This window comes from Oncorhynchus gorbuscha, linkage group LG01, assembly GCF_021184085.1.
Source record: "Oncorhynchus gorbuscha isolate QuinsamMale2020 ecotype Even-year linkage group LG01, OgorEven_v1.0, whole genome shotgun sequence".
Taxonomy (NCBI): domain Eukaryota; kingdom Metazoa; phylum Chordata; class Actinopteri; order Salmoniformes; family Salmonidae; genus Oncorhynchus; species Oncorhynchus gorbuscha.
The window spans coordinates 75,768,448-75,887,922 of NC_060173.1; the positions used below are offsets into that span (position 1 = coordinate 75,768,448).

Here is a 119,475-nt window from a genome sequence, read left to right on the forward strand (position 1 = left end):
GTTTCTTTAGTGGAAAGTCAAGTATAGCAGGGGCACTATTCAATCAAAACCGGCACCCGGTAATTGCCGTTTTCCCATTAATTATATTTTTTTCATGACTCATGATGTACAATTTGAATGTGGCTCCTCACCAATTAGTTATTCAGTGGGAGCTTTACACACACACACACACACACACACACACACACACACACACACACACACACACACACACACACACACACACACACACACACACACACACACACACACACACACACACACACACACACACACACACACACACACACACACACACACACACACACACACACACACACACACACACACACACACACACACTTTAAAAGGCAGTTATAAATAGGTGTGGCATACTACAGCTGCCTTTTCTTTAATCAACCCTGTCTGTTGAGCCAGTACCTTACCTATTCTCAGCCCTACAAGTTACAGATGCATACGCCCCAATTTATAAAGGAAATTACCAAGTATTGCAATCATTCAAATAAATGAAATAAATGTTTAATAATGCAATAAATGATTAGAATACAATACAATTAAATACAGGAAGAGAGAAGATGCTTTGATGAAAGTAACAAAAATGATACAATCTTAAATCAGCTTTAATAACTGGATGATGCTAAACATAGTTTAGGTTAGGTCAGTTTTCACAACTCATAGTCTACCACAAATGTATTCAGGGTAATCTAATCATCCATCTCTATATGACTACTGGCTGACCATTTCAACTAATGGGTAACACTTCATTGGGTTAACTCAACTTCATTGAGTTACTCAGAGTATAGTGTTGAATGTATACTCACATTCAACCAAATTGACACTTATGTATGAGATACTATTAACATTTTTGTGCTTAGAAGATTTTATCTAGGGAAAATGGCAATATCATGAATTTCTCTGTAATGACTGCCCATAAAATGCTTAATGACATATTATTAGTTTTAAAGACCATTTAACAAACAAAATGTCCTATTTGTAATTAATATGTGAGATAGTGGCTGGGGACTTTGGCCGGAGACGCATCCCGTAGGCTATGCTGCCGTCCATCAATCATAACACATCATAATGGGCCATGTCAAATGCAATTCAGTTAACTCTGATGGGTTGCCAGATTGATTTGTCCTCAACCACCAGGCAGGCAGGAAGCATGATTTTGGAGGAAGTAAAACGACTGTAGTCGCTTTTTAGTTTGAACTCTGTCCATAGAGCACAGGGACACAGGTGGCCTATCAGAATGCAGCAGATTGTGCTGTGGCTTCGTCCTCCTTGGTCTGGGTTGACAAGACAAATCATTTTGTGGAGGTGCTGTTTGGTTCCCCCTGGGGAGCTGGGGGTGGTGCTGATGCCCAGATGAGGTGAGCCAGGAGCAGAACAACAGATGCTTTCACTGAGGGGAGAGAAGCCGCACAATGGTCTATACAGGAACAACTTTATAATGCAGACAGAAAATGAGAAAATGTCAGTCACTGCAGTGCAATAAATAATAGTGTGCGTAAAATTACATGTATTTTAAAACATCTACACATGTATGTTTATATAATGAATGTAAATAATGTGCATATATGCCTATGTCTAAGACAGTAAGACTGTAATAAAAAAATATCAGTCCATCACTTAAGAGAGAATAAATTGACCAAAGCATGATAAGTCCTAGCGGATTAACGGCATACATTTGTCAACTGATCATGTTTAAGGTCCCCAGACAAATGGTGGTCTAAATTCTAATTTTGGTCATAATGCATATCCTACACCCTACGAAGAGTTGGGTTGCTTTTAACCCAGCATTTAGAGTGTATATATTTCCTGAGCATATGATATGGAACAAACACAGTCAGGCAGGTTTCCATTAAAACCCAGAATGATCAATGGGACCAGGACGTCACACATCAATTGTGGAAAAACCAACCCTTATGATCACATTGGTTTCAGTGGTCTACCATTAGGCTGCAAGACAACAAGGTGCAAATGTCACACATTCTCTTTCAATGTGCCCTGTCAAATGAATGCCATTTGCACACTTTGAATATGATATATAAAAATGTTTAGTTTGCGATATGAGAATAATAAATAATATATATATATTTTTTTATATATGTTGGTGTTGAAGAATTGTTATATTTTGAAAGGCTTTGTAATAAGAATGACCTCAATTCAATAGATGATTTTATCCAATTTAGCCATACATGCATACATTTTACGAATAGGTGTTCCCGGGAAACGAACCCTCTACCTTAGCATTACAAGCGCCACGCTCTAACAACTAGCCCTACTGTAGCCATGATTTTCATAAATTAACACTGAGAATAGATTGATGGAAATACTGAATCAATCAAAAGGAAAAAATATTGAACATAATTAGGGGATTCATTTATTCTAATAAACAAAGCTAGTGTTGTTGTATTGTTATATCTCCAACGTTCATACATTTAACCACTCATTATCTACAATTGTTCAATAGGAAACGCGTTAGGCACACTGATCAAATCATTATACTGTCTTGCATGTATGCAAAAAAAACATACAATAAGCATTTTTCAAACATTCATTCATCCCCATTGCTTTTAGCAATATGAGACAGTATTTGAAGTTTTAAAAAATGATTGTCACTTTGACAAAAGGGCTATAACAATTAGAGAGCGTCTAGATATTAAATTACGTGAGTGTTTGTCAAAAAAGTGAGAGCTAATTTCTTCTAATTATTGGAGATGTGCGTGTCTACAGTGTCTAAGTATAGGCCTGTTCTGTCCTACATTTTCGCAAACTGTCGAGAACAGAACAATATAAACTGGTTCTTATGTGGATACTTGACCATTCATGTATCTCTGTCTCTGTCTCTGCTGTTGGTGAAAAGTGGATTCATCATCTGGGCATCAGTGGTAGGACATGTCATTTTGACAAAGTCTCCCAAAGCGCCCTTTAGGCTACTAATATGCCCCAATAATGCCTGCTTCTACCTCTTTGGATGGTCTTCTGTCCGTCACCAAAAAGTTGATCATTCCCTCCGACTTGATGAGAAGATTGCAGCCCAAAAAGAAAATACCGAAAACCACCGTGAGCGATAACACGCACATAACTGCTATCTGGACAACTCTCATGAGAAAGAGACTTCTCTCATCCGGAGTCGCCGCCACGAAGCCATTATCAGTCACCACTGATGAAAAGTTACAGCAAAATATATCTTCAGTCTTATTGAAAAGTCCTGCACTGTCCGTTTGATTGAAAGCGGTAGAATTCATCTCCACTTTTCAATTTTCAGTTGGCACAACCAAAAAGAGCCAAAAGAGCACTTGATTAAAAAAAATCCAGAGAAATTCCCCACAACTGCAGAAAAAGATGGTTAGTGAGTAAACACCTTTAAATCAGGTAGGACTATATTTGTTCTGGTGTCTATCAGTCTGCTTTGGCGTCGCATTACTAGACGTTTCCAAGTTCCCTCTTCACAGCCTCAGTGCATTTATGATGTTACTTACAGCAACCCGTGGTTATTATACCTGGTTGGGTGAAACCATTTCAGAAAGCACAGGAGACTGCTGTTTTCCAAGAGCATACAGCAATAGCGCCGCCATGAGCATGAACCATGCGTAATTGTATGGCTGAAAACCATTTATTTAAAAAAAAATGTAACGAGGCAAGTCAGTTAAGAACAAATTCTTATTTACAATGAGGGCCTATCCCGGACGACGGCTGAATGTTATACAGCCTGGATTCGAACCAGGGACTGTAGTGACACCACTGAGATGCAGTGCCTTAGACCGCTGTGGCACTTGGGAGCCCATGCGACTACCCATCCCATCCATCCCATTAATGGGAAAAAGATATGCAATTTGGTGAAAACTTGAAACTTTGGATTACATTTCCAATAGCACGATGATTTTTTACAATGTAGTTGAGCAAATATTTATTGTTGCCTACCATCACAGTCTTTACCACTGTCGAACCCGCATTCTTAAACTCTAATTTCAGATGTGGGTACAATGTGCTTGAACGAGCTCGCACGACGCGTCGGGTAGTCAGGGTTGTTGCTTTTATTTCGGAATCATTCCATCGGTCCCAATGGACGTGAAGGCCAAACTCTGTCGTCCCCGCACTTTTGGCACGCAAAATCAAGTGCACGTTATATTCAATACTTTTATTGACATCTAGTGGATGTCATGTAGAATATCTAACATTAATGAATTAATTAAATGTATAAATGTAAATGATTTATAAATCATTTAAGGATTATATGCATGCATTTTCGTTTTCCAATTGCATCCAAACGCATCAATTCAAATCAAATCAAATAAATCAAATGTTATTTGTCACATTCCACGAATACAACAGGTGTAGAGGGGTATAGACCTTACAGTGAAATTCTTACTTACAAGCCCTTAACCAACAATGCAGTTTTTAAGAAAAATGAGTGTTAAGAAAGTATTTACTAAAATAAACTGAGGTAAAATAATAAATAAAAAAAGAATAATAATAAAAAGAAGCAAATAGAAAAATAACAAATAATTAAAGAGCAACAATAAAATAACAGTAAAGAGGTCATATACAGGGGGAACTGGCATAGAGCCACATGTACATGTAGGTAAAGTTACTATGCATAGAAAATAAAAAGAGAGTAGAAGCAGTGTAAAAAGGGGGGGGGGGCAGATAGTCCAGGCAGCCACCTGACCAGCTGTTCAGGAGTCTTACGGGGGGCAGAAGCTGTTAAGAAGCCTTTTGGACCTAGACTTGGTGCTCTGGTACCACTTGCCATGCGGTAGCAGAGAGAACTGTCTATGACTAGGGTGGCTGGAGTCTGGCAATTTTTAGGGCCTTCCTCTGACATCGCCTGGTATTAAGGTCCTGAATGGCAGGAAACTTGGCCCCAGTGATGTACTGGGCTGTACGCACTACCATCTGTAGTGCCTTGTGGCCTAGCAGTTGCCATATCAGGCGGTGATGCAACAGGTCAGGATGCTCACGATGGTCCAGCTGTCAAACTTTTGAGGATCTGGGGACCCATGCCAAATCTTTTCAGTCTCCTGGGGAATAGGCTTTGTTGTGCCCTCTTCACAACTGTCTTGGTGTGTTTGGACCATGATAGTTCGACTGGTGATGTGGACACCAAGGAACTTGAAGCTCTAAACCTGCTGCACTACAGCCCCATTGATGAGAATGGGGGCTCGCTCTGCCCTCCTTTTCCTGTAGTCCATGATCATCTCATTTGTCTTGATCACATTGAGGGAGAGGTTGTTATCCTGGCACCACACTGCCACGTCTCTGACCTCCTCCCTGTAGGCTGTCTCATTGTTGTTAGTGATCAGGGCAACCACAGTTGTGTCGTCAGCAAACTTAATGATGGTGTTGGAGTTGTGCGTGGCCATGCAGTCATTTGTGAACAGGGAGTACAGGAGGGGACTGAGCACGCACCCCTGAGGGGCCTCCATTTTGAGGATCAGCATGGCAGATGTGTTGTTACCTACCCTTACCACCTGGGGGGCGGTCCGTCAGGAAGTCAAGGATCCAGTTGCAGAGGGAGGTGTTTAATCCTAGGGTCCATAGTTTAGTGATGAGCTTTGTGGGCACTATGGTGTTGAACGCTGAGCTGTAGTCAATGAATAGAATTCTAAAGTAGGTGTTCCTTTTGTCCAGGTGGTAAAGTGCAGTGTGGAGTGCAATAGAGATTGCGTCATCTGTGAATCTGTTGGGGCGGTATGCAAATTGGAGTGGGTCTAGGGTTTCTGGGATAATGGTGTTGATCAGCCTTTCAAAGCACTTCATGGCTACAGACGTGAGTGCTACGGGTTGACAGCCATTTAGGCAGGTTACCTTAGTGTTCTTGGGAAAAGGGACCATTCTGGTCTGAGCTATGCATATCTTTTAAATTATTATTATGCCCAATGTTTGGACAGAACTATAGCTCTAAGACCTAGCCTACTGTACATTTGCTGTATTGATATGAATGCCTAACTTTTAAAATACTTATAAATGTAATGCGTTTGGAAGCTGAAAGATTACTAAATGTTCCATTATTGGGATAATAGACATGAACATGCTACACCTCTGGCCATCCCTGGCTCGCAACTACCGGTAAATCATCAGCAGATGGCAGTGTTTTATACTATTTGATGTAGAAAAGTGACACCACTGTTTGTGAACAGAGCTGTGCCAAGAAAGTCTAGGTTGCAAAGCTGGCATACTCAACACATTATCTGTGTATCAGTTCAGTTTTGTTGTGATCATAATCAATGCCAGAATGAGAAATTATTAATTATTCTGGGTAATATTGGTTTGTAATGTACAACATGTGTTATACTTATCTAGGTTGAATTGGCATATAATAATTAATATTATTATTCATATAGGCTATATCGACCCATTACTCAGGAAGCACCAAACTACAGTCACACAATTTCAACCAACGGGTTATAACTATTTATTCATGATTTACACAGCCTACATTTGTACAAATAATGAACTGTGTAAAAACTGCAGTACTTACATTATCATATAGCCAACATATCATTCATATTAAACTCAAAATTAGGAAGGTGTATGTACAGTATTTGAGTATTGTGCGTAGGCTATTTCCCATGTGATGGACACGGAGAAAAATACATTTACCATACGCCCTTGGTGCTATGAGCATGGCTTTGTGATCGACAAGACTTACAGCCAACCACGGATGAGAAAAATTACATTTGCCTGTACTGCTTTCACGTTAGATTGTACCAGAACGTATCGCTTGTCCGTCTGCGGTTACCCGGCTATATATGATTCTTTCGGAGAATAGGTGGATCCAAAGACATCATTTGCGCTGCATATCAAATAGAATGCAAGGGAACTCGTTTACAATGTATCGGTGCGGGTCGGGTCGTGACTACTGCAATGCATTCTGAAGAGGGACCAGGAGAAACGTTAATAGGTATCACGCAATAACGGTTGCCAACCAGCAACATCATAGGGACGTGAAATTATGCTCTTCGTTCATATATAGGTTTCCTGTCTGCGGGACCTTTGGATTGATTCTTTGATGTAAATAGAATAATATCGAAGTAGCCTAATAGGCCGATCATTTCAAGCAATCAAACATTATTTGTGAATTAGGCTATTAGTGTTGTTAACCCAATGCAACATGTTGTTGGCAGTAGAGACTTCCATCATTGCATTTATTGATTCACAGAATACGTATTTTCTGTAAGTATTGAAGTTTTGTTATTTTTACTGTAGCCTACAAAATTACATTTTATGAATGACGTGTTTTCATCTTTCAGCATTTGTTTGGGACAGTGTTCCATTTATATATTAAGTCTAGACTGTCTATTAGATATTACAAGACATGTGGGTATTCCTGTTTGATTGAATACTAATACATATTTGCAACATTTGTTGTAATATTGTTACTAGCATTCCAATTAGAATATTTTAGCATTGGTAGAGAAAGCAGGCCAAAGTTGTAGCCTGGATATAGGCTACACCTTGACTTCTGCAGCGTTTTGAAGTCAATAGCCTACTCATCCATCATAATGACTGGATTATCGTGGAGGTCAGATATCATGGATAAAATGTAGTCATACAATATGGTAGTATTTTACCTCTAGAGATATAGGTGTGACTTAGGGTTGGGGTCCATTCGAAGTCAGGCAATTCAAGAAGTGATTTGAATTTTAAAACCCGAAAATGGAAAAATCTTGAACATACAGCGCTTCTCTTTTTGAGCTTATTGAACAGTAATTGAAAGTAGATGGCCTTCAATTATTTAATTGGAATTTCAGTTTACTTCCTGAATAGACTGCCTTGACTACCCTTCAGTGAGGCATTGGTAACAGTAAAGGAGTTGCAGGGCCGGCGCCAGAACGAATCAGTTGGATGGACATTTGATTTCTATGGGCAGGCATGTATTCTTAAAGTGACCTCTTATATGGCACATTTTTGTTATGGGTGTTATGGTAAAGACTCAAAGCGGCTCTTGAGTTTCAAGTTTGGGGAAGCTTACAATTTATCCTACCATTTATACCTATCTGCATGCCAGTTATGATTATATTCATATGCGCATTTTGTGGAACAGTTTCATTTCATTAATAACATTTTCCGTTCTCAAAATCATTGTCACGTGGTGAATCATAAACATCTGAATTAAAATGATACAAATCTTAAGGTTAAAATTCAACTAATGTAAGAGCACCAGCCTCTACCATATTGATATACCCTGATCCATTGGCAACAAAAGAAATGAGCGCATGGAACTCAGAGATAGCCTATAGCCCAGGCCAATACAGCAGTAGGCCTATAACTTAGTCAACAAAGCAAAATACACAGGCCTAAAGCTGACAAATAAAAACAGAAGAAAATATCCTGATGAAAATGAAGGTTCTTTCAATCGCATTAATCTCTCATATTCCGCCTGTCTGCCTCCCTTTCTGTCGGTTTTCTTGAGCTAGCGCTATGTGAAGTGCTACATTGTATCAACCAGCCTATTTTTGTTCCTCAGAGTTTCCCGCGCCAGTGAGCTCGGGACAGACAGCTGTTTTTTTTAACGACATTCCACTGAATATAAAGAGACTTCATTGACTTACTGTGCGAGTTGAAGAAAACATCCATGAGAAGCGAAGCATATTAGTTATGGACGTGGTGAGTTAATTAAGACAATCAGGAAGCAAATCAAAACTCGTAAATTATGGTTATGAATAAACCCTTCAAACAGCATTTCCACTCCGAGAATGAGAATAGTAACATTAAATGACTGTCATTAATACATGTATCAACATAAATTAGTGGAACCAAATTATGGAGATTAATGGTACATTTAGTACGCCTACTGGTGACATGTAATGGGGAATTGATAAAAAATAAACAATCAAGGGGCAAACAATTCACACAATGAATGCTCAAGAATTGGTGGGAGACAGCTGAGACAATTCTGGAGAGCTGAGTGCATGCAATCTGGAGAGAGACAGGCCATATCCTCTTCTTCTTGTCTCAACATTTAAAATTAAATTCAAAGACACATTGTCTTCACACATTAGAGATGCTTTTCACTGACAGCAGCAACTCAATAATCAGCCAGACATATTGCCACACACACTGCCCAAATTGCATGCTTCCCAAATAGGCATAGACCTATGCACTTGTGATTTGAAACGATACTTAGCAAAAAAAACATTTGTATTTAAAAAAAAATGTCTCTCCAATTTTGATCTTGCCTCATCGTTGTAACTCTTGTAAATCCCCAAGAGGTGAAGGTCAAGTCATGCATTCTCTGAAACATAGCCCGGAAGCCAGCCGAACCAATCTGTCGGCGGAAACACCGTTCACCTGACGACTGAGGTCAGCCTGCAGGTGCCCAGCCCACCACAAGGAGTCACTAGAGCACAATAAGCCAAGTAAAGCCCACCCGGCCAAGCCCTCCCCTTACCCAGACGACGCTGGGCCAATTGTGCGCCTCCCTATGGGACTTCCGATCACGGTCGGTTGTGATACAGCCCGGGATTGAACCCTGGTCTGTAGTGACGCCTTTAGCACAGCTGTGGATGCCCCACAGCTTTATAAGAAGCTAATGATCCTCCATGGCTAAATCATGCTCTCTGGTGAAGTATTTTAATGATTTTATTTAGACATGAGTAATTATATAATTTTGCCTGAAACCAGAGATCTGTGGGCCTATATAATGCCATTCAATTTTCTGCGTTCCGTCCATTATTATGAGCCATTCTCCCCTCAGCAGCCTCCACTGGTGTACATATATCTTATGTCCATAGAAACGCATTGGACTCAGTCTGGACAGATTTTACGAAACAGCACCCCTCTGTTTTACTATAATATATTATGTAGCCCATGTATCCGATGCTGTCTGGCCAGAAAAAGTATGACATGCCATACTGTTTTTGTCCAGACAGCATCAGATACATGGTCTACAAATACTGAGACAGAGGGGCGCTGTTTATCTGAGATTGACGCGTCTTTCTGTCGGCGCCCGTCTCTGTCAAATAAATGATCAATATTTCCGTATTTTATTTGGGCAGGCAAGGAGGCACAGTAGGGTGGGCCAGGCCTCCTAATGCCCACCCATAACACCGGCCCTAAGGAGTGGGTTGGTTCTAAAATAGGTCAACAAGTTACGTCTCACTTAGCTTATTTGTTATGGACAAGGTGTCTTTAGATCAGTTCAGATGTATAAAATAACAGATGAGAGTCAATATGTTCCCTCTAGTCTCTATCTGTTAGTTGCTGAGTGAAACTTTTTATTTAACTAGGCAAGTCAGTTAAGAACAACATTTTTATTTTCAATGACGGCCTAGGAACAGTGGGTTAAATGCCTGTTCAGGGACAGAACGACAGATTTGTACCTTGTTAGCTCAGGGATTTGAACTTTCAACCTTCCGGTTGCTGCTCCAACACTCTAACGCTCTAACCACTAGGCTACCCTGCTGACCAAGGAGTGTGTTCTTGGCTTTCCACCATATCACATTCTGTGGGTTGTCTCTCACTTTATAATGGTCTTAATCAATAGTGATACTATATTTACGTTACACCAGGGTTGACCAACCCTCTTCCTAGAGATTTATGGTCCTGTAGGTTTTAAGTACAACTCAAATAAAGCATAGCCTTGTATGATCATGCTGATCTCACGAGATTACATACATGTCTTTGGCTACAATTTCAACTGTTTTACTGAGTTACAGTTCATATAAGGAAATCAGTAAATTGAAATAAATAAATTAGGCCCTAATCTATGGATTTCACATGACTGGGCAAGGGGTGCAGCCAAGGGTGGGCCTGGGAGAGCATAGGCCCACCCACTGGGGAGCCAGGCCCACCCACTCGGGAACGAGGCCCAGCAAATCAGAATTAGTTTTTCCCCACAAAATGGCTTTATTGAAGACATAAATAATCCTCAATTTCATCATTTGTCCAGGTGGCTGGTCTCAGATGATCCCGCAAGTGATGAAGCTGGATGTGAAGTCCTGGGCTGGCGTGGTTACACATGGGCTTAATGAAAAATTATCTGAAATGACGTTGGAGGCGGCTTCTGGTAGAGAAATGATCACTAAATTATCTGGCAACAGCTCTAGTGGACATCCCTGCAGTCAGCATGCCAATTGCATGCTCCCTCAAAACTTGAGACTTCTATGGTATTGTGTTATGTAACAAAACTGCAAATTTCATTAACCCCAGCACCAGCTTTTATTGTACCTTTGTAATGATCATGATATTTAATTAGCTTCTTGATATGCACACCTGTCAGGTGGATGGATTATCTTGGTAAAGGAGAAATGCTCACTTAACAGGGATGTAAACAAATTTGTGCACAAAATGTGAGAGAAATAAGCTTTTTGTGAGTATTTAAAATTACTGGGATATTTTATTTCAGCTCGTGAAACATGGGACCAACACTTCACATGTTGCATTTATATTTTTGTTCAGTGTATATATACGCTCACCAGATCAGGATCCAGGCGTGCGATAGAACAGCAAAATATATTGCAATTATTCTTCACCATGCTGCTCACCTCAGTTTAGCCAACAAAACAAAAACAATTACAAATGCACCTGGGGCGACCAGTGGCGCTGTTTCAACCTTTGCCGATCTCAGCTTTAACTAGCTGTTTCGGGTATGTTGGATTAGGGTTTGACTGAACCTACAGGACAGTAGAACTCCAGGATAGGGTTTTGGCAGCCCTGCATACACTAAAGAAGTGTTTCCAATAGATATGACACTAGTGTTCGCTCATGTACTTTAGTAGCACAGCACACCTCTTCCCTTTGTTATTTAAGCTGTCACAGCAACCCATTGGATTGGAGCGAAGGACAGATTTAAGAGTATCAGCCCTATAGTCCATCCTGATAATCATTTCATGTATCCTGAAGGCCCAACGCTGGATGATTTGTGCTGATTTCTCATATTCTGAAAAAAGAGAAAGATTGGGCTCAAAGTGCTCTCTGTCATAATTGCTGACTTCAGATCCCTCCCTGTACACAAGAGAAGTTCAGTCTGCTTCTGGATTGTACTCAAGTACTTCAGATAACTGTGTTTGTGATCTAAGAATAAACCAGTCAGAAATGGTAGAGAGTATTAGACCTTATTTGACCCTTTGCTAAGCCCCACCCCCCTTGGTTACTGTTGCAACCTCAGACAACAACAGGAAGCCCAATTCCCCTTTCTAACCACTGGCGAAATCCCCTCACAATGATCTCAAACTGTGTTTTTAATACACAATGAAATTAAACACAGACTACCCCTGGTATGTTGTGGTGGACTGTCATTACAGTTGCTACACAGGAACCTGGTAAAATGAAGGTTGTAGTGTGGCTAGCCACTGGATGGCTCTGAATGCACTGTCAGCATGCAGCCAAAGTTACTAACCACTTTTGGAGCTAAATAGTGCTCTTAAATCATATCCCGATGTCGACAGCAGATTAATGTTGTTTTCATAACATTCTAACATACATTTAGAAAAAACAAGTTATATTAACTGGCTCGCTAGCGTTAGCAAGGTTGGGTGGTCAAGAAGACTGAGAACTAGCTAGCTAACTAGCTGAGCTAGCAAACAATGAAACAAAAGTATACTTTTGGATTCTAAAAATACTAAATCAACAGTCTCTGCATTTCAGAAATCACAGTAGCAAGTACCCCTGTTGCACTGTTCAATTATTTAGTAATTTAAACAACTCATTTTTGGATGAAAACTCTTTGATTTTGTAATGCCTCAGTGGCTTTGATGTGATTCAAACGTAAACTTGCCAGAGGTTTTGGACTTGATGACAGTTGCTATCCATTCAAGATCTGTGATTGGTTGCCCAAACTTCTGGGGCAAAGCGAATTGTCAATTGCCATTGTTTGAGCAGCCTTGCTTGATGAGTAGAAGCCTATGGATACTGTAACTGTCACAGAGCCTGAGCTGTCAATCGATGTAACACTTTTGGCTCCGTGGGTAAAGTACCAAAGCTCTGGTGAAGTCAATAATGTTTGATGTTGTTTAGACAAGTGTTTCAGCTGAATTGTGTGCTGTAATGAAGGGCGAGTCTAGAGGCGAAAGAAACGCACGCCTATTTAGGCGAGGTGCTGGCTAGCGGAGTAGAACATTTAAAAAAATGAAAGGAGAGCGGCACACTCTAGTAATGAAGGAGAGACCTTGTTGCAGTGCACTGCTCAACAGACAGGAAATATTAATCTGTGCAGATGGTTGGACTAATGACCCAGCCGCTTCAGAGGGGACTGCTATCGTCACCTCCAGCGTAGTTGGTGGCACCAGACCCAAACATAGCACTCGACAGTACCAAGCAGATGGTCGAGCAGGGACGCAGCAGACATGATCAGATTTTTTGTTAGCAGAAATTACCATCAAATTAAATATGGTGAAGGTAGTGTAAGGTTCCATGCCCAATGTTACTAGGTGTTGGTGTCTTGGATATCAAGCAGAGTCATGGAGTTTTTGAAATACATGATAAGATTTAGATCTGAATACCTTATCACCAAAATCGATACATGGGTATACATTTGTATGGTTTGGGAAAGTCCTTTGCGACTGATGACAACATTGCACACAAGGGAGTCTTTCTTTTTTTGGACTGTCATTCTCGAAGCCTTTTGGGGGGTAGTGTCCAACCTTATATAGCCTACACATCTGGTTAAGCTTTGTAGGCCTACTTATGACAGTTCAACCAAAAGTACATTGACATTTTCGGTAACATACTGTACTTTTGTTTTAGTTTACGGTAACTTAAAGGTAACCTACTGCCAGTAAGTTCCTGTAAAAACAACATTTTTTAAATGTTATAATGTCGATATGGACACCCTGGCTTGTTTTTGGATGAGGCAACAGATAGCCCAGGGCAGGCTAGTCATCTACTGTGATGGACATAGACAGAGAGCAGAGATGATGCTGGTAGTACAAAGACAACACTACACTGCCCTATGCTGCAGGAGAATGATACGGACATGAGATCAGTCAGATGTCGTGGGGAGGAGGCTAGAAGGGTGTTACAAGAATCACCCATTGGCACGGGGGCCTTGAGCATATTGGAGAATGCGGGTAAACAAAAATGCAATGACACGCACGCACAAACACACATGCAAAAACACACAAACACGCGCATGCTCACACACACACACGGTCTTGTTTCTGTTGACATGTATTATTTTTGAGTGGTTAGATGATCGAGTTTCTAGAAACTTAATGCACCACAGAACAGTCCAATACTAGATTTTGTGTGTAAGACACAAAATATTTGATAGTCTATTACGTCATTATGGCCTCCTTGCCTCACCAAAATAAAAATGTAAGACTTTGGCATCATAGATATTTCTTTACAATAATGCAAATGTTTCAGTCACACAAGCCTTACTGTACATCATTAAATTGGATTGGAGATTGACATTTTTAGAAGGAAAATATTGCATGCTCTATTTGAGTTGTGATCTAACCAATCACTATCTTGCCGGAGTTGTTGTCAGGTAGCTATGTAATGGTTCATATTACGAGTAATCTCTCCATGTTGTTGTCTTCTGACTGACAGCTGCTTCTTATAGACCTGTCTTTTCCTTTGCCATTTGACATGCACACGGTTTCATACAGGCTGAATTGAATGCAGCTTGTTGCCTCTGACTGTAAGCCTATAATTCCAGTCAGAGAAAGTCATATTCCAGAGGAAATGATGGTGTTTTTCATGTTGAATACTAGTGAGGCATTCACTTAATTCCATTGAGATTTCTGTTCCCCACAAACATTCTCATTGGACTGAAATCTATCTGCCTGGTCCAGGCAAAGCAGCCAATAACACCAGAGAGGATAAGCAGACTCTGACGGAGGAATTTGCTTGCTGCTTTCCTCTGAACTGGAAAAATACCAAGTCATCGTCAACAGCTATGTTCCATACAAAATGTACAGGTAACTTCCCAAATAATGTAAACACTTGCGTAAATGAGGGATACAAAGTATATTGAAAGCAGTTGCTTCCCATCACGTCTGCTCCTTCTCCCTCCTCTAAGGCACCCAGGCTGCTCGTTATGGTGCAAACCTGTCACCATCGTTACGTGCACCTGCGCCTGATCAGACTCACCTGGACTCCATCACCTCCCTGATTACCTTCCTTATATATGTCACTCCCTTTGGTACCTTCCCCAGGCATTATTGTTTCTGTTTCCTGTCTGCATTTCTTGTTTTGGTCATTAAATGATGCACTCCCTGAACTTGCTACCCAGCGCACTCGTTACACTTCCACACAGGTGTGGCTCCTGAGATAATTAAGCAATTAACATCCCATCAGGCTTAGGTCATGTATAAAAATGCTGGTCAGGCCATTATTTTGGCTACCATGGCTATGCCCCCATAGGATAACAATGCCCCCATCCACAGGGCATGAGTGGTCACTGAATGGTTTGATGAGCAAACGATGTAAACCATACATATGCCCTGGCTGTCTCAGTCACCAGATCTCAGTCCAACTGAACATTTATGGGAGAATCTGGAGCGGTGCCTGAGACAGCGTTTTCCACCACCATCAACAAAACACCAAATGATGGAATTTCTCTGGAAGAATGGCGTTACATCCCTCCAATAGAGTTCCAGCCACTTGTAGAATCTATGCCAAGGTGCACTGAAGCTGTTCTGGCTCAACACCCTATTAAAACACGCTGTTGGTGTTTCCTTTATTTTGGCAGTTAACTGTACATCTTCAAAGGAAGTAAGCGGTGGAAGCTGTATGGTGGAATCACTAAATTGAACAAGTCTTGTTCACTTCAGTGTCATTCTCCCAATGATCGATATTAACATTCCATAAGTGAAGTTTACTTTTGTACGGTTGTTAAAGTTCTCTATCTAACCATGTTGTTTGGTTTTGCTCTCATCTCTATGTAGCGGGATGCTGTCCCTGTGTGCCCCACGCTCAATCTCCCCTCCGCTGGTTTGAGTTCCTGCTCTCTGTCAGGGGCCCGCCTGCTGATTCCTCCCCGACACCACGTCACGTAGAGGGCGATGCGGCGGTTTGTCTACTGTAAGGTGGTGCTGACCACTTCGCTGGTCTGGGTGCTGGTGGATGTCTTCCTGTTGCTCTACTTCAGTGAATGTAACAAATGTGACGACAGGAAGGATCGCTCAATGCTGCCTGCTCTGAGAGGTGAGCCCTGAATTGAATAAACTGTATTAATACCACAGGGGGAAATTGGATTTGTCACCAGCAAGACACAACAACAACAATGCTTACTTCAGACACACACAGACAGAGCACTGATGGTTGGTGAAACAAGCAAAACTCATAACTTCTATAGAAGCCAATGGATTCAATAGAATATACTTTCCTCTGTAGATATGGGTTGGTGGTCCTGCGAAGCAGTCACCATGACAGATTTGCCAACTCCACAAGGTAGTCCAATAAAAATGAACACTATTCTTATGTTATTACCTTGCTATTACATTTGCGGAAAGTTTAGAGAACAAATACCACACTAAACTTCAAAGAAAAGCAACGGAGTTACTTGTTGAATCTCAGACTGAGTGCAGAATTAAGATACCTTACGTTTTTTTCCTTGAGAGTGAAAACCATGGTTACGTCTCAAATCCCTGGTTCAGGGCCGTTTCTAGCATTTTTTAAAGCTAATTTCTTGCAGTTCTATACATTTTGCCATGGGATGGTTAGAAAATGTTGCTGTTTAATGCTGATTTCCTGCAGTTCTACACATTTTGACATGGGATGGAGTGGCATTTTTTTCAGTTCTAAAGTAAATGTTCTGCCATTCTACACATTTTGCCATGACTTATGCCATGTTCCTATGATATTTGAGTGAGAGTAACTAACAAAATCATTGGGGGCCCCCTGGCTGTCAGGGCCCTTGGGCAGGTGCCTTGCATGTAATTCGGGCCATAATTATTACAAGGTTTAGATAGTAGGGTAGACTAACTTGTAAAATGTTAGCTGACATGGACTAATTGAGTGACTGTCAATACCTGACATAACAAGAGGGAAACTGATGAAGCACTACCACATTTTGAAATTGCTCGTTGTGTATTCCACTATCCTCACTAACAGTAAGTTGAGGCCCTTACTTCCTGGTTGGGGGTCCGTAGTGGCAGCGGTGCCTTAAGTGTATATTTATGTCACTTGTGCCTAGAAAAAGCACTGCCCTAGTTAATCAACCTTATCCACAGGAGTGTCCTTTCCTTCTTTGGCCCAGCATTTCCTTACATGTCCTTTCCAATAAGCAAGTTTACAAATGGCCCGCTAAGCTGCTTTCAAGGTTAGAATGGGGAGAGAAACTCCAGAAAGAAGCTAAAAATCTATGTCGCCTTCTGGATTCCAGACTAATTTCCATCACAACAGTGCCTGACGTTACATACGATTTACTTATGCTCTTAGTTCAATTTAAATGGTGTTAGCCGATTTGATACATGTGCTCGGCATTGAGTTCTTTTCAGACTCTAAATATATCAGTGTAAGCTTTTGGGGGAATGGATGGCTTAGTCCTTTGGCAGTCTGTCACCCATTCTCTGATTTACTGTTGCTTTAAGAGTCTGCTTTAAGAGTCTCCAATGAACATAATCAAATTGATTTGGTTGGCTAATGGTTTTTGATTGAGGCCTTTTTTTGCCATTCTTAAAGGGATAGTTCACCAACATGTAATTTTATAATTTGATTGAGTCCCTTTAACTCAGTACACTTATGACTAGTAGATACTAGTAAATACTACAGTTTCTGTGTAGTATTGTATATTTGATATTCCCTCGTTATGTTGAGATCACAACTTATTTATCTCATGATCACGACATAACAAAAGTTGCTTTGTCGTTATCACAAGATAATTATTTCATGATCATGACACAACAAAAGTTGTTCCCTTTCAGTCAGTCAACTTTAGTACAACATACAATGGGGAGTCGCACTCTTGCGACTTTGGTTGAAAGATCTACCATCATGACCGACAAGGCCAATGATATCCGCACCTCGCTGGAAGCCCCGCCTTCCACAGTTGATAAGCTCTGATTTAATTCCTTCATATATTCCGCTCTTCCCCTCAGCGTGAACCGGAGTGATTCACGCTACTAAAACAAACAATTGGAAGACGAGACTGTCTTAGGTTGTGCCACCTAAACTGTCCCATAGTGGTAGAGCGGGCTCACCCTCTGGGCGTTGTGTGCAAAAGGTTGAACTTGTTCTCATACATTTTCTAATCACAAACAATTAGTTATTCTTCAATTTGCTGTTGCAATGAGTAAGATGTCTAAGAAAACGACCAAGACGAGATCATGCCCCCAGTCATCGGTTGTCGTGGCATTTACCACGGACTCCAAGTCAAAGTTAAATGAACAGATGCGGTGGCTGCCTGGGCGTGGGGTATGCGGTGGCTGCCTGGGCGTGGGGTATGCGGTGGCTGCCTGGGCGTGGGGTATGCGGTGGCTGCCTGGGCGTGGGGTATGCGGTGGCTGTCTGGGCGTGGGGTATGCAGTGGCTGCCTGGCTCCTGTGCACTCTGTCACCAGTTACGGGAGGCTACTCGAGGTGCACAGGGTTTGCGTGCACCTTCGATGAAAAAGCAGCCCCCCGAGCACTTGGCTGGAGTAACCCCCAGAGCGAGGGTCCTTGGCACGGGTCTGAATGACCAGTGCTCCCCTCCGCAAAAACAGTACTGTGACAACAGTGCCGCCACATTTGTTAAACGGGGTACTACATCAGCCATTGCCAGAGCCCCCTGTGCCCGTAAAGGAGGGGGGCTTCATGCAGGCTATACAGTTACCCTTGTTCCAGTGTTCACAGGGTTCAAGGAGTATATCAATCTCCCCAGGGTGAGCGTAACAAGTTGGGTCACTGTCCACAAGGGGGTGCACCTCCCGCATTAGTGGCTCATTACTGGGATTCATTGCTGATTCCTGCCTGTACCTCACTAGTCCCTATGTGATACAGGTTATGGACGATTAGTTGTTGGAAGCGGAGTCGAGGGAACGAGCAGGGTTAGACATCATCACGCTATTATCCTACATGTAGTCTCTCTGGTTCATATGAGCACCCAAATGAGCTGCCTGTCTCCAGCTCAACACTTTTCATTCCTAGGAATAAGATAAAATTTCAAAGAAATGGGGTCCATTTTTCAGAGCTGTCTGTCCCATTCCCAGCTAGGTTACAAGGTGCTTTATCGCCAGTACCTATGTACAGGTCGGCAGGGTAACCCCCATGTTAAAAATAAATTGCCTGGCTCGCAGTTGGCGTTCCAATTCATCCCAAAGGTGTTTGATGGGGTTGAGGTTAAGGCTCTGTGCAGGCCAGTCAAGTTCTTTCACACCAATCTTGACAAACCATTTCTGTATGGACCTCACTTTGTGCATGTGGGCATTGTCATGCTAAAACAGGAAAGGGCCTTCCCCAAACGGTTACCACAAAGTTGGAAGCACAGAATCATCTAGAATGTCATTGTACTTTACTGGAACTTAGGGGCCTTCCCTTAACCATGAAAAACAGCCCCAGACCATTATTCCTCCTCCTCCAAACTTTACAGTTGGCATTATGCATTCGGGCAGGTAGTGTTCCCCTGGCATCCGCCAAACCCAGATTCGTCAGTCGGACTGCCAGATGGTGAAGCATAATTCATCACTCCAGAGCACGCGTATCCACTGCTCCAGAGTCCAATGGCGACGAGCTTTACACCACTCCAGCCGACGCATGGCATTGCCCATGGTTATCTTTGGCTTGTGTGCGGCTGCTCGGCCATGGAAACCCATTTCATGAAGCTCCCGATGAACAGTTATTGTGCTGATCCAGAGGAAGTTTGGAACTCAGTAGTGAGTGTTGCAACTGAGGACACTTGGCGGTCCCGTTCTGTGAGCTTGTGTGGCCTACCACTTTGCGGATGAGCTGTTCTTGCTCCTAGATGCTTCCACTTCACAATAACAGCACTTACAGTTGACCAGGGCAGCTCTTGCATGGCAGATATTTTTCAAACTGACTTGTTGGAAAGTTGGCATCCTATGACGGTGCCACGTTGAAAGTGACAGCTTTTTAGTAAGGCCATTTTACTGCTAATGTTTGTCTATGGTGATTGCATGGCTGTGTGCTTGATTTTATTCACCTGTCAGCAACGGGTGTGGCTGAAATAGCCGAATCCAATCATTTGAAGGTGTGTCCGCATATGTATGTATAGTGTATCTGCCGTCTCAAGAAGCAGGCAATCTGAGTGGTCCCTATGTCAAAGTCTCGTCGTTGTTGGTCAAACCTACTACTGTTGTGTCATCTGCAAACTTGATGATTGAGTTGGATGTGTGCATGGCCACGAAGTCATGGGTGAACAGGGAGTACAGGAGAGGGCTGAACATGCACCCTTATGGGGCCCCAGTGTTGAGGATCAGCAAAGTTGAGAGGTTGTTTCCTACCTTCACCACCTGGGGGCGGCCCATCAGGAAGTCCAGGACCCAATCGCACAGTGCGGGGTTGAGACCCAGGGCCTCAAGCTTAATGATGAGTTTGGAGATTACATCGTCTGCATCGTCTGTGGACCTATTGGGGCGGTATGCAAATTGCAGTGGGTCTAGGGTGACACGTAAGGTGGTGATATGATCCTTGATTAGTCTCTCAAAGCACTTCATGATGACAGAAGTGAGTGCTACGGGGCGATAGTCATTAACTCCAGTTACCTTTCTTTGCCTTCTTGGGTACAGGAACAATGGTGACCATCTTGAAGCATGTGGGGACAACAGACTGGGATAGAGAGAGATTGAATATGTCCATAAACACACCAGCCAGCTGGTCTGCACATGTCTAAGGATGTGGCTAGGATGCTGTCTGGGCTGGCAGCCTTGCGAGGGTTAACACGTTTATATGTCTTACTCACGTTGGCGCCACTGAGAAGGGAGTCCTTGGTAGTGGGCCGCGTCGGTGGCACTGTATTATCCTCAAAGCAGTCAAAGAAGATGTTTAGTTTGTCTGGAAGCAAGATTTCTGTGTCCGTGATGTGGCTGTTTTTCTTTTTGTAGTCCGTGATTGCCTGTAGACCCTGCCACATACGTCTCGTGTCTGAGCCGTTGAATTGCGACTCCACTTTGTCCCTATACTGACACTTCACTTGTTTGATTGCCTTGCGGAGGGAATAACTACACTGTTTGTATTCGCCCGTATTCTCAGTCATCTTTCCATGGTTAAATGCGTTTGTTTGTACTTTCTGTTTTGCGCGAATGCCACCAGCTATCCATAGTTTCTGGTTATTTATTGAACCTTTATTTAACTAGGCAAGTCAGTTAAGAACAAATTCTTATTTACAATGATGGCCTACCCCGGTCAAACCCGGACAACGATGAGCCAATTGTGCGCCACCCTATGGGACTCCCAATCACAGCCGGATGTGATGCAGCCTTTATTCGAACCAGGGACTGCAGTGACGCCTCTTGCACTGAGATGCAGTGTCTTAGACTGCTGCTCCACTCGGGAACCCTAGGGTAGGTTTTAATAGTCACAGTGTGAACAGCATCTCCTATGCACTTCCTTATAAACTCACTCACTGAATCAGCGTATAAATCTATATTATTCTCTGAGGTTACCCGGAACATGTCCCAGTGCGCGTGATCAAAACAATCTTGAAGCATGGATTCCAATTGGTCAGACCAGCGTTGAATGGTCCTTGTCATTGGTACATCCTGTTTGAGTTTCTGCCTATAGGAGGGGAGAAGCAAAATGGAGTCCTGGTCAGATTTGCCGAACGTAGGGTGAGGGAGGGCCTTGTATGCATCTCGGAGGTTAGAGTAGCAATGATCCAGTGTTTTGTCAGCCCGAGTACTACAATCGATATGCTGATAGAATTTAGGTAGCCTTGTTCTCAAATTTGCTTTGTTAAATCCCCAGCTACAATAAATGCAGCCCCGGATATATGGTTTCCAGTTTGCATAGAGAAGTGGAGTTCCTTGAAGGCGGTCGTCGTGTCGGCTTGGGGAGGATATACACCACAGTGACAATACCGGACAAGAATTCTCATGGGAGGGAGCATTTGATTGTGAGGTATTCTAGGTCCAGTGAATAGGACTTGAGTTCCTGTATGTTGTTACAATTACACCATGAGTCATTAATCATGAAAAAATACACCCCCACCTTTCTTCCCTGAGAGATGTTTATTCCCGTTGGTGTGACGCACAAAGAATCTCAGTGGCTGTACCAACTGCGACAGCATGTCCCAGAGAGCCATGCTTCCGTGAAACAGAGTATGTTACAATCCCGGATGTCTGTCTGTAAAGCAACCCTCGCCCTAATTTCGTCTACCTTGTTATCTAGAGCCTGGACATTACGAGTAAAATACTCGGAAGTGGTGGGTGGTGTGCGCACCTCTGAAGTTTGACCAGAAGGCCACTCCGTCTACCTCTCCTGTGGCGACATTGTTTTGGTTCAGCCTCTGGAAACAGTTCAAATGCCTTGGGTGGTTCAAACAAAGGATCCACTTCGGGAAAGTCGTATTCCTGGTCATAGTGCTGGTAAGTTGATGTCTCTCTGATATCCAATAGTTCTTCCTAGTTGTATGTAATAATACTTAAGATTTTCTGGGCGAACAATGTAAAAATTAATATATAAAAAAACTAAATACTGCATAGTTTCCTAAGGACTAGAAGCAAGGCGATCCTCTCTGTCGGTGCCATCTTGCTCCAGACTTCATAAGAAACAAGAAAAAGAGCCGTCTGACTCCATCTCAGTGCATTCTGTTTCTGGGTCTCGAGCTAGACTCAACTCAACTCACTCGCATAGCACACTTTTCTATCCCCACGGAGCGTGTTTGGGTTCCGGCTCTGCTTAGACAAATTTTGTCTGGGTCACAAAGTGCGTTTTTGCCAGTGCCTATGCCTACTGGGGATGATGATGATTGTTCCTGTGGGGCTATTGTTGATATGGCCTTTCCAGCGCTGAGTGGTAGCCGCTTACCTGAACGCATCTCACAGCCTAAGCCGGTTGCTTCGGGTGTCCCTGTTAAGGCTACGGCCCATGGCCCAGTGTTGGGACCCTCTGCTATTGTTAGGGGGCACCCATGGAATGAGTTGTATCCCGCAAAGTGATCACGACAGCCACATCCCGACATGGGTGGGGTGCGCTGTACGAAGGCACCTTGATTCGAGGGTATGAACACTGGTGCGGCGCTCACTGAATGTCAATTACCAGGAGTATCTGACGCTCAGGCGCTTCCCCCTGTTTTTGTTGGGCCGGCTTGTGCTGTTAATGTTAGTGAAATGTAGGAATTAATAAATTGGGTACATTTCTTTAAATGGACAATTCTGTGAACTGTCTTGTGCATGTTTTAAATGAACACCTGTTAGCAAAGGTGTCAGTTAGGCCAGCAGCACACCACCCTGCATCCCACTGTTGGCTTGCTTCTGAAGCTAAACTGGTCCTGGTTGGTCCCGGGATGGGAGACCAGATGCTGCTGGAAGTAGTGTTGGAGGATCAGTAGGAGGCACTCTTTCCTCCAGGACATTTCCCTGTGTAGGGTGCTGTCTTTTGGATGGGATGTTAAATGGGTGTCCTGACTCTCTGTGGTCACTAAAGAGCCCATGGCACTTATTGTAAGAGTAGGGGTGTTAACCCTGGTGTCCTGGCTAAATTCCCAATCTGGCCTCATACCATTACGGTCACCTAATCATCCCCAGTTTACAATGGGCTCATTCATCTCCTCTCCCCTTTAATTATTCCCCAGGTCGTTGCTGTAAATGAGAATGTGTTCTCAGTCGACTTACCTGGTAAAATAAGGGTTAAATGAAATAAAACATGGCTTGCAGGGATTAGTACCCTTGCATTATGTCTACTTTGATGCTAATTAGCATTTTCGGATCAGAGTAAATAGAGCCGAATATATTGATAAGTCACCTTTTCCGAGAGAGATTTACATCGTCACGCTAGATTAAGCCTACACGAACCACAGACCTTATTTGAAGTGTTTCTAAAATCCGCTATGTGAAAAATAAATGGTGGGAAAAGGATTGGAACCATTTCCCTGTTTGAACGCTAGGTTTGCCTTGCCTGGTTCACCAACTACTTTGCAGACAGAGTTCAGTGTGTCAAATCGGAGGGCATGTTGTCCGGTCCTCTGGCAGGCTCTATGGGGGTGCCACAGGGTTCAATTCTCGGGCCGACTCTTTTCTCTTTATATATCAATGATGTTGCTCTTGCTGCTGGCGATTCCCTGATCCACCTCTACGCAGACGACACCATTCTGTATACTTCTGGCCCTTCCTTGAACACTGTGCTATCTAACCTCCAAACGAGCTTCAATGCCATACAACACTCCTTCCATGGCCTCCAACTTCTCTTAAACGCTAGTAAAACCAAATGCATGCTTTTCAACCGTTCGCTGCCTGCACCCGCACGCCCGACTAGCATCACCACCCTGGATGGTTCCGACCTAGAATATGTGGACATCTATAAGTACCTAGGTGTCTGGCTAGACTGTAAACTCTCCTTCCAGTCTCATATCAAACATCTACAAACTAAAATCAAATCTAGAGTTGGCTTTCTATTTCGCAAACAAAGCCACCTTCACTCACACCGCCAAACTTACCCTAGTAAAACTGATTATCCTACCGATCCTCGACTTCGGCGATGTCATCTACAAAATAGCTTCCAATACTCTACTCAGCAAACTGGATGCAGTTTATCACAGTGCTATCCGTTTTGTTACTAAAGCACCTTATACCACCCACCACTGCGACCTGTATGCTCGAGTAGGCTGGCCCTCGCTACATATTCGTCGACAGACCCACTGGCTCCAGGTCATCTACAAGTCCATGCTAGGTAAAGCTCCGCCTTATCTCAGTTCACTGGTCACAGTGGCAACACCCACCCATAGTACGCGCTCCAGCAGGTGTATCTCACTGATCATCCCTAAAGCCTACACCCATTTGGCCACCTTTCCTTCCAGTTCTCTGCTGCCTGTGACTGGAACAAATTGCAAAAATAGTTGAAGTTGGAGACTTTTATCTCCCTCACCAACTTTAAACCCTCTGCTATCTGAGCAGCTAACCGATCACTGCATACGGTTTTTATTTATTTACTTTTCTGCTCTTTTGCACACCAGTATCTCTACCTGCACATGACCATCTGATCATTTATCACTCCAGTGTTAATCTGCTAAATTGTAATTATTTGCCTACCTCCTCATGCCTTTTGCACACAATGTACTGTATATAGATTTTTTTTCCTACTGTGCTATTGACTTGTTTAATGTTTACTCCATGTGAAACTCTGTTGTTGTCTGTTCACACTGCTTTGCTTTATCTTGGCCAGGTCGCAGTGGTAAATGAGAACTTGTTCTCAACTAGCCTACCTGTTTAAATAAAGGTGAAATAAAAAATGAATAAAAAATAAAAAGGTTTTATGGGTATTATGACACCTCCACTGTGGGGCTCTATTGTTGGGGACCAGTGCGCACATGCTTTCACTTTGGGTAAGCATGTCCCTGGTTGCCTCAACTCCGGTGCATATATTTTATCCAGATGGGACCCTCTCTCTCTGGAGTGGAGTGGAGGATCTCCCAGGTATGGGCCATTTTCGTCAGTGCCGACGTAGATTTTTAGATATTTGATTGGTGGTCGAATGTTCGCGGGCAAGGAATAATTAACTACATCATCTCCACCCCTCAGCCAGTATTCTACAAGAGCTCTGACACAAGGGACAACAGACACACCGGTCTCTACGTTGCAGATGAGCTGAAGGCAGTCATCAATGACCTTGGACCACAGAAGTTATATACACTGGTGACAGACAATGCTGTGAACATGAAGGCTGCTTGGTCTAAAGTGGAGGAGTCCTACCCTCCCATCACACCTATTGGCTGTGCTGCTCATGCATTGAATCTGCTCCTCAAGGACATCATGGCACTGAAAACAATGGATACACTCTACAAGAGAGCCAAGGAAATGGTTAGCTATGTGAAGGGTTATAGCAGCAATCTACCTCACCAAGCAAAGTAAGAAGAATAAAAGCACCACATTGAAGCTGCCCAGCAACACCCGTTGGGGTGGTGTTGTCATCATGTTTGACAGTCTCCCAGAGGGGAAGGAGTCTATCCAAGAAATGGCCATATAACAGTCTGTCGAAATGGACAGCCCCATCAAGAGGATCCTCCTGGATAATGTATTTTGGGAGAGAGTGGTAAGCAGCCTGAATTCTATAGCAGTAGCCATTGCACGGGTTGAGGGAGACAATGCCATCCTGTCTAATGTTCAGACTCTGCTTGCAGATGTAAGAGAAGAAATCCGTACTGCCCTTCCCACTTCACCATTTCTCCAAGCAGAGGAAACTGCAGTTCTGAAATACATCAAAAAGCGTGAAGACTTCTACCTGAAGCCCATACACGCCCCAGCATACATGTTGGACCCCAAGTATGCTGGTAAGAGCATCCTGTCTGGTGCAGAGATCAACAAGGCCTCGCCACCTTGGCCTGGATGAGGGCAAGGGTCTTGGGCTGTCTGTTGAAGTACACTTCCAAGCAAGGGGTTTGGGATGGAGATACAATATGGCAGTCGTGCCAACATATCTCATCAGCCACCTGGTGGAAGGGACTTTATGGATATGAGGCTCTTTCCCCTGTTGCCTCTATCATACTGCAAATCCCACCAACATCAGCCACTTCAGAACGCAACTTGTCCATCTTTGGGAACACACACACCAGAGCACGCAACAAGCTGCCCAATACAAGGGTTGAAAAATCGGTGGCCATCCTGGCAAATTTTGAGTTTTTTTTTAGCCTGACGACGAGTCGTCCTCAATATTCTACAAAATGTGCAACCATAGTCAGGAGCCCATAAGACGGCCGCTTTCCAAAGCTGCACCATTCTTTCAAACACAACATATAAAAGTTTCCATTGCGCATGGGATTCAATGAATGTCTGGTTCATCCCTGGGAGCAATTTCCAAATGCCTTAAGGTACCACGTTCATCTGTGCCAACAATAGTACGCAAGTATAAACACCATGGGACCACGCCGCCGTGATACCACTCAGGAAGGAGATGTGTTCTGTCTCCTAGAGATGAACATACTTTGGTGCGAAAAGTGCAAATCAATCTCAGAACAACAGCAAAGGACCTTGTGAAGATGCTGGAGGAAATGGGTACAAATGTATCAATATCCACAGTAAAGAGTCCTATACCGACATAACCTGAAAGGCCGCTCAGCAAGCAAAAAGCCACTGCTCCAAAACTGCCATAAAAAAGCCAGACTATGGTTTGCAACTGCACATGGGAGCAAAGATCGTACTTTTTGGAGAAATGTCCTCTGGTTTGATGAAACAAAAATAGAACTGTTTGGCCATAATGACCATTGTTATGTTTGGAGGAAAAGGGGGGAGCCTTGCAAGCCGAAGAACACCATCCCAACCGTGAAGCACGGAGGTGACAGCATTATGCTGTGGGGGTGCTTTGCTGCAGGAGGGACTGGTGCACTTTACAAAATAGATGGCATCATGAGGGAAGAAAATTATGTGGATATATTGAAGCAACATCTGAAGACATCAGTCAGGAAGTTAAAGCTTGGTTGCAAATGGGTCTTCCAAATGGACAATGACCCCAAGCATACATCCAAAGTTGTGGCAAAATGGCTTAAGGACAACAAAGTCAAGGTATTGGAGTGGCCATCACAAAGCCCGGACCTCAATCTTATAGAACATGTGTTGGCTGAACTGAAAAAAGTGTGTGCGAGCAAGGAGGCCTACAAACCTGACTCAGTTACACCAGCTCTGTCAGAAGGAAAGGGCCAAAATTCACCCAACTTATTGTGGAAGGCTAACCAAAACATTTGACCCAAGTTAAACTATTTAAAGGCAAAGCTACCAAATACTAATTTAATGTATGTATGTAATGAACTTCGTCTGTTGTTTGTAGAGAGGCAGACCAAAATGCAGCGTGTAGGTTACTCATGACCTTTAATAAAGATAAAGCGGTACATGAAATAATTGAAAATACAAAAACAAACAAGTGAAACAAAATACAGCCTATCTGGTGACTAACACTAAGACAGGTACAATCACCCACGAAATACAACGCGCACTCAGGCTACCTAAATACGGTTCCCAATCCGAGACAACTAGAATCAGCTGACTCCAATTAGGAATCGCCTCAGGCAGCCAAGCCTAACTAGACACACCCCTAATAATACACACTCCCAATTAATACAAACCCTAATACGAAATACAACATATAAACCCATGTCACACCCTGGCCTACCCAAACATATAACAAAAACACAAGATACAATGACCTAAGGCGTGACAATGTAAGCTTCTGACCCACTGGGAATGTGATGAAAGAAATAAAAGCTGAAATAAATCATTCTCTCTACTATTATTCTGACATTTCACATTATTAAAATAAAGTGGTGATCCTAACTGACCTAAGACAGGGAATTTTTACTATGATTAAATGTCAGGAGTATTGAAAAACTGAGTTTAAATGTATTTGGCTAAGGTGTATGTAAACTACCGACTTCAACTGTAGGATGAGCGATGTTGAGAAAGTGTAAGCAGTTTAAGTACTAAGCCAGCGGTGTCAAACTAAATTCCTGGAGGGCCATGTGTGTACTGGCTTTTGTTTCTTTCATTTCGTGACCAATTAAAACCTAACAACCAAGTAAGGGGAGTTCCTAACTAATCAATGACCTTAATTCATCAATCAAGTACAAGGGAGGATTGCAAACCCACAGACACTTGGCCCTCCAGGAATTGAATTTGACACCAATTGAGAGTGAGTTCACTGTAAGTGCTATCCCTGAAACAAACAGTAGAAGTGCATTGTTGTACTGTTATGCAGTGGATTTGGGCTCTTGTGATCCCCTGCCCAGTAGGATCTGCATGAATACATGACCTGCCAACTGGGTCAAACAGGGAAGCAGGAGGCAAGGGAGAGAGAGGAAGGACAGGAGAAGGAGGGGAGCTGCCCCAAAAACACAGCGTCTACATTGAGTGTCAAAAACATTATGAACACCTGCTCTTTCTATGACGTAGACTGACCAGATGAATGTTATGATCCCTTATTGATGTCACTTGTTAAATCCTCTTCAATCAGTGTAGATGAAAGGGAGGAGACAGGTTAAAGAAGGATTTTTAAGCCTTGAGACATGGATTGTGTATGTCGGCCATTCAGAGGGTGAATGGGGAAGAGAAAAGATTTAAGTGCCTTTGCGTATGCTAGGTGCCAGGTGCACCGGTTTGTGTCAAAAACTGCAACGATGCTGGGTTTTTCACACTCAACAGTTTCCTTTGTGTATCAAAAATGGTCCACCACCCAAAGGACATCAAGCCAATGTGACACAACTGTGGGAAGCTTTGAAGTCAACATGGGCCTGCATCCCTGTGGAATGCTTTTAACACCTTGTAGAGTCCATGGCCTGAAGAAGTGAGGATGTTCTTTGGGGGGTTCGTGTTTTTATACTCAGTGTATGACCGAAATGGAAGCCTATTCCCTTTATATTGTGCACTACTTTTGGCCAGAGCCCTATGGTCTTTGTGGAAAAGTAGTGCACTATATAAGGACTAGGGTGCCATTTGAGCTGCTCCCAGTCTCTAACTCACCAAACCTGAACAGGCCAAACTCCCCTTCCACTCTCTTCTGCAAAGTAAATTAAGCATAGAAATGGCTTGAGGATGTGGGGAACTAAACTAAAATAATCCGATAATATAATCAGAGCCGGCTGCAGATCAATGTGATCTCCCACCTGGATTGAGCATTTCGCTCAACGAAGAGTAGCAAACCCTTGCTCGTAAGAATGGATACCTCTGTATCCCGGCAACATCGGTTCCATGAATAGCCTAACTAGGATATTCTATTCGCAACAGACACACTTGCGTCATTAGCGAAGAGAAAGAGCAGGCAGGCCAGCATGAGAGAGGAGAGGCAGGCAGAACCATGCCCATACTGTATGTCTTGGTAGTCTGCAATGCCTTGTCTTGCATGCCTCGCAAATTCACCAAATTAGCCTCTTTCTCTCTGGTTTTATTTAAAGTACACACCTTTCCCCAGGCCTTTATAGCCACATAGTCTACTTAGGCTATAAAATGTATAACATGGAAAATAATGTTTTGTGATAACTGTACTATGATTTTAATGTTTTTTTCATAATATTAAGGATTGTCATTTAAATGTTCACACCCTAATTCATACTTATTTTTCAATTTAAAATACATATTTAATTTCTCACAGAAGTTAGGCTAATTGATCTCCATTATTTATGCCACCCCCCCCCAAACTGTAAAGATATGCTTTACAGGAAACAGGATTGATAGAGCACTCTTGTTTTAGCTCAACACTATTGACCACCATGTCTCTACAGACCCATTATATATGAGGGTGAAGACCCTATAATATCATTTCAGACAAAGTCACTGGACAGGACCAGGGCATAACACCTATGGGCCTTAGAATAGAGTTACTGTTGTCATGGCCCATGTCAGGGGATCAGTGATGTGTTTGTTGGGCTGAAGAGCCAGAGAAAGGGAAGATACCAAAGTCTTGTTATTTCTAAGCTCGAGGATACTATTGAGGGTATGCTGCAAAGCAGAATCAGTAAGTTACAGTAGCCAGCTAATTTGCCTAAATATTCTGAAATAGCTTTACATTGCTTACAAAGAAAAGATGGAAATGGGCTTGGTCTAATTGACTCAACAACCAAAAACAGATTAGATTTCTTAATGAACCTGAAAATCTGTAGATATTTTTGGTTGTCTATCAATGTAAGCTGCCTAACTCATTCATTCTGCTTTGTAGTATACCCCTCTGTTCACTTGAACTTGTGAGGAAACAGTACATGTTTTCATTTAGAAATCACAAGACATACACCTGAATATTCTCTCTCTCTCTCTCTCTCTCTCTCTCTCTCTCTCTCTCTCTCTCTCTCTCTCTCTCTCTCTCTCTCTCTCGTCCCCCATGGAAATCACTCTGCTTGAGATTATTGGAGAGCGGAGCATAAATCCACAGAGGTTATTCACCTTTGGATCATTGTGAAGTGGTGTAGAGCGGTGTGCAACAGATGCAGCTTGGGATGGTGCCGCTGTTCTCAAAGCTTTAATGGATCCTTAGTGATGCCGAGTGATCCGATTATGAGCTGATATTTCTTAACAGCAGAGGGCAGCTGTTATAATGCTCTCTCACTCCGCCATCAATGACCGAGAGGAGGGCTAGCCCCAAGTCCCTGGACAAATATGGGATTTTCCAACAGACCTAGATGATACTTGACATTTTAGTCTTTGAGCAGACCTTATCCTCAGCGATTTACAATTAGTGCATTCATCATAAGTCAGCTAGGTGAGATAACCACATATCAGAGTCATAGTAAGTACATTTTCCCTACATAAAGGGGTTATCAGCAAAGTCTCTGCTAGTAGGAAATGTTATGTACAAAAATAATTCAGGGGGATGGAGGGCAGGGGGCATGACTGTATGGCAAGAGTAGTCAGGGTCGGACTACCGCATTTGGGGCCCCGGGGCACCGATGTTTTTGGGGTAAAACGGATAACACATTTTGTGTTGATAAAGTGCAGTTTTATAATGCTATTCTACACATTTTGTTATGAGGTTAAGACAACATTTTCAAAGCTAATTTCCTGCTATTCTACACATTTTGCCATGAGGCTCAGAGAGAATTGAGCAGTTTTCAAACAAATGTCCTCCAGGGGGCCCATAACCTTAAAAAATGTAATTGCTTGGGTGCCCACTGGAGGTTCGGGGGCCCAGGGGCACATGCCCTTTGTGCCTGTTCGGTAATCCGGCCCTGAGAATAGCATGGTTAATGGATACAGAATACTTGGGGAAGCTGCACCAGTGTCTGACTGATCAGGATTTCATTTGCTGTTTGGGACATTTTAATGACCTCAGCATTCAAAGCCTGATAATGTGGCCATAATCTCCCACTGATCTGAGGCCAGTCTTTCTCTCTTAGACACACTCTATACTATCGTTCATTTGCTCACTGTTCATGTTTAAGTTCATGGACTTTCCACAGTACTGTATCTTTATTAATAGATACAATAAAATAGATCTAGCTGCATTTAACAGATTTCTTTCATCTTATTCGGTAGCTGGAATTGTATGTGTGACCTTCCGCTCCCATTGAAATAACTGTGAAATCACATCGTGAGTATTAAATATGTAACATTTCTCCTCATTGTATTGCAGCGGTCATATCGCGGACCCACGAGGGCCCAGGGGAGATGGGGAAGGCGGTGGTTATCGCAAAGGACGAGCAGGAGAAGATGAAGGAGCTCTTTAAGATTAACCAGTTCAATCTGATGGCCAGTGACATGATTGCGCTCAACAGGAGTCTGCCGGATGTGAGACTGGACGGGTGAGTGAGCTTGACCTTTTCCCAGACACGCACTCTGAATCGCACTACTGACCTCTTTACTCGGCACGGCACGCACCACCCACTTTAACAACGCTGTAACCTTCCACCGCTCCCTCTCAGAAGCTTTGATACCGGTGAGACCAAGTCACTATTATTCTAGTCATAAGCAAGTCACAAGGTCTGAGTCTCAAGTCGAGTCCCAAGTAGAACGGGTCATGTCTCGAGTCGTGTATTCTGAGAGCAAGTCGAGACAAGTTGAGTCACAAGTTTTTTCCAAGTCAAGTCTCAAGATAAGTACAACAGAAAAATCTATGCGTGCAATGACTTGTTCAACTACAAATCTCTGTCTGATTTTTGAGGCAACCCGGCAGCCCTTTTCATTATTTTGTCTTCAACACATTTTGGTTATGTAATTGTGAAATGGGTACCTTGCAGTCGTAGTAAGGGAATGAAATCAGCAAAAGGCAGGTTGACATGCTCAGTGTAGATTTATTTACAGGTCTTGGCAGTGCAATGGTGAAAGCGAAATACCATATAAAATATGAGTAGATTGACCAATTGGGCACCGGCAATAGCCCAAAGGATATAGCCTCATTATCATTATCTTATTCTCATTATCTGTCCTAACTGAACGAACACAGGTAGAGGGCCAAACTGAACAGCATCTGCTGGAGAAACCAAATCAAATCTGTCTAGCAGGACCTCAAACAGGTACATACATGTATTAGTACTTGGCCGCTTCCCAGGACCATACAATTACCCATTACTCAAGTGGCAATTACAACCAATAAACTGGTTCTATAATGTAAAAGGCATTTTCCACATACATCCATTGATACATTCGTCTCAATCAGACATACTGATTATTAATGATATTTCCTCACCATTCATACATGGAGCAATCATTTTCCTCTTACTCAACGTACTGACTCAGAAAGCGTGGCGCGCAGGCCAGGTAGCCTATTTCTATGTGCACTGAGGCGCACACACTCTTATTACGCTCAAACAAAATGATAGAAAGATAGGACACGTGCTGCGTTCAAAAATCTCAGACTTCCGATTTCAGTGCGTTCAAGACAACTGGGAACTCGGAACAAAACGAGCTTCGACTGGGAAAAGTAGTGTTGAAGGCTCATGCAAGGCTTTACTTACCAGAGGATAAAAAAATGCAAATGTATTGTATGAAACATAAATTACAAAGTGTTGCAATAAACAGTATGGAAAGGGGGATACCTAGTCAGTTGTACAACTGAATGCCTTCAACGGAAATGTGTCTTCCGCATTTTTACCTTTGTCAGCTCGGGGATTCGATCCAGCAACCTTTCTGTTACTGGCCAAATGCTCTAACCACTTGGCTACCTGCTGCCCCCATGGGGATGGAATGATGGAACACTACCAATTATTGTAAGATGGAAAATAGATTTACCATATATGCATTTAAACGAGTGTTCTTAACTGACTTGCTTAATTAAATAAAAACATAAAAATCAACAGCAAATATTTCAACAAGATGGCACCTATGGTGCATCTTCACCAGAGTAATAATAGACTTTTGACATAGCAAAGACCATTATAGTAGTTGTTGTTTGATGCCCCCTTGCTGTTGAGCTTGTAAAGTAAACAGTTAATATTTTTGACCAGCACTTCTCTCCCTACCATTTGACATTTTATCTGCACCTGATTCTATAGCTGTACAGCAAATCAGCAATCTGGGCAAGGCTGCGGTTATCATCTTGGGCTGCGTGGAGAGTAATCCAGGGAGACTAGTCTGTTGCCGCGTTCACGTGCTAGTCAGAACTAGGAAAATCTGAAATTTCAGAATTGCTAATAAGTTGAGCGTGGCATGTGTATAACTATAACCAGTTAGCATGTCAGTATGTCTGTTTCCTAGTTCAGACTAGCACGTAAACACGGCATGTGCCACAAAATGAGTGACAGAACCTGGCTAGATAATTTCGTTATCAGTTTCAAGCCAAAGTCGAGTCCCGAGTCTTTGAGGCTTAAAGTCTTGAAGTCCAAGTCAAGTCTGAAGTTATTTTATTTTCAATCAAGTCTTAGGTCATCCAATTTGTGACTTGAGTCATCAAGTCACAAATGTTGACAATAACAGCATGGGGTTCCTTTTAATGTTAGGAGCAGCCGCACGCAGAGTATTAACAGCAATAAGAGACTATCTACCAAATAACTAAGATCCAACAGAACATTTTGATATAGTCCAGAACCAACCAATTTGTTAACTTTGATGAAAAAACCCTTTTAAGTCCTCGGATTCCTTAGGATTCATTCCATGATGCAACATGCTCTAATTCAATGATGGCTGGTGAGGGGGACGAGGGGCCATAGTTTTGCCCGGAATGGAACAGCATCTAACTCAGGGAAACCGTGTGTTTGATGTTTTTCCTACCGCGCCATTCGTTCCGTCCCAGCGATTTACTATGAGCTCGTCCTCTGATTTTAAAGTGCTACCAGCCACCACTGCTCTAATTGAAGAATATTAGACTTACTCTTTAGCCGTGTTGGATCCATCACAATCTTCGTGGGTTTACATCAGGCGTGACAGTCTGAATGGGAGAAGGGCTTTGTTTACTGTCACCCAAGACCTACTGGAGCTGGATAATGAAAAACCCAAAGAGCAATTTGTGTGAAACATGACCCACATTCGTCTGGAGCAGCTGATCTAGAGGCAGTCTCTCCTGGCGACATCGTCGTGATTCATGTTTATGTATTTCTACAGAGCATTTCTTATCAACTGTTCTTTACAAAGTGCCCTGCGCTGCAGTCCCAAGGTCTCTCATGTTGGAGGAAAATAGGAACATTTTCAATACAACAATAGAAATAACGATGCAGAGAATATAAACATATGCCAATGCTGTCAACATGGTCTGTATGTTTAATATATTGAATGTGTATTGGCGCCTACTGCCTTGACACTCAATTGTATGACTGTCCACCATGGCTTTTTACATTGGATTCAAACTGAGTTGATAAAGACACATGTAAAACACTGCACGCACTCCATTTCACACATCTACCAGGATTGTGCTAAGCACGATGCTTTTAGTCATATCTAATGACAAATTCCACGTAGATACAAACTAGAGTCCCATATTGAAGAATTTGTACAAAATGGAGAGCAAACAAACAATACTGTAGATCTAAATAGTGATTTTATTTCACCCCAAAAGTGCCATGCTGCGTAATTGTACTAATTGCATCTCAACATTTTCCTCAAACGACTCGCCAGTACCCCTTGGAACGTTATAAATAAAAATACATTAAAAAGCTTGACGTTGCAAAACACGTGAACTTCTGTGAGAGATTGCCGTGTGGTGTAGTAGCCAGTTGTGGAGAGAAAGAAGAGGTTTGTTCAGTTGCTAGTAGCTAGCTACCCTGGTGCCCCCATTCTGTCAGTCTGTCCTGTCACCCGTAGTGGGGCGAACAGGATACCCCTGCTTTCCGCTCCACCATATAGGGAATGTCATTTATCTCACTGTAGTCAAAGTGGTTGTTGCGACTCTAAATGTTGGAGGGATCATACTCAAATGAGCTTTGTGTTATTGTTAATGTCGTTGACGTTATTGTTGTTATTGGGAATTTTTATTCTGACACCTGTTATTTTTGTTTTATTCTGACGTATATGATCCCTGGTCAAAAGTAGTGCACTATGGAAGGAATAGGGTGCCATTTGAGATATAGCCTGTGTGTCTGGAGCAGCATGCCGATGACCACACCATATAAAGTCTTGTCAATGTTGGTTTTGTTTTTCGAAGCGGTTTGTTTTGTTTCCGGTGCTCTAATGTTCAACCACGTAGAGTAGGCTATACTGTATGTACAGAAATATCACACAACTATGCTCAGTCTTGATCGAATTCCAATGTAGACAAGCGTCAGGAGTAGCAGCACATTTGATCTCCTTAACCAGAGCCTCTCGTTGTCTGTCCATCAGTTGCAAGACCAAGGTGTACACGGACGATCTCCCCAACACCAGTATAGTGATTGTGTTCCACAACGAGGCGTGGAGCACCCTGCTCCGCACTGTCCACAGTGTCATCAACCGCTCGCCACGGCACCTGCTGCAGGAGATCCTGCTGGTGGACGACGCCAGTGAGAGAGGTACTGTAGCTGGATCCAGCCTAAACTTAAACCTTTCGGATGGGACGTTGAAACGGGTGTCCTGACTCTCTGTGGTCACTAAAAGATCCCATGGCATTTATCGTAAGAGTAGGGGTTTTAACCCTGGTGTTCTGGATAAATTCTCAATCTGGCCCTCGTTATGGCCTCCTAATCATCTCCAGCTTCCAATTGGCTCATTCATCCCCCCTCCTCTCTTCTGTAACTATTCCACAGGTCATTGCTGTAAATGAGAATGTGTTCTCGGTCAACTTACCTAGTAAAATAAGGGTTAAATAAGTCCATCAACTCACTAGCTTTACTGGGTTTAAAGGTACAATCTAGGATTAGTTCATGTAGTTCTTAGTATTGGGTCATAATATAACCAAATAAGGAAGTCCTTCAGGAGTTTGAAGCATGTCCTCTCCTCTTCTGTCAGACTTCTTGGGAAAGAAGCTGGAGAACTATGGTCGGACCCTGGAGGTTCCCGTGCGGGTCCTGCGGATGGAGCAGCGGACGGGACTGATCCGGGCCAGGCTGAGGGGGGCTGCGGCCACACGGGGGCAGGTCATCACCTTCCTGGATGCCCACTGTGAGTGCACCACGGGCTGGCTGGAGCCTCTGCTGGCCAGGATCAAAGAGGACCGGTAAGGAGCACAGTGTCACTACCACCCCTCAATGTAAATGGAAGAGGCAGCAATGGAGAGACATGGCGGTGCTGATGCTTGTCACCAATCATCTCCGCGCTGTTCTGCTCTTGCTGCCTCAGTGGGATGCGATTTTCATCTGAAAACTGATCTGATGTTAAAGGGAAAATAATCAAACAATGTATTTTTGATGTAAGCCGGCATGTTATAGAAGGGTCCAGACATTTCTTTGTGTGATTTTGCTTGGTTTTGAGAACTTTATCTGCAACGTTATGATCCATGTTGGTCGAGTCGCGCCCCCCCCCAATCAGCTGTGCAGACCAAGCGTGTCCCTACACGGACACAGCCTGCGCAGCATGGCTGGTGAAAGAAACGTCTCGTTCGGAATGACAAGATTTCATGTGTACAACATGTGAAGACCTACATCACTACACTGACAGCGTTTCTGTTTCTAAAAGGACGTATTTGGGTGTTTTTGGAAATTTTGTGAATGCATTTCGCACGCCCTGATACTGCACAACGAGCAATGAGAAAGTGACTGGGGTCAATTGGGGTACAGTGTGTTTCTCAAAAGTAAGCCAAATAATTTTTAAAAACGTGTCATGCAGCCATAGCTGAATGGGAGACATTGCAGCTTGTTTTGTCACGGTGCGGTCTGTCATGTTTTACACCGTAGTAGATACAGTGGAATGTGATTGCACGGAATAACTTAATGATGGCTATTTTAAGTGACAGCAGGGTTTAAAATCTATTATCTGGTATCTGTGGTAATTGTTATCCTGTAATGGTGGGGTAATTCTAATCCTGTTTCAGGATTGCACTTGCTTGTTCGGTGGGTGAAGGGTTCCTTCCACGGAAAAGGGAGACGTTGCAGGTGATGACTAAAGATGAATGCACCCCCTCCCCCATTATCTCTGAAAACTGGGGTCAGACATTCACCCATTTTGCCTCAGGTGCCAGGCAGAAATTCATATTGTAAAACCAAGGAGATGATATTATAGAGCCATTACACCTTTATGCCCCCTGCACGTTTATTGATGTGTAAAAGGATGTGCAGGAGCATAAAAGTGCACGGAGACTGATTTGATTTAGACCAGGAAGTGAAGTGGATGCTGAGAGAGGGGGATGTGTCGAATGAATCGCCTGCAGCACACAGAGCCTCCCAAATGGCACCCTATTCCCTACGTCAGGGGTTATCAAAACTTTTGGGGCCCGGGGACCCCTTTTGTCATAGCAAATTCATCAGGGACCCCTTCATAATCAGAACACAGGTCGAATGAGATTTTTTTTAAATAGCTTGCAAGTTTTAGTATGACTTCGGCAGTGCATGGCACGAACGAACCAAGTCTCGGCCCTGAGAAGGAACATTTTAAAGGCCGCGTCTTGGCATTGGAGAGAAAATGTTGCCCTTTTTCAAACTTATTTCCTGCAATTTAACACATTTTGTCATGGGGCAGAGAATTTTTGTTGTTGCAGCTTTAAAGATAATATCCTGCATTGACAGTGCATTTCTGTAAAAAAATATTGTAGATTAATAAAATGTTATTGTATTTCACCCTCTAAAAACTTATACCACATATCCCTGCCAAAATGTGTTTAATCTGTTGTCAGTACTATTCATTGAAAGAATGTAATGTAAACAGGAAAAAAACTAAGATTAAAACATACTGTATATATATTTTGGGATCTGGCCGCAGACACCCTGCAGTACCTTATATTGGCCTTGTCAAAAGTAGTGCACTAGGAAATAGGGTGCCATATGGGATGCAGATTTGGGTTATCTATCACGTTTCAGGTAAGACCCAAATTTAGACTGTGTTGAAAGTAACAGTGTTTATTACATCAACAGGGGCAGGCAAACGAACGGTCAAGACAGGCAGAGGTCGATAATCCAGAGTAGTTGGGCAAGGGTACAGGACGGCAGGCAGGCTCAGGGTCAGGTCAGGCAGAGGTCGGTAATCCACAGCAGGGGCAAAGGCACAGGATGGCAGGCAGACTCAAGGTCAGGGGCCGGCAGAGTGGTCAGGCAGGCGGGCTCAGAGTCAGGACAGGCAACGGTCCAAACGAGGAGGGCGAGATAAAGAGAGACTGGGGAAAAGCAGGAGCTGAGACAAAACGCTGGTTATCTTTTCAAACAAGACTAACTGGCAACAGACAAACAGAGAACACATGTATAAATACACAGAGGATAATGGGGAAGATTGTCTCCACCCCCCTCCAGGTGTTGCCTATCACAAAGAAAGGTGAAACAGATCAGGGCGTGACAGTTATCCATACATTGCCATTGTCAACATAATCTTCATGGATATTTTCAATTTCCTTTGACTGTAAGTAGCTTCTCACTAATGCAATATGTTACCTCTGGTCATTGTTATTAACCTAATGGATATGTTTATAATGCGTATGGACCAGCCAATGATGGACTAATATTGAAATAATCTCATAATGAAGCCAGGAATAATGCCACCGCTGTAGAAATGCGTGGTCAGCAGTTAGTTAGCTACTTTCATTTTTTCTCTGCGCTCACCTGAAGAAACAACGGTTAGGGGACCATTACCTTTGTAAATGATTTATTCATTTATTATTCATTGCTTGGATGCTGTTGGCTCTGCCAGCCAATCAGTTTAATATAATCAGATGTGGAATGTTATTAACGGAAATAACACAAAGTTTCAGCGTTTAAGGGAACAAAGGGAATACATTTTGGAGAGTGCATAAGAGTTCTACAAAGGGCTTTCTTCCACTATTTCCTGTAAAACTAACTCTTCTGATTTCTCCATGGTTAGTCTCTCACTGTGTTTCTTGTTAAATGAAAGCCTTATGTTCTCCATGGTTGTTTAGGAGATCTGTGGTGTGTCCTATAATCGATGTGATCAGCGACGAGACGTTTGAATATATGGCAGGCTCAGACATGACCTATGGAGGATTTAACTGGAAGCTGAATTTCCGTTGGTATCCCGTGCCTCAGAGAGAGATGGACAGGCGCAAAGGGGACAGGACACTCCCTCTCAGGTGCACACAAGATACATACCTTCATCTGTGGCCGTGTTGAAATGCATTTCTTTGTACTGAAAGAATTTGTCTACGTCCCAAATGGCACCCTATTGACTTTATAGTGCACTACTTTTGTAAATAGATTCGGGTACCATTTGGGATGCATGCTTTGTATCACAGTGCTGCCAAGCCAGGGGCTGGTGGATCAGAGTCAGCAAGGAGAGGACAGTAACATTAAAGAACAGTTTATTGAGAATCTCATCAGACAAAACAAATGTTAGCTCTAGCGTTGTCATTTCAGCTGAGAATAGGTTGTTTGAAATGCCTGGGAAGCTGCAGAGTTGACATCATTGATGTGGATTTCTTTAGAAGCCTTTTCTTCTGATAACTGCAGCTTTGATGGCTTTCATTTGCAGATAGACATGGATTGCATTTCTGTCCATTTGTTTTTTGTTTTATTATTTGATACAGTAGCTATATTTGTAGTTTCATGTTGCAACTAGTTCCATTGTCAAACACGAAAATACTAAAGCAGGACTTAAATGGAGCCGGTGCTGCAAAATATTGACTAAGTTCTCCATCGATCATATTACATTGGGTCAGAGCAACAACATGGTGTTACGATGGTGTCCCTCAATGCTTCATAAATCTGATTTCTATTATCGTTAAATGATAGGATTATCTCCAAGGCCTAGATGTGTCTGTTTGCTTTTCTTTAGCAGAATGAAAATGGCAGAGAGTGGTTCAAACAATGAGGGTGGTTTTGCACTGAGATTGTCTGTTCCATGGCATCCATGTCTTTTAACTGGGCCAGTCGAGGTCAGGGTTGTTCGTGTGAAAAAGTAGTTTCCAAAGTGCCCATTTGTTTGATGAAAACATTTAAACAATTGTGCAGAAAGCTAATTTAATCATGCCTTGCTAATCAAAACATAGTTCCTCCCCCCAGAAAGTATTATATGAATGTAATATTACTGTATGCCATAGATATTGATTATTTGCGAGCTGACATGTTTCTCACTGTAAGATACGTGTCTCTTGCAAGATGTATTTCTTTATCCACACTCATAATTTTTCTCCTACAGAACCCCTACAATGGCTGGAGGGTTATTCTCTATTGACCGGACATATTTTGAAGAAATAGGCACATACGATCCAGGGATGGACATTTGGGGCGGAGAGAACTTGGAGATGTCTTTCAGGGTGAGTGATTGATAATAGAGGGCTGAGCTCTGCTTGGTTATTATGACAATGAAAGTGCCGTGTGTGTGTGTGCGTACTTGCATGCATGTTTGTTTTTGTGTGTGTGTGTGTGTGTATTGTGTATGTGTGTGTGTGACGTCTTGCTGTTGTGTGTGCAGATCTGGCAGTGTGGCGGCTCTCTGGAGATTATCACTTGTTCCCATGTGGGTCACGTGTTCCGAAAGGCCACCCCTTACAGCTTCCCTGGGGGCACGGGTCAAGTCATCAACAAGAACAACAGGCGATTGGCTGAGGTGTGGATGGACGGCTTCAAAGACTTCTTCTATATCATATCACCAGGTACGCTACCACGCCTCCATTTTAATCTGTTGTCTCTCAGCGGGTGGGAATGCATATGGACTGGACTGGGAATGCAGACCTGGGTTCAAATAGTATTTGAAATAATTTCACAAACTTAAGCTGGGTTAAAGCTGGAGTTTCTTGGCGCAATGGAACCAATAGGATTGTTGGAAAATGGTACACCCCACCCACCTGGGACTCCATGCAGACTAAAGCAAACGGTAAAGGGATTAAAAATATTTAAAATAGTAGTTCAACACAGATCTGATAGAGTGGCAATGCCTATGGCCTCAGTGTCAATCGCTGAGTTCAAAGGATGTACTTTGAGTGTGGAATCAGTCCCTGCCTATCATGTTGGGTATAAGTGGCATGTGGGTAGTTGACGTGAGGCTCCTGTTTTTTGTCCATGATGGCAAACACAAATATAACTTCACTTAAATTGTTTAAAATTGTGATATAATAGTAAACTCTGAGTAAATTCATGCAGTTTATAATTTGTTTTCTTACGATTTTGAACCAAACGTGGCAATTGTCCAGTGGTGTGACTGTCCCAGATAAGGTTGTGGAACTTTGAACTTAAGTAATTTAATGAAAAAATGAAACAAAATTCCATTCGCCTACTTTTTTAGCTATAACACAAAGTTTATTTCAAGAAACAATAGTCTATTCATGATATTTCCAAATAGTTCTGATTGATTACACGTTGTCCCTAAAAGCAATGTCCACTTGGTGTGACCTAATAAACAACGAGCCAGCATTTGGGCACCATGGCACTGAGGAGGGTTCTCTTGAAATGAGCACATGGCCTGAACAGATTGTAAGTGTTATCAGAATTTTTTATCAATATATTGCGCCATTGCCATAAAGCTTGGTCAGTTTCTTAGTCCTTTGGTGTGATGCCTTTTGAATGTATATAGTGTCTTCGGAAATTATTCAGATCCCTTGACATTTTCAACATTTTGTTACATTACAGCCTTATTCTAAAATTGATTAAATTGTTTTTTTCCCCGCCTCATCAATCTACACACAATACCCCATAATGACAAAGATAAAACAGGTTTTTGCAAATGTATTAAAAATGCAAAACTGATATGTCATATTCACATAAGTATTCAGACCCTTTACTCAGTACTTTGTTGAAGCAGAGATTGCAGCCTGGAGTCTTGGATATAACGCTACAAGCTTGGCAAACCTGTATTTGTGGTGTTTCTCCCTTTCCTTTCTGCATATCCTCTCAAGCTCTGCCAGGTTGGATGGGGAACATTGCTGCACAGCTATTTTCAGGTCTCTCCAGAGATGTTAGATCGGGTTCAAGTCCGGGCTCTGGCTGGGCTACTCAAGGACATTCAGAGACTTGTCCCGAAGCCACTCCTGCGTTGTCTTGGCTGTGGTGCTTAGGGTCATTGTCCTGTTGGAAGGTGAACCGTCGCCCCAGTCTGAAGTCCTGAGCAGGTTTTCATCAAGGAACTCTGTACTTTGCTCCGTTCATCTTTGCCTCAATCCTGACTAGTCTCCCAGTTCCTGCCGCTGAAAAGCATCCCCACAGCATGATCCTGCCACCACCATGCTTCTCCATAGGTATGGTGCCAGGTTTCCTCCAGAAGTGACGGCAGGCATTCAGGTCAAAGAGTTCAATCTTGGTTACATCAGACCAGAGAACTTTGTTTCTCATGGTCTGAGATTCTTTAGGTGCCTTTTGGCAAACTGTAAGTGGGCTGTCATGTGCCTTTTACTGAGGAGTGGCTTCTGTCTAGCCATTATATCATAAAGGCCTGATTTGGTGGAGTGCTGAAGAGATTGTTGTCCTTCTGGGATGTTCTCCCATATCCACAGAGGAACTCTAGTGCTCTGTCAGAGTGATCATCGGGTTCTTGGTCACCTCCCTGACCAAGGCCCTTCTCCCCCGATTCATCAGTTTGGCCAGGCGGCCAGCTCTAGGAAGAGTCTTTACAAATTTCTTCCATTTAAGAATGATGGAGGCCACTGTGTTCTTGGGGACCTTCAATGCTGCAGACATTGATACCCCTGCCTCAACACAATCCTATCTCGGAGCTCTATGTACAATTCCCTTGACCTCATGGCTTGTGGGAACTTATATAGACAGGTGTGTGCCTTTCCAAATCATGTCTAATAAATTTAATTTACCACAGGTGGACTCCAGTCAAGTTGTAGAAACATCTCAAGGATGATCAATGGAAACAGGATGCACCTGAGCTCAATTTTGAGTCTCATAGCAAAGGGTCTGAATACTTATGTAAATAAGGTATTTCTGTAGATTTAAAAAAATATATATTTGCAAAAAATGTAAAATATAGTTTTTTTCGCATTGTTATTGTGTGTAGATTGCCGAGAAAAAATAATATTAAATCAATTTTAGAATAAGGCTGTAACGTAACAGAATTTGGAAAAGTCAAGGGGTCTGAATATTTTCAGAAGGCACTGTTTATCCATATATTTTTTTTTATAAAGTACAAAAAGCAATGAAAACATGTTGTGGGGACATCATATAGGTTTACTGTTAACAATAAGGCCCACATTGGATCATACTGCCTGAGATTTCCAAAGGTGTGACAGCTTTTTTTCCCTTGGTGTGACATGAAGATGTGTCACACCAGAGGAAATAGCGGTCATTCCAGGGGACATAACCCATTAATAAACATACAGTACCAGTCAAAAGTTTGGACACACCTACTCATTCAAGGGTTCTTCTTTCTTTTTTACTCTTTTCTACATTAAATGATAGCGAAGACATATCTGTGAAATAACATACATGGTACCATGTAGTAACCAAAAAATTGTTATACGAATGAAAATATATTTTAGATTCTTCAGAATAGCCACTCATTTCCTTGATGACAGCTTTGTACACTCTTTGCGTTCTCTCAACCAGCTTCACCTGGAATGCTTTCACAACAGTCTTGAAGGAATTCCCACACATGCTGAGCACTTGTTGGGTGCTTTTCCTTCCCTCTGCCGTCCAACTCATCCCAAACCATCTCAATTGAGTTGAGGTTGGGTGAATGTGGAGGCCAGGTCATCTGATGCAGCACTCCATCACTCTCCTTCTTGGTCACATAGCCCTTACACAGTCTGGAGGTGTGTTGGGTTATTGTCCTGTTGAAAAACAAATGATGGTCCCGCTAAACTCAAACCAGATGGGATGCGTATCGCTACAGAATGCTGTGGTAGCCATGCTACCACAAGTGTGCCTTGAATTCTAAATAAATCACCAACAGTGTCACCAGCAAAGCACCATCACACCTCATGGTGGGAACCACACATGCAGCGATCATCTGTTCACCTACTCTCTCACAAAGACACGGCGGTTAGAACCAAAAATCTCAAATTTGGACCAAAGGACAGATTTCCATAGGTCTAATGTCCATTGCTCGTGTTTCTTGGCCCAAGCAAGTCTCTTCTTATTTGTCTCCTTTAGTTGTAGTTTGCAGCGAAGGCCTGATTCACACAGTGTCCTCTGAACAGCTGATGTTGAGATGTGTCTGTTACTTGAACTCTGTGAAGCATTTATTTTGGCTTCAATTTCTGAGGCTGGTAACTCTAATGAACTTATCCTCTGCAGCAGAGGTAACTCTGGGTCTTCCTTTCCTGTGGTGGTCCTCATGAGAGCCGTTTCATAAGAGTTCTTGATGGTTTTTGCGACTGCACTTGAAGAAATGTTCAAAGTTATTGTAATAATTCGGATTGACTGACCTTCGTGTCTTAAAGTAATGATGGACTGTCGTTTCTCTTTGCTTATTTGAGCTGTTCGTGCCATAATATGGATTTGGTCTTTTACCAAATAGGGCTGTCTTCTGTATACCACCCCCTAGCTTGTCACAACCAAACTGATCGGCTCAAACACATTAAGAAGAAAATAAATTCCACAAATTAACTTTTAACAAGGCACACCTGTTAATTGAAATGCATTCCAGGTGACTACCTCATGAAGCTGGTTCAGAGAATGCCAAGAGTGTGCAAAGCTGTCATAAAGGGTGGCTACTATGAAGAATCTCAAATATAAAATATTACTACATGATTCCATATGTGTTATTTCATAGTGTTGATGTTTTCACTTATTCTACAATGTAGAAAATCGTAAAAACAAAGGAAAACCCTTGAATGAGTAGGTGTGTCCAAACTCTTTTCTGGTACTGTATATAATGACCTTTTTAGACCTATTTTTCATGAAGTAACACTGAATTAGACTATTTGTATCCTCTTGCAATTTTGATACTTTTAAGTGATTCTGAGTGCAATATTTATGTATTCATTCTCCCACGCCTGGTTTCTCACTCTCATCATGTGAACATTGTTCTGGCGACCTCTGGGTCTGTCTCTGTCCTCTATGGAGGGTCTAGTTATTTTACCTGGCCTAGTGACGATGCAGACACAAATTTGGGGCTGGCTGTGGTGCTCCCATTCCTGGTTCTCATCCATCCCCTTAGTCCCTCTATGTCTGTCCTAACATTTTCACTCCTCCTGACTGATGGGCATCCGTGATCCACCCTGGGAGGGCCCCCATTAGCCGTGCCTCTTTTGGGGACTGTTCCCCCTCCCCTGCTCTACCTGGTTGATCCTGCCATATTCTTGTCCCAAATATTAAGCCATACTAGTTTTAGTACACATGGTCGATGCAGTGAAACCAAATGGCTCATTAAATCCAGTTATGGTTTCATGAATCGCTCTAATGTTACTTGGATAACTGTGGCAATTCTAGTGCTAAAATATGCCAACAAGTCCCGACTTTTGGGCACACATGCATTTATCAGACTCAAAACCCATACAGGTGCTCCGGACCGTGGCACTGGTGTCTCATTCGAATGTCTGCCCTATCATCTTTGGATTGTAGTTTCTGTGCCTACCATGGGTAACGGAGAATCAGAATTTGATTTCCGGAGAGTCTGAGTCTGAGAAACGGCTACCACATACAAGGAAGGCAGCAGGCACACAAATGATCAACTCCCGATTCGCGGAGGTAGTGATATAAAATTATGTATTTAACTTTTATTTAACTAGGCAAGTCAGTTAAGAACAAATTCTTATTTACAATGACGGCCTACCAAAAGGCAAAGGGCCTCCTGCGAGGATGGGGGCTGTGATTAAAAAATGATAATACAGGACACTTCAAGTCCGTGTAATTAAAAGGAGTACACTTAAAATCCTTTAATGAGGATCCATTGCTGATGTATAGAACTAATGTGTTGCTACTCTAGGGGCAGTATTTTCATTTTTGGGGAAAAACGTTCCCGTTTTGAACGGGATATTTTGTCAAGACAGGAATCTAGAATATGCATATAATTGACAGCTTAGGATAGAAAACACTCTAACGTTTCCAAAACTGTAAATATATTGTCTGTGAGTATAACAGAACTGATGTTGCAGGCGAAAGCCTGAGAAAAATCCAATCCGGAAGTGCCCCATATTTTGAAAGCGCTGCGTTCCAATGAGTCCCTATTGAGCTGTGAATAGCTATCGACCAGCTTACGCTTTCTATGTATTCCCCAAGGTGTCTACAGCATTGTGACGTAGTTTACGTATTTATGTTGAAGAATAGCCGTAGGCGGCTACATTGCGTAAGTGGTCATCTGATGGCTCCCAGGGTGACTCTTGCGTAAAATACAGAGGTAGCCATTACTCCAATCGGTCCTACTGAAAAACTAATTGTCCTGACGGATATATTATCGAATAGATATTTGAAAAACATATTGAGGATTGATTATAAACAACGTTTTGCCTTGTTTCTGTCAATATTATGGAGCTAATTTGGAATATATTTCGCCGTTTTCGTGACTGCAATTACCGGGCGATTTCTCAGCCAAACATGAAGAACAAATGGAGCTATTTCGCCTACAAAAATAATTTTTTGGAAAAAAGGAACATTGGCTAGCTAACTGGGAATCTCGTGAGTGAAAACATCCGAAGCTCATCAAAGGTAAACAATTTAATTTGATTGCTTTTCTGATTTCCGTGACCAAGTTACCTGCTGCTAGCTGGACAAAATGCTATGCTAGGCTATCGATAAACTTACACAAATGCTTGTCTAGCTTTGGCTGTAAAGCATATTTTGAAAATCTGAGATGACAGGGTGATTAACAAAAGGCTAAGCTGTATCTCAATATATTTCATTTGTGATTTTCATTAATAGGAATATTTTCTAGGGATATTTATGTCTGTTGCATTATGCTAAATAGTGTCAGGCGATGATTACGCGGGATGGGGAGTCAGTAGAGGTTTTAAGAAGCATTTTTAGTTAGAAACTTCTGAAAGTGTCCCATTGATTATGTTTTAACAGTCAAATTTGACTGCCTGTTGTGTATTATCCATCGGCGTGACGCCAACAAATGCAAGGGAAAAAAGTGTATTTTTATCTAGGTTTAGTGAAGTTCCTGTGAATCATACCCAAAATGTAATAGCGAGACACTTAGTTATCATCATTATACAAGAATATGATCAATGATTTTTAAAGACATAAGTCTCTAAATAATGAGTCAAAATATTTGTATTGTTTATTTTGAAATCATTAAACCTTTATAATATTAACATGAATTGTAATGTCACACCAGCAGGCAAATTCAAGGCACTAATACATGAAATGGTTCATTAAATTGGATATAAACTCAAAATTGAAAGTGGCCATTTAACATTTTGAGTTGTTTAGACATAGTTTATTGTCACTGTTTTTTTAAAACTTTAATTTTAAGGGAAATTATTATACCCACGTATATATGTTGGTTCTGAAAATAGACTGCTCATGTCGTTTTGCATTCACCACATGACTTATTCCCCTGCTTACACACACAGAACATAAAATATTTGCCTATATTGGCTAGTGTAGCCTCCTATGCCAATACTATGTGTGTTAGGCACCATAAGACCTATCATTATGTCTTATAGGAATATCCTCCAGAATCTTCATTCCACAGTCATTTCCTCATTACTGTATGTTCTTCAGGATAGGGTCATTTCTCCTCTGGACTGTACTGTATGCCGTGAGCTCTGTAACTAGATTATATGTACCAAATTGGTTTGAAAGGGAAGAAACCGGTAGTGTATCTTGCTCTAATCTACCTCTACTCTGGTTCACGTTTTTTCTCCTCATTGTCTCACTGAGTCTCATGCCTTCACTCTACTGTTCTTTGCGTTCGTCTTCCATTGAGTTTTGATGTTGCTCTTGACGTGCAGGACAGGGCATTTGATCTTTTATTCATACGAAAGCGCTGTACTACTGTGAGTATCTTTCAAGACTGGTGCTTTTCTGAACTTGAGTTCACATATTCATGCGAGATGTTGTTTATGACATGGGTTGGAGATCTCACGGGAGACTCGGAACGGTGCTGTCACCACATCTCAGTATTCATTTGGCTGCCTGAGCCAAGTAATGTTCTAGGATCCTCAAAACGTTATACAGTGGCACCATTGAGAGCATCTTGACTGGCTGTATCACCTCTTGGTATGGCAAATGCACCGCCCTCGACCGCAAAGTGCTACAGATGGTGGTGCGAACAGCCCAGTACATCACTGGGGCCGAGCTCTATACCATCCAGTACCTCTATATTAGGCGGTGTCAGAGGAAGGCCTGAGAAATTGCAAAATTCTCCAGCCACCCAAGCCGTAGATTGTTCACTCTGCTGCCGTCCAGCAAACGGTACCGGAGCATCGGCTCTTGGACCAAAAGGCTCCGAGACAGCTTCTACCCACAAACCATAAGACTGCTAAATAGTCCGGGTAACCATTTAATTAAATATCTGCACTGACCCTATCTTGCACTGACTCTATGCACATTCACAAGACTATACTGTACACTGAGTGTACAAAATGTTAGGAACACCTGCTCTTTCAATGACAAACAAACCAGGTGAATCCAGATGAAATACACTCAACAAATTGTATAAGGCCATAAGAAAACAAGAAAAATGTTCATCCAGAAGCCATGCTCCTAGTGGCCTGGGACTTTAATGCAGGGAAAATTAAATATTTTTTACCTAATTTATACCAGCATGTCACATGTGCAACCAGAGGGAAAAAACTCTAGACCACCTTTACTCCACACACAGAGACGCATGCAAAGCTTTCCCTCGTCCTCCATTTGGCAAATCTGACCATAATTCTATCCTCCTGATTCCCGCTTACAAGCAAAAACTAAAACAGGAAGTAGCAGTAATTCGCTCAATGCTACACTACAGGGCTGTTTTGCTAGCACAGACTGGAACAAGTTCCAGGGTTCATACAATGGCATTGAGGAGTATACCACCTGTCACCGGCTTTATCAACATGTGCATTGACAACGTCATCCCCACAGTGACTACGTACATATCCCAACCAGAAGTCATGGATGACAGGCAACATCCGCACCGACCTAAAGGCTAGAGCACTAATCCGGACGGTCAAAAGAAATCCCGCTATGCCCTCAGACGAACCATCAAACAGGCAAAGCGTCAATACAGGACTAAGATTGAATCCTACTACACTGGCTCTGACACTCGTCGAATGTGGCAGGGCTTGCAAACTATTACGGATTACAAAGGGAAAACCAGCCGCAAGCTGCCCAGAGACGTGAGCCTACCAGACGAGCTAACTTCGTGGTGTTCTGGACGACTGTGTGATCACGCTCTCCATGGCTGATGTAAGCAAGACCTTTTAAACAGGTCAACATTAACAAAACCACAATGATGTGTCTCAAAGCATGCGTGGGCCAACTGGCAATAGGTCAGAGACCTGGCAGTGTGGTGCCAGGACAACAACCTCTCCCTCAATGTGAGCAAGACAAAGGAGCTGGTTGTGGACTACAGGAAAAGGAGGGCTGAACAGGCCCCCATTAACATCGACAGGGCTGTAGAGGAGCGTGTCGAGAGTTTCAAGTTCCTTGGTGTCAACATCACCAACAAACTATCATGGTCCAAACACACCAAGAGAGGTGTGAAGAGTGCACTACAACACCTTTTCCCCCTCAGGAGATTTGGCATGGGTCCCCAGATCCTCAACGTTCTACAGCTGCACCATCGAGAGCATCACTGCCTGGTATGGCAAATGCTCTGTATCTGACCGTAAGGCACTACAGGGGGTAGTGAGTACGGCCCAGTACATCACTGGGCCCAAGCTTTCTGCCATCTAGGACCTCTATACTTGGCGTGTCAGAGGAAGGCCCCAAAAATGGTTAAAGACTCCAGTCACCCAAGTCATAGGCTGTTCTCTCTGCTACCGTACGGCAAGTGGTACCGGTGTGCCAAGTCTAGGCCCTAAAGGCACCTTAACAGCTTCTACCCCCAAGCCATAAGACTGCTGAACAATGAATCTAATGGCCACCCGGACTATTTACATTGACCCCCCCCCTTGTTTTTACACTGCTGTTACTTGTGGTTTATTATCTATGCATAGTCACTTTACCCCTACCTACATGTACAAACTACCTCGAATAACTTGTACCCCCACACATTGACTCGGTACCGGTACCCCATGTATATAGCCTTCTTATTGTTATATCATTTTCTTGTGTTACTTTTTATTAAATGTTTTACTTTAGTTTATTTAGTAAATATTTTCTTTACTCTTTTTCTTGAACTGAGACAATTGAGACATGGATTGTGTATGTGTGCCATTCAGAGGGTAAATGGGCAAGACAAAAGATTTAAGTGCATTTGAACGGGGTATGATACTAAATGCCAGGTGCACCGGTTTGAGTGTGTCAAGAACTGCAACGCTTCTGGGTGTCACAGTGAACAGTTTCCTGTGTGTATCATGAATTATCCACCACCCAAAGGACATCCAGCCAACTTGACACAACTGTGGGAAGCATTGGAGTCAACATGGGCCAGCATCACTGTGGAACGCTTTCGACACCTTGTAATCAATGCCTTGACAAATTGAGGCTGTTCTGAGGGCAAAAGGTGGTGCAACTCAATATTAGGAAGGTGTTCCTAATGTTTTGTAGACTCAGTGTATATACACACTACTGTGTATATACACACACTCACTCTCACACAAAATCTACACACATTCATATACACTACATACACACACACGCACAAGTGCGCACATACACAACGTATTCACTTGTCTTTATTTTACTCTTATTATTATCTATCCTGATGGCTAGTCACTTTACCCTGCCTTCATTTACATACTGCATCTACTTCAAATACCTCATACCCCTGCACATTGATCAAGTCTACACCTGTTGTATTCGGCGCATTATATAAATAAAATTGTATTTTAAGTGTTTTGCATGGAAGGCAAGGCACCCTTTCTAGGTTTCCAGAATGCTCTTCAGTCTGTCTTCTGAGGGTTAAAGGCAGGCCCAGTACCTAAGTCATTTTTGGAAAAGCATGCTCGCAGTATCCTCTGAAGGCTGCAGCCAGGCAGGCAGCAGAGAGAGAGAGACAGTGCTGAGGCTGTGATAGATGAGCCACCCTGTCTAGTGTAGCCTGGTCGACATTCAGTCTGCCTCTCCAGGATATTAGAGGGGATGATAAGGTCAGAGCAGCTCCACTGTTAGTGTGCATTCCAAATTGCACCCTATTCCCTATATCAGGGGTGGGCAAACCTTTTGGTTCTCGGGCCACATCGGGATGTCAAAATTCAACCAAGGGTAGCTCAGATTTGTTTGTCAAAATCAATTTGCGGGCTAGAAAAAGTTATTTGAAAATATGTAGGTCCATTATACATTTCTACAGACTTTCTCTCTAGTTTTAGGCATTCAAGTGTGGCCTGGTGTATTTTTAACCAAAAATAATAATTTGCCCCAATCATTCTTTTTTAAAACTCAAACCTCCCACAGACCGGATTAAATGGGTTTGCGGGCCGGATCAAGCCTGCGGACCGTAGTTTGCCCACCTCTGCCCTATATATAGGTCTACAATACTTTTGTCCAGAGCTCTGGCCAAAAGTACTACACTATTGGCCTGATTCCAATTGAGGAAATGTAAGCCTTTCCTATGCACACCTTTCCTATACTTCTCAGTAGTGGGTATTCAGATTTACCTTATGCTGGTGCGTAACAGGCTTTGCAGGCGTGATTCCCTTGTGCACGGTGAAGACATTTAATTAAATCGCTGAAAACCCTCCCACTTGCTGGCCAACATATTTTGTTGTGTATTTCTCATTCAATAGGTAAATTCATTTCATTCGGTAAATTTATCTTAAGCCATCCCTTTAAATACGGTGTACCTTTAATTAGAATTTAGTCAACAGACTAGAATACATCGAGAACACAACAAATATATTGATGAATCAAAAATAAATGTTGTAAAATTCAATCCATGAAATATTGGAAGGTGAAAAAACATGAAAAAATAAATAAATAGTACAATAAGATTTGAACTATAGTCTTATATATCTACCCTAATCCTCACTAATCATGGAACTGCATGACAATGGTCCAGTCATCGTGAACCAGGCTCCAGGTTTAATCTTCTAAGTGTGGTCTGAGTTCCATATTGATTCAAATAGACTACATGTTCCAAATTCTTGCACAACATTAACCTAATATGATCCTAATGCTAGCGACCCTCAGGAACAACTATACAAACTCACTAAAGTGACAGTTATAAATGTACTGTATGTGGGTATAACTGATGGTGACTCCCGATGGTGGCTAATATTTAACATGAAGTTAAACTCAGACATCTCAGAATTCTGACAACTACAAGCAGACTGGCAGCACCATAGGTCCCAGAGTGGTGGGGCAATTGTTTCCCCCTGGGGCCCAGAGTTTTTCCTTATCTGTTAGCCTAACCAGAAAAACTCTGGACCCTATAAGGTATGACAGTGATTAATCAGTTGTAAAATGGTTTTATATGGGCTATGATGGGGACCAGGTTTTCCAAATCAGGTCACATGTTTTTTTTAAATCCTGAAAAAAAATCCTGGCTCTGGGGGGATGAAAACTCTCTCAAACTGCAGCAACCTTATACTTGTTCATATTAATTTTATTTAGACTAGATTAAGAGGTGGATTTCCTCTACACAGACACAGAGGCAACAACGGATAGACAATAGAACTCACAGGGCTGAGCTTGCTTTATGCATGTTCGCATCATGCAGGCCTATGCAACTGTAGTTCTAATTAAACATTTACTCACAGTCTATGTCGTCACTATTATGTTGATTGATTCATTCCAGTTAATCATTTTGGATTTCATCACATTCACATTTTCTCCTGACACACATATGGATTATAAATGTCCAATTTGTTTACCCTGACCAGATGGACTGGGTGCATAGGCTGTTTGCAGCTGCTATTATTAGTAGCCTACAGTTGATCAGACTGAAAAATCGTCTTGTTTTTATCCCATCTTTAATGGTTAGGTGTAGCCTAAGCTGCTGCAACATTTACAGTTGAAGTCGGAAGTTTACATACACTTTGGTTGGAGTCATTAAAACTTGTTTTTCAACCACTCCACGAATGTCTTGATAACAAACTCAAATTTTTGAAAGTCGGTTAGGACATCTACTTTGTGCATGACACAAGTCTCAAGACATCTCAAGACATCAGTTAAAGCTTGGTTGCAAATGGGTCTTCCAAATGGACAATGACGCCAAGTATACTTCCAAAGTTGTGGCAAAATGGCTTAAGGACAACAAAGTCAAGGTATTGGAGTGGCCATCACAAAGCCCTGACCTCAATCCTATAGACAATTTGTGGGCAGAACTGAAAAGGTGTGTGCGAGCAAGGAGGCCTACAAACCTGACTCAGTTACACCAGCTCTGTCAGGAGGAATGGGCCAAAATTCACCCAACTTATTGTGGGAAGCTTGTGGAAGGCTACCCATAACATTTGACCCAAGTTAAACAATTTAAAGGAAATGCTACTAATTACTAACAAATACACCATGACAGCGCAACACACAAGGGGTGGAACAGTGGCAAAGGTACCCTCAGGACCAACAGAATAATATTAGTCTGAGGAGAGATTAAATAGTATTAATACAACAAAATATAATTCAAAGTAAATGTAAACTTCTGACCCACTGGGAATGTGATGAAAGAAATAACAGCTGAAATAAATCATTCTCTCTGCTATTATTCTGACATTTCACATTCTTAAAATAAAGTGGTGATCCTAACTGACATAAGACAGGGAACTTTTACTAGGATAAATGAATTGTGAAACTGAGTTTAAATGTATTTGGCTAAGGTGTACGTAAACTTCCGACTTCAATTGTATGCAATGAGTTGTTGCTTGTGTCTGTCCGGATTGATGAAGGAACTTTTAATGGATGATGCGATGGAAGCTATTAAAGCTATTAAATCATTCTGAATTGATTTCGACATCCCAGAAAAGACAGTCGAAAGTTCCATATGTTCAGAAAGTAAAGCATCGTGATGTGCAATTACCTCTGCAAGCTCCTTGTCGTTTCCCTTGTTAGCAGAATTTTCCCTCTTGTCGTGTCCTCTAAAAGCCAATACTTGCATGCCCTAAAATGCAGTGGTGTCGATAAACCACTTGAGAACATCCCTGTTTTTCTTACAAGGATCTGCGTCTTCGAATGAGAAAGTATGTTACATTATCGAATAAGCTTTATCCCAGAAGCTTGAATCTGATGTGGGCATTTACCGTGCATTCGGGAAAGTATTCAGATCCCTTGTTTTGTTACAGCCTTATTCTAAAATGGATTAAATTGCCCCCCCCCCCCTATTTTAAAATGGATTAACCCCCCCCCCCCCCTTATTTTAAAATTGATTAAATTGTCCCTACCCCTCCTTATTCTAAAATGGATTAAATTGTAAAAAACAAGAAACAACAAAACGAACGTGAAGCTGACTAGGGCTATACAGGCCACTAACAAAGTCAACTACCCACAACTAAGGTGGCAAAACAGGATGCCTAAGTATGATTCCCAATCAGAGACGACGATAGACAACTGTCCCTGATTGAGAATCCTACCCGGCCAAAACATAGAAACAAACAGAAAACATAGAAATAAAGAAACTAGAATTCCCACCCTAGTCACACCCTGGCCTAACCAAAATAGAGAATAAAAGCCTCTTTATGGCCAGGGCGTGACAATACCCCATAATGACAAAGCAAAAACAGGTTTTTAGAACATTTTGTCAAAAAACTAACTGAAATTTCACATTTACATAACTATTCAGACCCTTTACTTTGTACTTTCCTGAAGCACCTTTGGCAGCAATTACAGCCTTGAGTCTTCTTGGGTATGACGCTACAAACTTGGCACACGTGTATTTGGGGAGTTTCTCCCATTCTTTTTTGCTCTCTCAAGCTCTGTCAGGTTTGATGGGGAGCATCACTGCACAGCTATTTTCAGGTTTCTCCAGAGATGTTAGTACGGGCTCTGGCTGGGCCACTCAAGGACATTCAGAGACTTGTCCCGAAGCCACTCCTGCGTTGTCTTGGCTGTGTACTTAGAGTCGTTGTCCTGTTGGAAGGTGAACTTTCGCCCTCAGTCTGAGGTCCTGAGTGCTCTGGAGCAGGTTTTTATCAAGGATCTCTGTACTTTGCTCCGTTCATCTTTGCATCAATCCTGACTAGTCGCTTTCCAAATCATATCCAATCAATTGAATTTACCACAGATGGACTCCAATCAAGTTTGAGATACATCTTAAGGATGATCAATAGAAACAGGATGCACCTGAGCTCAATTTCGAGGCTCATAGCAAAGGGTCTGAATACTTATATAAATAAGGTATTTCTGTTGATTTTATTTTTAATTCATTAGCAAAAAATTCTAAAACCATTTTTTCACTTTGTCATTATGATGAGGAAAACATTTAATTTAATCAATTCTAGAATAAGGCTGGAACGTAACAAAAGGTGGAATATTCAATGTGTCTGAATACTTTGCAAATGAACTGTATATGCTCCCATCTTTTGTTTAGCTATTTAGCTAAAAGATCGATGTTCTTCAGGTCACTGTACTCAGACTTTCCTAAAAGCAGGGAAGGCCAGCAATACAGGCGGCTTGATGAAAGGCTCCCTGTTAACCAGCTACCCTTTTGATACCAATTGGTATTGAACGCCCTCACCTTTTCCTCCTTCTTCATGAAACTGATCTCAGGCAGAGGTCGACCCTTGGTTTTAATTCTATCCTTTTCTGTGTACCCCAGAGAATGACAGGGGTTCTTCACAAAAAGTCAACATTTTTGGTAGCTTCTACCATTCTACCAGCGAGAACTGCATGCTCATGCTGTTAGCTAGCTAGCTACTGCCACTTGCTACTGAATTTAGCAAGGCAAAATGAAATGCATTGCACTAACTGGACACAAAAATAAACCGAAGAAAACTATTTATAGAAAACTATTTATGAATATTATCCTAAAAATGCTCAACTCTCACTTTTCACTCTGAATCTCTATCCAATAATGTCACCAATAATGCTCTGCTGCACAACCCCAATACAACACACTCGGTTCATTCTATGATCCTAATCCTATGATTGGATGGACATGTCAGTTCATATTGCAAAAGCTTTGATGATTGGAGGTCGTCCTCCAGAAGTTGTCATAATTACCATGTAGGCCATTGGAAGGGGGTGAGGCCTACGAGCTTCCTAGGTTTTGTATTGAAGTCAATGAAGGACAGAAGCTAGATTGTTGTTGAAGTTGCTATAGACAAATAATTGATTGTTTTAATCAATTATTTGATGACAATATATTTAGTATTTAGTATAGTTTAGTATAGTTTTATCTAAAAAAAGTATAATTTTTAAATGTTTTACAATTTTTATTTTTATGAAATTTCACTGAAAAGGATGGTCCTCTCCTTCCTCTGAGGAGGAGCCTCCAGTGGTGTAGACTAGAGGCAGCCATTAAATATGTAACGATGGATAGGTCCCTCTAGTGTACAGCTTTGGCAGTGCAGTCAGACAATAGATGCCAGAGTACTAACGTCATTGGTGTTTCAGCCACAGCTGCCACACCCACCAATCAAACATTGTTGCTTGTAAGCGGTAAGGGCTCTTGTTGTCTTTAGCTGATATTTCAATGCATGTGTCCCCGTACTTGCACCAAGTGCTGTATGTATCAATCATCTTAAAGTAAAGGGCTAATCTAGGATCAGGTCCCCTCTGTCCATTCATCATAATCTCAAATGTAAAAACTGATCCTAGCTCAAAATCGGATCCACTACTAGTCTGACATGCTTGATACACATGGCTCCGTGGTCTTGGTTTGTGTTGCAGGTGTGGCCCGGGTGGGCTATGGAGACGTGTCCTCTCGTAAGGCCCTGCGTGAAGCTCTGCAGTGCAAACCCTTCTCCTGGTACCTGGAGAACATCTACCCCGACTCTCAGATCCCCAGGCGATACTACTCACTTGGTGAAGTATGAAGCATTTCAGATTCTACAGCCCAATGTACCTCTCATGATTGTGTATGCATCTCAAATGGGACTCTATTCCCTATATAGTGTACTACTTCTAACAAGGGCCCATAGTGAATAGGGTGCCATTTGCCCTACTTCTCTTTAAAGTAAGTCAGGGTCGATAACTGGCATCATCGGTTTAGTTGTTGACCCAAACCCAAGCATGGGCTAGAGTTAGCTAACAAAATTCTAGATAATAGGTTAGCATGAGGCAAAGAGGGGAATGTTCTTGATAACATATGCCAATAAAAGAGGAAGGCCATGATTGATAGAGAGCCTGTTAAATGATGTGACTGGTTGGGAGTTTGGAGAGGAGGTTGTAATCCCCAAGTTTAATTCTGCTGAGGCTCCATGATTTTACAGCCTGCATCCAATGTACTGCAGTAAAAGCTGCCTATGGCAGGGAACTGCAGCAGTAACCTCAGTCTTCCCTTTCCTGCCCTCCCGTCTGTTCCATGATTAACTCACTCCACAGCACACAGCACACATCCCACTTTTCACAGCTCCAGTCATTAGCTTTTATATCATTTAATTATGAACGGTACCATTCCTGCATAGTAAGCACCTTATCCAACACCTAGCACATAGAGCATGCCTCTAGGAGTATATTAGTTAGACATTAGATGGCTCATTGGATTATGGAATCATTAAGTAAGAATTTGGGTTGGGAACATAGATCACAACAGGTCTGATGTATGCAGCCATTTGCGTTGCTAAGCAAGGTCCCGCATCATGAGTTACATCGCCGGTGAGCTAATGAGTTTAGATTGCTAGTTTTATTGAATAGTAAATATTGAATTAGATTTGACATCTGGGCAACAGATTTTGTCACCTGGAAATGATGTGCCAGTGTTTGATGAGCGGGACTTCATTTCTTCCACCTCTATAAGCATTAGCTTTTGTCAGCTGTAAATATGCCAAGTTGGATTGAAGGATGGGAATTATGAGTAAGTATGAATCCAATGTTGAATCTCTCATTTTATTCCTTTCTACCCCTAGATCAGAAATGTTGAAACGAACCAGTGTGTGGACAACATGGGCAGAAAGGAAAACGAGAAAGTTGGCTTCTTCAACTGCCATGGCATGGGTGGGAATCAGGTAAGGAGACTGCAGTAGAGAGCAAAGAGCTATGGACTTTCCTGTATTTCCTATGTTTTCCCAGAAATCCAGTTTGGAATGGAGAGAATTAGCAGGAAATCCAGAATCCTCCAGCCAGGATTTTGGAAAATTACCTGAATTTTGCAACACAAGGAGAGAGCTATGGACGAGTAGATACAGTAAATGTCTTGTTCTCTCTGCTAGGTGTTTTCCTACACAGCTGATAAGGAGATCCGGACAGATGACTTGTGTCTGGACGTGTCACGTCCCCATGGACCTGTGGTCATGCTGAAGTGTCATCAAATGAAGGGGAATCAGATGTTTGAGTATGATGCAGAGGTAAAGATCAAACTCAAGACTCCTCCTGTACTGTGTGAGTCATGACAGGAGTGCGATAACTTGTGAATATGATTTTTTTAGATTATGTTATTGAACCTTTATTTAACCTGGCAAGTCAGTTAAGAACAAATTCTTATTTACAATGACGGCCTACCCTGGGCCAAACCCGGACGACGCTGGGCCAATTGTGCGCCGCCCTATTATGGGACTCCCAATCATGGCCAGATGTGAATCAGGGACTGTAGTGATGCCTTTTGCACTGAGATGCAGTGCCTTTAACTGCTGTGCCACTCGGGAGCCCACACAACTTTGCCACACACTGATTGTCCAGAGTAATTTCTGCACTATTACATAGGAAGAGTTTTCATGTGAAAATGACACACCTGTACAAATACATCTATAATTCTTCAAAAATGGTCAGATTATTTTAAGCCACCAGATGGTGCTACATGTCAGGAGTCATGCTTCCTGTCAAATCATGTACAGTAGCCATCATTCTGTAGCTCAGTGCACATTGCAGCCCATAATTCTCCCCATTTATTCAAATGTTCTTCTCTCATGTAGTATGTTGGCAAGTGGGAATATGATTTTGAGGTAAGCTTTCTGACCTGGCACTCGTGAATGTCGTCATCTAGTCGACGTAGACAGTGTATAAGTCATGTCTTTGGTAGGTAGTAGTATCTTGTTCTTAGTGGTTGTAAGGCCTGCGTGTTTTTTTCTCTCTCTCAGTAGTCTACAAAGTCCTCTGTGAAATTGTGTTAGTAGTTTATAGGTTTTAATGCTCTGGGGAATGTGACTCGTTAGCCAGACCTGTGGACCGAACAGACTCCACTGTCCAGTTATGAGCCTAATGACATGTCGACTCAGACATAGAGTTGCAAAATTCAAGTAACTTTCCAAAATTCCCTGGCTTTCCAGAAGTCCTGGGTGGAAGATTAATGGAATTCGTAGACATTTTGGGAAAGTTGCTGGAATTTTGCAAGCATATTAGACACTACTGAATGGTCCATGATATGCCAACAGATTTGGTTTTCATTTCAATGATCCAGGACTTGATGAATTGTGTACACTTCGAGATATCTCCATAATATTTATATCATGCAAAACATCTATGCCAGTACAAGTGCCATTTTGATGTGCATCAGACTTTGAAACAAGCACAGCATACTAGCACAGCATACTAGCACAGCATACTAGCACAGCATACTAGCACAGCATACTAGCACAACATATAGAATAAAGCATATACATTAACACAGGGAAACTGTAGCATACAACAATTGTGTATTCTCAAAGCAGCCTTAATATTAACAATTCATATCGTTATATTTATTCCACTGGGACATATTCATATGTTATAGTCCTTGGGCGTCTAAGCGTTTTATCCCAAAAAATGTGTGATGGAAAAACGCTTTCAGATTAAAATGAAATAACTAAAACCAGATATAAACCATGTAAAAAAAATTAAAATAATATCATCTTTGAGAACTAACAATCACCAAAATAAAAACTAGACAGTCAGAGAGAATTTAAAATTCAACAACAATTAACTTAGCATAATAACAAAATATATACTGCTAAATAACACTGCATTAGTGTAACATCTGCTTCCAACTTACACCCTCAAACAAATAGATCCCCTGAACGCAGCTCACTTTCCAGCTCACACTCTCAAACAAATAGATCCCCTGAACGCAGCTCACTTTCCAGCTCACACTCTCAAACACATAGATCCCCTGAACGCAGCTCACTCTCCAGATCCCAATCACCTGAATTCTAATCACCTGTTCACACACCTGTATGTCATTATCACTACACTATTTAGTTCAGTTCTGTGCATCCCATCACTGTGAGGTATTGTTTGTTTTGTGGCACACATCTTTCAGAGCTCTGTGTTTCCCGTGATTTACTCCTCCCGTGTATGATAGTTTTTGCCTCCCTCACTAACGGTGCCTATTCCCTGCCTGTACTTTAGCCTATTGGATTTACTGTTATCTACCTATTGCCTGATCTCCTGGACTATGTTACTAGCCTTCTCCCTGCCTGTACTGTTGCCCTTTTGGACCCCTGTGTATGACCTTCTGCCTGCATCTGGACCCGGCTACCTGCCTCCTCCTGTGGTCCTTTGCAATAAACACCTGCTGCGCCCTGCACTTAAACCCAGCTCTCTGTCTCCCCTCATGTTCATTACAATTAGCCATGGCAAAATGCGTAGAATTGCAGAACATTTGCTTTAAAACTGCAACATTTTCTCTCAGCTCCATTGCAGAATATGTCGAATCGCATAAAATGTTCTTTGAAACTGGAACATTCTCTCTCAGCTTAATAGCAAAATGTGTAGAACTGCAGGGAATTGGCATTAAACAAAATATATCTATGGGAGCCTCTAAAATGTCCTCTACAATTCAGCCACGCAAACGCCCGATTGCGCCCCCTGCTACCTGCTCCAGTATGGTGTCACCTGTCATTGATTAAGATCTCTCATGTCACTGTCAACTTTGAAAAGCCCCCAGGCTCATCTATTCCTGTACACACCCTGGGAGAGATCCAGGTATTACACTTTGTGCTTTAGTTAAATATGTAATATGAAAACATGAATAATTCATGCGTTAGGAAATGTCCCTGACGTATACGGCAGTGGGGTTTCAATGCCTCTGTCAACGGCATGATTATTTTTAGGAACAGTGTGACAGACGATACTACTGATCCCAGCCGTACCATTAACATTTCATATGGTCATCATTTTCAGCATCTGAGAGACAGAGAGAAATACCTGACTTTTACATCATCTCCATATTCCAGGTGGTCAGAGCCTGGGCTTGAAGTGGACTGAAATAGCTGTCGGTAGTCATTTTGGGTACCCATTTATATTTAGGTGCGGGTACTTTGCAATATTTTTCAGCCAATTTTCTTCAAGAGGTACTGGTACTCAAGCAGTAACAAATTTGAGTTGCCGGTACTCAGTATCAGTGTGTAACAGTCCAATTCAAGCACTGGTCAGAGCCATCTCTCTCGTCACCTCCTATTCTCAATCCCTCCCTGCTCTTCCTTTCATAGGACTGTAGAATATCAGTGCTGATATAGAATATCAGTGCCACCATCCCACCAAGTCCCATCCACTTTTATCAAACTATGAAATCTGATTGAAGATTTTCTGATTGTAGGCAAAGGTGGTTCCATTCTGAGCAACACTCCAACATAGTCCATTTACCCTTTAGATGGCTTGTGTGGCATTGTGTTTTTTTGGAATATAAGTCTACAGTACTGTTGGTGATCTTGTTGTTGGGCCTGTCTGGCCTGAGTCTGGCTCTGTCCTAGCGTTTCTCACTCACCACTCCCATCTCCTCATGTCCATGCATGACATCCTCCATCCGGATGTCCATCCACAGAAGCACACGTTCCTCCACATCATCACCCAGTCGTGTCTGACCATCAGCAGGCTGGACGATGACAGCTGGCGCACAACGGTGGAGTACTGTAATAATAGCCCCCTGCAAGCCTGGGTCCTGAGGAACTTCACCCGGCTGGAGGTGTTTAGGAAGCTGTACTACAGCCCCACTGATTACTTTCTGTAGGGGCTGTCTTCCTGCATGGGCCACCACAGGTCAGTAACTTACTGTACAACCAGACCTTGTGGAGGTCCTAGTGTGCAGTAGTGTAGTGTTCTTGTGTGTAGTGTTCTAATGTGTTGTAGTCTAGTGAGTAGTATGTCATCTAGTGTGTAGTGTTCTAGTGTGTAGTATGTCATATAGTGTGTAGTGTTCTAGTGTGTAGTATGTCATATAGTGTGTAGTGTTCTAGTGTGTAGTGTGTGTAGTATTCTAATGTGTAGTAGTCTAGTGAGTAGTATGTCATATAGTGTGTAGTGTTCTAGTGTGTAGTATGTCATATAGTGTGTAGTAGTCTAATGTGTAGTATGTCATATAGTGTGTAGTGTTCTAGTGTGTAGTGTGTGTAGTATTCTAATGTGTAGTAGTCTAGTGAGTAGTATGAGATATCGGAGGAAGGGTTTATTGTAATGGAATTCCAGCCTTTGAAATTAGCCCGTCCTGCTTTATCTCTGCTCACCAGCAACCAATGGTGTAGTTGGCGAGTGTGCAATCGTCTAGTGTGTACCGTCTAGCCTGCAGAGCTGGAGTTGTATGACTGTGGCTGAATATGCGTTCAACTTTGCTTTAGTAAGTAGCTCCTTTACCTCACGGTATGTTTGTGTTCGTTTCCTTTACCTCCGCTTTGAGATGTTTTTGGAGCTGCAGCTTGTTGCGATGCTGGACTTTTCCAACGTTAGTAAAAGTCTGCCACGCAAAGAAGTTTCAGTAGCGATTACCAGTGGCCTTTTGATGTGAATGCATAACGACAGGAACACAGAGGCACGCCGGGCAATAATAAACGTCCCTCGACAGCTTTAGATGGTGCTGTAAACATGACGCTATCTGCAAGAAATGTATCCATCCTTCCTCCTTCACCAAATTTGATCTCATTTTACATTTATTTTCATACATCAATATTTTATTTTAGATGCGAAAATTCACTGGAGGCCCTCATTGGATGAGAGCTGAGGAGGCGAGGTGGTTTTATGTTTAGCTGATTATCTATGCGATGGGCAAATTGAAATGGGCTCGCCTTTGTTTACAAGCTCTTTTGAAGTGATCCCTCATTGTGAGCTGTGCTTTCATGGCTCTGGCCTTGGGAAAGTGAGGGCTGCATTTTGAACACACTCCTATGGCCTCATAACAGCTGTGTTCAGCACACAGCGTGTTCTCAGTGTCTGAGGATTGAATTTTAATCACCACTCATTTCCATTTTACCTATATACATCTACTGAATTGATTCTGGATGCTCGCTGCAAGAAGCTACCGGCTTCTGTTTGATATATGAACAGTATTTCTATTTGTCATTCCCTTCACTTTAGCCAGTTACCTCTTTACAGTACCTCTGTAATTCATTGGAGTTTATTTGTCTGTTAAGCAGTTGACGTTTGCCTGGTAAAGAACATATGCATTGCTGTGTGCTCTCCTTTTCGGAATACTGTTGGTTAAATTGGGTGAGTTGCGCTCAGGGTTATTGTTCTTTGTAAACCTGACGGTGCTAGAGCAGCCTGCTGTCAGATGGCCTCATTCCCTGTTCTGTTCCTACCGTAGTCTCTGTCCTTGAGATTAACACTGCACGACGCTCTCTGAACAGACAATATTGGGACCACACTTAGACAGTGGGTGTGTCCCAAATGGCATGCTATTCCCTTTATAGTGCATCACTTTTTTACCAAAGCCCTATGGGCCCTGATCAACAGTTGAGCACTATAAAGGCAATAGGGTGCCATTTGGGATACACACTTGGTCAATCCGTACTGAACAGCCACACTATCTAACAGCCGTGGCTCCCTCCAATGGCAGAATGCCAAGAAACACATTTCTATTGAATCTGTTGGTACTGTGTAGTTTTTTTGTTACACGCCAGACTCGGTTTTTAAGCGTTGTTAGTGTCAGCACAAACACACATTTAAAAGGGATCCTGCATCTGTCAGCATGTCAGGTTGCCGCCGACTCTTTGAGACATAGAGGATAAATGTTCCTCACCCTGTGCCGGCTCTTGGAGACCATCTTCATTTAATTAGCAGGTCTCAGCTGTGCACACACACGGCACAGAGCTCATGAGCCACACTCTGGGACTGCAACAGCTGTAATGGGAGTTTTTACTGCCACTGAGGAGCAATGAAATAATTATGAGCAGAGAGGACACGTCCCTCACATGTCTAATATTTTCATTAAATATGGATTGGTTTTCCTACTCTCTTATATTTTCTTCCTGCTGTCTTTTCTGCACTGAAGTATGGCGGGATCTTTCAGGGATGGCAAAAATAGCATCTCCATTATTGCCCCAGACATGTTCTTATGATTAATAAATAAGCTTTAGTGTAGTGGAGGTTCATAGGCCTATTTACAGGTACAGGACTATAATGGCAGATACTACAATTTTGGCTTGTTAGTGTAATACTATTTGGACAGCTATAGTTTTGAGGACATAAATACATTAATTTGTTTTATACATTTTAAAAGCAGAACGTTGTATTTTTTTTAAACCTTGGCACGAAAACCTAGGTGGTTGGTTTTACTGTAATGCTCAGGTCATCTCCCCTCCAGTGAAGTAATGGTGAGAGCGAGAGAGAGAGAGAGAGAGAGAGAGAGAGAGAGAGAGAGAGAGAGAGAGAGAGAGATGCTCTGTGTGATGCCTTTAAAAATTATTGATACCCCCTTGAATTATTCCACTTGTTTTGTGTTGCAGCCTGAATTCAAAATTGATTAAATATATTTTTTTCTCTCACCCATCTACACACAATACCCCATAATGACAAAGTGAAAACAGACATTTTTGAAAATGTATTGAAAATGAAATACAGAAGTAACCATTGACATAAGTACTCACACCCCTGAGTCAATACATGTTAGAATCACCTTGGGCAGTGATTACAGCTGTGGGTCTTTCTGGATAAGGGACTGTACGTTATTTATAATGAGGGATACTGTACCTGGAGAAAATCATACCTCTCTGAAATTAAAATGGGTGACCCTCCCTTCAGTACAATACATTTTTACCAACCTTCCCTGAACATTTGGAAAAAAACAAGTAACCTTCCCCTATACCCAAAATAATAATTAAAACATAAAGTGGATAGCAGAGAAAATTCCTACCCTTTACCCTTACTCCAAGGCAGTGGACATTTTAGCATGTGAATCTTGGTGGGGATGAATTTCAGCAAAGCCACTACACAACACTAAACAATACATTAATTGCACTTTCACGGTGACAAAAGGTGCCCATAAACTGTTAGGGCCGACATAAAGCTGTCCCAACAGCAGTTCCAACATCTTACCACTGCTACACCTGGCTATCAGCGGAGCCTTGTCTGGCAGTGAAACAGTTAATTCAACCTCATTTCCTGCCTTTAAAATAAACATACCTGATATGGCTGACTTGCTTAAACAAATGTAGTTTCTATTGACAATTGAGATGTACAAACTATGGCATAAGGGGACGATAAGAGGCCATCCAAAATTTTGATTAAGACATTAATGAGGGAGCGACGGCGGACATAGTCAATGTAACTATTTGTTAAGAACTTTTGAAATGAACAGCGACAGAATTCAGAACATGGACACTTCTTACAGTGTTCTCCATGTACACCAAGTCACAAACGTTGGGTAAATAAAGGGGGAATATAAGCTGACAATGAAAGCTCTTACATAAATCGATGATTACATTTCTAAAACAGGTTATAGGCTACATGTGTACAACCAAGTCAGAACAGTCAGAGCAGTAGTCAGAACTGTAGGCGAAATAGACCAAATTATTAGGGTGAGGCATATGGTTTACTAACAGCTTACTACACAACATACACTTAGTATTATTTTCTTAGCTACAGTATACATATCTCCCTGGCATATTACATCATTTATGCAGCAGCATACAATACATTTTTGGACTCACCTTGTTGTGATGTGCTCACTTGAACACGAAGGTGGTCCTTCGTGGGCAAATGTTGTCATCAAAGTCTGGCATTCTCTGGATTTATGGTACTTTCAAGACAACTGGGAACTGAAAAAACAAGGTCTAATCATGATGATGTCATTGATCTTCAGATTGTAGCTCTAGAAAGTGGCCCTAGTTCCTGATATACAATTCCGAGTTGGATGATATTTGATTAATATCTTTTATTCTATATTTATATTTTATATTCTTCAAATAGTCCCTATCTCCTTAGTTACCATACTCTGCTTCCACTGATGTCAAAACTCGGTCCTCCAGAAAGTGGAGAGCATTAGCAACACTTATGTAGTTCTTCGTGATATCTTTAAAAACTCTGGCCTTTTGTTTTATCTTATTGTCCTGCTGAAATGTGAATTTGTCTCCCAGTGTCTGTTGGAAAGCAGACTGAACCAGGTTTTCCTCTAGGATTTTGCCTGCACGGTTGCCATACCAGGCAGATTTTGCCTGCACTTAGCTCTATTCCATTTGATTTTCTTTACTCCCTAGTACTTATCGATGACAAGCATACCCATAACATAATGCAGACACCACCATTTTCCCTAAACATAATGCCTTTTGCATTCAGGACATATCAAATAAATCAAATCAAATTTAATTTGTCACGTGCCGAATACAACAAGTGTAAACCTTACCGTGAAATGCTTACTTACAAGCCCTTAAGCAACAATGCAATGTGAAGAAAATAAGAGTAAAATAAACTAAAGTAAAACAAATAAAATAACAGTAACAAGGCTATATACCAGTCTATGTACCAGTACCGAGTCAATGTGCGGAGGTACAGGTTAGTCAAGGTAATAGAGGTGATATGTACATGTAGGTAGTGGTAAATTGACTATGCATAGATAATAAACAGCGATAGCAGCAGTGTAAAAAAAAAACTAAAGGGGGGTCAATGCAAATAGTCCGGGTAGCCATTTGATTAATTGTTCTGCAGTCTTATGGCTTGGGGGTAGAAGCTGTTAAGGACCCTTTTGGAACTAGACTTGGCACTCCGGTACTGCTTGCCGTGCGGTAGCAGAGAAAACAGCCTATGACTGGGGTGGCTGGAGTCTTAAAAAAAAAAGTGGGCCTTCCTCTGACACGCCTAGTATAGAGGTCCTGGATGGAAGGAAACTTGGCCCCAGTGATGTACTGGGCCAGATGGCCAGTATCCTCTGTAGCACCTTATGGTCGGATGCCGAACGGTTGCCATACCAGGCAGTGATGCAACCGGTCATGATGCTCTCGTTGGTGCAGCTGTATAACTTTTTTAGGATCTGGGGACCCAAGCCAAATCTTCTCAGTCTCCTGAGGGGGAGTAGACATTGTTGTGCCCTGTTCACGACTGTCTTGGTGTGTTTGAACCATGACAGTTTGTCGGTGATGTGGACACCAAGGAACTTGAAGCTCTCGACTTGCTACATTGCATCCCAATCGATGTGAATGGGGGTGTCTTCAGTTGTCCTTTTCCTGTAGTCCACGATCAGCTCCTTTGTCTTGCTCACATTGAAGGAGAGATTGTTGAATTATAGGCTGTCTCATCATTGTTGGTGATCAGGCCTACCACCGTTGTGTCGTCAGCAAACTTAATGATGGTCGTGCTTGGCCACACAGTCGTGGGTGAACAGGGAGTACAGGAGGGGACTAAGCACGCACCTTTGAGGGGCCCCCGTGTTGAGGATCAACGTGGCAGATGTGTTGTTGCCAACCCTTACCACCTGAGGGCGGCCTGTCAGGAAGTCCAAGATCCAGTTGCAGAGGGAGGTGTTTAGTCCCAGGGTCCTTAGCTTATTGAGCTTTGTGGGCGCTACGGTGTTAAACACTGAGCTGTAGTCAATGAACACATAGGTTTTCATTTTGTCAAGGTGGGAAAGGGCAGTGTGGAGTACAATTGAGATTGCATCATCTGTGGATCTGTTGGGGCAGTATGCGAATTAGTGACTAGGGTTTCCGTGATGATGATGTTGATGTGAGCCATGACCAGCCTTTCAAAGCACTTCATGGCTACAGATGTGAGTGCTATGGGACAGTAGTAATTTAAGGCAGGTTATCTTGGCGTTCTTGGGCACAGGGACATGTAGGTATTACAGACTCGGCCAGGGAGAGGTTGAAAATGTCAGTGAAGACACTTGCCAGTTGGCCCACTCATGCTCTGAGTACACATCCCGGTAATCCATCTGGCTCCGCCACCTTGTGAATGTTGACCTGTTTAAAGGTCTTGCTCACATCGGCTGCGGAGAGTGTGATCACAGAGTCATCCGGAACAGCTGGTGCTTTTCCTGTTAGATGGTTTGTCTGAGGGCATAGAGAAATTTCATAAAAGCGTCCAGATTAGTGTCCCACTCCCACCTGTATTCTACAGCTTCTGGTTGGGATATGTATGTACAGTACCTGTGGAGACGACGTCATCGATGCACATATTGATGAAGCCAGTGACTGATGTTGTATACTCCTCAATGCCATTGGATGAATCACAGTCTGTGCTAGCAAAACAGTCCTTTAGCGTAGCATTCGTCTCATTTGACCACTTCAGTATTGAGCGAGTCACTGGTACTTCCTGCGTTAGTTTTTGCTTGTGAGCAGGAATCAGGAGGATAGAATTATGGTCAGATTTGCCAAATGCAGGGCGAAGGAGAGTTTTGTATGTGTGTCTGTGTGTGAAGTAAAGGTGTTTTTTCTTCTTCTGGTGGCACATGTGACATGCTGGTAGAAATGAGGTAAAAACAGATTTAAGTTTGCCTGTGTCGTGACGTGACTTTGATTAATGTGATGATTTTTATTTATCGAATGAACCAACTATATTTAATTGTTACTTGATTAAATTAATCATGTAACAATTAACTCAGTAGGAAGTTGGGGCACCACAAAATAAGTTGTTTAATGAGTTATCATCTCCCGAATTAAACTCGAGGATATTTATAAGATATGTCGACAGCAGTCATTCAGTCGTTCAGACTGCTGTCGTTCTTGAATCCGCAAGAACCCCATCCTTTTCTCATTATTCAGTTCTACACAAATGTATTTAAGGATTTATTTACTAACTAACTTAATAATAACACAGAATACACATACAAACTTACATGAGGCAAATGTCCCTAGTGGACTGACAAGATATGACGGCTTATTATACAGAGATGGAAAAGGGGATGGGGAAAATAGAGAGATAGGGAAAAAGGGACATTTATCGTACAGTTGGAAACTACGGTCACAGTAACCATAGACCTTACACACAAGCCACCGCTCATTTGGGTAAGAAATGCAATGTATTTACGTGTAGATGTCTTTGTTCGTCGTCTCTCTGTTGAAACCAATCAATCCTTCTTTGGGGATTGGCTCGATAGGTGTAAGGCTTTGGTTGACCACCAGAGGTCACAATGTCTTTCTTCTTAGTGGTCCGGTCTCCAATGATGATGATTGTAGTAGGATAGTCATTTAGATTCACTTTTCTCGATATCTGGCGTAAGACAGCTAATCAGATGTACCATTGATTGTCTGAGGTGAGCTTTTCGCCTCTTTTCTGCCTCGGGTAGATAGTCAAGTTTCTAGATCACTTTACATGCACAGCTGTGTGTAAAGTGAATTTATCTTCTACACCTCGTGTTGAATTTGAGTTTCCAACAATTTCAACGTGTAGCCACAGCTGCACGCTTTCTGATCTGGTTTCAAGCATTTGTAACGTTTAGCTCACACTTCACGTTTGCTGGTCTGATATGTTAATTCTTAGCGAGTCCTTTTAAGCACTCTGGTCAAAAAGGACGGTTCCATCACACTGACACACTCTTCTGACCTCATTCGGGGCGTGGCTTGGTTAATGTGCAAGACACATGAAAACTATGATCTCGTTAGAAAAATAAAATCACATTCCTATCTTAATTAAAAACAGTTTCATTGTTCTTCATATTTCCTACACAACGTAAAGGATGTAAACCTGACATACAGTGTGAAAGCTCTTCAAGTTACAGTATTTTTGTTATACAGTTTTTAATGACATCACAAAATGAACAACAATATGACATGATTATTCTTTAGATCCCCACTGACAATTCCTAACATTCCTATCTTAGAAATATTGTTCCAATATTCACTTTTTGAGCGGGTAACAGTCTCTCTAGACAAAGGCATTCCTTTGGTTGATACTGAAGAGCAGGCAAGAGTTCTCTGCTGCATAAGATTTACGATTGGCATGAGGTGTCATAAAACCGTCCCAGCCCCCCTCTCCTCTTCTGTGGGATAGAGATGGGCATGGCTATCTGTCAGCCATTTGCCAAGCTGATCTGAGGCCTTGGATCCTCAACCAGGAGAGTCATGACACCTGCATTGAAGTCCCTGGCCACTAGGAGCACCGCTTCTGGATGAGCATTTTCTTGTTTGCTTATGGCCGTATACAGCTCGTTGAGTGCAGTTTAAGTTCATAAAGTTAACTTCTATGACACATTTTTTGCAGTTTTACTTTAGTGCCTTATTGCGAACAGGATGCATGTTTTTGAATATTTTATTCTGTACAAGCTTCCTTCTTTTCACTCTGTCATTTAGGTTAGTATTGTGGAGTGACTACAATGTTGTTGTTCCATCCTCAGTTCTCTTATCACAGCCATTAAACTGTGTAACTGTTTTAAAGTCACCATTGGCCTCATGGTTAAATCTCTGAGTGTTTTCCTTCCTCTCTGGCAACTGAGTATGGAAGAATGCCTGTATCTTTGAAGTGACTGGGTATATTGATACATCTTCCAAAGTGTAATTAATAACTTCACCGTGCTAAAAGGGATATTTAATGTCTGCCTTTTCTATTTGTTCTACCCTACTAATAGGTGCCCTACTTTGCTAGGCATTGGAAAAACTCCCTGGTCTTTGTGGTTGAATCTGTGTTTGAAATTCACTGCTAGACTGAGGGACCTTACAGATAAATTTAGGTGTGGGGTACAGAAATTAGGTAGCCATTCAAAACTCATGTTACGCTATTGTTGCACACAGAGTGAGTCCATGCAACTTATTATGTGACTTGTTAAGCACATTTTACATTTGAGCTTATTTAGGCTTGCCATAAAAAAGGGGTTGAATACTTATTGACTCAAGACATTTCAGCTTTTTAGTAAACATTTCTAAAAACATAATTCCACTTTGACATTATGGGTATTGTGTGTAAGCCAGTGACATTTAATCCATTTAAAATTCAGTCTGTAACACAACAAAATGTTGGGAAAGGGGTGTGAATACTTTTCAAAGGCATTGTAGGTAGAGTAAATGCGGGACCCTTCTGTGTATTGTTGCATTGAAGGAAGCACATGCTCAAATATGCACAATCACATACAAACCATCTTGGTTTGTGCTACCCATTCAAAAAAATAAAGGCTGTATATGGATCTGAAAATGTCCTATACAGCTTCAGGACAAACTTACCTCAAAGCAGTGGCGATGTATTCATGGGTGCCAAGGGAAGACCGGCTTCCCCAAAAAAAGTAATTTTAAAAAATTGGGCTTTCTCTGTCTTTCATTTTAAAAATTCAATTCACAAGAGGCTGTATGTATCTCATTGGAGAAAGCATTCGAACGAACGAAACAGCGCCCCTCTGTCTCAGTATGTGTAGAGTGTCTATCTGATGCTGTGTGGTCAGAAAGTGTATGACATTGTTGCCGCCCGTAGCATTGAATGCAAGGGAAACCAGCGAGCATTTGGCCTCACTTGATAAAAATATATAAAATAATAGCCAATCAGCATTGAGCTAAACTACGTGAGCTCAGCTGTGTGTGGTCCTGGCGCACCAAAAAAAAGTGTCAAGGGAAGCCAGTTTGGATTTGGTTTAAGACCAATCACATCACAAGCCAAACATCCTTATTGACAGAAAAAATTGAATTGTTGTGTTGTTGTCCTCATCCCTTTCCTAAATTAACCACCGTTGGAGATAGGAACTTGTGGTTTTACGTAATCCTTTGTAAGCCTTTACGTAAGCCTTAAATCCATACATTGTGCCCCTGGCCTGAGAAGATGGAAGTTCAACATGTAGCTAGATGTAGTAGGCTAATGTTAACTAGCTGGCCTGGCGTATCGTTGACCATGAAAAGAAGTTAGGCCAGCGAGCAAGTATTTTAGCCTGGTAGCTTAGGACAACAAAAACTAAAAGTGTGTACTGTATGACAGAGTCATAGACCGTTTAGGCAACATGAAAGAGGAGGATGGCATTACCGTTGCTCTGTAAGTAGGGTGAGTCAACATGTTTTTTCTACTTGCATGCACTCACAACACACACTCACACTCACACACAAATCAGTACCATGGACAGCCACATCATATTTAGCTTATGTTGATTGGACTGAATAGTTTTTGGTATATTTTAGTTGTCACTGAATTAGACTAAGCAGAGGTGATTAGATGTTGAAATGTTGAAGTTAAAAAGGTGCTGCAGTAGTGGAGGCAGCTCCTGTTTTCTTTACGACTTGCCGTGACTCTAACTCAATAGCTGTTTAGTAGTCTGAAAATGTCGGAAACGTTAACTTGCTTGACCATGCTGTAGGTCATGTAACTGTTTGTTACATGCAATATTTTTGGGGGGTGGACTTCCCCAGATAAATGTTGCTCTCCGGTTTTTTAATGAAACAAATGTGTATTATTAGAATTTATTCTGCCACTGCGTCGTCTTATTGTCTCGGCTTTAGGCCTATATATCACAGTGTTTAAGGTATAGGAACTAACAGATTATTGTAACGGCGTTCTTGGTTTGTCGAAAGAGAGTCGGACCGAAATGCAGCGTGGTGGTTACTCATGTCTTTAATAAATGAATCGCGATACATGAAATAACTAATACAAATACAAAACAACAAACGGAATGTGAAAACTTTTTACAGCCTATCTGGTCAACACTACACAGAGACAGGAACAATCACCCACGAAATACACAGTGAAACCCCGGCTACCTAAATACGGTTCCCCATCAGAGACAACAAGAATCACCTGACTCTGATTGAGAACCGCCTCAGGCAGCCAAGCCTATACTAGACACACCCCTAATCAACCACAATCCCAATGCCTACAAAAACCCCAATACGACAATACAATAAACCCATGTCACACCCTGGCCTGAACAAATAATTAAAGAAAACACAAAATACTAAGACCAAGGCGTGACAGAACCTCCCCCCCCCCTAAGGTGCGGACTCCCGGACGCACCTCAAAACCACAGGGAGGGTCCGGGTGGGCGTCTGTCCATGGTGGCGGTTCCGGCTCGGGACGTGGACCCCACTCCATTAATGTCATAGTTCCTCCCCTTTGCGTCCTGGGATAATCCACCCTCGCCGCCGACCATGGCCTAATAGTACTCACCCAGAACCCCACTGAACTGAGGAGCAGCTCGTGACTGAGGGGCAGCTCGGGACTGAGGGGAAGCCCAGCACTGAGAGGAAGCCCAGTACTGAGATGAAGCTCAGGCAGGTAGTAGGCTCCAGTAGATCCTGGCTGGCTGGCGGATCTGGAAGATTCTGGTTGACTGGCAGATCTGGAAGAGACTGGTTGACTGGCAGATCTGGAAGAATCTGGTTGACTGGCAGATCTAGAAGATCATGGCTGACTGGCGGATCTAGCTGCTCCATGCAGACTGGCAGCTCCTTGCAGACTGGCAGCTCCTTGTAGACTGGCAGCTCCTTGCAGACTGACAGCTCTGACAGCTCCTTGCAGACTGACAGCTCCTTGCAGACTGGCAGCTCTTTGCAGATTGACAGCTCTGGCTGTTTCATGCAGACTGACAGCTCTGGCTGCTTCATGCAGACTGACGGTTCTGGCTGCTTCATACAGACTGACGGTTCTGGCTGCTTCATACAGACTGACAGCTCTGACTGCTCCATGCAGGCTGGCAGCTCTGACTGCGTTGAACAGACAGGAGACTCCGGTAGCGCAGGAGAGGAGAAAGGCTCCGACAGCGCTGAACAGGCGGGATACTCCGACAGCGCTGTAGAGTAGGAAGGCTCTGATAGCGCTGAACAGGCGGGAGACTCCGACAGCACAGGAGAGGCGAGGCGCACTGTAGGCCTGATGCGTGGTGCCGGCACTGGTGATACTGGATCGAGGACACGCACAGGAAGCCTGGTGCGGGGAGCTGCTACCGGAGGACTGGTGTGTGGAGGTGGCTCTGGATAGACCGGACCATGTAGGCGCACTGGAGCTCTTGAGCACCGAGCCTGCCCAACCTTACCTGGCTCGATGCCCACTCTAGCCCGGCCAATACGAAGGGCTGGTATGAACCGCACCGGGCTATGCACCCGCACTGGAAACACCGTGCGCTCCATAGCATAACACGGTGTCTGCCCGGTCTCTAGCCCCCCGGTAAGCACAGGGAGTTTGCGCAGGTCTCCTACCTGGCATAGTCATACTCCCTGTAAGCCCCCTCCAATAATTTTTTGGGGCTGACTCTCAGGCTTCCATCCGCGTCGCCGTGCTGCCTCCTCATACCAGCGCCTCTCCGCTTTTCCGCCTCTAGTTCTTCCTTGGGACGGCGATATTCTCCAGGCTGAGCCCAGGGTCCTTTTCCGTCTATCTCCTCCCAAGTCCAGAAGTCTTTTGATCGCTGCTCCTCACGATTAACAGGGAGCTGGCTCAGGTCTGACTCCTGACTCTGCCACTCTCTCCCTGAGCCCTCCCCCAATACATTTTTGGGGGTGACTTTCGGGTTTCTTTCTGCGCCGCTGTGTCTTTCTCTTCGACTCCATTCTCCTATAGCCCTCTTCGCACCGCTCCAGCGAATCCCAGGCGGGCTCCTGCACTCTCTCTGGGTCGACCGCCCACCTGTCTATTTCTTCCCACGTAGTATACTCCATACCTCTGCTGTCCATAACGTCCTCCCTTCGCTGCTCCTGCTGCCTGTTACCACGCCACTCGGTCCGTGTGTGGTGGGTGATTCTGTAACGCCGTTCTTTGTTTGTCGAAAGAGAGTCGGACTGAAATGCAGCGTGGTGGTTACTCATGTCTTTAATAAATGAATCGCGATACATGAAATAACTTATACAAATACAAAACAACAAACGGAACGTGAAAACTAATTACAGCCTATCTGGTGAACACTACACAGAGGTAGGAACAATCACCCACGAAATACACAGTGAAACCCCGGCTACCTAAATACGGTTCCCCATCAGAGACAACAAGAATCACCTGACTCTGATTGAGAACCGCCTCAGGCAGCCAAGCCTATACTAGACACACCCCTAATCAACCACAATCCCAATGCCTGCAAAAACCCCAATACGACAATACAATAAACCCATGTCACACCCTGGCCTGAACAAATAATTAAAGAAAACACAAAATACTAAGACCAAGGCGTGACAATTATAGAGCAAACAACGCAGTTATCACAACACACAGGTTTTAATATGGCTTTTTTTTCTGGATTGGCTTCCCTGGTGATTTTACTCACGCACCGCTACTGCCTCAAAGTCAAAGACAATCATTGCTGCAAAGTCTACATATGAACCATTTTATATCGTTGAATCAGTGTGTTCTTAGTCATGTGTTGTATTCATTTATTGATTATTACTAAAACCTCATATTACTAATGATTTTTCATTTAACTTGGCGGTAACAATGCTTATGCCTCTCAGTTACACTGCAGGAAAGTGTATTAATTAATTAATTAGATTTTATAAAGCCCTTTTTACATCAGAAGTTGTTGCGCAGTGCTTTACAGTAACCCAGCCTAGACCCCAACGTGCAAAGCAGAGGTGAGAGCACAATGGCCAGGAAACACTGCCTTGGAAGGAAAACTCATTGCATTTAATCAAACCCTTAAGCAATAGGAATGGGGAATAAGGATTCTAGCATTCTGTCAACCTATAATACAAAATCAATCCTCATTGGTCTCAAGGTGTCACTTGTATTTAGTGTGTACCAGTCACACATTGTTTTGGAAAACACCTCCTGGGATGTGTGAATGATGTGCCAAAAGAGAATAAAATAGTCTGTCTTCCTATTAAAAGTTTAGCTATTGATGCCAAACACTCTATTACCTTAAAGTTGCGAGCTCATCTGATTGCTATTCTACTGTACGGTACACAAGGAGGGACAGATTGCAGTTTGAGCATTCTCTACTGTACTTCTACAATGGCTCTGCACGACGACTGGTGTCCCAACGTACACAGAGCTGTATCACATGAACACACACACACACACACACACACACACACACACACACACACACACACACACACACACACACACACACACACACACACACACACACACACACACACACACACACACACACACACACACACACACACACACACACACACACACACACACACACACACACACACACACACCTGCAGCACCTGACACCGTTCAAGTCGGTCTGATTCCCAACCATTTCCTCCCATCTCCTCTCAGTAGCCTACCTATTGATTTTCAAATCAATGGCCCCTCTCACAGAATCTGTCCGTGTGAAATTGAGTATGTGAGAAGAACAAGAGAATCAGCCTCATATACTACGGGCTTACAGGCCAGAACACAAGGTGTAAATCGGGGGGAATCCCTCTCTGTTACCAATAGGTCATCTCATGAGAGAAATTGGCCTGAATTTAATTGAAATGGTGATAACAAGAAGAAAGCACAACACACAATGAGATGGGGGGAAATCTGTTCTGACGGGTTACACTACTGGTTGGGCTATCGCCCCCCTTCCCCTCACAGACCTACATACTTTGATGTCGTTTTACAATGTATGTCATGGCTCTTGGAAAGAGAATTGCATTTTCCGTCCTTAAGAAGTAAAATGCGGCCATAACGGTAAGAATTGGACTCTGCCGTCTGCACTCTGTATGGTCATTATGACGAGTAACGACCGCCAACGGAGGTATAAACTGGCTAAGTACATTACCTCTGAGAGAGAGAGTGGCCATAAGTGGTTAATTAAGAGCTTTTATGTCTTCTCTCCTTTCCATTCGTTTTGGGGCTTAGGTATCAACGTGGGGAATACAGGCATCGTTGTGACGGCACTCAAAAGATTGATTTCTACCAAACGAATCCTCCTGAGGTGAAAGTCCTTGGGTACATTCAGGAGCATCTGTTTTTTTTAATCACAACATTTATTTTGAAAGGTTTGACACTTATTTGGCCGAACACAAGTCTGCAACATTTCAATACCCAGTGATGACGTTTCTGTAAATGAAGTGTAATCCACATGGGTGGACAACATCCATTTTAAAATATGTTGAAGTGGCGCTCATCTGTAATCAAATCTACCCAGAAACCATCTCTCTGGCTGCAGGTGGAGCAGGGGCCAGAATCTCGGCTCACTTTTTGCAGTGCCCATGTGTTTAGTGCGTAATGCTCATTCACCCATGTGTTTGTGTGTGTGTGTGTGTTTGTTTGTTTGTTTCGTTTGTGTGTGTGCCTGTTTCTGCCTGCGCCTCTCTCCCCAGCGGCTGACCTTGCTGCATGTCAACAGTAACCAATGTCTGGACATGCCTACTGAGGAGGACAAGATGGTGCCCACCCTGAGAGACTGCACAGGCAGCCGCTCCCAGCAGTGGCTCCTCCGCAACATGACACTGACGCTCTGATCTGACCCAGGAGTAGGACCTCCACATTCACTCACCACCACACCGGCCAGACTCGCCCCCACCTAAACTGGCCACGACCTCACCTCGCTCCACCAGGTGTCTTTTGTCATGCACATGTTCCTGCCTCCTTCAGCACTCGCGGGTGGGGAAGAAGCAGGCAGGCAGCAGCCTGTAGTATTTTATTATGGGGCTTCTGAGGCTCTGCGAGGGCTTTATCTGAGATGCTGCTCCTCCCATTCAGTCAATATTACACAGTGGTTGCCTAAAGGTTGACCGGCACACTCTCAGCCAGAGCTCTCTGTATGGTTGAATCCTCTGGGCGCGTCTGTAGTGACGGTGACTAACACTTTTACATGTGGAGGAAGCTGGAATCAGTGATACTGTATATGTCCGATGGCTCTCAGGGCTGGTCATGTGTGAGGTCAGAGTTCAGACTTTAGTACAGCAGAAGCACCAATAGCAGGATAGCATTTCCTAGACAGAGCGTTGTAGTATGCGTCTGTGGGGCCTCATAGACAATCTACTCTGGCTCTGTACATAAGTGTTTTGTTTAAAGTGCAACCCTGCAAGGTCGATTATTCTGTTCTGTGATATTGGACACCCCCAATTCATATTTATGTCAGAACCACCTGTAAATCTGAGGATGAAGGGTCTAAGGGTAAGGGTTGTTGTCAGTGCCATGCACAGATCTTTCAGGGAGCAGGTGCTCAAAATGAACAAAGCCCCCCACCCAACCCCCTCTCACCCCAAATATAAGACTTTCATAATTCAGATCTCAAAATTAATAACAAACATTTTTGAGCATAGGCCTATTAATTTCAGCAACACACTCACCCATCACAAATTGTAAGCGAGCTAGTTAGCTACAGTGCCTCCGAAAGACATGATTGACATCGGGAAAAGAGGGATGTTGATGATTGATGTAAATCTGCTAGTTAGCTACCTCAATTATTTTTTTTAACAAATTGTGATTTATCTTCAATGCTCTTAAATAATAACTACATAATATAGATAATCTAACTCGTGATGTACACTAGTGTACAAAATATTAGGAACACCTTACTTATATTGAGTTGCACACATTTTCACTCAATTCTTCAGGGCTTGGACTCTACAAGGTGCCGAAAGTGTTCCACACAGATGCTGGCCCATTTTGACTCCAATGCTTCCCACAGTTGTGTCAAGTTGACAGGATGTCCTTTGGGTGGTGGACCATTCCTGATACTCACAGGAAACTGTTGAGCGTGAAAAATCCAGCGACGTTGCAGTTCTTGACACACTCAAACCGGTGCGCCTGGTACCTACTATCATATCATGTTCAAAGGCACTTAAATATTTTGTCTTGCCCATTCACCCTCTGAATGGCACACATAACACCATCCATGTCTCAATTGATCTCAAGGATTAAAAATCCTTCTTTAACTTGTCTCCTTCCCTTCATCTACACTCATTGAAGTGGATGTAACAAGTGACGTCGATAAGGGATCATAGCTTTCATCTGGATTCACCTAGTCAGTCTGTCGTGGAAAGAGCAGGTGTTCCTAATATTTTATACACTCAGTGTATTGCTGGCTGGCTGGTGGTTTGTGTGTATATTTTAGTATATGGTGGTTAGCCAGATTCTATACTACCTGTGTTCAGTAATTAATTTGTCAATCTTGAGGTGCCGGAGCAAAAAGTGAGTGCGAGAGAGAGGGGTGAACAGTGGAGCTCTGAAGTACCGGAACTCATGAGAATAAAATAAAAAATTCACCTTTATAATAAAGCATTGCGGAAGTCAAGAGGGGACATATTAATCAAAATAAAGAATTCCCTTCTATGTCGCGATCACAACTTACTTATCTCACGATCAATATATAACAAAAGTTGATTTGTCGAGATCACGAGATAATCGGAAGTACCACGAATCACCCATTCATTTGTTTAGCCGCACAATCAGTGGCGCCCCCAGAAATTGTTCATAGGGGTGTGTGTGTGGCCGGTTGGGGCCACTGAAAATCTTGGGGTGGCACACCAAATCCAAAAGCCGTAACTGAATTTCAGGTAATTCTATTATGCTGTTGTAGTATATAGGCTAGTTGGAAACTATGTCAATATTAGAGTTAAGGAATCGCATACTGATATACTTTGGTTTCTTATTTCACAGTTAAATGTTACTATTTATCTGATGTGCGTAGACTAATACCAGTACAGTTAACATTTTAAGTTCCACAACAATCCTGTTTTAATGTGTTATGTATCTGTATATACATGTGCTAGGCGATTGTTCTTCAAATGGGCTAGTTGCCCTTTTTCTTAGAAAGACAAATATACAGCTTTAATTTGAAATCAGTACATTGATTGCAAGGAGCAAAACATTTACTGGGAACAAGCCTACTCAAGTTTAAAAACGCCACACAGACGCCTACAATTATTTTCAATACAGATTTATTTGGCTGTTGCTGTGTCTTCTTATAAACAAAAATATGAAATATGTCCAAAAATGAAAAACAAAACAAAAAACATAATTATGGACAACAATATACATTTTACTATAGCCTACTCACAACCTATTCATATCCCTGCTTTATTAGGCTACATTATTTTCAATACAGATTTATTTGCCTGTTGCTGTGTCTTTTGGCAAACACATCCACAAAATCCTCAAGATTTATGGCCCTCGCCCTTCTTGACTCTACACCACCAAATTGCTCAATCTCTCGTCACTCGTTGTATTTCTCAAGACGGTCTTGGAAAACTGTGCTCACTTGCTACAGTGCTCACAATGCAAGTGTTATTTTGCAGTTTAAACATCTTGTGGAACACCTCTCTATATGGCTCAAGGAAGACTGTGAGCTCTTTTAAACGGGTTGGTGTTTCCAAGCCACTAGTTTGCTTCCTATCAAGAATTCGCTTAAGCTGAGGCATCTCATATTCCAGATCCTCAGTGCTGCCGTTGTATTGTGAGGCAAATGGAAACACTACATTTTTCTCACAAAATGTGTGACTGCAGAGATTCAAGGCTTGCATTCCTTGCATGATGACGCAATTTTCTTTAGGAAATATTCTCTTCACCTCAGAGAGAAGCACATCAACAATTGGAATGAATGAACCTGCCGGAAATGACTCCTTATCTGTGTTGACTGGTCTTTGAACTATTGGAGTGGGAATGTGATGCCCATCAAGCCTAGAGCTTGGTGTGACCTGACGCCCTGGGATGGCCTGGAGGTGCAACATCCGATATATCAATGTTCAAGGTGTCAACAAGAGAATCAACAAGGGTAACAGCCGTGCCCAAATTTGAGTTGTGGGGACTGTAAAATGTCTGACAGATGTTTAATCTCACCAAAAACATTGGTGACTGTTACAAGGAGGCCAATAAACTAGATCCATTTGGGCTAATAGACCTCTTTCCTCTATGGCTCTGTCACCATTTCTCTCTTCAGATATTTCTTTCAGTAGTCTGTATGATGGCTGGCAGTCTGTGCCCTCACGGTCTTGCAAGCATTGTACCTACATGCCCACCATGTCTCTATCAGCCTTTGTAACTCTCTCGGGGCCCCCTGAAACATCTCCCTCTGTACCTCTTGCCACCTTTGTGGCACATATGACCCTGACCCAAAGACATACATTTTCTGCAAAAGAGAAAAGAAACGATATGCTTCAGGGATGCATTTCACACCGTCAACGAATACTACAGTTAAGCAATGTGCATTGCAGTGAACATACAAAGCTAATGGGGCCTCTGATTTAATGGGTGCTGGCACACCTGTGTTGTTTCCGCGCATGACAGAGGCACCATCATATACTTGCCCTACTAGGTGGTTTCTGTAGTCAAGGCCATACTTCTGCAGTATTTGTACAAATTTCGGTGAAAGTGCTGCAGCATCCAGGCGCTCTGCTGCTTCAAAGGTGAGAAAATGTTCACATATTGACCCATTGTAATTGCAATTCGATACTAAGGACATCTGTTCCTTCTTGCTAATGTCTTTGATCTCGTCAACCATAATGCTGAAAGCCTCACTTCACTAATTATTGAGGTGCGGACCATTTCGGGCCAGGCAATCAGTTTTTTTGTTTTGTGTACTATGCCCAAAGTATGTTTTATTTCTTTGACTTCATTTTTCTTTTGACTGTGTGATCATGCTTGGCTAGCAGTTCCATAATAGAGAGGGAATGTCCTTTATTCTGACCTTCCGTTTCTTTATGTGCTCTCTGTGTAAAGTTTTGCATAGCTGTGAGGAGCAGGGTTTCTCCAACAGTTTTAAATGTACTCTCTATTTTCCCTCACTAATTTATCATACTCTGCATTTAAGGATGGCTGAGAGAGAGCATTTGATTGCAGTCGACTTTTCATATTCTGCCCATGTTAATATAGCATGGCCTACAAATCCCTCATCTTTGTAAGTTGCTTTTTTCCAATTTCTTAACCCCTCTTCAGATGTCTTAACCCCTCTTCAGAAACACTGAATCGCCTGAGGAGGGGAGACTGAAGTGCCGGCAGGCATAGAAGTAGACTCTTTAGTATGAGAGTATACCAGCCATTTACAGTGCCTTGTAAACGTATTCATCCCCCTTGCCGTTTTACCTATTTTGTTGCATTACAACCTGTAATGTAAATGCATTTTTATTTGGATTTCATGTAATGGACATACATAAAATAGTCCAAATTGGTGAAGTGAAATGAAAAATATTACTTGTTTAAAAAACATTCAAAAATATAAAACGGAAAAGTGGTGCGTGCATATGTATTCAACCCCTTTGCTATGAAGCCCCTAAATAAGGTCTGGTGAAACCAATTACCTCCAGAAGTCACATAGATTGCACACAGGTGTACTTTATTTAACTAAGTGTTACATGATCTGTTACATGATCTCAGTATATATACACCTGTTCTGAAAGGCCCCACTAAGCAAGGGGCACCATGAAGACCAAGGAGCTCTCCAAACAGGTCAGGGACAAAGTTGTGGAGAGGTACAGATCAGGGTGGGGTTATAAAAAAAGAGTGCCACCCACCAAAACTCATGGACCAGGCAAGGAGGGCATTAATCAGAGAGGCAACAAAGAGACCAAAGATAACCCTGAAGGAGCTGCAAAGCTCCACAGTGGAGATGGGAGTATCTATCCATAGGACCACTTTAAGCCATACACTCCACAGAGCTGGGCTTTATGGAAGAGTGGCCAGAAAAAAAAACATTGCTTAAAGAAAAAGATAAGCAAACATGTTTGGTGTTCACCAAAAGGTATGTGGGAGACTCCCCAAATATATGGAAGAAGGTAATCTGGTCAGATGAGAGTAAAGGGAAACGCTATGTCTGGTGCAAACATTATGCATTATGCTGTGGGATGTTTTTCATCTGCAGGGACTGGGAAACTGATCAGAATTGAAGGAATGGTGGATGGTGCTAACTACAGGGAAATTCTTGAGGGTAACCTGTTTGTCCTCCAGAGATTTGAGAGGTGTTGGGAGGTTCACCTTCCAGCAGGACAATGACCCTAATCATACTGTTAAAGCAACACTTGAGTGGTTTAAGGGGAAACATTGAAATGTCTTGGATTGGCCTAGTTAAAGCCCAGACCTCAATCCAATTTGAGAATCTGTGGTATACTTAAAGATTGCTGTACACCAGTGGAACCCATCCTACTTGAAGGAGCTGGAGCAGTTTTGCCTTGAAGAATGGGCAAAAATCCCAGCAGCTAGATGTACCATGCTTATAGAGACATACCCCAAGAGACGTGCAGTTGTAATTGCTGCAAAAGGTGGCTCTACAAAGTATTGACTTGGGTAGTTATGCACGCTCAAGTTCAGTTTTTTTGTCTTATTTCTTGTTTGTTCCACAATAAAAAAATATTTTGCATCTTCAAAGTGGTAGACATGTTGTGTAAATTAAATGATACAACCCCCCCAAAAATCAATTTTAATTCCAGGTTGTAAGGCAACAAAATAGCAAAAATGCCAAGGGTGGTGAATACTTTCTCAAGGCACTGTACCACTCTTTCATGAAGCCCCATCTTCTATCCCCCTGAAGGGTGTGAGCAAAACTTCAGATGTGGCTGTTTGGGCTTCTCTGCTCTTGACTGGGATATATCTCAGATGAAAGGAGGCAAAATCAGTTATTCTGATTTTATAACAATAATAATTATAACATGAGAAACTGTTGTTGCTGCCTGTTCTGCACTTTCATGCCATGCTGCCGTCTGTTGTTCTTCACTGTGCTCTGTCACTGATGCTGCCTGTGCCTGTTCGTCGCTGTCATGTTCTGCCTCTGTTCTGTCATGCTCTCTCGCTGCCTCCGCCTGTTCATTGGCTTGCTCAATGATGTTATCATCATCTTCGACTGCATCCTCACTAACGTTAACCCTCTGCTGCTGCTCCCCTGTCGGCTGAGTCTCCACTGTACTACTCTTCTTCTTAAAGAAAGAAGAGATATCTGTGGACTTTTTCATTGTTTGCAAGTTTATATAGCTTACTAGCTACGATTAGTCACTGTAGCTAACGCTATACCAGCCCGTAACGTCAGCTAGCTAGATGCTCTGGCAGTCCTAAGTTCATCAAGTGGTTTGACAATCATTCTAGAAACCTACGATAACTCTAACTGTAGGGTTAATACTCTCTCTCTCTATGCTGCAGAGTAACCTTAATGTATAAACTAGCTAGCTAACCCCCCCCCCCATACCTAATTTAACTAGCTAACTTAGCTAGCTAACTAACATAAGCCTCAACCATACTGTTCATCTATCATCAATACGTCCACTCCTATTTATAAAGTTTCTCGTGGTCTCAACAAAACAACTTTTGTTATGACGTGATCATGAGAAAATGGTCTTGTGATCTCGAAAAAAAATACTTTTGTTATGTAGTGATCATGAGAGAAATAAGTTGTGATTCTCGACATAACGAGGAATTGTTTTTTTTATTCATATGTCCTCTCTGGACATTTCCCTAGTGGCATAGAGCAATAGAGTAGAGGTGCTTACAGAAGCTGCACACATGGGGACATTTCTTTAGTAACGTAGTGTCCGAAAACAATTGGGCCTTTTTATAAATGCATGTCATGCGACTCTATGTAAATTTACATGACTGGAGACTTTGGCAGAATCTTTTTAAATTCCGCACAAATGACCAAAAGACAGGCTACTTTTGACACTGACAAACAGAGTCTGAGCTCAATGAAAACAACTTTGTCTTGAACCCATCAATAGCCTGGGCCTAGGTGTGTGGAGACACACATATTTACAATATGATGAGGACATTAATAATCCTAAAAAAGCTTTCCAGTGTCATTGACTCACCCAATGATGCGCCGCTCACTTACCGGCGATGGCTGATGCACTCGTGCCAAAAGCTGATCCCTCTCTTGTAAATAATGTTTGCTCAAATGGCCTATTTGCAAGTTAATAAAATGTTGTGGTAGCCTACAGCAGACAGATTTCAGTATTCTCTTTTCAGCAGGAGCCATTTGCTTTCCAGCCTGTGTTTCCCGTAATTGTATATGCTGTTCACAGACAGATTTGCAGCGCGTTCCTAACTGTAGACTATGACTGGGCTACACACAATCCGCAGCTAAGCAATAAAAAAAAAGAAGGTCCTATTGATCCTTTGTGGCTAAATTATAGGCCTACTCTTGGTGCAGTAGGCTATTCTGAATTATTTCATTTATTTCTGAACAGACAGCAGTAATTCTAGAACGTTGCCAAATGTATTTCAATTTATCAGGTGTCCTGCAGCACCGCCAGCACCCTTCCCGTGGCTATGATTCTATGAGGAAATAAATGATGAACTGCTGCTGCATATCAGCCAACCAGGCCGAATATTGATGATGATGTAAATCAAGCGATATCAAGTGTTAATCAAATGTTATGCTGCTATGGTGTGGCAGTACTGTTGATATTTAAACTAGATAGCTTGCTACACCCACTCGACTGGTGAGCCGCATCACAAGCCATGCATGTTTGGATACCGGGCGTGCGCAATATCCGTACAGGGTAGACTGGGTAAAATGCACAGCCAGGTGCACATGAGCTCCGTACAGGGCAGACCAACGGATGGATGGATGGGTGGGTGGGTGGGTGGGGGGTGGCGAACTTGACGACTTGGGGGCAGTGGGTTTAGAACAACAACCACAAGAACTGTATACAAAAAAAAGAATGAGTGACCACCCAATATTGAGTGAAAGGGCAAAGGGCAAAGTCCCAGGGGGTCTGACATAGGTCTACCCCTACCTGTGCACATGCCTCGTTGTTGTTGATGGGTACATTAAGAGGATGAAAAAAACTCAACATTGGAGGTGATACAGAACTCATGTATGGATGCATGTAGCTGCCAAGAAAATCAGTTTGCAGTTTGCTTTCCCTCAATAAGTCAAGTGCAGTATTTATCACAGAATGCAGTTATTTCATTTGACCATTTTTTTCTAATGCACTATATCATTGTTAGCTCCCCGAAGTGTTGGATTATTTATTAGTTCTATTTTATTTGGGATACATTTGTCTGTTTTAAGGTTTCCTTGAATGTATACATCATGTTCATCACTTAGATTATCATAGTTTACATCATCATTAGCACGATTCTTTATGGCAAATCTTTTGCCCGATCGAAACATAAAGCAAAAATGACCCTAAGACATATAACGGTAGTGAATTATTTTAGAATGTTGACTGAATATCACATTTCTAGTTGATTGAATTAAGCTATTGTGAAAATGAGTCATATTTCGTATAAAGATCTCCGAAACATTGAGCATTAGTGAATAAATCAATATGAACGATGTCAACAGTATAATGGTATATAAACTCATCATATTATTTAACCACTTTACTGTACCATTTTGATCATCAGTCAAACATGTGTATCCTAAATCGTACCCTATTCCCTATATATCACACTACTATTGGCCAGGTATCATAGTAGTGCACTATATAGGTAATAGGGTGCCATTTGGGAGGCACACAAAATGGCTTGATATGGGCAACGTGTTAGCTCCTTTAAGAAAGTGGAACAACTATTTGTTCTTCAATGGACTGTCGACCTGGAGCAGCTGACATGTGTACTGTAAATAACTAACGCTGTCAATCATCATAGTAACTGTACATACAGAACCAATTATTTTTCTAACATGCTGTAAAACTTGAAAGCCCCATTGAAATGTAAAACGTGGCATGGTTATGTATTTGAAGGTATTGCTGTGCGCTGTTTAGAAATATCAATGAAACATATATAATGCTTTCTTGGGGTTTATGAGGTTCATCAGCTCTCCCATCAACACAAACCCACAAATGACCTAATGGACATTACTGTACACGAGAGATTATTACTCTGTTTCATTTGTTTTTATGTTGAAACTATATCAATGCTTGAACACTGTCATATCTATGCCTATTGTTTGTTTGGCATTCAGACTCGAATTGAATGAACTTCATATATATTTATTGTTTATATTTTGACCTACTGTAGGTTATATTTATGTGCATGGTACTACAATAGGAATGTACTACAGATTGTGTTTCAACTTTGAACTGTTACACTGTAGATTTATTGGTCTAAAGTGATGTATGTTACCTGTTCGTACATTTTTGTAAAATAAAAAGCAGCAATAAAAAAATGTTTAAAAAAAGGCTAGATGGAAATCATGCATTTTGTTACTGGTGATGATGCGTAAGAATAAAACTGAACAACAATACATTTGTTGTTGATTAAACCTTTCTGTTGAAACTTTTAAGGCCCCAGTGTGTCTTCCTTCTTATCTCTAATCTACTGGGAATGCATCCATAATGGCATCCTATTCCCTATATAGTGCACCACATTTGACCAGGGCCTATAGGAATCTAGTTCCTGGTCAAAAGTAGTGCACTATATAGGGAATAGAGTGCCATTTGGGACCCAACCCCTAATATCTGCTACTAGGAAGTTGGCAGCGCTTTTAACCATGGCTCAATAATAGGCTCATTATACTGTAGGTGTTAGGTCAGGGCTAGGGGTTAGGGGTTAGGCTATGGATGAAGTCCAGATAAGACTGGGGCCGGGACAACAAATCTCTTGACAACAAACGATTTCACACTAATTTGGTTTACAGAGGCCGTACATGGCTGTATAACTGTCTCAAAGCCCATTTGCATAATTTTTATGTAACATTTTGATGCCACAACTTAATTGCTTTACGGTATATTTCTATTTTCCCCGCCCACATCAGAGAAGGGGAGTTTAAAAAAATAAACATTAGTAAACCTCTCCAAGGCAACCACTCCAGTGTAATTAACGACTCCTCATGGGGCCCAATCTGAGTTAGGCTGAGCAACACTTCAGCACCTCTGCACAGCGGTAGGCAGCAAGGCACTCTGAGGCAGGCACACTAAGCCATCAGCAATCAGCCAGGCTCACACCTTTGGGCAGCTGCAGGGCCTGGACAGACAGATCTGGACATATGGGGATAAGATAGCCACACAGGGACCAGGGCTGCCAGTCCATTACAGGGTGAGATGGTTTAAAATAATGGCCTAATGGAAACGTTATCTGACTGGGCTTGCTGTGGCTCTAAGAGGTAGAGCATTTTTCATTTAACTAGGCAAGTCAGTTAAGGACATATTCTTATTTTACAATGATGTCCTACCCCGGCCAAACCCTCCCCTAACCCGGACCAATTGTGCACCGCCCTATGGGAATCCCGAACACAGCCAGTTATGATACAGCCAGGGATCAAACCAGGGTCTTTAGTGATGCCTCTAGCACTGAGATGCAGTGCCTTAGACCGCTGTGCCACTCGGGAGCCACTGCATGATCAGTGCCCCTCACCATGGAGACAGCCATGGATTTAACACTTTTTTTCCCGTTTGTCTCCTGTACCATCAGGGACAGACTAACACAGAAAGGATTGCAATTCTGACATGCCTGCTTTGGAAAAGCCTCAATACTCACACGATTCATGGACCATTATACACCAGCTTCCGTGGTTGTGATGATAGAGACATTTCACATCCAGTGTCCTGAATATCATATCAAAATCAAATCAAATGTTACTTGTCAAATGCTCCGTAAACAACGGGTGTAGACGAACTATGAAATGCTTACTTAGGGGTCCTTTTCCAACAATGGGTAACGCTCGTCGTCGGTGGAAGGAAGAGGGGACCGAAGCGCAGCGTGGAAAGTGTTCATGATCTTTATTTACAAGAAACACTCAAACAAAAATAACAAATCCAAAAACGAAAGCGAACAGTTCCGTCAGGCACAGACACTAAACAGAAAATAACACCCCACAAAACCCAAAACGGAAAATCACAACTTATATATGATCCCCAATCATAGACAATGATAGACAGCTGCCTCTGATTGAGAACCACACTCGGCAAAACAACAAAGAAATAGAAAACATAGATTTTCCCACCCGAGTCACACCCTAACCCAACCAAACATAGAGAATAAAAAAGGATCTCTAAGGTCAGGGCGTGACAGTACCCCAGGTGGGCATCTACTCTCGGAGGGTGCTCCGGTGCGGGACGCAGTCCCCGCTCCGCTTTAGGCTCCCCCCACTTCGGTGGCGCCTCCGGTGCAGGGATCGTCGCCGGGACCTCCGGATCGTAGATCGTCACTGCAAGCTCTTGATTGGGGACCGTCGCTGCAGGCTCCGGCCTGGGGACCGTCGCTGGAGGCTCCGGACTGGGGACCGTCGCTGGAGTCTCCGTGGCCTGGATTTTCACTGCAGGCTCCGGGCCATGGATCATCACTGGAGGCTTCATGCCATGGCTTATCACTGGAGGCTTCGTGCCAAGGATCATCACTACAGGCTCCGGGCCATGGATCATCACTACAGGCTCCAGGCCATGGATCATCACTGGAGGCTTCGTGCCATGGATCATCACTGGAGGCTTTGTGCCATGGATCATCACTAGAGGCTTCGTTCGTGGAGCCGGAACAGGTCTCACCGGACTGAGGAGATGCACTGGAAGCCTGGTGCGTGGAGCAGGCACCGGATACACTGGGCCGTGGAGGCGCGCTGGAGGTCTCGAGTGTAGAGCTGGCACAACCTGTCCTGGCTGGATGCCAACTTCGGCCCGGGAAATGCGGGGCGCTGGCACAGAGTTCACCGGCCTGTGAATGCTCACTGGAGACACTGTGCGCATCACCGCATAACACTGTGCCTGACCAATTACACGGTAAGCACGGGGAGTTGGCTCAGGTCTAAACCCTACCTCCGCCAATCTCCCCGTGTGCCCCCACCCAATTTTTTGGGGGCTGTCTCTTGTGCTTCCGTCATTGAGCTAACTCTTCGTATAGTCGCCGTTCTGCTCTCACTGCTTCCATCTGCTCCCTTGGATGATGATACTCCCCGGCCCGTGTCCAGGGTCCTTCTCCCTCCAGGATTTCCTCCCATGTCCAGTCCTCCTGGCCACGCTGCTTGGTCTGTAACACTCGTCGTCGGTGGAAGGAAGAGGGGACCAAAGCGCAGCGTGGAAAGTGTTTATGATCTTTATTTACAAGAAACACTCAAACAAAAATAACAAATCCCAAAACGAAAGCGAACAGTTCCATCAGGCACAGACACTAAACAGAAAATAACACCCCACAAAACCCAAACGGAAAATCACAACTTATATGTGATCCCCAATCAGAGACAAGAATAGACAGCTGCCTCTGATTGGGAACCACACTCAGCAAAACAACAAAGAAATAGAAAACATAGATTTTCCCACCCGAGTCAAACCCTGACCAAACATAAAGAAAGAATAATAAAGAATAAATAAGGATCTCTAAGGTCAGGTCGTGACACAATGCAGAGATAAAGAAAAAAGAAAGAAATAGTGACACAAGGAATAAATACACATCGAATAACAAATAAAAATAATGATTAAAAATAACATGGGTATATACAGTACAGGAAGTATGTACCAGTATCGAGTTAATGTGCAGGGGTACGAAGAAAGGGCAGTGTATTAGCTACTACAGCACTCGACTACTAGATTCACCATCCCCTTTCCCACATAGAAATAACTAGATGCTTGCTTCTTTTTATAACAAGTGCCGCTATTCACATGATTAATTTTCTTTTCTTCCAAACATCAAGTGGGTGTAATGACTACTGTATGGCAAGACAAAAACAATTACAATTTAATGTTTGGAAGGAAGGCCACGGTCCTATACAATGGCTTGCGAAAGTATTCACTCCCCTTGGCACTTTTATATTTTGTTCTTTTGCAGCAATTACAGCTGCTTAGGGTCATTGTCCTGCTGGAAGGTGAACCCCCATCCCAGTCTTGAATCTCTGGAAGACTGAAACAGGTTTCCATCAAGAATTTCCCTGTATTTAGTGCCATCCCATCATTCCTTCAATTCTGACCAGTTTCCTAGGCCCTGCCAATGAAAAACATCCTAGGGATGGTATTCTCGGGGTGGTGAGGGGTGTTAGGTTTGTGCCAGACATAGCGTTTCCCTCGATGACCAAAAAGCTCAATTTTTGTCTCATCTGACCAGAGTACCTTCTTCCATATGTTTGGGGAGTCTCCCACATACCTTTTGGCGAACACCAAATGTGTTTGCTTATTTTTTTACTTAAGCAATGGCTTTTTTCTAACCACTCGTCCGTAAAGCCCAGCTCTGTGGAGTGTTCGGCTTAAAGTGGTCCTCTGGACAGATACTCTAGTCTCCGCTGTTGCAGCTCCTTCAGGGTTATCTTTGGTCTCTTTGTTGCCTCTCCGATTAATGCCCTCCTTGCCTGGTCCATGAGTTTTGGTGGGTGGCGCTCTCTTGGCAGGTTTGTTGTGGTGCCATATTATTTAAATTTTTAAATAATGGATTTAATGGTGCTCCATGGGATGTTCAAAGTTTCTGATATTTTTTTATAACCCAACCCTGATCTGTACTTTTCCACAACTTTGTCCCTGACCTGTTTGGAGAGCTCTTGGGTCTTCATGGTGCCCCTTGCTTAGTGGTGTTGCAGACTCTGGAGCCTTTCAGAATAGGTGTATATATACTGAGATCATGTAACAGATCACGTGACACTTAGATTGAACACATGTGGACTTTATTTAACTAATAATGTTACTTCTGAAGGTAATTGGTTGCACCAGATCTTATTTAGGGGCTTCATAGCAAAAGAGGGCAATACCGTACATATGCACACACCACTTTTCTGTTTGACTTTTTTAATTTGACATTTAAACAAGTTATTTTTTTCATTTCACTTCACCAATTTGGACTATTTTGTGTATGTCAATTACATGAAATCCAAATAAAAAATGCACTTCAATTACAGGTTGTAATGCAACAAAATAGGTAAAACGCCAAGGGGGATGAATACTTTTGCAAGGCACTGTATGTGTTTGTCCTCTCTATCTCCTTGTGTCTGATATATGCTTGATTATGTGTGGGTCTGCCAGCCTCTCTCTCCCTGCTGGTGCTCGATATATGGGATTCTATTCAGGCAGGGAAGTGAATCCAATAATGGGGAGAGTGGAGGGATAATCAGTGCCCTGGATGGCCCCTTTCTTCTCACAGAGGACCAGTGGAGGAAGCCTGTCCTTAATTGTTATGGGGACCTGCGCTTCCACTGTGCCCGGAATGAAAAGTAGCTTTAATTAGAGATGGTGAGGCTAGACTCTGTGGGAGACTAGGGAGACTGATCCATTGCCACAGGAGAGGTGTCTCTCTGTAGTAGTACATCAATTAAAATGTACAGAACTTGGCTGCGTCCCAATTCAAATGGCCTATAGGGTTAGTGCCATGGACCCTGGTCAAAAGTAGCACGCTATATAGGGGAATAGGGTTGCCATTTGGGACACAGCTGCTAGATAACCTGCAATTTACATGGTTTTGCAATCCTTGGTGCAATATGGATATTGACATGTTGAATGGAAGTGATCATAATGAGGAGCCTTGTGATCATAGCCATTTTAACAGTAAAACAGTGATTAGGAATAACCTTGGGATCATAGCAATTTAAACAGTAAAACAGTGATTATGAATAACCTTGGGATCATAGCCATTTAAACAGTAAAACATGAGGAGGAGCCTTGTGATCATAGCCATTTAAACAGTAAAACAGGAGGAGGAGCCTTGTGATCATAGCCATTTAAACAGTAAAACAGGAGGAGGAGCCTTGTGATCATAACCATTTAAACAGTAAATCAGGAGGAGGAGCCTTGTGATAATAGCATTTAAACAGTAAAGCAATGATTAGGCAGTGAAGTCATGCTTCTAACTACAGTTTTTGTGTGATATTCAATCGTCAATCAACAGTGCCCAGTTTTTCAAAAGTTATCTGATCAGATTTTGTCATTCAAATAGGATTAAATTCATAGAAATACAATTAAAAGAACCGGAGTCCCCATTCAAGAGAATGATGCCAAGGTATATTAATTATATTTCTATGCATTTAATCCTATCTGACTGCTGAAATCCGAACAGATAACTAAAAAACAGGGCCCAGAAACTGCTACATTAGCAACGAGCCCTGTGCTGATATTGTAGAGAATGACAAAATCCATACACGACTAGCTGTTCCATATATGACTAGCTGTTCCATATAAGACTAGCTGTTCCGTATATGACTAGCTGTTCCATATAAGACTAGCTGTTCCGTATATGACTAGCTGTTCCATATAAGACTAGCTGTTCCATATAAGACTAGCTGTTCCGTATATGACTAGCTGTTCCATATAAGACTAGCTGTTCCGTATATGACTAGCTGTTCCCTATAAGACTAGCTGTTCCATATAAGACTAGCTGTTCCATATATGACTAGCTGTTCCATATAAGACTAGCTGTTCCATATAAGACTAGCTGTTTCCGTATATGACTAGCTGTTCCATATAAGACTAGCTGATCCGTATATGACTAGCTGTTCCGTATATGACTAGCTGTTCCATATAAGACTAGCTGTTCCATATATGACTAGCTGTTCCATATAAGAGTAGCTGTTCCGTATATGACTAGCTGTTCCATATAAGACTAGCTGTTCCATATAAGACTAGCTGTTCCGTATATGACTAGCTGTTCCATATAAGACTAGCTGTTTCATATAAGACTAGCTGTTCCATATATGACTAGCTGTTCCATATATGACTAGCTGTTTCATATAAGACTAGCTGTTCCATATATGTTCCATATATGACCCTGCAAAATGACTGTTTACTAAAGTATGATTTCCTTTAGGATCATCCAGGGTTTTTTTATGTCTTGATACAGTCTTTTTGTATGATAACTGATATATGAAATCGATATATGAAACATAAAACGTATCTTATTTCGAGATATTTTTCAAGATATCTTATTTCGAGATATTCATAATATTACCTTAGTCGTCACATTAAGATAAAATATATTGAAACAGTTATTGAAATAAAATAAATGACTTGCAAAACAAAATCGTCTGCAAATGATGCTAGATCATTTAGCTTTGGTAAGAAAAAACACACAAGAAACTCAAATGATAAGCTAATTATCCCTCAATATAAGATATGTAGTCTTGCTTAGATATCACTTTTTTTTGCAGTACAGTAATTATTAACTGTATTCAACAATGCATACTATATATAGCATATTATGCATGATGTTATGTTAATGAAGGATGGATGTTCTATATAACAAAATCCAACTCTCCCAACTCTTGGACAGGTGTTATTTGATAACCACAATATGTTGACAGCTTCTTGTCTGTCTCAGTTGCTTTATCCATTTGACACAGTTGTGATGCTCCATGGAATCACTCAGGGATACCAATGGTATCCACCACATGCTCTCATGTTACATGACAGAAGAATGTGCGATGGCCTATTATTGCTTCCATATGGAGTGGCCATGGTTGCATCCTAATTGGCACCCTATCCCTAGGTAGTGAACTACTTTTGACCCGGGTCCACAGAGCTCTGGTCAAAAGTAGTGCGCTATGGAATAGCGTGATACTCGGGATGGAGATTATGACCTTGATAATGTTAAAACGCCGTCTTCGCTGAGAAAATCACAGCCCATATCTTTCATGGATAGAGGATTTTTGATCAACCTTGAGCTCCATTAGGAAATCAATATTGTCCCAACGAAAAACAAGGTTGTATAGTATATCAAATAGAGGTAAATGGCATTGGTGAGAAACAAGGCTCCAAATCCATCAACCAGCGAATATTAAACCAGCAACACGGCCCATGCAGTGTCCCTGATCGGAGAGATTATGGGGTGAGATGGGAAATTAGAGAATGTCTTGTGAAGTGATTGGCTGTTCTCCCCAGCGAATGACCTCAAGTGCCATCTCTGCTGATATAAAGTGCACAATAAGTGCATCCCCCCTACGTCTCTCTGATTAGATTATTAAATCAATCCCAGCCCTCCTATCAGGCCTTGCCCAGGCTATTTTTGTTAAATGGGTTACACAAGAACATCAAACTCGCTTCAATCAAACTCTGATGGGAGACGGTATATTGGCCCCAACAAAAATCGAAGTATCTTCAGTAGCGAGAATAACATACCCTCACAGGATTCCTCAATGATGTGAATCTGAAATACCAACCCTGACATCAATCATCCTTTTTATATGTGCGATCACAACTAGCGAATGTTTTTCTCCGTCCTTCTTGCAATGTGCATTACTCTCAACCCATCACCCATCTAGGATCATCTTGAGACGAGAACAAGTCTGCACATCTTCCAGTTAAGTGCACAATGTTGCACAGCTCAACAGCCTTTCAGTGTGATCTGTGAAAAGACTCCGATCAACCTCTAACCCACATGTTCTAAGTACTTTTGAGTGACGTGCAATGTGAAACTTAAAATTGAAAACTAATCGTGTGTGTGTGTGTGTGTGTGTGTGTGTGTGTGTGTGTGTGTGTGTGTGTGTGTGTGTGTGTGTGTGTGTGTGTGTGTGTGTGTGTGTGTGTGTGTGTGTGTGTGTGTGTGTGTGTGTGTGTGTGTGTGTGTGTGTGTGTGTGTGTGTGTGTGTGTGTGTGTGAGTGTGAGGGTTCAAGGGATTGCTCACAATTAAAGGGATTATTCAGACGGCATTTTCAAATTGTTCCTTGTCACTGATCTAGCCGGGGCCAGGCCATAAATAGCCATGCAATAGCAGACTCCCTTGCACCACAAAGCCAATGGTAGCTGTGTAATTGACTTGCGTTGATTCTGATGTCTGTGTGGTTAGAGTAAATCCTCATCCACGGGCAGATGTTTTATCCTAACACAGTCTGAATTGGACAGAAACAATATGACAGAAGAGGGTAACACTTCACAGTCTTCTTATTCCTGCTAATGATCATCTTACTGTGTATCTATTCTTACACAGTGCAACAAATATTATGATCACTGTTTGTTACACTGTACAACAACAGTTACACAGTAATAAGAACACAATAGGGTAAAATAGTGACTCAATAAACAAGGACACACATTTATCCAGTTAGGTCTATGTAGCATGTTGTCTACTAAAAGTGTAGACATAGTCAAGACAGTGTAAGGATGTCTGGCCTAATTTTAGCTGTGTCTGAAAATATAGCAATTAAAAATCTCTAGCTCACAGCACAGAGCAGATGTTGTCCAGCCAAAGCTAATGCTTTGGTCTTTTCACAGAAAAGTATTTAAGTAGCCTATTCCTCATAATGAGGGGAAGAATATGTCACCCCATAGTCATTATAAAACGACTGAATGCTGCAGTTAGCTTGTCTTTTTCTTTTTCTTCTTCAAACCAAATCAATTCAAATCAAATCAAGCTGTATTTATACAGCATATTTCAGACACGGAATGCAACACAATGTGGTTTACAGGGGGGGGGGGCAACGAATCAAAAGCAATGAAAATAAAAGCTGAAATATTTACTACACAACAAACATAAGATAAACAATCTTCTTCATCTTCTACCTTGGCATAATGAAGACATTGGTGGCTGCTGTCTAGCCTCGAGAGGCTTGAACTATTGCTTCGGACACATGCTGCTATTGTAGGCACATTATAAGTGGACTGACATACAGATCCGGCCCAGTGTTAGCTGTTACAAGTGTTACAGTGGCTTGCGAAAGTATTCACCCCACTTAGCATTTATCCTATTTTGTTGCCTTGCAACCTGGAATTAAAATATATATATATTTTTTTTTGGGGGGGGGGGTTGTATCATTTGATTTACACAACATGCTACGAAGATGTCAAATATTTCTTCAGAAAAGGTGTGTATATACTGAGAGCATGTCACAGATCATGTGACACTTGGATTGCACACAGGTGGACTTTATTTAACTAATTATGTTACTTCTGAAGGTAATTGGTTGCACCAGATCTTATTAAGGGGCTTCATAGCAAAGGGGGTGGATAGTTATTCATGCAACACATAACATGTTCGTGGCATGAAATCCAAATAAAAATCCAATTAAATGACAGGTTGTAATGCAACAAAATAGGTAAAACACCAAGGGGGATGAATACTTTTGCAAGGCACTGCATGTTGGTGTAAGGCAGCCCCAGGCTCTGTGCTGTTTTTAGAATGTGCTCATTTGTAATATAACGAGGTGTATGGAAAGACATGTTAACATACTGTACATTCATAGAATGTTTTATACCAGTAATAGTATTTTTGATATCGATATCAATAATTCAATTAATATATGTTAAAATGGCATTCAATTCAAATGGTTAATTTTTCAAAATCAGTGGCGATTTTAGCATGTAAATCTTGGTGGGGCAAAAACAACAATGTCGGATGCATGCCAGCAAAGCCACTACACAACACAACACTAAACAACACATTAATTGCACTATAACGGTGACAAATGGTGCCCACAAACTGTTAGACCCTACATAAAGCTGTCCCAATAGCAGTCGCAACACCTTACCACTGCTACACCTGGCTATCAGCGGAGCCTTGTCTGGCATCGAAACAGTGTATTTAGACTCGTTTACTGCCTTTAAAAAAATATAGCAGATATGGCTGACTTACTAAAACAAATGTGGTTTCTACTGACAATTGAGATGTGCAAACTATGCATAAGGGGAAGACAAGCGGATAAAAGGCAATCCGTTATTTTGATTAAGACAATGAGCGCGTGACGACGGATGTAGTCAATATAACTATTTGTTCGGCACTTTTGAAATGTACAGCGACAGAATTCAGAACATCGGCCGTTCTTAAATAAAGGGGCTGAATAAGCAGACAATGAAAACTATTACAATATTCTATGATTACATTTCTCTAAAATAGGTTATAGGCACCACCAAGTTAGAACAGCAGGCAAAATGAATAGGTGAAAATAGACCAAATTATTATGGTGAGGCACATGGGCTACTAACAGCTTACTAACAACATACTTTCTTTGCTACAGTATACATATCTTCTTGGCATATTACATAATTTATGCAGCAGCATAGAATACATTTTTGTGCTGTGCTCACTTGAATAGGAAGGTGGCATGGAGGTCCTTCGTCGGAAAATGTTGTCATCATACTTTGTCATCAAAGACTGGCATTCTCTGGATTTATGGTGCTTTCAAGACAACTGGGAACTCGGGGGAAAAAAAGGTTGAATCATAATAAAGTCAGTGATCCTCAGGTTGTAGCTCAAGAAAGAGGCCCGAGTTCCGGATTTACAATTCCGAGTAGGATGAAAGTTCAAAACGTATTTTCCCAGTCGTAGCTTGTTTTTCCCGAGTTCCCAGTTGTCTTGAACTCACAAAAGTCTGATTGTGCAGTTCCGAGTTAACAGTTGTTTTTAGCGCGTCACAAATCCAAATTCCAAGCATCTGCCTCTAACCCTAGGAAGCTCTTTGCCACCTTCTCCTCCCTCCTGAATCCTCCTCCCCCCCCTCCTCCCTCTCTGCAGATGACTTCGTCAACCATTTTGAAAAGAAGGTCGACGACATCCGATCCTCGTTTGCTAAGTCAAACGACACCGCTGGTTCTGCTCACAGTGCCCTACCCTGTGCTCTGACCTCTTTCTCCCCTCTCTCTCCAGATGAAATCTCGCGTCTTGTGACAGCCGGCCGCCCAACAACCTGCCTGCTTGACCCTATCCCCTCCTCTCTTCTCCAGACCATTTCCGGAGACCTTCTCCCTTACCTCACCTCGCTCATCAACTTATCCCTGACCGCTGGCTACGTCCCTTCCGTCTTCAAGAGAGCGAGAGTTGCACCCCTTCTGAAAAAACCTACACTCGATCCCTCAGCCCCAGAGTCAATCAAAGCACTGCACTCCAGCGTAGATGGACCACATAGTAGTACAAGATCTAGATGAAGCGGACCTGGAGTAGTAGCGCCACCAGTAGCCGATGTCAACAACTACAGACCAGTATCCCTTCTTTCTTTTCTCTCCAAAACTCTTGAACGTGCCGTCCTTGGTCAGCTCTCCCGCTATCTCTCTCAGAATGACCTTCTTGATCCAAATCAGTCAGGTTTCAAGACTAGTCATTCAACTGAGACTGCTCTTCTCTGTATCACGGAGGCGCTCCGCACCGCTAAAGCTAACTCTCTCTCCTCTGCTCTCATCCTTCTAGACCTATCGGCTGCCTTCGATACTGTGAACCATCAGATCCTCCTCTCCACCCTCTCCGAGTTGGGCATCTCCGGCGTGGCCCACGCTTGGATTGCGTCCTACCTGACAGGTCGCTCCTACCAGGTGGCGTGGCGAGAATCTGTCTCCTCACCATGCGCTCTCACCACTGGTGTCCCCAGGGCTCTGTTCTAGGCCCTCTCCTATTCTCGCTATACACCAAGTCACTTGGCTCTGTCATAACCTCACATGGTCTCTCCTATCATTGCTATGCATCTGCCTCTAACCCTAGGAAGCTCTTGCCACCTTCTCCTCCCTCCTGAATCCTCCTCCCTCCTCCCTCCTCCCTCTCTGCAGTGACTCTCCAACCATTTTGCAGACGACACACAATTAATCTTCTCCTTTCCCCCTTCTGATGACCAGGTGGCGAATCGCATCTCTGCATGTCTGGCAGACATATCAGTGTGGATGACGGATCACCACCTCAAGCTGAACTTCGGCAAGACGGAGCTGCTCTTCCTCCCGGGGAAGGACTGCCCGTTCCATGATCTCGCCATCACGGTTGACAACTCCATTGTGTCCTCCTCCCAGAGCGCTAAGAACCTTGGCGTGATCCTGGACAACACCCTGTCGTTCTCAACTAACATCAAGGCGGTGGCCCGTTCCTGTAGGTTCATGCTCTACAACATCCGCAAAGTACGACCCTGCCTCACACAGGAAGCGGCACAGGTCCTAATCCAGGCACTTGTCATCTCCCGTCTGGATTACTGCAACTCGCTGTTGGCTGGGCTCCCTGCCTGTGCCATTAAACCCCTACAACTCATCCAGAACGCCGCAGCCCGTCTGGTGTTCAACCTTCCCAAGTTCTCTCACGTCACCCCGCTCCTCCACTCTCTCCACTGGCTTCCAGTTGAAGCTCGCATCCGCTACAAGACCATGGTGCTTGCCTACGGAGCTGTGAGGGGAACGGCACCTCAGTACCTCCAGGCTCTGATCAGGCCCTACACCCAAATAAGGGCACTGCGTTCATCCACCTCTGGCCTGCTCGCCTCCCTACCACTGAGGAAGTACAGTTCCCGCTCAGCCCAGTCAAAACTGTTCGCTGCTCTGGCTCCCCAATGGTGGAACAAACTCCCTCACGACGCCAGGACAGCGGAATCAATCACCACCTTCCGGAGACACCTGAAACCCCACCTCTTTAAGGAATACCTAGGATAGGATAAAGTAATCCTTCTCACCCCCCTTAAAATATGTAGATGCACTATTGTAAAGTGGCTGTTCCACTGGATGTCATAAGGTGAATGCACCAATTTGTAAGTCGCTCTGGATAAGAGCGTCTGCTAAATGAATGTAAATGTAAATGTAAATCATGCTTCATTGACAGCATGGCCAATGTTGAATGTTTATCATTTTTAACTTGGAAAAAGACCCTTAATCTTAGACAGCCACTCCACTGAATAGCAGGCTAATGATTGCTTGGCAATGCTTGCAGTTAGCCACTGATTCCTTCCAAACCGCTCATTGTTGAATTTGTGATTTCCAACTTGTTGTGTAATGTTATTGTCCAATGGCCGATGAGCACCGTTACGTTTTATCTGTAATTTCTCTTCATTATTTCTATTCTTATAACAAGGTTTAAAAAGGATTCTCCAGTTGATTGTCGACTTGAGTCATGATGATGACTGCTAGCTAAGATTTTAAAATGATGTCTAATCAAAGCTAATGTAGATATACCGTGTTTTGACGTAATTTTATCTGGGTCCAATGACCTATAGCCTTCTTGGATGGGCACTTCTAATGTAACTCTGTGGCAGCACTGAAGGGACTAGAATTTGAAAGTTCTACCCTTAGACTTGGCCGTGACGTAGTGTCCCCATGAGTGACAGAAAACTGACCCAATTCCGGCACAACGCTCCGTATTTTCTGCTGGCTTGCCCCACCACCACAGAAAGCACTGAACTAGGCTGAATCACCTACATTCTGGAGTTGCCTGACTCAAGAAAACAAAAAAGAGATGTTGTATGTCTGTATGCGGCTTTATTAACTCAAATAATCAAGTTTTTTTTGCAAACTCTCAGAGAAATCAGTATACTGCTAGGTTTTACACTGTATAATGAAACAAATAACTACAGTATTAATAAAGAAATTTACAAATGATACATTTGTGACATCATTATAAAAACAATTGTATTCCTCAATACAGCAATATGAGATCTGTATGTAAAACATTTACATTTCACATTTTAGTCAAGAAGATGCTCTTTACCAGAGCGATTTTCCAGAAGTGCATTCATCTTTAAGATAGCTAGCTGAGACACATATCACAGTCAAATATGCAGGATATTAACATTCCATTCCAGCTATGTATGAACATTCCATTCCACTTCAACATGGTGTCTCTTTTTCTGAATAGCTTTTCTTTTCCAAAGGGTTGTACAGTATATATGGCAGTTTGGCTCCGTGTGTGGTGGTGCCAGTTTGCATGTGTGCGCATGTGTGTGTGCCTGTGCGAGTCTGTGTGTGCGTGCACTCGTCCGTGTGTGCATGCCTGGGGGGGGGGGGGGGGGGTGATATGAGCAGTGCATCAGTTTTGAATAGTGACTTATGTTCCCTCTACGTTCTCCGTCTCTGGGGAACAGTAGTTTGCAATGAGTTTCAGCAGGTGGTGTTGTCTGCATAACCTGTTACTCTTTCCAGATTAGGAAAGATATCCACAGCTCTTGCGAGGAAGAAAAGCTATCTGGGAATAAAAGTGGAAAGGATGGGGTTGAGGGGGGGGGTGAGGGTTTGTCAGTGCCTGTTAGTGGAGTTGACTGAGAGTAATAGCGAATGGAAGAGATATCAATCATTGTCTCCCAAGACCAAGTACATGTAGAGATCAGGGCCTGTATTTGTCATGCGCCTCAGAGTATAGTGCTGATCTAGGATCAGGTCCTCCCCGTCCATTATGATATAAAAGGTTCTGAGTCGCTGAATACACTCCCAGGCCTGCTTTCCAGTTAGCTAATAGCTACAGTGTGACTGGAGAGAAAGAGACATTCCACAGAGTTTTTTCATATCCTCATTTATCCTTGTTAAATCCCCAGACATTACAGAGGGTTTGTGTGAATTTAAAATGTAAATGAATTCAGTGTATCGTATGTATTATATAACACAATTGAGAAATGGATCCATTTTCTTCTATCAGATAGCACATAAATTCCGCCTGCACTGATCTGTCTCGTATCTCGCAAAAGGTAATGAGATAGCTCAAAAGTACTCTGGTTACAATGGGCTGCCATAACATTTTAATATATTACCTAGGTGACATCGCCTTATGACCGAAATTTCACCCTCAAATCGTCCAAATTAATATAAGCTAAAACAATTAATCTGTAATTGATTGTGATTTTTTGTTGTTGTTGAGGAAGTCGTTGTAGTTCAATTTTATATCTAGCTAAGAAGTTTGGTGCTTGAATGAGCAGTATTTCTGGAGTTTGACGATGAGCATGGCACCTAGCTTAAATTTGTCCATTAGCTTGCTAATGTAGCTCTAAGCTAGTCACTTTGCATGAAATTAATAGGAAGCTAACCTAGTGCATACACTCTATGCTGAACACCAACTGCTTCCTCCATAAGCTAGCTAGCTAGCACACTATTTTAGTAACATTATTTTATCACAATGAATGAGTTTTGAAGAAGAGCTAGCCCTGCTTGTTGTGCCGCGAGTCATGTACACAGTCGGCCAGTAGTCTCCTCTCAGCTCAGCTGCCGCTGCGCTTAGCTGCTTATTTAACCCCTACGTTAGTAACGATCACAGAGAAACATGCTGATCTATGGACTGATTTCTGATAACAGTCCCTCTTCATTTTGGGGTAGCATGTCTACAACTTCAGGTCAAGCTACTGCAAGCAAGCTGTTTATTTATCAGTAAATGTAGAGCTAGCTAGCTATGCTATAGGGTGTCCACCCACTCTGCTCAGAGTTTTTTGACCAAGATAAATGTTATTAATGCTCTGAATTGTTCAGTGGGGTCTTTCTGTAACACATCATTACCATAATATGTTTTTGTAATCTAATGCATTTGATAGTAAGCACAGAGGTCTATTGACATAGCAATACTGGTTTCTCGTAACAATTTTTGAGGATTTTACATTTTGTGGTTGTCGTCTTCAAAGTTGCTTCCCCAGGTCACAAAAAGCAATGTTAGCATGACACGAGCTAAAATAAATGCAAAAGGCTTTAAAAATGAAAAGGTAATGAGATAAGCTCAGTGCTCCATTGACATTTCACAGATATACGCTTGTTTTTGTGTGAACTCTTCGAGAAATAACAGGAATTTCAAATGAATATGAAAAGCGTAGACTAAAATATGAAAATAATATGTCTCAAAATCGATATCTATCTTACCTCTATATTGTTTTATGTCTTGCGGATTCGAGAAGAAAGACCATGAGTTCAATGGGAACGTGAGCATGCATGTTAAAATTAGAAGCCCACTCCCTAAGTTTGTTTTACTCACTGCTTTAGCACATTCTGCCAACCCAGATGTCTTAGCTGTGTCTGAATTCTGGCTTTGGAAAATCACAAAACCCCTGAAATCTCCATTGCTAACTATAACGTTTTCCGCCAAGACAGAACTGCCAAAGGGGGAGGTGTTGCAATTTACTGCAAAGATAGCCTGCAGAGTTCTGTATCACTTTCTAAGTCTGTACCCGAACAATTAGAGCTTCTAATTCTAAAAATGCACCTTTCCAGAAACAAGTCTCTCACTGTCGCCGCTTACTATAGACCTCCCTCTGTCCCCAGCTGTGCCCTCAATACTATATGTGAACTGATTTCCCCCCATCTATCTTCTGAGCTTGTGCTACTAGGTGACATAAACTGGGACATGCTTAACACCCCGGCCATCCTACAAACTAAGCTTGATGCCCTCAATCTCACACAAATTATCAATGAACCTACCAGGTACAACCCCAAATCAGTAAACATGGGCACCCTCATAGATGTCATCCTAACTAATTCGCCCTCCAAATACACCTCTGCTGTTTTCAATCAAGATCTCAGCGATCACTGCCTCATTGCCTGCATCCGTAATGGGTCTGCGACCAAACGACCACCCCTCATCACTGTCAAACGCTCCCTGAAACACTTTTGCAAGCAGGCCTTTCTAATCCCATCAGTAGATGATGCCTGGCTATTCTTTAAAAGTGCCTTCCTCACCATCTTAAATAAGCATGCCCCTCTCAAAAAATTTAGAACTAGGAATAGATATAGTCCTTGGTTCACGCCAGACCTGTCTGCCCTTGACCAGCACAAAAACATCCTGTGGTATTCTGCATTAGCATCGAATAGCCCCCGTGATATGCAACTTTTCAGGGAAGTTAGGAACAAATATACACAGGCAGTTAGAAAAGCTAAGGCAAGCTTTTTCAAACAGAATTTTTATCCTGTAGTACGAACTCAAAAAAGTTCTGGGACACTGTAAAGTCCATGGAGAATAAGAGCACCTCCTCCCAGCTGCCCAATGCTCTGAGGCTAGAAAACATTGTCACCACCGATAACTCCACTATAATTGAGAATTTCAATAAGCATTTCTCTACGGCTGGCCATGGCTACCCCTACCCCGGTCAACTGCCCGGCACCTATATCTATCCTACCCTGTCTTTCTAAGGTCTTCGAAAGCCAAGTTAACAAACAGATTACTGACCATTTCGAATCCCACCATACCTTCTCCGCTATGCAATCTGGTTTCAGAGCTGGTCATGGGTGCACCTCAGCCACGCTCAAGGTTCTAAACGACATCATAACCGCTATCGATAAGAGACATTACTGTGCAATGCTTTCGATTCTGTCAATCACAACATTCTTATTGGCAGACTCGACAGCCTTGGTTTCTCAAATGATTGCCTCGCCTGGTTTACCAACTACTTCTCTGATAGAGTTCAGTGTGTCAAATCGGAGGGCCTGTTGTCTGGACCTCTGACAGTATCGATGGGTGTGCCACATGGTTCAATTCTCGTGCCAACTCTCTTTTCTGTATACATCAATGATGTTGCTCTTGCTGCTGGTGATTCTCTGATCCACCTCTATGCAGACGACACCATTCTGTATACTTCTGGCCCCTCCTTGGACACTGTGTTAACTGACCTCCAGACGAGCTTCAATGCCATACAACTCTCCTTCCGTGGCCTCCAACTGCTCTTAAACGCAAGTAAAACTAAATGCATGCTTTTCAATCGATCACTGCCCGCACCTGCTCGCCCGTCCAGCATCACTACTCTAAACGGCTCTGACTTAGAATACCTGGACAACTACAAATACCTGGGTGTCTGGTTAGACTGTAAACTCTCCTTCCAGACTCACATTAAGCATCTCCAATCCAAAATTAAATCTAGAATCGGCTTCCTATATCGCAGCAACAAAGCATCCTTCAGTCATACCCTCGTAAAACTGACCATCCTACCGATCCTCGACTTCGGTGCGGTCATCTATAAAATAGCCTCCAACACTCTACTCAACAAACTGGATGCAGTCTATCACAGTGCCATCCGTTTTGTCAACAAAGCCCCATACACTATCCACCATTGCGACCTGTACGCTCTCATTGGTTGGCCCTCGCTTCATGGTCAGGTCGCAGTTGCAAATGAGAACTTGTTCTCAACTAGCCTACCTGGTTAAATAAAGGTGAAATAAAAATAAATTAAATTAAAATAGTAGACTGTAGTCTTAATTCTTGCACAGAACCCAGCCTTGCTGACACAATGCAATTTTCCTGATTTAGACCACTTTTTTTCTCTGGTCTACATTGAGTGGATTATGATAGAGACAGAATTTGAACCAATATTTTTTATAGAGGATTATCTACACAATTAACATTATTTTACCAATTTGTCAAAAGATTTTTGATTGGACACCCTATATCTTAGTAAGCTAGCTAGCTAGAACAAGTTGGCTAAAGGGCTTCACACAGCCTACGCGAGGTTTCCGTAATAAGCCAGACAGCGCTTCGTTTGCATAGCACTCCACATAGCTCTACGCACTTTTGTGCCAATTCAACATAGTTGAGTCAGAACACTTAATGAACACTTATGAAAATGGTGGACTGAATTGTCTGGACTTTACTACTTTAAATAATACTTTTAAGATCAATTGGATAAAACAATTCCCAAGAAGACCCACATCTATCTGTAATTTTATTCCTCATCATGTCTTCTCTACTTTTGGTGGCCTTAACTTCATGTTGTTTTGCAATTATAATATTGACAAAGTTCCAGTGAAACTTTCTGATTTTCATCAGCAGGTTTTCTTGTCATGGTCCTTAATTTATAAACACAATTTTTCTTCACACAGATATTATATATGGAATAATCGGGATATATTGTATAAACATACTTCTTTGTTTTTAGAATATTGGTTCTGAAATAATATCCTATTGGTGAGCCAACTGGTAATTTAATTTTTTAATTTTACTTAACCAGGTAAGTCAGTTAAGAACACATTCTTATTTTCAATGATGGCCTGGGAACAGTGGGTTAACTGCCTGTTCAGGGGCAGAACGACAGATTTGTACCATGTCAACTCGGGGGTTTGAACTCGCAACCTTCCGGTTACTAGTCCAACACTCTAACCACTAGGCTACGCTGACGTAAATGCAGAGGGTCTTTTTTTTTTTTTTTGCAATTGTTTTAGATGACATTCCCTCCGGTGTTGCTATGTTATTCAGGAACATGTCAAGACCTGACCCTCAGAGCCTACCTTCTATTGACCCTGTTGACTCATCCGTAGGAAAGATTTGTTTCTCTTTTGGTCCATTCAACAACAGAGCGATACGAACCTTGTTTCAGCAGAATGTTGTATACCTTATGTCATGCCTTATTGGAATGGATTTATTGATAATATCTGTTGGAAAAAAAGTTTTGATGTTGCCACACACATACCTACTTGTTAACAAAATTAAGGAAGTTTCCTTTAAAATTATTCATAAATATTATCCTGCCAACCACTATATGAAGAAGTTGAAGGAAAACATCAACTCAAATTGCTCCTTTTGTAATGACCACCCAAAAACAGTGTTGCATCTTGTTTTGGCATTGTATGCATGTAAGAAAACTGTGGCAAGACATCAGTAGGTTTATAATTGAACACATTTATGAAGATTTTAGACTATTGTGGAGAGATGTACTGTTTGGATTCTTTACATACAATAGAAATAAGCTGAAACATTTTTATGTAATTCATTTAATTATTCTTTTGGCCAAATTTCATATACACAAATGTAAATTTACAAACAGAAAACCACATTTTCGCACCCTACAAAAAGAAATTGAACTGTATTTTAAGACGGTTAAATGCTCTACTAACAAAAAATCTGTTAGAATTGTAAGTATATGCATGTCCCTTAAGGTCCTTGTGTATGTAATTGTAATGTGATATTGTACCCCCTAGCTCGATTGTCCATTGTTTGTAATCGATGTATGCTTGTGTTCCTTCATGTGCTTTATGTATTGATTTGTTGTTAATAAAAATAATAAAAAAATATATAAAAAATAAAAAATAAAACGCAGTTTGCATTGCGCTGCAGTGTCTTAGACCATTGCACCACTCGGGAGGCTCCATCCACAACGTTTTTAATGCTTATCAATTGCCTTGCACAAAGTATCAAAATACTAATACACTACTTAAACAGGAATCATAAAGAATTGAATTAAAATGTTAATTGTAATGTTTGATCACAGAAACAATTAGAAAATATGGAGAAAAAATAAAAATAAATAATGAAATGTTAATTATATAAAGCAGCCCCTAGTAATACATTTGGGCCAGATAACTCTCACTTGAATCGGTCCGAGCACAAAGTAATACATTTGGGCCATATAACTCACACCGGAATCGGCCAGAGCTCAATCCCCGCATCCTAGGCATATGTAATACTGCCGAACACGACCCAGACTCGGGCTACATGACGTCTGCCGAGTCTGACTCTCAGCAGTGTCCGGACTCTACGAAAGAATCCGCCCAGATCCACTGCTAGCTGGGTTGTCGTCCCTAGTTACCACAGCCACAGAGTCATAACCCCTGCCTATTTCTACAACGTCTCCTGTTAAAATGTCTCCACACTGCTAACCTTATGTTTAACCCTAACCTTAAACGAAGATTTAAAAGCACATTTTAGTTTTCATGAATTTTTATGATATACTTGTAACGACCCTGGGTATATGTACTGTTTTGACTGTGGTAACTAGTGGAAACGGTTATGACTGTCGTTCACACGCGTCTGCCCTCTTATTTGCTAGAATGGTCCTCCTCCAGACTGCCTTAAATTTTTTGAAGACGTTTATTTTCATTGTTAGAGCGGCCACTAGTAAATATAATGGATCATATTTTGTTGAGGGATGAGCATTGCGTGGGAGTGAGGTGATCTGACGTAAGACAATGGAATGGATGAGACTGATGGTGGAGGTATAGAAAAGAAAAAAAGAAAAACATGGTGGAGGTAATAGCTTGTAAATATCTATCACGATCATTACAAAACGTGTAGCAGATGAAAAACGATTTGTTGTCAAACCAGAAAAAAAGATCAGTGATACATTTAGTGACTTATACCATGGCGTTGTTGACTACTTGTTTCTAATTGGCTTGACGGGAATTCTAGAGCATGCGTTATTTCCTTAAAACGCATGGTAGATTTCAATGGGTATAGTTCATTCTTACATGTTCTATGTTTGAGCTGCTTTTGAAAACAAAAGTCGAATTGAAAACATTATTGTCATTGTTGAATTCGATTTTCATAATAGCAAGCTAGGACAGATGGTTTGGTTAGCTAAACTGACAAATATGTTTCTTTGGTTACCACTGCAACTAATTACTGTAACTATCTTGTAAACTTTGTAGCTACTTCAGTGGATGTTAAACACATTTCTACCGGCAAATGAACACATTTTACATAGACCCTCATTCATTATCCCTTACTTATGCAAAATATTTTCATAACTAACCCAAGATAGTTCATCTGTGTCGTTTACAGTGTTAGCAAATGAAGCATAGTGGACAGAACACGAAAGGAGAAAGGCAATGCCAAGAACGAACTAGTAAGATCCTATTGGCACGTTGTAGCATGTATTTGCATATTTCCATTAGGGAACACATCCTCTGTGAAGTGCAAGTATGCACAAACTCAATTCGACCTTGCACTCCTTCTGAACAAGGCAAGTCTATAAATGTAGTACACCAAGGGCTGCCAACTTTTGAAGAAAGCTTGGAGTGAGATTTGCTATGTGAATTTCATTGCCCTCTGGCACTACCCCTAGACACATATTTAACTTTTTTTCCAACTAATTTCCTGCAATTCTACATATGTTGACATGGCTTAGGCCCATGACCAGGGTGGAACATTTAAAAAAAAAAAAAACTACACCAAGGCTCTGCACAGGACATTTGAATATTAATGGCTAATGGCAGTTGACAACCAAATCATATATCCTTGTCAATAGATTGCTTTCAAGGTAAGGTCACAAACATTTTGTAATTTGGGTGAACTATGTCTTTAAAAATAGGGATGGAAGAAAATTCTGCTTGTTCTCCTTGAGGGTTGGCCACCCATAATCTATGATTCCCAAGTGCTGAGTGTTTGAAAATGTTCTTGTTATAACAATTCATTTCTCAAAAATCTAATGATTATCAATATTCAGGTGGTTTATGCCTACTAGTTGAAGATCCTTGTCATCATCTTACTCTACATAGACTAAATATGAGGCGTTTATGAGTTGTGAGTCCCCCTAAAATATCAAGAAAAAAATATTTGATTCCTGGAGCATTTAATATCCTATGCTTATTTGTAGGCTTTATACAAAACTGTCCATGAATGTGTCACGAATCCCGCTTCCTGAGTCTGTGTTTGCCTGTGTTCTGTCCTGGAGTGTTTTTTCCGGCGTCCTGGAACGCACCCTGTCTGGTTGCCTGGCAATGTAGCCAGTTGGGAGTTCTGATTACCCGCACCTGTATCCCATCAGCTATCTGCACACCTGGTCCTGATCATCTCTCCTCTTCATAAGCCCGGACCTGACATCCATTCCCTGCCGGATCGTTAGCCATGAACAGTATGTTGTGCCATAGTATCAGCCTCAAGTTGGATAGAATTTGTTTTGTTGTTTTTTACGTATTGCTTGCCTTAAACTTACCTCCGTTTGTTCTGTCTTCAGTTACTCACCCGGATCATTTACCCCATTCCCGCCTGGTCGTCGGAGAATTCCGCTACCCCATTGGATCCACCTATTTACTCCCATCAACTCACCACCGCTGCCCGCTACGCCACCTGGATATATCTACCCATTCACATTCACTTGTAAATAAATACTCACCTTCTTCCTACTCTCCTTGTCCTGGTCTGCTTCTGGGTTCGATTTTGAAAAAACGTGACAGAATGGCTGCAAATACATAGCGTCATCTAATACATTTTCAAAGACACAAGTATCAGATTTCAAATACAGTGCATTCGGAAAGTATTCAGACTCCTTCCCCTTTTCCACATTTTGCTACGTTAGTCTTTTTCTAAAATAGTTAAATAGAAACATTTTCCTCATCAATCTACACGTCACAACTTCTGCCTTAAGTCGGCTCATCAGAAGCTCCGCCCCTGTGCTTTCATCTCGAAGAAGCTAAGCCCGGCGGAGCGGAACTATGATGTGGGGGAACGGGAGCTGTTGGCTGTGGTTAAGGCTTTGAAGGCATGGAGACATTGACTTGAGGGGGCTAAACACTCTTTCCTCATCTGGACTGACCACCGCAACCTGGAGTACATCCGGGCAGCGAGGAGACTGAATCGTCGTCTGGCAAGGTGGGCCATGTCCTACAGACCAGGTTCCCAGAATGTTAAGGCAGACACACTATCCCGGCTGTATGACACAGAGGAGCGGCCCATGGATCAGACTCTCATTCTCCCGGCCTCCTGCCTGGTAGTGCCGGTCGTGTGGGAGCTGGACGCGGACATTGAGGGGGCTTGCGTACTGAACCCGCTCCACTCCAGTGTCCTGTCGGACTTCAGTACATTCCGTCTGCTGTCCGTGACCAGTTGATCTATTGGGCCCACACATCACCCTCCTCTGGTCAACCGGGGATCGGTCGCACGGTGCGCTGTCTGTCTGGGAGGTACTGGTGGCCCACCTTTGCTCGGGACGTGAGGGTTTATGTTTCCTCCTGCTCGGTGTGCGCCCAGTGTAAGGCTCCTAGACACCTGCCCAGAGGTAAGCTACATCCCTTACCTGTTCCACAATGGCCTTGGTCACACCCGTCGGTTGATTTTCTAACGGATCTTCCTCCCTCACAGGGGAACACCACAATCTTGGTCGTTGTGGGTCGTTTCTCTAAGTCCTGTCGTCTCCTCCATCTGCCCGGTCTCTCTACGGCCCTACAAACTGCGGAGGCCCTGTTTACACATGTCTTCCGGCACTACGGGGTGCCTGAGGATATAGTGTCTGATCGGGGTCCCCAGTTCACTTTGAGAGTCTTGAGTGCCTTCATGAAACTTTTGGGGGTCTCGATTAGCCTTACCTCGGGTTTCCACTCCGAGAGTAATGGGCAGGTGGAGAGAGTGAACCAGGATGTGGGCAGGTTTCTGCGATCCTATTGCCAGGATCGGCCGGGGGAGTGGGCGGCGTTCGTGCCCTGGGCAGAGATGGAGCAGAACTCGCTCCGCCACTACTCCACTAACCTCTCCCCCTTTCAGTGTGTATTGGGGTACCAGCCGGTTCTGTCACCGTGGCATCAAAGTCAGACCGAGGCTCCTGCTGTGGACGAGTGGTTCAGACACGCGGAGGAGACCTGGGAAGCTGCCCATGGTCACCTCCAGCAGGCCGTGCTGCGCCAAAAGACCAGCGCGGACCGTCACCGCAGTGAGGCCCCAGTGTTCGCACCAGGGGACCGGGTCTGGCTCTCGACCCGAAACCTGCCCCTCCGCCTGCCCTGCCGGAAGCTGGGCCCGCGGTTTGTGGGGCCGTTCAAAGTCCTGAGGAGAGTGAACGAGGTTTGTTACAGGTTACAGCTTCCCCCCCGATTACCATATTAACCCCTCGTTCCATGTGTCTCTCCTCAGGCCGGTGGTGACTGGTCCGCTCCAGGAGTCTTAAGGTACGGGAGTTTCCTCTGCCCCCTCTAGACAACGAGGGGCCCCCGGCGTACTCCGTCCGTTCCGCCCTGGATTCAAGGCGTCGGGCGGGGGGCCTTCAGCACCTCTTGGAGTGGGAAGGGTACGGTCCGAAGGAGAGGTGCTGGGTTCTGGTGGCTGATGTAATAGACCCTGAACTACTGCGTGAGTTCCACCGTTGCCGGCCGGATCGCCCTGCACCTCGCCTTCCGGGTCGTCCCCGAGGCCGGTGTCGACGCACCGCCCGAGCCACGCGTCGGGGGGGTACTGGATTCAAGTCGGCTCCACTCCTTTTTTGGGCGGCGTTCGGCGGTCAACGTCACCGGCTTTCTAGCCATCGCTGCTCCATTTTTCATGTATCCACTTGTTTTGTGTCTTGTTCCCTGCACACCTGCTTTTCATTCCCTAATCAATCCATATGTATTTATTCCTCTGTTCCCCATCATGTCTTTGTGTAAGATTGTTTGTGTTACGTGTATTTTGGAATTGTTACGTGCATTACTTTTTGTCTATGTTCCGTGTTTGGGCACATTTTATGTTACTTTGTGCTGTCATTTTGGACCGGAATAAAAAGTGTGACTGTTCACTACACTCTGCTCTCCTGCACCTGACCTCGCCTCCAATACACACTCCTAACATGATACCCCATAATGACAAAGTGAAAACAGTTTTAAAAAACTAAACATTTTAGAAAATGTGTTACAAATAAAAAACAGAAATACCTTAATTACATAAGTATTCAGACCCTTTGCTATGACACTCTAAATTGAGCTCAAGTGCATCCTGTTTCCATTGATCATCCTTGAGAGGTTTCTACAACTTGATTGGAGTCCACCTGTGGTAAATTCAATTGATTGGACATGATTTGGAAAGGCACACACCTGTCTAAATCAAATCAAATGTATTTGTCAAATACACATGGTAAGCAGATGTTAATGCGAGTGTAGCGAAATGCTTGTGCTTCTAGTTCCGACAATGCAGTAATAACCAACGAGTAATCTAACCTAACAATTCCAAAACTACTACCTTATAGACACAAGTGTAAAGGGATAAAGAATATGTACATGAAGATATATTATGGAGTGCTGGTACAGAACGGCATAGGCAAGATGCAGTAGATGGTATCGAGTACAGTATATACATATGAGATGAGTAATGTAGGGTATGTAAACAAAGTGGCATAGTTTAAAGTGGCTAGTGATACATGTATTACATAAAGATGCAGTAGATGATATAGAGTACAGTATATACATATACATATGAGATGAGTGATGTAGGGTATGTAAACATTATATTAAGTAGCATTGTTTAAAGTGGCTAGAGATATATTTTACATACATTTCCATCAATTGCCATTATTAAAGTGGCTGGAGTTGAGTCAGTGTGTTGGCAGCAGCCACTCAGTGTTAGTGGTGGCTGTTTAACAGTCTGATGGCTTTGAGATAGAAGCTGTTTTTCAGTCTCTCGGTCCCTGCTTTGATGCACCTGTACTGACCTCGCCTTCTGGACGATAACGGGGTGAACAGGCAGTGGCTCGGGTGGTTGTTGTCCTTGATCATCTTTATGGCCTTCCTGTGACATCGGATGGTGTAGGTGTCCTGGTGGGCAGGTAGTTTGCCCCTGGTGATGTGTTGTGCAGACCTCACTACCCTCTGGAGAGCCTTACGGTTGTGGGCGGAGCAGTTGCCGTACCAGGCGGTGATACAGCCCGACAGGATGCTCTCGATTGTGCATAGAAGTTTGTGAGTGCTTTTGGTGACAAGCCAAATTTCTTCAGCCTCGTGAGGTTGAAGAGGCGCTGCTGCGCCTTCTTCACGACGCTGTCTGTGTGGGTGGACCAATTCAGTCTGTCCGTGATGTGTACGCCGAGGAACTTACAACTACCCTCTCCACTACTGTCTCATCGATGTGGATAGGGGGGTGCTCCCTCTGCTGTTTCCTGAAGTCCACAATCATCTCCTTTGTTTTGTTGACGTTGAGTGTGAGGTTATTGTCCTGACACCACACTCCGAGGGCCCTCACCTACTCCGTGTAGGCTGTCTCGTCGTTGTTGGTAATCAAGCCTACCACTGTAGTGTCGTCCGCAAACTTGATGATTGAGTTGGAGGCGTGCATGGCCACGCAGTCGTGGGTGAACAGGGAGTACAGGAGAGGGCTCAGAATGCACCCTTGTGGGGCCCCAGTGTTGAGGATCAGCGGGGTGGAGATGTTGTTACCTACCCTCACCACCTGAGGGCGGCCCGTCAGGAAGTCCAGTACCCAGTTGCACAGGGCGGGGTCGAGACCCAGGGTCTCGAGCTTGATGACGAGTTTGGAGGGTACTATGGTGTTAAATGCTGAGCTGTAGTCGATGAACAGCATTCTCACATAGGTATTCCTCTTGTCCAGATTGGTTAGGGAAGTGTGCAGTGTGGTTGAGATTGCATCGTCTGTGGACCTATTTGGGCGGTAAGCAAATTGAGTGGGTCTAGGGCAGGGGTGTCAAAGTCAAATGGACGGAGGGCCAAATAAAAAATTTAGCTACAAGCCGAGGGCCGGACTGTTCGAATGTTCATTGAAAAATGTTTAAATGACGCATATAGTCTAGTGAACCTAATTGAACCTACTGAAAACCTAACAAATATATTCCAATATGATCAGATAAATAAAGCAATATTTTCTTATGGCTCTGTCAGTAATCTTTAATTTTCAACAGACACAAAAGACAAATTTCCTTTATATAAAAATCCCCATAACATGAACATTAAATGAAAGAAACCGGTATTCAAGGCACCATCAGTAGCCTATATTTTCTATTTTAGCAAAAGTGGGCTAAATTTACTTCAAAGAAAAAAACAATAATAGCAATTTTCTATCATCCACTCAACTGAAATATTTTTAAAATATAATTGGATTGAAATACAATAAAATAAAGTGCAAAAATCTATTAATCAAAAACAACACTTTGTTTAAGGAGAAGTAACATGCAGTGAAAACAAATATTAAACTTTAACTTTTAAACTTGAACTGAGTAAAAACTCTAAATATGTGATTGCACAGTAATGTTCACTTGTTTGAGGTTGAGGGTGATACTTGGTGGTGTCCCATCTTTTCCACAAGTTCATCAATGTTCGGGGTAAGGCTCTGAGCTGAGGAAATCCTCAGAATTGAGTGGAGGTGTTCAGCAGTAAGTCGACTTCTGTGTGATGTTTTGTTCAAGTTCATCAAAGAAAACAGTTGTTCACACAGGTATGTGCTGCCAAACATAGACAACGTTTGAGCAGCCTGGATGCGCAGCTGGGGCATTGTGTCGGGAGGAAACGGGCGAACTCCGCAGCACCCACTGCCGCATATTTTGCCCTCAGTGCATCATTGCATTGGAGGTCAATCAACTCCATTTGGAGGTTTGGTGGTGAGCTTTCCACGTCAACAGCAAATGGGTTACCGAGCAGTTCCAACCTGCTTTTTTGTGCTTCAAAGTCAGCAAATCGGCGTCGAAAGTCAGCGGCAAGCATACCTATTTTATCAGCCAACTGTGCGCTCGGGAACGCACTGGTAGAGAGCTTCTCTTTCATGGTCTGGCAGCTGGGAAAGTGGCTCAAATTTTCTTTCCGCATCTGCGTCTCCCACAGAGTCAGTTTGGTTTTAAATGCCTTCACTGTACTGTACATATCAGAGATGACACGATCCCGACCCTGCAGCTGCAAGTTCATTGCATTCAGATGACTCGTAATGTCACACAGAAAAGCCATTTCACACAGAAACATTTCGTCTCGGAGTTGTGTTGTGTCTTTCCCTTTGCTGTCCAAGAACAGACAAATCTCCTCACGAAGCTCGAAACATCTTTGAAGCACCTTTCCCTGGCTTAGCCATCGCACCTCTGTGTGATAAGGCAAATCACCATGCTCCGTTTCTAACTCCGTCAGAAATGCCTTGAACTGGCGGTGATTCAAACCTTTGGCTCTGATAAAGTTAACTGTGCGCGTGATGATGCTCATTACATGCTCCATTTTCAAGGCTTTACCGCACAACGCTTCCTGGTGTATGATACAATGATAAGCTGTCAGCTCACCTGTCGCGTTTTCCTCTTGCATCTTTTCCCGTATCTTCGCCACCTGTCCGCTCCTGTGTCCACACATTGCAGGTGCTCCGTCGGTTGTCAAACCCACGAGTTTTTCCCAAGGCAGCTCCATCTCATTTACACATCTTGACACCTCTTCATACAAATCATGCCCCGTAGTTGTGCCATGCATAGGACGTAAAGCCAAAAACTCCTCTGTCACGCTTAGGCTGGAGTCCACTCCGCGGATGAAAATTGACAACTGGGCAATGTCAGAAATGTCGGTGCTCTCATCCACAGCCAAGGAATATGCAATGAAATCTTTTCCCTTTTTCACAAGCTGCTCTTTTAGATTGATGGACAACTGGTCTACTCTCTCGGCAATGGTGTTTCTGCTCAGACTCACATTTAAAAAGAGTTGCCTTTTTTCTGGGCAAACTTCGTCACAAACTTTAATCATGCAGTTTTTGATGAAATCCCCCTCCGTAAATGGCCGGGCTGATTTAGCGATCTCTTCTGCCAAAATAAAACTGGCCTTGACAGCAGCCTGGCCTTGTGATTTGGCTTTTTGAACAGAGCCTGTCGAGATTTGAGGCCTCGTTTTAATTCCTCTGCCTTTTGTAGCCTTTGTTCCATGTCCATATTCTTGTTTTTGTCCGCGTGTTTCGTTTCATAATGTCGTCTCAGATTATACTCTTTCAGTACCGCCACACTTTCTCCACACAGAAGACACACAGGTTTTCCAGCTACCTCCGTGAACAAATACTCCGACTCCCACCTTGTTTGAAACCCCCGGTTCTCAGTGTCCACCTTCCGTTTTGCCATTTTTGATGGGTATCTGAAAGTTAATTTTACTGTGGTGCTGACAACTGCTGTGCCAATAAATATTGAAATGAAGCAGCCTACTGCTCGGTGCGTCACCGTTGCATTGTGGGAAATGTAGTATTGGTGCGTGTAAAAGATCTGCGGGCTGCCGGCTTGCTGCGGTCTGCGGGCCGGTTCTAATAATAAATCAAGATCATCCCAGGGGCCGTAAAAAACCTTCTCGCGGGCCGGATGTGGCCCGCGGGCCTTGACTCTGACATATGTGGTCTAGGGTGTCAGGTAGGGTGGAGGTTATATGGTCCTTGACTAGTCTCTCAAAGCACTTCATGATGACGGAAGTGAGTGCTACGGGGCGGTAGTCGTTTAGCTCAGTTACCTTACCTTTCTTGGGAACAGGGACAATGGTGGCCCTCTTGAAGCATGTGGGAACAGCAGACAGGGATAAGGATTGATTGAATATGCCCGTAAACACACCAGCCAGCTGGTCTGCGCACGCTCTGAGGACGCGGCTCGGGATGCCGTCTGGGCCTGCAGCCTTGCGAGGGTTAACACGTTTAAATGTTTTACTCACGTCAGCTGCAGTGAAGGAGAGTCCGCAGGTTTTTGTTGCGGGCCGTGTCAGTGTCACTGTATTGTCCTCAAAGTGGGCAAAAAAGTTATTTAGTCTGTCTGGGAGCAAGACATCCTGGTCCGTGACGGGGCTGGTTTTCTTTTTGTAATCCGTGATTGACTGTAGACCCTGCCACATACCTCTGAGCCGTATAAGGTCCCACACTTGACAGTGCATGTCAGAGCAAAATCCAAGCCATGAGGTCGAAGGAATTGTCCGTAGAGCTCCGAGACAGGATTGTGTCGAGGCACAGATCTGGGGAAGCCCGGCCAAACTGAGCAATCAGGGGAGAAGGGACTTGGTCAGGGAGGTGACCAAGAACCCAATGTTCAATCTGACAGAGCTCCAGAGTTCCTCTGTGCCGATGGGAGAACATTCCAGAAGGACAACCATCGACGCAACACTCCACCTATCAGGCCTTTATGGTGGAGTGTACAGACAGAAGCCACTCCTTAGTAAAAGGCACATGACAGCCCGTTTGGAGTTTGGCAAAAGGCACCTAAAGGACTCTGACCATGAGAAACAAGATTCTCTGGTCTGATGAAACTGTAAGGTTCTGCTTTTCTTTTCTTAGTCAACCTTGTGTACTTTTTCTTTGTGTTCTTGAACATAGCCCTGTCTTTCATTTTTGTTAATTGATGTCACCTGTGTTGGTTTCTCACCTGGTCTCAACAGCTCCCTATTTAGTTCCGTTCTTTCTGTTTGTATGCTTGTGAGGTATTGTTTGTTTTTGACTGCCTACCCGTGTTTGACCATTGCCTGCCTGTGACCACGATTCCTACCTTGTGCGAAGGCTTACTAAACATCTGCTGCGCTCTGCGTGTGAACCTACACCTTTTTCTCCCTGAATATTCATTACAGAAACAAAGATGTCTAAAAATGTGTTTTTGCTTTGTCATTATGGGGAATTGTGTGTGGATTGATAAGGAATCATTTTTATTGTATCCATTTTGGAATAAGGCTGTAACTTAACATTTGGAAAAAGTCAAGGGGTCTGAATACTTTCCGAAGGCACTGTATGTGATTACATTGGCGAAATTGTGAAGAAGTGGAATAATAAAATAAGTTTGATTAATAACAGTA

General features: G+C 42.7%; 1 protein-coding gene and 1 long non-coding RNA gene across 6 annotated transcripts; one reads left to right on the plus strand and one right to left on the minus strand.

The window, feature by feature from the left end:
* Positions 1-497: 497 nt before the first annotated feature.
* LOC124016430 lies at positions 498-3,614 on the minus strand. Its single transcript, XR_006835354.1, has 2 exons — positions 2,973-3,614; positions 498-1,405 (listed from the first exon to the last, which is right to left on the minus strand). It is a non-coding gene; the product is annotated as an uncharacterized LOC124016430 (long non-coding RNA).
* Positions 3,615-6,749: 3,135 nt separating this feature from the next.
* On the plus strand, positions 6,750-79,646 carry LOC124016484 (polypeptide N-acetylgalactosaminyltransferase 13). 5 transcript variants are annotated; one of them, XM_046332089.1, is made up of 13 exons: positions 6,750-7,185; positions 15,846-16,104; positions 32,097-32,265; positions 36,212-36,378; positions 36,815-37,022; positions 39,864-40,034; positions 41,099-41,216; positions 41,375-41,555; positions 57,694-57,833; positions 58,872-58,970; positions 59,175-59,309; positions 62,699-62,913; positions 78,237-78,334. In XM_046332089.1, exons 2-12 carry the CDS (start codon positions 15,963-15,965, stop codon positions 62,882-62,884), a joined length of 1,716 nt encoding a protein of 571 aa, XP_046188045.1. In that variant the 5' UTR covers positions 6,750-7,185; positions 15,846-15,962; the 3' UTR covers positions 62,885-62,913; positions 78,237-78,334. The 5 variants fall into 5 exon arrangements, 4 of the variants coding, with proteins under 4 accessions (XP_046188045.1, XP_046188093.1, XP_046188166.1 ...); XM_046332137.1 differs by having other exon boundaries at positions 6,750-6,913; XM_046332193.1 differs by lacking the exon at positions 6,750-7,185 and adding an exon at positions 8,530-8,619.
* Positions 79,647-119,475: the final 39,829 nt, after the last annotated feature.

Excerpts from the sequence above, each read along its gene's own strand:
- LOC124016484 (XM_046332089.1), top strand. The coding sequence starts at position 15,963 with ATGCGGCGGTTTGTCTACTGTAAGGTGGTGCTGACCACTTCGCTGGTC. Across the intron at positions 32,266-36,211 it reads CCGGATGTGAGACTGGACGG|TTGCAAGACCAAGGTGTACA; the intron begins GTGAGTGAGCTT and ends TCTGTCCATCAG. Across the intron at positions 41,217-41,374 it reads ACTTGGAGATGTCTTTCAGG|ATCTGGCAGTGTGGCGGCTC; the intron begins GTGAGTGATTGA and ends TTGTGTGTGCAG.